The sequence below is a fragment of the Electrophorus electricus genome, chromosome 7, assembly GCF_013358815.1.
Source record: "Electrophorus electricus isolate fEleEle1 chromosome 7, fEleEle1.pri, whole genome shotgun sequence".
NCBI lineage: Eukaryota > Metazoa > Chordata > Actinopteri > Gymnotiformes > Gymnotidae > Electrophorus > Electrophorus electricus.
The window spans coordinates 3998224-4111350 of record NC_049541.1 but is presented as its reverse complement, the minus strand read 5'-3'; the positions used below and the strand labels follow the sequence as shown (position 1 = coordinate 4111350).

General features: G+C 43.3%; 8 protein-coding genes and 1 long non-coding RNA gene across 17 annotated transcripts; 2 read left to right on the top strand and 7 right to left on the bottom strand.

Annotated features, from left to right (window-relative positions):
* Window positions 1–13657: 13657 nt before the first annotated feature.
* LOC113582874 lies at window positions 13658–16896 on the bottom strand. Its single transcript, XR_003411192.2, has 3 exons — window positions 16516–16896; window positions 15726–15795; window positions 13658–14858 (listed from the first exon to the last, which is right to left on the bottom strand). It is a non-coding gene; the product is annotated as an uncharacterized LOC113582874 (long non-coding RNA).
* cirbpa (cold inducible RNA binding protein a) lies at window positions 16171–21712 on the top strand. Of its 3 annotated transcripts, none has more exons than XM_027018893.2 (7): window positions 16171–16279; window positions 16903–17006; window positions 17113–17219; window positions 17321–17462; window positions 17613–17805; window positions 17954–18009; window positions 19209–19293. In XM_027018893.2, the coding sequence occupies exons 2-7, from the start codon at window positions 16907–16909 to the stop codon at window positions 19214–19216; spliced, it is 606 nt and encodes a 201-aa protein (XP_026874694.2). In that variant the 5' UTR covers window positions 16171–16279; window positions 16903–16906; the 3' UTR covers window positions 19217–19293. The 3 variants fall into 3 exon arrangements, 2 of the variants coding, with proteins under 2 accessions (XP_026874694.2, XP_026874692.2); XM_027018891.2 differs by having other exon boundaries at window positions 18631–19293; XR_004776314.1 differs by lacking the exons at window positions 16171–16279; window positions 16903–17006 and adding an exon at window positions 21116–21712 and having other exon boundaries at window positions 17126–17219; window positions 19209–20968.
* A 4901-nt stretch (window positions 21713–26613) lies between these two features.
* ndufa13 (NADH:ubiquinone oxidoreductase subunit A13) lies at window positions 26614–29092 on the bottom strand. Its single transcript, XM_027018896.2, has 5 exons — window positions 28968–29092; window positions 28294–28372; window positions 28013–28084; window positions 27622–27691; window positions 26614–26859 (listed from the first exon to the last, which is right to left on the bottom strand). The coding sequence occupies exons 1-5, from the start codon at window positions 29059–29061 to the stop codon at window positions 26740–26742; spliced, it is 435 nt and encodes a 144-aa protein (XP_026874697.2). The 5' UTR covers window positions 29062–29092; the 3' UTR covers window positions 26614–26739.
* A 1108-nt stretch (window positions 29093–30200) lies between these two features.
* Window positions 30201–53011, bottom strand: LOC113582886 (transcriptional repressor p66-alpha-like). 3 transcript variants are annotated; one of them, XM_027018924.2, is made up of 11 exons: window positions 52867–53011; window positions 41477–41750; window positions 38320–38446; window positions 37915–38046; window positions 37501–37575; window positions 36653–36775; window positions 36288–36488; window positions 35672–35930; window positions 34299–34726; window positions 33412–33682; window positions 30201–32586 (listed from the first exon to the last, which is right to left on the bottom strand). In XM_027018924.2, exons 2-11 carry the CDS (start codon window positions 41740–41742, stop codon window positions 32450–32452), a joined length of 2019 nt encoding a protein of 672 aa, XP_026874725.2. In that variant the 5' UTR covers window positions 41743–41750; window positions 52867–53011; the 3' UTR covers window positions 30201–32449. The 3 variants fall into 3 exon arrangements, with proteins under 3 accessions (XP_026874725.2, XP_026874724.2, XP_026874723.2); XM_027018923.2 differs by having other exon boundaries at window positions 33556–33682; window positions 52867–52949; XM_027018922.2 differs by lacking the exon at window positions 52867–53011 and adding an exon at window positions 44224–44298.
* Window positions 53012–56338: 3327 nt separating this feature from the next.
* On the bottom strand, window positions 56339–66417 carry mau2 (MAU2 sister chromatid cohesion factor). Its single transcript, XM_027018894.2, has 19 exons — window positions 66157–66417; window positions 65664–65681; window positions 65360–65425; window positions 64901–64996; window positions 64682–64776; window positions 64532–64559; window positions 64118–64273; window positions 63532–63678; window positions 62894–62984; window positions 62579–62682; window positions 62409–62486; window positions 62189–62254; window positions 61167–61250; window positions 60992–61041; window positions 60488–60565; window positions 60202–60313; window positions 59908–59998; window positions 59513–59640; window positions 56339–59261 (listed from the first exon to the last, which is right to left on the bottom strand). The coding sequence occupies exons 1-19, from the start codon at window positions 66388–66390 to the stop codon at window positions 59187–59189; spliced, it is 1797 nt and encodes a 598-aa protein (XP_026874695.1). The 5' UTR covers window positions 66391–66417; the 3' UTR covers window positions 56339–59186.
* A 431-nt stretch (window positions 66418–66848) lies between these two features.
* Window positions 66849–74777, bottom strand: sugp1 (SURP and G patch domain containing 1). Of its 2 annotated transcripts, none has more exons than XM_027018903.2 (14): window positions 74674–74777; window positions 73954–74113; window positions 73741–73844; window positions 73331–73618; window positions 72551–72674; window positions 72262–72365; window positions 71859–71982; window positions 71269–71585; window positions 70761–70867; window positions 70380–70557; window positions 70075–70181; window positions 69338–69483; window positions 68793–68922; window positions 66849–67279 (listed from the first exon to the last, which is right to left on the bottom strand). In XM_027018903.2, the coding sequence occupies exons 1-14, from the start codon at window positions 74690–74692 to the stop codon at window positions 67253–67255; spliced, it is 1935 nt and encodes a 644-aa protein (XP_026874704.2). In that variant the 5' UTR covers window positions 74693–74777; the 3' UTR covers window positions 66849–67252. The 2 variants fall into 2 exon arrangements, with proteins under 2 accessions (XP_026874704.2, XP_026874705.2); XM_027018904.2 differs by having other exon boundaries at window positions 71269–71564.
* Window positions 74778–76757: 1980 nt separating this feature from the next.
* cib3 (calcium and integrin binding family member 3) lies at window positions 76758–80150 on the top strand. The gene is made up of 6 exons (XM_027018921.2): window positions 76758–76808; window positions 77265–77299; window positions 77795–77906; window positions 78544–78691; window positions 79333–79528; window positions 79795–80150. Exons 1-6 carry the CDS (start codon window positions 76758–76760, stop codon window positions 79814–79816), a joined length of 564 nt encoding a protein of 187 aa, XP_026874722.1. The 3' UTR covers window positions 79817–80150.
* A 2791-nt stretch (window positions 80151–82941) lies between these two features.
* Window positions 82942–86667, bottom strand: rab8a (RAB8A, member RAS oncogene family). The gene is made up of 8 exons (XM_027018905.2): window positions 86504–86667; window positions 85377–85437; window positions 85012–85072; window positions 84719–84796; window positions 84516–84605; window positions 84315–84380; window positions 84121–84171; window positions 82942–83744 (listed from the first exon to the last, which is right to left on the bottom strand). The coding sequence occupies exons 1-8, from the start codon at window positions 86625–86627 to the stop codon at window positions 83652–83654; spliced, it is 624 nt and encodes a 207-aa protein (XP_026874706.1). The 5' UTR covers window positions 86628–86667; the 3' UTR covers window positions 82942–83651.
* A 329-nt stretch (window positions 86668–86996) lies between these two features.
* Window positions 86997–99253, bottom strand: tpm4b (tropomyosin 4b). 4 transcript variants are annotated; one of them, XM_027018897.2, is made up of 8 exons: window positions 98969–99245; window positions 97060–97185; window positions 90637–90770; window positions 90059–90247; window positions 89863–89938; window positions 89688–89750; window positions 89202–89271; window positions 86997–87766 (listed from the first exon to the last, which is right to left on the bottom strand). In XM_027018897.2, exons 1-8 carry the CDS (start codon window positions 99080–99082, stop codon window positions 87684–87686), a joined length of 855 nt encoding a protein of 284 aa, XP_026874698.1. In that variant the 5' UTR covers window positions 99083–99245; the 3' UTR covers window positions 86997–87683. The 4 variants fall into 4 exon arrangements, with proteins under 4 accessions (XP_026874698.1, XP_026874700.1, XP_026874699.2 ...); XM_027018898.2 differs by lacking the exon at window positions 86997–87766 and adding an exon at window positions 88497–88710 and having other exon boundaries at window positions 98969–99253; XM_027018899.2 differs by lacking the exons at window positions 97060–97185; window positions 98969–99245 and adding an exon at window positions 94313–94796.
* Window positions 99254–113127: the final 13874 nt, after the last annotated feature.

Below are 113127 nucleotides of genomic sequence, written 5' to 3'. Positions count from 1 at the left end.
ACATGGGCACTAAGGTATTTTGAGAAGTCGGCCTCTCTCTCTCTTTCTCCCTCTATTACTGTACCCTTTCATTCTATTTCTCTCCCTTTCTCACTCCCTCCCCCTGCTTTTCTCTCTGCGTGTTTCTCTCCATGCAAATACAAACACACATACACAAATACAGTGTATACAAACATAAAACAACTCTCACTGACAAACACCTCTTGCTCACTCACACACCTCTCCCCGCTCCTTCTCACATACAGTCATAACTAAAAACATGTGTGTGTGTGTGCGTGTAGACATGTGTGTCCAAGCATCCATGTTTCATTATGACACACCAAGCGTGATGGGACACAGGAGATGCTTCCTCCTTCTCTCTGACTCCACTGGACATCCCACACACACACACAGACACACACAATCAGGCATGCACACTGTTACACATAGCACCCATACATGCACGCTCCGCCTTTATTCCTCACATGTTCCTGCTCCGTTCATCCACCCTGAACATTGTGGATGCTACAAGCAGGTGTGTCTCACTCTCTCTGAGCTCAGGCTGCACATCTAGTCCCGAGCATGCTCAGAAACGCCCAGTGGTTACCCACCCCTCTGCTGAGAGAATCCCTCTGCCTCGTGTTTTCACGTGCTCCCAAGAACACGCCGTGACAACCAGCTCTCGAGGTTCCCATGAAAGCTTCGGGAGACTGCTTTGAAACAAAAAACATTTCGCCTGCCTCAGTCCATGTTGTGATTCCACTCCTTTTCCCGGTGCACTCTCACCAGGTACTCAGAATTCCACAGTGCTTGAGTACATGGTTGAAGAGTTTGGTGTGCTGGGTTAGGACCAGAGTGTGGATGGGTTTTTTTTGTCCCAGAGGACTGGAAGGGAAACCTGGGGCTACTGAAGGAAAACAATGCAGGGCCCTAAGGAACTGAGCACCACCCAGTCTGTGCAGTAACAGGCTGAGTGGAAAACCCAAGCTCTGCTGCTTGATGCTGGTTTGGAATTGGTCCCAGCATGACCCAGTGTGACTCACCATGTTCCACACGTGCGTGATCCTCTCTTTACCTAAAAGCTTGTTAAAGACGACTGGGTGAAGTTATGAACATGTGTGGGGTGGTGTGTGTTGTAAAGTGTGTGTGTTCATTAAGATTTATATGTTTAAAAGGGTCAAGTTAAAAATTGTGTGTGGATCTGGAAACATGAATTTAGTATGTGTGTGTACACATTAACACATACCGCGTTGTAAACTGAGAGTGTTTGCATGCGACGTTGCTGGAAACCCATCTGTGGTGCATCCGCCCCACCTCCATTCTAAACTCCGACCCTGCTCCCCAATCCCACCCCACCCCAAACCCAACCCCTGCCCACATCACCTGCAGCGATCGGTATCTCACCCTCGCTACAAGCCGAATGGGTTCTGCTCCACCGACGCGTGCAGAGCGGGGAGCACGTCAGATGCTCTGCACAATAGGCCTGCCGATCACCTGAAGGGTCACCTTATCCTAACAGAGAAACCACAACCAGCCATTGTGTCGTCCGTCCGTGTCAGTCGTCATGCTGCAGAAAGGTCACCGCGCTATGGGTTATCACACACGGCACACAGGCAGGCTAGAGGTAATCACACATAACGCGCAGGTATACTCAGAGCAGTAATGTGCACAGCAAATAACTGTGTTGATATTCATCTCTTAGCGGCACTTATTCTGGGGCTTGGGTCACAATCTACTGATGGGAGACGTGCGTCTCATAAAATAGTCAAATAAATAGCACGCTGTTGTAGAGTATAGATATATCCCACACTGCTATTTCCTCATTTCCTATTTGCACTTGAATCAGAAAACACCATATTTTAACACTTGACAAAGGTTCGCACTAAACTGCAAATTAGAACGTTTTTAAAAAGCATAACAAAGCTCTGTGTATATACATAGATCAAGCACAATGCAATGTAAATGGAAAACATATATTTTAATATGTGAATGAAGATGATTTCTTGACCTGTATTAGATAAAAGCACCAATGTGAATCTTCAAGTATCTTCAAGGAAATTTTGTGAAATTTAACGTGCTTTTTTTTTGCTTACAGTACAGTCCATTATGCAAATACGTTTCCTAACATTGTAATGCTCTTCTACATGATGACACAGGACTGTTTAAGAAAGCCTCTCACATTTATGAAACCTCTCTCTGGGGCTTTTTCACATGCAGACATACCCTCCGGAACCTGTTCGACCGCCTTATTCTCTCACGTCCCGTTCTGATAACACACACGGCTTTCTGGAAACAGCTATCACAGAAGACATGAGACGCGATCACGGTGGCACTGAAAAGATGTTTAGATCAAAGACCAAGTCCACTGTCATGAGCGAAAACGTGCGGAAATGTTTCCACAGTCTTACTAATACTTCTCCTCCACCTACCACTACTACCAATAATAATAACAACAACCGTACACCGCCATGCTCTCGTACTGATTACCTCTAAAGGAGCACTCCAGCGCCTTGCAGCTCATACACAGTGTCTGCAGTGTGTAGTCAATTATTTTGGACAATTATTTCCCAGTTAATGGAAGAGAAAAGCCGGCTGATTCCAAACACACTTTCGGTCAGGTGTTGAAATGGTAATGAACGCCTGACCCTAATATGTGTGGTTCGAGTCATCGTGTCGTGCCCTTATTTTCTAAGTAAAAGAACACACGTCGAAATGACTGCCCGGGACGAAAAGCTACAGTCGAGGCCGACGGAGATTCGGTGGAAAATGCCGGAGTATTCCTTCAATTCGCGCTACCGTCCTTGAAATCAAGGCAGCCGTCAGTGGCAGCGGCTACCAGGCTGCACTGGAATCGCGAACGCATGGGGATAAAAGGGCGGCGATGCCCCGAGAGAGGCCTGCACCCTGCCGGCCTCTCACCAGAGCCAGGCGGTGCTCCGCGTCCAAGCCAAAACGCGCTCATCAGAGACACGTTGGGGGATCCTGACGGAGCCAGATGTTTAGCCGCTTAAAAAGCGGCGTATGCAGTATTACGGTTAGTTAGGAGTACTCGTGGTAAGGTATGATGGCTTGTTATAATGGTGGAAGCTACAGAGTGAAGGAGCCACAACGGCTTGAGTCTGTGGCTGTTTTTTTGGGCCACGTACCTCCCAAATGCCTGCTATTTCTGCTGCTTTGTGCTATATATAGGCAATAGCTATTCAAAGTGCTACAATGGGACTGTGAAGTCACTGAGTCAGATGTGTTGCCAGAGTTGATTTGTGTGTGCGAGAGAGAGAGAGAGCGAGAGAGCCGCAGAGCTGAGGGGGAGGTGATGCCCTTTGACTGATGGGTGGGAGACCCCTGCTGGAGAAATACTGTCACTGCGCACACTCTGGGGGCAGATATTTTCATATAAGTGAACAAATGTGGGAAACCTGAGGCTCAGTCACGACCTGCAACACTGGAAACTTCTTGATTATGAAAGGATGTGCATTTGGTGCAGTAGAGCATCAGTAACTGGGATTCTGGCCCATTGTGCTGGAGGAGTCCTTCTATGAAGGCACATTTCTCTCTCTCTCTCTCTCTCTCTCTCTCTCTCTCTCTCTCTCTCTCTCTCTCTCTCTCTCTCTCTCTCTCTCTGACCTATTTACTGCATTCTTTCCCCACTGGGCAGAAGTCCTTGTTTCAGCGCTGTCACCTGCCTTGAATCTGGCTGCCTGGTTTTGCGCTTCCCCCTTGTCCTCATACCACTGCACCGAATATTTTTGTTCAAATAACAAGGAACGGGTGACAGTGGGACTGGGTAGCTGTCCATCCTGACTAATGAAGTGTGTAGTTTAGCATTGTACCTACTCTCACTCTTTCTTTCTCTCTCACCTGATTTGACTCACAAAAGCTTTGACATGTAGTAGCGTCAGGTGTGAGGGAGCAGAAAAGACCCTGGTCTGCACAGACACACGCCTCAGGGCTGAGAGTGAGGAACACGAGCCTAGCAGCGCTCCTTGGCGGCTTGCACACCGCCAGTGGAAGGCACGGTGATCCAGCCAGCACCAGCTAACAGCGCTGTGGAAGGAAAAGCAGAGCAGCGTGGGTAGTGAGGGGTGGCTGGGCCAGATGAAAATGTTTCCTGTCCCTGGCAGCTCTCTTCCTCCTAAAATACAAAATACAAAACAATGCTGAGTAAAAATTCAACCAAAGTAAGCTCAGACGGCACACACACACACACACACAGGCAAGCATACACTCTTATGTACTGTCCACACAAACATAGCCAAGCATACTCTCCTACTTACTTTCCACACACATAGCCAAGTATAACCTCTTACATATCGCATGTGTAACAAAACAGGCTCATTAAACACTTTTTCAAATCTGATGAACATAAACACACTTACCCTGTTGGGCGCACATCCATTTGTTTTTATACCTTGTCCGGATGTGAGGCTGTGTATTCAAAATATATGTCTACCTAATAAATATATATATATATAATGTATGTATGTATCTATGTATGTATCTACCTAAATGTAATTAGCTTGTTTCAGGTCTAATCATAACCACCTCAGTGAACAAACTATATATTTTTGCCCATGCATTAAAACATATCTTTGGTAAGCATGTGGAGCTTTACCTTGTTAGGACTTGGTGCTTACTCAAAATGTTCCCTGGTTTTCATACACAAGTCAGGACATTTTTGCCTGGAAAATGTATTAAAACAAATAAATACAGACACACGCACACACACACACTGGCTGGGCCCACTCATCACCACTTGCGGTTTCATCCCTGACACTGGGAAAAGCCCACTCGTCCCTCCGCTTCTCTCACGACCTTTCTCCAAGCACTTGCTTGCCCCTCCACGCGCTGGTGGGCCAGTGCGGCGTGAGGCATGGACAAGCATTCATTATTGTGATTCACGAGTGTCCCCACTCTCGCGTGTTCTGCGAGGTGTCGCATGGAACCACACTCAACTCACGGGGCTATTTATACCCCCACCATAATCTGTGTCCCAGTCATCCCCGATTAATCTCTGCCAGGTCGAGGTTCATCTCGGTTCACTTGTGGGCTAGAGTTCATCCTGAAAGGTCATTGGTGCTTAAAAATATAGGGGAAGAAAGTTGTATGAGGGGATGAAAGATATATGAGCACTAACAGGAAAGATAATATAGACAATATTAAAACATAAGTAACGACCAAAGTCGGGTCTATCTAAAGTAGACTGGGACCTTTATCGTAATAAAATGTTCCCATGGAGAACTCTTACAGAGAGATTAGAAGGATTTTAAGAGATAGAATTCTGTTTCAGATGTGAAATGGTTGAGGTTACAGCTGAGGTTGTTTGAAATGTAAAAATATTTTGACCCTTTTATAAAAGTATTCTTTTATTTTGTATTTTCACCAAAAAATAGACTTATCTTACAAGTCTTTAGCTATAGACAGGTCATTAAATGGGTACTGGACACAATGTCAAAAAAAGGACATTATGTTGTTAGTGTATGGTAGGGCTTTCATTTCATAACCCATAAAAGGAGGACATCACGACCCCAATATGTGGTCGGGATATGACACTAGTCACAGGAACGCCCCCCCCCCCCCCCCCCGAGTCACGTGGTACAGCCCACCATGTGCAGGGGGATTCACATGTGTTTTGTAACCACACCTTCTGGGATTGCACACACCTGTGCAGCGTTTACTGTTTGTCTGTCTATTTAAACCCCTGTCAGTGTGTGCGCCGGTGTTGGTCATTGTCACTACGTCTGTGTTAATTCTGACCATTATAGCCGTAACATTGTTTTGTGTAGTCTATTAATGTATAGGCATTCTATGTTTACCATTAACTGTACAGTCATGTTTTCCGTCAGTATTATGTGTGAGTGCCACCTTTGTTGTGTATGTTTAATGTCATTAAATGTTTCACAACGTCAAGCGAGTCTGTGCATCCTGCTCTGCACCCTGCAGAACTCGGGCCAGCAGCAACATTACACACTAAACCACACAAAACAAAAACCCTAACTGCCAGAACTGTCCCAGAATTGTGTAATATAAATTAGTGATTTGCTCATGACAAGAGCCTTTACTTGTAGTGTTTAGATACAGCAGAATGTCCACAAGGTATGAAATTCACCTTTCCTAACTAACTATGGACACATCGAGGTTCGGACCTCATTAGGTACAGACGTGTTTTTCCACCTTGTATATGTAATTATGAAACTGAATCTGGAAACAACCACATTCTGGTAATGTGATAGGGTTAATGTCTGTAGGCATAAATATGTGCTTTGTATTGACAACTGTTAATGAAAAGGCTTTATAAACACCATAACTTTCAAAATGAATGTTTATGGTTTTTTGAGACCTGAAAAAAATACACAGAAAGACTGAGAGGTTTGCTAAATAATGCAGTTATAAACTAGTCAGTAGAAAATAAAATAAAAATATTAACAACAAAATATGAGTGTGAAGCTATAGAGTAGGTTTTTGTGTGTATTTTCATTTGAAATCTATTTTGGTAAATTAATTAATACCTAAATTTATTTTTAATGAATATATTTTTTAAATATTCAACAAATTAAAGTGAAGTAATTGGCTAAATAAAATCGAGCAATCTAACATGATCCATTTATGTAAAAATAACAGTTTATGGGTGAACAGGGTGTTGGGAAATGTAAAATGTGTGGTAGCCCTACATAATCTCGTGTTCCATATTTGAAGAACTGATTGTACATTACAGACATTTGGTGAAAAAAAAAGGCAACAATGAAATAATGTAAAACACACAGAAAAAGAGATGGTTGGAACATGCAGTAACAGACCTATCCAGCAGTGGAGTTTATTAGTTTATGTGGAGTAAGTCATATTTCTACAGTACTGACTTCACTAAGATTTTCAATTTGGTCATTCCCCTGTTAACCACTGACAAATGTCAGTTATTTTTCTTTTTGGTGTTTTCACACCATCTCAGGAGCAGTTATAAGAACTTGCTAACAGATTAGCATTTAAACACTTTCCGCTGTTAGCCAGTTGATGAGCTGCAAGGTTACATGGTGATCTGTTAAAAAAATTAAAAACGAAGTATGTGCTTCAGCACGTATGTGAGCCAGTCACACGCTGAACAAATATTCATCAATGGAAAGCAACCACCATTTTACTCCAGGAGGACAAATAGGTGTCCGTTTAGACAGTCTGCTGGATGGAAGGCAGAGAGCTGAGAAAACAGACTGTCCATCTTAAAACCTGACTGTCCATCTTAAAACTGGATGTCTGGTCACCCTGGTTTATCATGAACCAGTGTAGATGCATTTTAAATTGATTTCTGCTGTCCAGTAGCCAACATGCTTGCTGGCTGGAAATCTCATTTACATACTGATAAAAGCTAGCTCTAAAATGGGCAGTGAGTTGGCAGAGATATAAAAATAGTGTCACTGGGTGGGTGAGTGTGAGCGAGACGCACATATATGAGGAACTGTGTGGTTGGTGATGGTGTTCTAGAACAGAATGCAGCGGAGTACAGCATCTGAGAGTCGTGCACCAGGACATCTGCGCTGTAGACAGAACCTTCCAGAAAACGTTCTGCATGAGCAAAGTGCTGTGTCAGGGGAACGTGCAGACTGGCGAGGGAAGTGTTTCTGGCATGGGTGCGAAAAATAACGGAACAAAAAGGACCGAAATGATGAGTCCAGTCATCTCTTGAGTCATCTGTTCACACATCCATCCAGCCATTTCTCTTTTCTTTTTCCTGTTTCTTTCTCTCCATTTTTTCCCCCTCCACATCTTTCCTTACCCTCTCAGTGGCCCAGACTCTTTCGGTGTTGTTTGGATTGGGTAAAAGAAACAGCATTTTACAGATGGTACTTGCCTCGTATCGCTTGCCTAAGGAGCCAATTTAACGGGCACCAGGCTCAGGACCCCCCTCGTGCTCTCTGAGACTGACTGCAAATGAGGAGCTTAACAAATGACAGACAACGCCAGAGCTAATGCAGGCCAACTGGAGCTTTGCGCCTCCTCTTCTAGCACCACCCTCAGTTCCAGCAGTCCAAGAAATAAATTCTGTTCACGAGGTGAATTACATGAGCTTTCAAATCCAACGGTTATGATTAGTGGCAAACAGCTCATCTGCCTCACTGGATACGCAGAAGATTGAGCAGAAAAACATGAAATACACATCAGTACAAAAGAACCTGAATTGTGTCTCTGCCGCACTTTAGCAGTATTTCATAAGTCAGGATTTTTCAGATGGCTGCAGAGGGTAACTCAGTGAGTATATTCCCGGGTGAACTTTACCTTAGGTGTACGCTGTCCAGCTTACTGAGAAATTCCTCTTCATGGCATACCTATCCTATGATACACTTGAGCCTTAATAAAGTAACACACGGCCTTCCCTTAAAAAAGAAAGTGTCCGTGCCTGACTCCTCCCCCTGTCTCTAACCTCTTCTCTCTGTCTCATCTCTCTCTTTGTGCCCTCTCTGACTCCCCCATCTCTTGCTCCGAGGGTGCTCCGGCATCGGGCACGTGTGCGTGCGTGCGCGCATCGCCATGGTAACGCCGGGGTTATTTTTGCCCAGCAGTGCTCGGCGCTGTGTGCAGGAGTGGGCGCTGTCGGTGTTATTAGGCTCGGAGACAGGCTGGTGGGGCGACGTGGACAGGCGGGGGTGGATCTGAGCCCACTCGCTTTGTCTGGAACAAAATGTCCTCCGCTCTCTCGCCACGTGGTCCTCTCCATGTCTGTCTCACTCACTTTTCCGCTGTCTCTCTCTCTCTCTCTCTCTCTCTCTCTCTCTCTCACACTCTCTCTGTTGCATGCACCCTCTCTCTCTTACTCCCTCTTTCACTCACTCTATCACCCCCTCTCTCTCCTTTGGCTCCTGTGTTTCTGTACGTCTGGTTTGTAACTCTGAGGTATTTGGGCTGAGGGAGAGGGGGGTGGAGAGATGTTACTCTTTTGATACAAAGTGTGGAGAGGATACTCATAGTGAAGAGTCTAGAGAAAAACACACATGCTCTCTATGTCTGTCTCTCTAAGATATTATGAACACACACACACACACACACACACACACCCCACCACTCCAGAGCAGTTCCCATCTCCGTGTTCTTTCCCTCAAAATATGCATGCATCACTGGGGTTGTGTGAGTAGAAGAGACAACCCATCATTTACTAACTGATTGCCAAATAATACATTTTACATCTGCAAATTACTCAGCAATAAAAACCAGTAACTAACAATTCATGCACTTTACATGTACATATTTAGCAGATGCTCACATCAACAGCAACTTACAAAACTAGTTGTCTAATTATCCTTAGCAAGTACAAATAGATTTGAGTCCAAACCAAGGTACTCCAAGAAACAAGAATCAAGGCCTACACTGAGAGAAAATATAATATCTTGCTATAAGTGCATGTATAGTGCGTATCAAAGAGCACTTATCAAAGAGATGAGTCTTCAGTTGGCATTTGGGAGTACTGAAGACCAGCCGGGCTGCAGCCCTCTGGATAAGGGCCTGATGGCACATATAGGAAGACGTGCCAGGAAAGAGCTGCAGTAGCCAAGCCTAGAGATGACGGGAGACAAACAAGCACCTGGGTGGCCACCCTAGAAAGAAAAGGGTGAATTCCCAGAACATTGAGGAGATGAAACACGTAGCTTTAGCGCTTGTAATGGGGAAAGGAATGACAAAACTAATTTTGGAAAAGAATAATATCAATAGCAGAAGGTTTTTTGTGGTGTTGTTGTTGTTGCTGCTGCTGCTACTATTGTTGTAATCTGTTACTTCTTTATCTTAAAAGGCTGAAGAGGGTTTAATGTAAAGTCGCCCCTCAGAGCCAAACACTGAGCTAAGACACATACACTTCTTCGACATTTTTTTCTATCAGTCATTGCTTTTAAACAACAAAATAGAGATCCCTCGTATATAGGCTCGTGGGGTGGAAGATGGTTTTATTTTATTTTTTTTAATTGAGAGTACAAATCATACAAAAGAAACCACATTTAGAAATACACGTCAATAAAAACTAATGCAAGAAAACACAGCCTTAAAAGCCACCTAAAAGTGTGGCTCCAAGATTGTATTTACGCCATCCCATTTACGAAAGGGAAACGCTGTGCTCCAGTGGATGTGTGATGAAATTGCAGCCAAGCTTGATTTTTATTTATTTTATTTTTTATGGAATCTAAGGCTACGTTCACGCACCCTTATATTCCGTAATCCATTCGGGAAGGTAGAAGTGGCCGCTTTTCTGACCAATCTGATTTTCTTTAGCGTGTTCACAATACCTTCTCTATCCGACATTACCCTGAACAGATCTGGCTCCCAAAGTGACCCGCATGCGCAAAAGAACACTGCTTCGCGTGGCACCCGCATCTAGAGGGGAAAAGATTTAAATATCCCGCCAAGATCAACAGCAAATGAACAACATATTCATTTATTTGCTGATCTCTCTGCGCCCATTAATTGCATTACTATGCCATAAAATTGTTCCTACAGTAAATTAGATGATTGCTGCAATAGACAACAACGATAAAAGTGGAGCGAGGGTTAAAATGAAGTCTGGCTATCCCGTCACTGAAATCGGTGTGAAAGTATGAGGAACGCTGAGTTGGGTTGATGTATAAGTCAATTTATGGATTCGGATCTGGCCGTGCGGTGCATTTACACGCCGTGCAACAAAGCCCATTCCTTTTCCACGCGAAGCGTCCGGCGCGTTGAGGTGGAGCCGTGAGAGGCGACGGCGAGCTGAGCAGAGCTGGTTTTTGTGCAAACGAACACTGCCGTTTGTATACGTCTATCCAGTTAGTAGATAGCCCAGCTGAGTGATTACTGTCAGCAGTGTTTGAAACATTCTTTCCGTTTTCAAACGCTACTATGCAGCATTGATGCTAAACGTATTATTGCAGTACAGTAACATTGTATCCATCCTTGCCAAATTATAAGCAATTAGCTCGTCGCAACAATGCCTGGAGATAAGTTTCAGATTGTTAGTGTCTCCCAGTGTTTTTTTCTAAGTGATATATCGTTTTCCTAGAAATGTTAGCATTTGTTAGTATATATTCTGCTCATATTCAGCATATCGGATACGTAGAGCATGCTGGATTTCAGTACTACGTATTAAAGTGGTCCCGATCGAAACTGAAAATGTCAGGTTCAGTGCGGCTTCTGCTGTTCACACTAACCTTAAGCTGCTTGTTGTTTTCTGGGGAAACGAAGGACGGCACACGTGAGGCTGTAACAGCGGTACCTTTGTGATCTTGGCACGTGCGTGCTTTGCGCGAGGAGTCGGCAAAAGATAGATAGTAAGATAGTAAATGAACGTTGCTATTTTACGAGAGTTACTTAAAACTAGGAACTTTTTAATGTACTTTTTAAAGTTACTTAATACGCAGGAACACGTAAGGCTGTATTGGATTTCAGTCCCCTACGTGGGAAATTCCACCAGGTTGTATCAGTGAGTGACCTTAGCCAAGACTACCAACACTACACCCACCTACCTCTGTGACAGGATTGAAACTATATGTTAAACACACGTCTAATTTTCCTACTCACACTACTCATATAATTTGTTATGTTGGGTGGTGTGAGCGGTGTGTCCCCCAAAAGTTGAAATGAAACCCACGCTACTGATGTCAAATATACAGTTTGCTGTAGTTTATTAGGAAATTAATTAATTAATAGTAAAGCACATTATTATTGCCAGTGCAACTAATGGTCATGTCACGCCTAGCACTGAAGCCCAACCTGGGCTGCCCCAGGGAGTCATTTTGTGTTTCATCATATTGTACAAGGCAGCTTAGAGGTTTCTCCCAGTTACTGTCATGGTTGGCTGATCTTCCCCAGCAGGAGGGATGCATCCCGCTCCCAGTCACCTACCGACTAATCCCTCTCACCTGATCCTTGTTCCTCTCCCCACAGGTCCCCGTTCCCTTTTTGTTTTCTTCTGTCGTTACTTATCTGTATCTTTAGTTATGGATAATAAAGAGCGTCTTCTTTTGGCCATGCCTCTTGCTGCCTCCCACCATCACAGTTACAGGTCAGAGAAGAAAATAGTCTTTGAAATTCCAAAAACAAATACAAAAAGTGAGAAGAGCATTCCTCTGACTAAATGAGGTGATAAAATGTTTGATGGTAAATGAGAGTTAAAGTATTGAATTAGAGTACTGAGTATAGTTAAAGTATTGAGTTGTTCTGCATTTTTATAAAGTGATCTGTGTATGAAACATGGTATAGTGGTCCTTAAAGGCCAAAGTAGGTTTACCGGACACAGAGTGATACAGAAGAATAACTTTTGTCAGTCAGTGGTATGAGATGATGCCATTGGGCTTTTGTTGTTGTTGTTGTTGTTGTTTTAAAGGAGAAACTCTGCGTTTGAAGATAATGGTAGCAAACTTGATATTGGATTTTAATTTGTTGGTGAATACTTTGGATATAATGATGGAGGCTTTAAAGGTTGTAATATAAAAGGAGGGGTTATTATATAATTGCCCTTGAAGTGTAGAAAAATGTCATTCTTTTGTGCCCTCATATTGTACAACACAACTTTTTAGTGGTTTATCCCAGTTACAGGTCAGAGAAGAAAATAGTCTTTGAAATTCCTAAAACAAATACAGATAACAAAAGGAGAAGAGCATCCCTGGGATGAGTCTGTTGCCTATTTGCTTAGATTTCAATTTACACATGTACTTTTGAGTTTTAGTGAATGAATGTGTAGTCAGCTTGACCTACGATGATTTACCTGCATGTTTCTTTTGAATTGATAGGCTATATTTTTAACGGTGTACATCTTAGACTGTAGGCTATAGCCAGGCACTATGTTTTCTATATCCTCCATCTTTTGCTTTCATTATTATCATCAGCGTAATTCATGAAAATAGAGAAAAATGAAACGTGTAGATCACTGTAACATCATTATAAGAAGAAGAGTTAGTTTGCCCATTATGGACATACAGGTATCAGAACGATTGTAAATCTATAGGCCCACATGTTAACAGCTGCAAAAAACTGCGCAAAAACCATGCGAAACACTACTTTGATGAACGCGTTCATGGTGCTTTTCTTTTTAGAGGTGGGGCTACTTTGAATAGCCATTCACTTTCTAAATCAGTGGTCTCAGCATTCAAACGCTTGCAAATCAGAGAGCAATCACCATCACACCACTTCACACCATAGGCCATCGGACCACAGGGCATCCAGGTGGATTTTCATTCCTTTGTTTATTTGAATTTAATTAAATTCAGTTTTTATTGACATTATACAACATATCATGAAGCTTTCTTACTGCCTCATTTGTGTACGTACACTGAGACAATACTAAAGTGCACAAGAAAAAGGTTTTTTTTAAAAACTCAGCATATTACACAGTAACTATGTTACATGTAATGGTACTGTTCATAAAGCACCAAAAGATATGCTGAGTTACTATCTGTGTTAACAGATATAATTGCACATTCTTGTAACATGCATAATTCAAGTATTGCACAATCCATATTGGTGATTACATGTGGATTATACCAATTTCACACTGCAGTATAAGTGTGCGTTATACATATATTCATGGTCCTGATTGGTGAAACCTGTATTACAGTAGTTGTAGTTCTACACTCTGTGTCTGTGTGTGTGAGTGTGTGTGTGTGTGTGTGTGTGTGTGTGTGTGTGTGTGTGAGAGAGAGAGAGAGAGAGAGAGAGAGAGAGAGTAGGAAAAAGCACAGCTCTGAGGAAGTGATGTAATAAAATATTTTAGGTAAAAGAAGGTTAAAGCAGTCAGCTAAATATTATCCTGTATTCTATAAGGTGATCTGTGATTTCAGTATATTGGCCTTCGAGGGTCTCTGTACCAGGTGTAGGGTAGTACAAAAGTGTGTTTGAAAGCATCAAGATTTATAATGTTTCGGTGGGTATCTCAGGATATAGTGCAGAGAACTTCAAGGCCACTGAGCAGGAGTAAGGCAGATTATTCTGGTTTGTTTTAGCAACAGGTACCAAGTGGTACAAAAAACAGTTATAAATAGTAGGTGGTCAAAATGAGATTTTTTGTTTTAAATGAGAAGTCTTTTATCTGAATATAATGGTACCAAATTCCAACTGTTATAAAGTATTGAATATCAATCTGCATAATGGTAAATAATGCATTATTTGGATATAATGGTGGAAACTTCAAAGATCAATATGTAAAAAAAAGGTGGGACAATTATATAATTGCCCTTGGAAAAATTTAACTCCTGTGTAAATGTCAGACATTCTCTGGATCCTTAACTTATCCTTAACTTGCAATAAAGAATGGGACCGGCTATTCTGTTCAATTAATTTTTGAGTCTGCATCTTTATTTGCTATTTGGATTTACAACTTTAAAGCCAGCTAATTGGGAATTTAGGACAGTAGAAACTGTCCCTGTTTTTGTGACTGGATAATCTAGTACCTCCTGCATAAAGGTAGGAGAGTGAATAGGTGGTATTTAGAGTGTATGTCATCCCTGGGGATACTGAGAGCTCTCCTCAGACATCTCTGTTCATAAATGTCGGCTATGGCTGATGTCGGCACTGTTCTCTCAGTGATGCTCTAGCTGCTCTGACCAGCTTCTCCAGAGCCTGCAGTCAGACACAGTAGATCTACTGTATTAAACTATCCTACAGATAGTATGCTTTCTAACATGCATCTGTAGAAAGCTGTGGAGATTACTAAGGATCTGAAAGTGCAGGATGATCTTTCTCAGCTGCCTGAGGAAATGTAGGCACAGGTGGCTATCGTGCTGAGGGTGCAAGTGTGTAAGGCACATGTGAGGTCTTGGCTTATCTGGACTCCAAGGAACTTGAAGCAGTCACTTCTCTCAGCAGTACTTTCATTTATGATGATGAATCTGTGGGTCACACTCTGCTTCCTGAAGTCAGGGATCGGCTCCCTAGTCTTTCTGATGTGAGACACAAATTGTAGGTAAATGAGAAAAAAAGTATTGAGTTGGATGTTGTTCTATATTTTTATAAAGTGATCTGTGAATGAAACATAGTGCCGTGGTCCTTGAAGGCCACCGTATGTGTACCAGACACAGAGTGATACAGAAAAATAACTTATCAGTCAGTGGTATGAGATGATGTCATTGTTTTGTTTTGTTTTTTTAAAAGGAGAAACACTGCATTTAAAGATAATGGTAGCAAACTTGATATTGGACTTTAATTTGTTGGTGAATAATTTGGATATAATGGTGGAGGCTTTAAAGGTTGGAATGTAAAAAGAAGGGGTGATTATATATGATCAGCTCTTTAATCGTTCTGATGTGAGATGCAGATTGTTCTCAGTGCACCAGTTCACCAGCAGTTCTACCTCTTCCTTGTAAGATGTCTCACCATTATTATGCATCAAGCCTATTACAGTAGAGCGCTCTGCATTTTTAATGACGTGATCCCTGACAATCCAGTCATACAGGGTAAATAAGGAGTACACAAGTGGGTTCACAACACAACCCTTTGGGGCACCAGTGTTCATTATGAGTGTAGAGGACATGGATCCACTCGTTATGAAAGACTGGTGCCTGCAATTGAGAAAGTCCAAAACCCTGCTGCAAGTGGGGTTGGGTATACCAAGGTCTCTGAGTTTGTAGATCACTGTAATGGGGTTGAAGGTGTTGAACACTGAGGGGAATGTCAATGAATAAACTTCACACACAAGCATTTCTATTGTCTAGATTGCTAAGTGCAAAGTGGTGGCTTTGGAAATTGCATTTTAATATGAATGCCAAGGGTCCCCAGGTAATTGTGAAAGAAGACAGAAAAATACATACCAAATGAGTGAAGACATGGTGACTTCTATTCTTCTGTAGGCCTGTTCCTTACAGAATAATTTGGCAGGCTCTGCAATTAAACAATAATTTTTTTAAGCAAGCCTATATCGTAGTTAATTTTTAGTCTTTGTTTACAGTACACTGAATTGAAACAGATCACCGGTATGTCTATGGCATGGTTTTTAAAAAGTATATTTAAACATGCAAGGTATGCAAATTATTGGCTACAGTCTGGGCTTGTAAAATAAGTGCCCAGCATCTTCCATTATATAGAATTTATCAATATAAATTAAGTGGTTTATCGAAATAAGGATAATGTTAATAATTCAATGAGTGTAAGGTACAATTTTTTCTAACACTGAAAGCGCGATAATTACTAGCTCTGCCGAATATTAAAATCGTTTGGCAATTTGGTCCCTCCTATCCGCTTCGTGGTTAAAAGCTAAGATCAACCTTCTCCACCCCCTACATTGAGCTCGACTCGCCGGAGTAGGCGGACATTACAAGAGCTACAACTCAATCTCCTATTTCGCTATCTATAGTAGCTAGGGAAGGTACGTCCGTTAATTCGTAATAACTGTCTTTTTTAAACGGATAATTTGTTTTTATTCTGATTTCTCTGTAATGTAAACGTAAACAGGAGCAGGCTACCGTTAGCTAAACGGCTTTCTTTGCGGGTTGTACGTAGCTAAGCTAAGCTAACCAAATCAGGCGAGTTAAAATGGCGTTTCTGGCTAACCAACTAGCTCTGTTCTTATCGGCGAGCTAGCCAACTTGCTAGGCAGCTTACCGTTACAGCCAGGTCGTCCAAATTAAAACACGTTATGGCAGCGTGGTTAAAAAAAAAAAAATATCGCAACAGTATGTGTGTCGGATTTGCACGTTATATAGTAAAGTCGTGCTTTCGGATTGTCAAATGCGGCGTCGTCGTTAGGTTGGCTAGGCTGGCTAGCTCGGGTAGTTAGCGCGAGCGCGTTGATGGGGGAGGGGTGTATTGTTTGACCTACTTTAAGATGCGCGTGAGCTAGCTTGCCGTTAGCTTAGCTCGCTAAACACGAGGAACGTGTAGTGCGGATGTTTGTTTTATTGTGCAATTAGCGAAGCTTTGTGTTTTAACGAACGTGTTAATCAGTCGACGTGGCTATTAGATTTACGCTTTTATTTTTATTTTTTGCAGAAACATGTCTGACGAAGGTAAGCTTTTTATTGGCGGACTTAGCTTCGACACAACAGAGCAGTCGCTTGAAGAAGCCTTCTCCAAATACGGCGTTATCACAAACGGTGAGTTTTGTGTTTGTTCCCGTTAAAAATATTGGGGGGGAAAAAAAAACATTGTTTTGGAGCGGTTTTAAACTTCCTGTACCCGACGTGCTTCTCTGTCTCGCAGTCCACGTTGCCAGAAACAGGGAAACGAACAGGTCGAGGGGTTTTGGTTTTGTTACCTTCGAGAATCCGGACGATGCAAAAGATGCTCTAGAAGGAATGAATGGAAAGGTACGACAAAAAAAAAAAATCTCCATCAAAGCCCGTTTCAGTGTGTCGATGCGAATCGGCGCTTTGACTGACTGTTTTTTTGGGGGGATTTCTCCTCGTAGTCTGTGGACGGCAGGCCGATCCGCGTGGACGAGGCAGGCAAAGGAGGCAGCGGCCGTTCAGGCGGCGGTGGATACAGGGCCGGTGGCGGAGGAAGAGGCGGTGGATTTTTTAGGGGAGGGAGAGGAAGAGGTGGACCAAGAGGTGAGGATGGGCAAATGTGGCCTGCTTCAAGTAATTTAACTTGAATACAGTCTTAAAGTAGCCTGTGTAATGATTGAGAACTGCATTTATTATTATTGTTGTTAATAAGATGGCAAAACAACAGAAATGTGTTGCTTTTTTTCCCCCTAGGTGGTGGGGGATATGGAGGTGGTGACAGGGGTTATGGAGGGGGTGACCGCAGCTATGGTGGAGGGGACAGGGGCTACGGTGGCGGTGACCGTGGTTATGGAGGAGACAGGAGCTATAGTGGAGGAGGTGGTTACAAGAGTGGAGGTGGCAGTGGCTACTCCTCTGGAGAGGGTGGTGGATACAGTAGAGACAGGTGAGAATTAAGTCCCTTTTATCTTGGGTTCACTTAAGTCATCACCTTATTGTAGTAGAGCAGATGATCCCAAATGCGATTAAGTAGAGATCTAGTCCCCTGCTCAGCCATATGACTGAATGCTTTTGGTGTCTTTCTGTCTCTTCAGGGGTTCCGGTTATGGAGACCGTGGAGGTTCATACAGAGATGGATATGATGGCTATGGTATGTATTAGCAGTCCCTTCTCTCCTAGAACTCATGTCTTAGTGCACTACATGCCCTAAGGAAGCTACAGATTGTCATGTATAATCCCATGAATTTTAGAGGCATTCCTAAAAAAAAACCTTTTAAACTCAAGTTTTTTGTTGCTTCAGTACATAATATTTACAAATGTGGGGAACAGACCTTGTGCGCCATGTTTTTTTTTTTGTTTGTTTGTTTGTTTTATGGACATTTGACAAGTCGGCTGTGTTGACCCTTTCTAATGAGTTACCCAACAGTAGAGGTGTTCTTAAGACCAGTCACATGCTTGACTTTGAGTCAGTGAAGTGGGGAATGGCATTTTCACATTGCTTTGGCCACCTCCTGACTTTGAGGGACAGTATCTGCTTCTAAATGAGGCTTTGTGTGTGCTTACTTATGCTCCGCCTAGTAAATGAGTTGCAGCCAATATCCTCACACACATCCCCCCCCCCAGGCCTGTGAATTGTGGAGCCACCCGTTTTTTGGCACTTTTGCCATGCCTTGTTCAGACTGATGGCTGTGAGGGATGTTGTCTGTCTAGTTAACCAAAACTGTGTGCCGATGCTTCCGTGTCTTCTCATGTGTACCTGCTTCCTCCTCAGCTGCACACGAGTAAAAACCCAAGACCCAACCCTTCACTTCACTGGCTGTGCGTTTTCTAAAGATGTACTCCTCAAGGATCTGTTTGTTCATGTAGTAGCTTTCTGTTGTTTTTATTTAAAAGGAAAAAAAACAAAACAAAAAACTCTGTGGAGGTGGGAAGTCTGTTCATATTGGCTGTGAAATGTTTTGTGTTTGCAAGGAGCATCCTGGTTCCTAAGTTTGTTTTGGTTTTTTTTTTTTTATGATCAATGAGACCCCACAACCAAACAGTTCTTATGGTCTGCTCAAAGCAGCAGCCACAGTGTTCTCATTACTGGCCCAACCACCAATTACACATTTGCATGGGGTATGCTACAATTCGAAACCTGAGGGATCTCTAAGTTTTGTCCCCCATTCTGGGTCACCCCGCATTTTAATGGATTTCTACCTCTTAAAGGGCATTTTTTGCTTTTATGGTGGATTCGGTTAAAATGATGCTACAGCTATAAGATATCCATTTGAAAACAGCTCTTTTAATAGACAGTAGGGGGGGGAGCCTTTGTCCATGTCAAGTATCCAAACAGTGAATTCCTTTCAGACTGGTGAACACACTGCTCGAGTGAGGTGGTCAGCACTGGCGCTCTTCTTGAAGCTTGCCACGTTCAGCCTCACTCACCCTGAGGTATCTTCTGCTCTGCTCCAACGTTTTGCATTTTTAAGAAAAGAAAAAAAGAAAAACGTGCTGTCATGATGGACCGAAACTAGTAAACTATATAGTAATCTTATGTGGAAGATAAAGGATTAACTTTGAAAACCTGTTAGTACTATAACTCAGCTCCTCCCCCAAACTACCGGGGAGGAATGTGCTCTGTTCTGTGTCGAAACTGACTCACTATTCTTTACATTTTGTTTGTTTGTTTTTTTGATTTTTTGGCTTTATGGAGCCTATTAAATGAAACAAACTGTTGAAAATGCTCTGATTTTGCTTGTGCTTTTAAACTAGTTTGCAGTGCTGAATGGTTTCCAAAAGCCAGTGGCTCAAAATCAAAATACCAAATTTTTAATTATGTAAAAATTTAAGGGAAAGTTGCACTAACCTTCTTAAACTGCACACAAATTGGAACTAGTGCCTACTTTTGATCTGATGGTATAAGGAAAGGGGAAAGTGTCCAACTATCAGTGTAAAGTGGGAGGTGTTAGATTTACTCTGAAGGGAAATTAGGCAAATGATTACATGTAAGGTCACATGCACTTTGACACTGAATCTTTTTTAAAGATTATAATTATGTGTCACCATATGATGTACAATGCCAACATTAGGGCTGTTCATTTTAAATGCTGCTGTATTAGAATTGCAAGTTGTGCCCTTTAAAAAAAAAAAAGGCTTTTTACTGTTTTAAAAACATTTTTAGCAAAACCGTAACCTTTGGTGCAGTTAACAGTTCACCAAAAACTATTGCAATAACCCAATGATTGGACAGTTGTGCTGGTTAACAGTTCTGCTTTTGGCTCTGGTACAAAAAGAAAATGCATCAGTGTATCCAAGAGCTGTGCTTCTGTAAAGCGGGGAGCAAAATTCCTCACTCGCATCCTTGGAGAATGAAGTTTTGCACCTACCGAAGTGAGCCTCCTGTCATTGGAACAGGAGGGAACTGCTGCTCTCGTGGGCTAGTTGATGTTTGGAGAAACAGTAGGCCTGTATGTGCGAGGTAACCTTCATTTGCTCTCCTGTTCACAACCTTCAAACCTTCTTTATTCCGTATTATTTTTCTCTAAGTAAATGCGTCAGTGTTTACCAAGTTACGTCCCCACCATGCCACAAATGTCAGTCCTAGCCCTCTCGACACACGTCTGCATGGTGTCCTGAGGCCCTATTGTCACCTGTCGCCCTCTCCGGGAGCCTGGCATTTTGAGCTTTAAATTCACATGTGGGGGGGCGTCAAGACGCTGTGAATGAGACCTGGTTCAACCCCTGTCCACTTCTATTCTCATGTCTCATTCACCCATCCTGAGCCATTCTTGAACCTGTGAAAATTTGTTTGTGCTCTGACCCATCTCGGAGTTAACGCAGTCACCCTCTGGAGCACAGTTTCCTTCGTGACCTGTAGAGTCAGTGTATTTGTCTGTTTTGCTCATGCTCCATGTTAGCTAGTGCTAACTCTTCATTTTTAATAAAATACTTCTTGTAGTATCTATTATCTAACAAAGTATTAGTTCATTTATGATACCTGTCTGTTCTTGCCTAGTGATTGCTTGTTTGTTTTTGACTAGGTTGAAAATGTCTCCTGGGAAAGGTCTTTCAGTGTCAAACACTCCTTGTGTGGCAGTGATGGTTAATCTCCCATGCTGTAGATTGAGGTTTGTATTCAAATATTTACTGTCTTCCATCATGTTGTTTTGTTAGTGATTCTTACTCTTAATAGTAATGCTTTCATACTGGTAAAGATGAACATAAAACTGGGTACAGCTACAGTTGGCTCAGAGAGTACTGCTTTATCTTCCTAGGTGTGGCATATAGAAGAGATTTGGGTCACGTCAGATGGCAGCAAAAGTGAGATGCTACCATGGAATTTTGTTTTGATCACATGACAACTAATAGCTGGGCAAGACGGGTTACAGCACTTTCATAATCTTTAGGTGAATATGCATGTAAGAGATGCTGAAAATGTCACTAGTGGTTTAATTGAGGTGAACTGGTTAATTTATAATACATATTCATCATTGAAATAATGGTGTGTTGGTGTCTAATTTTCATCTTTGGCATTACATTCAGACAAACTAGGGATCATTGCTGCTGTTGTACACTTTCAATGTATAAGGACACTTTTGTGTAGCTGTAGCTGATGGCAAAAAGTCACAAATGTGATGACCAAAGAGGCTGAGTAGCTAAACAGATGCCTCGTGAGTTGAATAATTTGATGCAATTACCAAAAATTCTTCAGTATGAGGCTTAAGTAACACGTCATTCTTTTTCTGATGCAGATGTTTTAATTAATTGGCCCTTTGTGGTGTGCAGTATTATAATGATGTTTTCTTTTGGAAATTGAAGAACGTGTCTCTTTTTCAGCATTCTATAAATAAAGTACCAACATTCAGAACTACTTTCTATTGTCTCTATGCCCACCTCTATTATTTCAACAAGCTAAATACTAGATGATGTCCAACAAGGAACTAAACACCTTAGACCAGTGAGTGAGATGAAGACATGCCTTCTGGGAAGGCTTTCTACAAGATTTTGGAGTGTCTGTGGGGAGAAATTTGTGTGCCCATTCATCCAGAAGAGCGTTTGTGAGGTCAGACACTGATACTGAGAAGAGGGCCTGGCTCGCATTCTCCATTATAGTTCATCCCAAACATTTTCAGTGGGGTTGAGGTCAGTACTATATCCACACCGAACTTATCCAACCATGCCTGTATGGACCTTGCTTTGTGCACTGGGGCATAGTCATGCTAGAATAGAAAAGGGCCTTCCCCAAACTTCCCACAAAGCCACAAATTGCATACAAGCATAAAATGTCTTGGTATGCTGGAACATTAAGATTTCTCTTCACTGGAGCTAAGGGGCCTAGGCCAACCCATGAAAAACAACACCATAGCATTATCCCTCCTCCACCAAACTACAGCTGGCACAATGAAAAGGTGGGTATTGTTCTCTTGGCATTCACCAAACAGACTCATGCATCAGACTGCCAGATAGGGAAGTGTGATTCATTGCTCCAAAGAGCACGTTTCCACTGCTCCAGAGTCCAGTGGTGCCGTGCTTTACACCACTCCATCTGACGCTTGGCATTGTGCTTGGTGACGTAAGGCTTGCACGCAGATGCTTGGCCATGAAGCTCCTGGTGCACAGTTTTTGTGCTGATGTTGATGCCAGAGGAGGTTTGGAACTCCGCAGTTACTGAGTCAGCAGAGCGTCGGCGACATTTACGCACTATGCGCCTCAGAGTTCGGCCAGTTTTTAAAACATTAGGGAATACAAAACAGTTCTATGGCAGGAGAAAAACTATCCCAGTATTGGCAAGGCCATTGCTGTGACCTGTTACTGTGGTTGATGCCCAGTTTGGCAGTGAGGACTTGGTGCCTGCGGAGAGTGAGCAGGATGCTAAATCAAGGATCTCCCTCCCCCTTCCTCCTCCACTTCCAGCACTGCCCCCAGCCACGACTCCATCACCACATTATATGCAAGGTTTATAAACTCCTCCTCATCACAAGGTAGCAGCATGAGCTCAGTGGCCACAGGACTTGGCTTAGCCTCAAGATGGCTCTGCATGACACTGGCTGAGTGAAGGCTGCTGCCCTTGCGTCCTTCAGCTTTGTTTTGAATGTAGGTTTCTCCTCAAAAACTATACTTGAGCTGTTGTGGATCAAAGCATATTATGTAAAAGATTACAACATAATGGACCAAATGGACCATGGGAAGAGGACTGGAACCTTGCCAAGTAAAACCATCAAGTTCTGCTTGGGTCTTGTTAAAAAGCCTTTACAGCTCCGCTACAGCATGGCTGTCGTAGCTGGATCAGCCAGTGTAGCTGTTTACCTTCTGTAGAGGATGAGCTGTAATATTTCCATCATGTTTGCCATAGTGACGCAATAGTTACACCAGGCCATTGTTGTATAGTGCATACACAGATAAGATCAGAAATCATCGGTAGTCTCGATGAAAAAGACCTTGATAACAATGCAATGGCTTAGACATTAGTCATTAGCCAACATCTGCTGCCCCCTAATGTTAGTGAGCCTCTCTTACAACAGGCTTCTTCTGCCCCTAGTGTTAGCGGACAACTCTTACGCCAGGGTTTTTTGTCTCGTGTTTTCCCTGTTTTAAAACGACTGATTTAACCCGGTAATCGAACACGTGTTTTGAGGTAGAAAATTCGAAACTGAAGCGCTGCAACAGGAGTGGAGTTTGTATATTTGAACCTCCTCCAGTTTCTCACGCACACCAGACCAATGGTGCCGTTACCAGCATGGCAGGGGGCTGCCTAGCCAGAGTGCCAGATTTTCAATAGCAGCAAGTTAATGTTTGCTGTGCTTCATGCAGTGAAAGTCGCTTTAATTATTTTTTAACAGAGCATATTCAGTTACTGTGGCAGATATGATCCACTGTTATTTCACGTTTGGCCGTTCACTGTGAAAGTTGTGAAACTGAGAATAAAGGGCCCTGTGCTTCAAAAGATACTAAACATGTGAAAATCCATCTCTTGTTTTCTCTGTTCTGTATCAAAATGACATATTTAGAAATTTCCAAGAAAAAACCCCACCCCTAATGCCCTACAAGTGGTTCAGATGCATCTCTACACCCTTGCCTTCTACCAGTACGTGTGAATCTCTGAATACCCGTCTATATCTCCACCCACACCTCCGCCTCTCATCATACACTGCTCGTTTTCTGTATTGCTAGCTACCATTGATAGTTACATTCTACACAATGGGAAAGGTAGTAATTCAGCCATACACGATCGATCTGCAAAGTAAAGTGCGAATTTGACGCCCTCGATGGATCAGAATGGTAATGTATTTTATGTACAGCTCTCAACAAGGTTAAAACATAAAGGTAACATGACATTATGTTATCAAATTCCTATATTATGCACTGCAGACAGGAATTATAGTGACAATGCATGATGACAGGCGATATTTTAAAAGAATAACAGAAGATATGCTTTAGGAAATACAAAGCACCTAATAGCCATGCTGTGTGATATGTAAATAGCCCTTGTGCGTGGTTGTGTTTCCAAAATGTGCCAACATTGGCTAGCTGAGAAACTGGAGTAACGTTTGCCTTAAGTGCCTTCACCAACATCCCGGAGCTGTCCTGGCAGCATTTGGCATGAGTCATCGTAGACCTTGGCAGGCTAATTTCGTCTGACATTATCTAGCAGATTTGTTGTTACCCAGTTGTACAACGTAAGAAAAGAAACTTACTCGTCGACCAGTAACTTAATGTATAATAATATTTGTAATAGTAGTTCATTTCAGTAGACAGCTCGAAGTGTTAATCGGTGATTAAAGTAGCAATTTTGTGGCAAAAGCTTTTAAAATAATTAAACATTGCTCTGGAAAATGGCTAGTGCAAACCAAAGTTTTTTTGGACGTCTGGCTGGCACAGTCTGATTTTTTTTTCCAAATAAACTGCACCCATTTCTCTCAGATTTTCAGACCCTTAGGAAATACACGACTTTGCAACCGAAAACAGAACGTGTCTTTGCCATTGTTTTGAATATAATGAAACTCAGATTGCAAAATATGATACTACACCTGCCTTCTCCTTCGATACCCCACGTTGCACCATAGAATCATGCTAATGACATGTAAAGTGCCACCCACGGGTTTACAGGATTGATTCCTTACAGTTCTATAGATAAGGATGTTTTAGTTGAAAGATGTTTTAACTGATGAGGACAGGGCTCAGGTTTTGTTTGTGCACTCTTTCTAAAATCTTTCTTTAAAATGTTGCATTAGAAAAACAGGTCTCATTGAGACGCGCATCCCCCAACTTTCGACTAGCTGTTGCCACCAACTCAGCGTCCATGGATGCTGCGTGCTTTTTACTGTACAAGAAACAGTGCAGTCAAGGAGAAAATAATTGCTGCCTCAAAAGAAGGCATCAGTGCATCATGAACACAAAACTTAGTTTCCATCTTTTGCTCTGAAAGTGTGAACACATTGACGGTTACATGGTTGCCATGCTATGGCAATAAAAAGATAAACGGAGAAATGTAACATTTCCGACATTTGTTTCAGCCTAGTTTGTCTTTTCTTGTACATCACACTGAATTGTGTACTTTTGCAACAACTGCACTGAGTGCATCCAGTTGGGCCACTGATCTGAGCAGCAGTTTCGAGCAGAGCTCATCACTGGGGGACTCTGTCTGGCGTAGACGTGTCATGCCGAGATTCTGGGTCCGGAGAAATTCCACGCAGACACGCGAGGGCCACAATCTAACAGCATGAGAAGTAGGTGCCATTGCAGACGTCCCTTACAGAACTTAAAAGAATTCAGCATATAGAATTATTTGCATCGTCTTTCACTAATTGTGTACAGTTCTGGTATTATCAGATATTGCACTTAACACATATGAATGAATGAAGTTACTTACTGTATATAGCATTTCTCAAAAACCAAGGACACTTTACTATCAACACACAGCTTTTACGAGAACACCCAGGTCAGAGCACCACCCATTCACACACGCTAACAGGATTGTTAGCATAGCCAATGTTTACCTAACCTCCATGTGTTGTTGTTTTTGTTTTTTGTTTTTTTTGGGGGGGGGGGGAGACCAGAGACTCAAACAAATTAGTTGTCCAACAAGATTCGAAGTGATAATTATGCCAGTTAAAACTTTGGGTTTATGGAAACAACCTTTGAAGTAAATGTAACTGGCTGTAGTGGTCTCCTCACTTTAAACCCACCACAAATGCTACTTCATTTCCCATCATTTGCAGAACTGTTGTTTCAGTAGGCACGGATGCTGTGGAAGTAAATCTAGCTCCATACTATGGTACGTTTTATGAGTAAATTAACATCAATTAGAAGGAAAGGAAATGAAGACTGTTCATTGCCTGAGCTCATCTAGGGGGCTGGATGGCCATTGGCTGAGATCTCATAGTGGGCTGGAGATCTCCTTGGGGTCTGGATGCATGTATGGAAAAAAAAAATGTAGCACCTGCAGAATGTGTTTGAAAAGTGAATATATCTCAATGATAATCTATATTAATCAAAATATATAGACTGGAAATACTCCCTTGAGAGATAACACAAGGTTAAAATGTTTGTTAATCTTTTTGTAGCGCAAACGAGATGCATCAGATATCACGAGTACCTCATTATACAGGGCAACATACTCAGCCATTAACTACTATGACATAAGTACCTCATTATACAGTATATAGTTACTAAGAAAGCCCTTTCATTACCATGGTAATCCAATTACCATGGCCATTTAGCAGAAAAAACACAAATCCGTAATGTGTAAAAATAAAGATTCTGAGACAGCATGTTCTGGGAAGCAACAAAAACATATTTAATACTTTAAACATTTACAATCTGAACAGGGCGCTCCCATCCTCCAGACCTGTGTAGGGGCACAGGGTTGGTCTCCAGACCTGGTGAAGGTTAGGGCTCACTACACATATGACAGGAAGCCGAACCTCGCCTGGATCAGCTCTTCACGTGGCCGCAGGTTAAAGAGCTCTTCTATGATCGGTGTTACCCAGCGGTCTGTGTGAAAAACGCTCTCACCCACCTACACACAAGTACACATATACACAAAACAAAATGTAATTTAACAGATGTTGGGGTTCTATGGGAATGCTCCTAGAACTTTCAACTTACCACACTTGAACTTGTCTGTTTTAGTTAGCATCTTGCACTTAATGTATAATAATATTGTTAATAGTATCTAATTTCAGGAGACAGTTCAAAGTGCTAATCGTTGATTAAAGTAGCAATCAGTATGTTGTTAGAACTAGCCTACATGCCTTTTGAGAAATGTTATTCCACATTATGTCCAAATCTATTTATACTTGAGGTGATAAAACAGCCACTAATTTATCCAAGGCACCATGTGAAAAGTTTGAATTTCTGTGCACTCATAGTGGCCTGAAGGGCCGAGAGAAAGAAAATACTATTCCTGAAAAATACTAACTGGACCTTTAAGCCTGGCCTTCCGCAATAAGTAAAGACTTACAAAATTCAATTTAATGAAGCGACCTAATTAAATTCCATAACTGCCCACACTCAGTGAGGTACAAGCAAGGGTGCAGGTTTGCCTATGGACGCTAGAGACCCTACCAACATTTTTGGGGGACAGAACTGTCCATACAAATATTGAGACCAGATGTATGCCCTTAGGTACAAGGCATACACCACTTAATAAAAATTGCAGACTGTAGCTTTTATTGAATAGCATTTGTTAGTGTCAGTAATATGCCTCGACTGGCCAAAAATGACAAGCATAAACATTTTCAAACATAAACAGATATGGAATAAAATGGCAGTGAACCACCTTCCAGCCTGGGACATCCTTCATGATAATGGCTTCCTCTTCCAGATTCTCTCTGAGCATGCACAATGTTCTAGAGGAGATACAGGGAGAAAACTCTACATCACACCGAAAGGTTTGGGGAAATTATATTAAATACATATTTACATTATATTAAATACATATTTATTCTAGCTAAAATACACAAAAATGTTAACTAAAGAAGTTCCACACTTTCTGAAAGACAAGAACTTTTATGAGACAAAAGAAATCCTAACTTGTTGGGAAAAAAAGAGGCTATCTAACTACTTTTGCAAAATGACTTACCTACATATCCAAATTACAGAACTAGAGCACGACTATTATAACATTTCTAGAATTGAGTATAAAAATCAAATGTAATGGAGTATCTGACCTTCGGTCATGTTCAGCCTGCAGCAAAGGTAGCATAGCGATCCGAGCCTCCAGTTCCTCTATGTACAACCGCCTGACACACACACAAGCAAAACCATGTAATCATCCTTTAATAAGATTTCGTCTGTACATGCATGTAAAACTAATTTGGACTGTGTATAGCAAAGTGATAGGAAACTACACCATTCAACGTAGGGGGGCTTGCGGTGAACATAAAGTGATCAGATCAGGTGACCGTAGAACTCATAGTTTATTACAACATTGTAATCGACGTCATCTTACCTCCTCTCTCTGTTCCATTTGATGATTTTCCAGTAGCCAAACACCATGACTCCGATACCAATTCCAAACATACTATAGCCTGTGAATGATACAGGAGCACATCGTGTTCAGGACAAGGTAGATATACATGCATTACTTCCACTACATTTGCACAAATAGCTGATACAGCGATTGTTTACACTGCCAGGGAGCACTTCCGTTTCCCAGAAGACTCATAACATTCAATTAATAGAGACAAGCTCTGCAGACAGAGTTACGATCAGTCTTTCTCTTGATATAGCAAAAGAAAGTAACTTTGGACACAGAGCCCGTCTGCCGTGATTTAAGGACAGAAGACTGGTTCAGACCAGACTAAACTATGCTTTCTAGCTAGCCAGTCTGTGAACTCGCTTATAGCCTCTACGAATAATTCGGACCCCGTTTAAACTGTTTAAAATGTTCCAAGTCAAACTTGAATACGTCTGTTTTCCAGCTAAATTTAAATTTTACGTTATATTGGACGACTTGCGTATATTACATTTTCAAGAATATCCATGTATTATTAGGGAAAACAGCGTTAGCAGTGCTAGCTTGCACAGATAGCTCGGGGATACGATGCCCTGTAGAGCAATGGAATTATGATGGTCCACGTTAATTTTACCACACAAACAAAATGGGTAATCCTTCGTACTGACCAGAGAGACCCCTTTTAGGCAGATTTCGTTTGTAATCAATAGGTCCATAACCTCCCGGAGGAGGCATGTCCTGCTTCACCTTGGACGCCGCCATCTTCCTCCTACCGCAGGAGTTGGCGATATGTGTGCTCTTCGTCGCCCCCTGGCAGGTCCTGTACGCAGAACAGAAACAAAATATAAATAACAAAAATAAACTAAATAATTAAAAAAAACAATAAATAACAAAAATAAAAATGCATTGCTCAGGGGCCCAACTGTAGCAACTTGGCAGTGGCGGGGCTCGAACCAGCAACCTGCCGATTACAAGTCAAATACCTTAACCACTGAACTTTAATAGGGGATTTTGAGTTTGAGTCTTGGACAGTTATTATTTAGACTGTGGATATAATACATGATGTGCAAATATAAATTTTTCTAACAATCTGTTACTTCCTGGTGTGAAGCCATTATCCACTGAGCCAATTTTTTCATTTTATTGGTCTGTGTAGGCCTATAGTTAAGCAGAGCTCATCACATATACGCAACATTTGTTCCAGCCATTGTTACTCCCACATTCTGTCAAATATACTTGAAATATTAGATGGAACGAGATGGAAATATTGAAAATTATGCATAGAGTTTTAAAGTGTTTTACTTGGACTTTATGCTATAAATATTTTTCTAAAATAATTTTTCCATATGCTGTGGATCTCAAATCGAAATTTGAGTACTGGATTTCAAATCACTTGTAGTTAACTAAACAGTCAATATATTCCCCACATTGAGTTCCAGAGTTAAACACATCTACAATCACTTTGCATATAGCAATATTTATTTCAACTGATTAAGCTGTATTTAAAAGTTTAAATAGAAAGCATGCAAATGACAATTTAGTGGTTACACCAAGAAAGGGAATTTCAGCCTCAAACCTACATCATTGAGTTTTTGTTGAAACATGAAGTGAAGGGGCTTTTTTTGATGGCCCATTTAATTTTGTGTATTTTCTGTGAACACCTCAGTAAAGACTTAAACAAAGCTACTGGATGAGTAGAATAAAAACTGCAAGACTTCATCCAAATTACTTTCAGAAATTACTTCCAAATCACTTGGTTCTGGAGTTAGAAATCCTCAGCGCATTAGTGGAGAGAGATACACACACACACACACACACGCACACACACACACACACACACACACACACACACACACACACACACACACACACACACACACACACGCACACGCACAACATGAAAAGGGTTAAAATTCTTTATTATTATTATTACTTTATAGAACTGGGAAACCAAAGTAAACCTAAGAAATAGCAACATGACTTTGTACAGTGCAGCAAGCCCAGAGGCAGAAAGCTGGCTATGCCGCATCTAGCGAGGGTCGCAGGTAACCCCGGGCAACGGAGCCGCGTGACATCAAACAGCAGTGGTCAGGAAAGTTGTGGTAGTCTCCGTCTCCAACTGGCTGAGCACAAGAGAAAGAGTACTTAGCGAAGGCGCTGCAGAATGAAACCAACCTCGAAACCTTGCGGTGTCAAATACGGTAAAACAAACCAAAAGGAAAACGTACTCTGTAAAGCATAAAGGGCTCGCAATGGTTTTAAAGCATAAAGACAACAGGACGAGCTGCGGCCGCAGCAGGCGTAAAAGGCGTAAGCTACCCGCAAAGACAAGCGCAAGGACACCTAATGTCGGTTTGTCCGTTTAGTGACATGTTCGTGAGGGGGAGGAGAGACTTCACTACTGAACAGGGCTCCGTTCCATATACTATAATACAGCGGTCACCGCGAAATGGCAGAAGGAATATCACTTTGTCCGGCATGGAAGATTAGCTCAACTCTGCGGTGCTTTAGAGAAACTGCGTCTGCGTTCTTACAAATTACATTTCCTAGCTTCTTCTCAGTGCCGGGAGACTTTGGATGCGCATTGTGAGAGTTCTGCACGGTCCTTACAAAATCAATATCAAGTCCAAAAATGTATTGATATGGCAAAGGCATCCAGTACAAAAATCCTCCATTCTAGGCACCACTATTCTGTTACGAAATGCAGTTTCTGAGGCTACTGTGAACGACTATGACGATCAACGGTTTACTGATATCCGAGTGAGACGTCTAGAGCTATGAATGCACGGGGAGCCAGTCAAGGTGTGCTGGAGTCGAGCGTGAATGTACATAAGTGAGTAGGCAGTCAATCTTACAAATGTCATCTAAAGCATTCCTCACTCTTTTAACGGTACGTTACTTTTTTTTTCCTTTTTTTTGATTTTGCGAACCGTAATACGTGAATGAAACTGAATGAAGTGACAGAATAACTATAAAAAAAACAAAAACAAAAAATCTTGGGCACGTAATATTTATGAGAAGGTGTGGATATTGTGTCCATGACGCGATCATTGCAGGTGTTCCATCAGGGTCAGTTATGTGTCACCTGTGTGCGTCACCTGTGTGTCACAGTGACGAAATAAGCCTTGGCATGTTCTATACGACATCTAAAAACGAAAACGAAAAGTGGTGCGGGGCCGAGTCGGCGGAGTTTCCTCTTTAAAGAGGACCAAACAGTTTCTGAAGCAAAGTATCTCAAATGAGACTTATACATCCTGTCGAGCTTCGATTCGACACTGCAATATAACTTAACTTATACTCAAACAGTGAATTAAAACAACGAAAAACTAAACTAAAGCAACATTTAAAAAAAAATATTTTAGCCACCAATGGCTCTTCATTTAGCACTGCTAGCTTTCATTTATTTGTTTTTTTCATTTTTTTTTTCAGTCTTTTAAATTTTTTTTTTAATTATTTAAGGAAACTTATTTATTTATTTTCTCCAAGAACCGAAGCTATACAGTCCCAAGCAGGCCCATGAGTCACTTCATGGTACAGCAGGAAGCATCGTTCTCTCGAGTTCATGTTGCCCGGCGTTTGGAGTCCTTCTCCCTGACGGGCAGCGCTCCGTGTCCCGGAGGGCAGCACGGGTTGCTTTTGTCCTGCCATTTACACAGCCTGATGGCCACAGCAAAAGTGGAAGCCCTTTAACTTGATTTTTTCTTTTTTTTCCACTTCAGTCTGCTTTAGTTTGCCTCAATAAAAAAAATTCACACTGTTCCCGAACAAAGATTAAACAGTTACTTTTTTTTTTTTTTTTTTTTTTTTAAAGAAATAAATTGAAAATTAGGAAGTACTGGGAAAAAAAACATTTAAAGCCATGTGGATGATGGAAAGGACTGCAAGAGAAGGTGAGGGCACATTCTCAACCTTGACTTCTTGAGAACGCATTCTTCTTGAGAACACAACGGAAAGCTAGGTTCCTGTGGTTGTGGGACTGTTCTAGAACCGGATGCTAGGCTCTGAAGCTTCGGATCCCTGCCAGAATCTATTCAGAAGGTTGTAGACGTGTTCCAGAACTGCAGGGAAGGGTTTTGAACTTCTAGAAGTGGACTGGGTTTCGTAATCGTGGCTGTGACCAAAGGTCAGATGAGGGGTATCCGTGGCAGGCTTATTTCCATGTGTTTGCGGTCTGGGAGATGGATCTGGAGGGAATCATGTCTAAAAGGTACTCTCTCTGACGCTCCACAGCCGAGGACGACGTCTTGTGCACAGACAGACTGGGGTTCACGTAGGCCATAGTCACACCTGCAAACAAAGACAGATAGAAATTGGAAAGAAAGGAGAAAAACAAAAACAATGAAAAAAAGAAAAAGAAAGAAAAAGAAAGAGAGAGAAAAAGAAAAAGGCTGAGGGATGAGTAAAACACCAAATGTTCATATATGCATGGAAACAAACTGAGCCCCCTTTCCCAATAATGCACTGCAGCACGACAGCAGTCTTCCCAGAAGCCACTGCAGGGACTCACAGACACAAACAGCAGCACCCACATCTAGCACCAGTACGACGGCACGCAGCCTAAACATGGACCCAATCGCCATGGACATTCCGAAAGTGTCAGACAGGGAGGAGGAGGAGCGCCAACATTTAAAACCAGCCCAACACCAGAAGAACGAATCCGAGAGAGAAATCTGAGAGAAAAGGATTATGCTATTGCCAGGAAGTGCTTTAATCAGACTTTAATTAAAGGGAGGGGTAGCACAGATCAACAGTTGGGGATGAATTTCTATAAATAAATAAATAAATAAATAAATAAATAAATAAATAAATAAATATTGATGAATTTTATTTTAACTAATGCTAATTTTCTACTCAAAAAAGGGTTTGTGTGTGTGTGTGTGGGGGGGGTTTGATCTACTTTTGATTCAGAGGTTTCCAAAAACAAAAAAAAAGTGGACCATAGGAGTGGATTCGTGGTCAGCATGTGCCAGTGAAGAGAAAAGGGGAGGAGCAAAGACCAGGAGGGTGCGGGAAGAAAGCTTGAAGAAGATCGAAGAGCAGGGGAGGAGGGAGGGAGCGTTTTTTTGTTTTGTTTTGTTTTCAGGCGGACCGGCGAGGTGGCTCGGAGTCTACCTGGCGCAACGCTGTTCTGCTTCCTCCAGCCGGAGGAAGGGGCGGGGTTAGAGTTCCTGCTGCCGGCACTGCCGCCCATCCTGCTGCCGCCGCTGCCGTTGTTGCTGGTGCTGACCTTTGACCCCTGACGCACAGCATGCTTACCTGGCCTGCTGACCAGCGCGGCGGCGGCCACGGCATTCTGGAGCTGAGACGATGGGGAGAAGGCGTGCGGGACGCCGCGCAGGGCGCCCACCGTCTGCTGAACGCTGCGAGACAGCTGAGACGAACTCTGCGGAGACGAGGTCACAGCATGAGGTCACAGCCGCGAGGCTCTCGGTCGAATCAGCCGATGCAGCTATTCGCAGTTTTTTTTTTTTTGGCACTGCATTTCTGGGTTGCTTTGCAGTAGCACGCCTACCCTGCGCCTCTATTTAGAGAAGCACTAGTTCTGACAGCCGTGCTGAAACACCATCTATTAAGTCAGCTTTTTAAAGTCCATTCTTCCTGGCCCCTTAGATGGTCCATGTTTTCGTTCTGTCCCAGCTCCTAGTGCACCCGGGCCAAGCAGTCAAGAACACTACACTGTCTGAGGGTCCTCTGGGTGGACTGGATTGGGAGACACTGTTTATCAGCATCACTGTTTACTTTAACGTCATCAACAACACAGACCTTGGTGGCATAAATACTGTGACAATAAATGTAAATTACATAATAGGGGATATTCTCATGAAGAGATTACCATTGCCCAGGTCGTTAATTGTTACGAACAAAAATAATAATATAAAGTATTATACATCCGCACTGTGCTTAAACTACCCAGCATTCGCGATTCTGTGGGTTTGCTGCACAGTCACAATACCAGCATGCCCATGTCACCGTTAGCAAGGCAGTGGAGGCGGGCTCACCTGTGAGATACTGGAATGGTGGCGTCCGATTGGCTGGCTGGATCTAGTGGGCTGCTGAGTCTGGAGCGAGGTGGCAGGCCGCTGCTTCATGTGCTGGGAGAGGATCACCTGTGACTCGGCTTTGGCCGCGTGGGCCGAGGAGGAGGAGGAGGAGGAGGATGTGGAAGGGGAATGGGGGAGGGGCGAGGACGCCTGCTGCAGAATGCGCTGCTCGATCTCCTGCTCTTGCTGCAGGGCCTTGACGAAGGCCGCCTTCAGCCGATTGGTGTGCTCGGCCTTCAGCGCCTTCTTCTGATTGGTAGACATGCACTGCTCGCACATGATGGCGCCGCCCTTTTCTTTCCGCCAGCGGCAGGTGAAGTCGGTCTGGCACTGGGAGCAGGTGAAAGGGTCCAGGGCAGTGGTGGGCTGAGAGCCTCCCTGCTTGCCTGAGAGAGAGAGAGAGAGAGAGAGAGAGAGAGAGAGAGAGAGAGAGAGAGAGAGAGAGAGAGAGAGAGAGAGAGAGAGAGAGAGAGAGAGAGGGAGAGAGAGAGAGAGAGAGAACGAGAGAGAGAGAGAGAGAGAGAGAGAGAGAGAGAGAGAACGAGAGAGAGAGAGAGAGAGAGAGAGAGAGAGGGAGAGAGAGAGAGAGAGAGAGAGAGAGAGAGAGAGAGAGAGAGGGAGAGAGAGAGAGAGAGAGAACGAGAGAGAGAGAGAGAGAGAGAGAGAGAGAGAGAGAGAACGAGAGAGAGAGAGAGAGAGAGAGAGAGAGAGAGAGGGAGAGAGAGAGAGAGAGAGAGAGAGAGAGAGAGAGAGAACGAGAGAGAGAGAGAGAGAGAGAACGAGAGAGAGAGAGAACGAGAGAGAGAGAGAGAGAGAACGAGAGAGAGAGAGAGAGAGAGAGGGAGGGAGGGAGGGAGGGAGGGAGAGAGAGAGAGAGAGAGAGAGAGAGAGAGAGAGAGAACGAGAGAGAGAGAGAGAGAGAGAGAGAACGAGAGAGAGAGAGAGAGAGAGAGAGAACGCAAAAATGAAAGGAAGACTGAAATAAGAAAGGAAGAAGAGGTCAGCACAGCAACAAAGCCAAATAAGAGCAAACTATAAGGACGTTGATCCAGAGTTTCAGAATGACCTGATATTAACATGATAACGTGTGTACAAGATGAACTCAGACAATCCCTGCCTAGGCCAGGACTCTCACCCCCGGTACGTTAACCAGGACAGTTTATTACGATGCACGTCCTGATTCGCCAACTCTACGCCGCCCTTCGCATCAGGGCCGAAGAAACCGGCCTGTGCGAATCAGGATCTGCCGCCTGCCAAGACTGCATTTCGCATCACTGCAAGCACCGCCGCCCAGGCCCAATGAGCCGATTCCAGAGCGGCTGCTGGCGTACCTCTGCCCAGCGCATCCAGCAGGCACTGCACCACCTCTTCCAGCCCCACCAGGTAGATGAATTCGTTGTTGGCAGCCGAGGGCAGGAAGTTGAGCTCGGGGGCAGGTGGCTTTGGGGGCGGGATCTCCAGCAGGGTCTTCTCCAGCTGCTTCCGCAGGGCCAGCTTGGCGGCCGCCTGGCGGCTGGCCGGGGAGTCTCCGGCGCTGGACGCGCCCCCCTGCGTGCTACCCAGGGACGTCTTGAGGTTGGTGGCGGTGGACTGGTGTGGAGGAGACAGAAGGCAAAGGGAGACCGACTTGTAAGGAATTGGCTGACTGGCCGACATTCCTGGGCCAAGCCATTTATCCTACTTGGCATTTGGAATTATGAGAAGCGATTGTATTCCGTCTGTGTGGAATACCAAGAGTCCAGGACAATAACAATGAGTCCATAGTCCATGACTAAGGCAATAACGCATTCCAAAGAGGAAAAAAAGGGGAAATTAAAAAAAAAAAATTTTAAATACCAGAAAACAGCACTGAGACACGGGGGGGGGAAACACTCACGCACGCACACACACACACACACACACACAGGCAAGCGTCATCACGGGCAGTAATGGACCCATGGTGCAGACCTGACTGACGTTCACGAGCAGGTTGGCGCTGGGCACGTTGGCCACGCGGATGATGCCCGGCTGGATGAGCTTCTGGGCGTGTGCGGCAGCGGGCACAGCGGCGCGGGGAGCCAGAAGCAGGGGTGGTGGCCCCGACCCCGAGTACTGCTGTTGCTGCTGCTGCCGCAGGCTGGCAATCTGCTGGGGCGTCACCGAGATGGGCTGCAAGAGGCAAATGAAACGTGACATATAATAAGCCTTGAAGATTTTCATTATTGCTTATTATTTTTACTGTTATTATTGGTGGTGGTGTTAATAATAATAATACTTGTTATTACAACAACAACAACAACAACTAGCCAGTGATGGAACACTGGGCCTCTCACCTGGGCTCCTCTCACGAGTGGCGGCATGATGATTTGAGAGTTCTGAGAGCCGTGTTTGGACACCTGGCCCCCACGCACCAGAGGAGGCGGGATCACTGTCCCCGAGCTGCGTCCCGCCAGAACCTGCCGGGATGGGAGCCAGCGGTCAGCGCCGAAGCTGTGGTCAGTTGACCGCTGGGGAAATTCCTACGAGGGAATTTCAGTACCAAGGCCCCCAGTAGAACTCAATGACCTTCAGTAACTAAGAGCATTGATTATGGCTGGGTACAACAATGGCCCAAATAATCAGATTTTCATTTGGTCGATCAGACGTTGATTCTTAAAATCCCAAGACCAATCTCACAAACCGGATTATTTGTTTATAAAAAAAAAAAAAAGTAACAATTTGGCCCCAGTCGTCAATGTTAACATGAACCTTTTAAGTATTTCGCCATGTTGGTGTTCCATTTTCAGCACTGACTGAATTAAAATACAATCAATCAATATTGAATCAAATCGGGACCTGGTGACCAGAAAGTGAATTAAACTGGGAGATCTAAAATTAATTCATTAATTAATTTCCAGTAATTTTGTCATGTACACTAAAACATGCCATAATAGCATGACACTATGTGTAATGTGAATTATGAGGCATGTCCTAAGGTGATATGCAGTATACTGAGTGCATGATCTGTGAGGTAACTGAGGGAACAACTATAGAGTATAGTAAGGTGTGGTAAAACTGGTTCAGCCGTAATGTGTGTATGTGTGTGTGAGGAAATATAAAGTGTAGTAGAATGTGTGGTATAACACGTGTGCTGTGTGGGATAGTGTGTGCTGTGTTGGGGTAGTGTGGGGATAATTCTTACAGGCTGCGCTCCTTTGCTGGACACTGTGCCCCGCACCAGAGGAGGAGGTGTGGCCACACAGCCTGAACCCAACGTCTAAGGAGAAAATGCAAAAACGGGCAATAATCACTTTGTTTATCACAAAAGGTAAACAAAACCACAACCACCACAAAAATTGTGAAAAGTCCAGGAAATGTGCAACTACTAAACAGCCAATAAAACACTAATTAGGATGGCAGGAAGGTGAAACCACTATTACAAAGGTCACAAAAGGTCAGCCAATGAGAACAACCAGCAGAGACCGTGAGGGTAGCAGCTGCTGGCACCTTGTGTTTCCAGAGAGTATATATCAGTAGAATGGAGTGAAGTGTTTCAGCAGAGGGCTGGAGTGTGTGTGTGTGTGTGTGTGTGTGCGCATGCACGTGTGTGTGTTACCTTTTGTGCGCTGGTGTCTTTGTGTATCTGGCTCTGGCGGAGTTTCTTCAGCAGCACCAGCTTGGCTTCCTCCAACCTCAGCTCCTCCTTCAGCTGTTTAATGATGCGCTCTCTCTCCTCAGGACTGCTCTTCTATACACACACACACACACACACCCCATATGAGCAAACAGGGTAGAGAGCACATCAAAATTCACACACGCACACACACAGAGATGCGTGCACTGATGCACACATACATGCACAAATTACGGGGAAACGGTAGAGAGCGCGCACACACACACACACACACACACACACACACACACACTTCTGCTGCTCCCAAGCCCACTGCTACATTAACTCCACTGCGAGAGTGAGACCGAGAACGCTCCGAGCACACGCAGGAGGTCACTGTGTACTGACCATGAGCAGGTCCGTGTCAAGCTCTTTAAAGTGGCCCGCGCCATTCATCTGCGGGCTGGACGGCTCGTTGTCAGAGAGGACAATGACGTCGTCTGGCGACAGAGGCCGCTTCTCTTTTTTAACATCACTGCAACAGAAAGGAGACATTGGCGGGGGGGGGGGGGGGGTTTCAGAAGCACACGACACCACAAAGCTTTCATTATACCTTTATTCCTCTCTAAAACTGACTGTGACCCAAGAAACGGTGGCGTCTCATCATTGAACCAGTAATAAGAGAGAGAAAATAATTTAGTGAAGGAGACAAAGATTTTAAACATGTAAAGAAATTCATACAAAAAGGCTTCTCAGATCTGACCCTGGCTCTCTGCCGAAAAGCCGAAGACGACTCCTCCACTAGAGGGAGACAGAGACACATCCGTCTCACACAGGTTTCCTGTAAATGCTCAAGCAACACATTGGGAATCCTGTAGAGCCAAGTCACATTTTGAAAAGGAAAAAAAAAAAGAAAAGTCTCTGCCCAATGTTATTTGGGTGTAGTTACTGAGTGAAATCAGCTTTAGCCTCTTTAGTTACAATCTAAACAGTAAGAGGGGAGAAAATAGATTGAGGACCATTATTACAGCAGCATGGCTCAACCATGAAAAATAACATGATTCAGTCAAGCAAATATAATAAAAACACACACACACACTATATATATATATATATATATATATATATATATATATATATATATATATATATATATATATATATATATATATATATATATATATACACACACACACACACACACACACACACACACACACACACACATACACGAGTGAGAAAGAAAGGAGGTGAAAACCAAGGACTGGCAATAGGACCCTATTAATGAGATACCATCAAGCCCCAACAAAGTTTACTTTGTTATGGATGAATGTCCTCTTAAGAAAAGTACAAAAGCATAAGATGGGAATAAAAAGTATGAGTATAAGCAGGTATCTGGTTATAGGAATGAGTTTAACAAACCCCGGGGAGGGCACACAGCCAGGACTTCACAGCCCTCTGATCATGTACAGGGCTGAGCAATTCAGATGCTTCTCCTTGTGTTGCCATAAACCAGGGATGAAGAAAGGGGGATATGAGGAGTCACACTGATTCTAAAGGAAGAGAAGCACAAGAGAGAGGAGGAGAGGAGAGGAGGGAAGAGGAGAGGAGAGAGGAGGAGAGGAGAGGAGAGAGGAGGAGGGAGGAGGAGAGGAGAGGAGAGAGCAGGAGGGAGGAGGAGAGGAGAGGAGAGAGCAGGAGGGAGGAGGAGAGGAGGAGAGGAGCCAGCAGGACCTTCCCTCAGCCCAGAGCACCAGTGGACACAGACGTGGCCCTCGGCTTGAACATCTCCTTCCCGCATAAATAAATAAAAAAACCTTAAAAGGCAACAAAAAGCCATGTGTTGCGATCATGGTCACATTTCCTGTTTAGACCGCAGAAGTTGTTACTCCTTTGTGACGCGGGCCTCCGTCGGGGTGAAAAGAGGCTATTTACTGCCTCCTTCCATTTCGCAGAGAAATAAAGTTATTTGCATTAAAAGTAAGAGTACTGGGGGGGTGCGGGGGGGGGTTTGTTGATGTTTTGGAAGGCGAGGTGATGATGCGGAATTTAAAGCATCATTCTCGCTCCTCATCTCCGAGATGCTCCTCTTCCTACAGACACCCACTTCCTGTACATTAATCACTCTACTAAACAAGTCATGTGACCCACAGCAGTTTGCCTCGCCGTCATGTGACCCCTCCCCCCCGCCCTCCTCCCTCCCAGTTCCTTTCAAAGTGGAAACCATGGCAACCAGCCGGCTGGAACCGGTTTGTGACACATGGCCTTCATTTTGTGAAGTGCAGTAGGGTTCAGGTGCTGGAGAAAATGGAGCTGCCATCGCAGAAACTTCTGAGAGAGGGAGAGCGACGAGGCGCCCACGCGCTCACACACACACACACACACACACACACACTTCCTGTGTCAAACTACCACTCTTTTCAAACTCAGGAGGCATTGATACGCTACAGCTCACAAACACGGGTTGAGAATGGAGTAACTGAAAAAACAGAAATGAACACACTGACTGCTCCGACAGTCGAACTCTCGTCACGTTTCAAAACGCTCAAGGCTCTTAAGGCCTTAGGAAAGCGGGGCAGATTTGGGCAAGTTCTTGGGCTGTGCCGGGAAGACAGCGACGCCATGGCGACAGCCCAAAGACCTCTCTCTGCAGCATGGACATCAAGCGCATGCACCCAGGAGTCTTCAGATCTCAGAGCACTTGAAACAAAAATAGGGCAATCGCAGCTGATGAAACAGCCAAAAACCTATTCCTGCGATTCCGATGACAGTAACGTTCCTGCACATGAAACAATATTTGGGTTTATTACCAAGTCAGGTTTCTTTTTAAACATTTGGGAGTTCAATCATTTCGGCTAGTTATTTCAGTGATAAACAGAAACAGTACAAGGAAGAAGATGACCACTGTTTGGCCTCGGATGTTCCATCTGAATAAGAACTGGAAACAACTTCCATCAACTGTCATTCTGCTATGCACGCTCCGAATCCAGCAAAAAACAATGGAAAAAACCCCTCAGACAAACCTTTCAGGGGTGACAGAGGAGAAGCAGAATGGAAAACTCTGTGTTGATTGGTGTTGGTATGGTCAACATCGTACAGACATTACCCACATCCAAGCACCGTGAGTGAGGGCTGTCCGGCGTGGGGACGGTGGATGTTCAGCACACACACACTTCTGTTCACCTCCTCTCCACCGTCTGCCTCAAGCTCCCATGAAGGGAAAAGCATCCTAACTAAGTGCATTTGAACCCCCTCCCAGAGTTGCCACACACACACACACACACACACACACTCACACTCACACGGTATTGCACTCCTCCCCCAGCACCTGACCCGTTTACAGTCTCGGGGCCCGTGGAGGTTATGTGGCTGTAACGGGCTACATGCCCGTTTGTCAGTTAACCCAGGACCTGACTGGCATCCCTAAATCCCACCCGCTACATCCGGATCGCATCACAAAGTCGGGCTCTATGTTGTACCGGGCACTTCCCGACTGAGTAAGGAGTCGCGCGTTGGCATGGCTGTTTCTGACCCACACTGCCACGGCAACCGAGAGCGCACCAACCTTCGGGTGGTGCTCATGTCCACGGGCTCCTCCCTGGCCTGCACCTCCACCTTGATGGTGGCCTTCACCTCGCTGGCGTTGAGGAAGGTGGAGCCCCGCGTGGGGGCGGAGGCAGCCTCAGGCCTGGGCCGCAGCACGGGCCGGTCATCCCGCTCGGCGCCGCCTGCCTCCATCTTCACCTTCTTCACGTCCAGGTCCACGGGCAGCGAGTCGCGCTCCAGAGCACGCTTCTGACTCCGCGTCTGACGCACGGCCTCGTCGGACATGGCCACGCCTGGGGGAGGGAGAGAGGGACAGAGATGGAAAATCAATATTAATTCTGTTAGAGGCAACCGAGTTAGGAAACGCCATACACGCATGAAAACATCACTGTGATCCCTGGTCTAGTACAACGTGTGTATGCATTGGAGGGTTTCGTGTAAAGTGCTGTGCATAAAGAGCAGACATCTAAACACACGTAGGTGAGGAAGGCCACCACGGTCAGCGCCTCGAACCAGAAACGCGGCGCGGTGGGATCCACAGCAGGTGTGAGACATGAACAGATGCAGACACTGAATGAAACCCGACAGACTGACGGAGCTCCAACACGACCACATCGCACACAATCATTAGTGGAAAGGAAATGCAGGTGAAAGAAGGTCCCGGCGTAGAGAAGGAGACTGATGGAGGGAGGGAGAGGGAGGGAGAGAGAGAGAGAGAGAGAGAGAGAGAGAGAGAGGGGGCTGATATGGGTTAGGTAGGTGCCGTCTAACAGCCATGGATTTGGCTGCGCTCAGCAAAGCCCAAAGTGAACTGCAGCAAGCAGTTTTAAAACAGCAGTAGAGATCTTTTTGCACCTCATCAACCCATAAATATCATGACATGCTTGCCCTACTAAGAAATAAACACCACCACGGCAGTCCAGTGCCAGTTCCCGGGCCGTGTTTCCCGCGAGAGTTCAAAGGCAAACTCCTGGCCACATTTTTGGGCCACATTTTCACTCTGATCCCTTCGCCATGCGCCCGAGCCAGACCACGGAGGCCTGGCCAGCCACCTGCTGCAGACAGGCGCGTGCGGGGGAGGGGCGGAGGCTTTGAGAGGAGGGGGACCGAGCAGACAAGAGCGTCTTCTACTGAGGTGAGGCTCTGGAGGCGGCCGGAGGGCACTCCCGACGCCCATGTCGAGGCCTCGGGGGAGAATAACTAAACAGCAGCGCCGAAACAGAGGGGATTGAACTGGACAACCTGAGACAGCCTACAGAGCAGTACTGAGAGAGAGAGAGGCAGACCAAGGGACAGGTCGACATGCAGGTGAACAGAAACACAGAGAGAGGGACGGACTGAGAACGTGAGACGGGCGGGCAGAGTGGCAGCGAGACAGCTGGTGACACAGTGTTTCCTCTCAGTGGGGGTGAAAGGAACCCTGTAGTGGAGTCGGAAATACAGAACGTTCTAGAGTCTCATCTGCTCACCCATGCATAACAGGAAGCTTCAGCTCAGAAAAAAAGGGGCTAAACATAACATTAACCCTTTCTCAAGAACACACACACGTACACGGCCGCATGCACGCACGCACACAAACCCTTACGAACCCTTTCAAGTTATGATGCAAGTGGTCTTACTGAAAAACTCCCCTTAGTAGAAAGAGCCTCACTACTACACGCTTTACCCCAGTACCTGTGGATCTCCTGCAGATATACCCACACACACACACACACACACACACACACACACAGACATACATATACATACGTATATATATATATATATATATATATATATATATATATATATATATATATATATATATATATATATATATATATATATATATATATGCACTTTTCATTTGATAAAGAAAAGCTGACAAGTTCTTTCTCTCGCTCTCCCACCCAGTGACATCACTGAGCCACACATGACCCTTCCCAGGATTCAGTGGGCCACACAAAGCACTTGAGAACCGGTTTAAACCGGTAAGTGCGTGCGTGCGTGAGTGAGAGTGAGACTGAGGCAGGTTTTAACCCTTTGTGAGCCAGAGTAAGAAAGGGAGTGTGTGTGTGTGTGTGTGTGTGTGTATGTGTGTGTGAGAGTGAGAGAGAGACAAAGACACATGGTCTTTCTGTCTCACACACAACCGCACACACACACACACACACACACACACACACACACACACACACAAATGGATGGTTACGCCTGAGAGAGAGACGCCACATGGCATTCCAAAACACAAGTCCCCCAAAGAAACGAGGGAGGGCGTGGGCAAGCATAGAAGGAGACTGAGACGACACTGTTACTGTTGGCTCCATGGCCGTGATTCTTAAAGGGACAGTTCACAGCACAGCCCGCCAATTACTTTCATTTAAGGGCTTCAAAACGATGACAATTAATTCGCTGTGCAAACGTCATGTTTCGTGAACTGTGACCTGACCTGTGGCTCCGCGTCTGGTAAAAGGAGACTCCACATGAACTGTACGAAACCGTGCCGTTTACCGTATTCCAGTGCCGTCTTATCTGGAGGTGGCAGGCGAACACAGCCGAGCCCTTTGGAGACTCAGCACGTGCACGGCAGTCTCCGCAGAGAGCCAAGGAAGAGATCACAGCAGACACACCAATGCCTGACGCAAAAGCAACCACTGTGGTCCTGTGACCTCACCACATTTCCTGTGTCATCATACTGACTACTGATGGGACATTTAAATTGTAATCTGTCTGTTTAGTCATCCGTTTGTTAAGATCTTAATTTGAGCTGTATGATGGGATGCTCACCTGAGATCTGGAGTGACACGCGAGGCTTTGTGAGGCCTTGGTGGGGCGCAGTCAACACCAGCCTTTTCGGTTTCTCTTTCTAGATTTATACCCAAAAAAAAAAACCTTCCATTTATGTGAACAGAAAATAAACAGCGTCTTAAGAGACCACAAAGCTGCTATCAGATCAGCATGAGCAGGTACTGGCTTCCAAAGGAAGTGTCGTTTGTCTGCTCACAGCAGATGTTTAGTTGAGGAAATGAGTATCCACGGGGTCCATCTCCTCACCTGCGGTATCCAGTCATCACTGAGCCCTTGCTCCGGTTAAAATGCAACCAGGGGCAACAAGTACAGTCCAGTCCAGTCCGATGTTGCGGGTGATCTGGAGGGGGGGAGACGCGTGTGGTGGAGCCACACCTCAGCCAAGGGTGAGCACCTCACCCAGCGCTGCACAGAGCAGAGACTGCCATGACCAGTAACCATTAAGGGAGTTGGGCATTTTGTAAAGAAACAGCATTTGCTAATAAGTCAAAGAACTACTTGGGGCTTTATTACGTCTTTTATCTTATTAGGGATGGAAGATCAATGCTGCTAAACCCTAACTGGTCTCTTACTGCTGAAAGATGCTGCTGAGATAAAAGGACTATATCTCTCTCTCTCTCTCACACACACACACACACACACACACACACACACACACACACACACACACACACACACACACTCTGACTCTCACTCACTTGACTGAGCATTTCTGTGTATGTCTGTGTATGCAGACCCCGCCCCTCCGGACGCCGTAGCCCCGTTCAGCTCTCACGGTCCCGTACAGAACCGACCTTGTAAAAACCGGACTCGGAACCAGAGGTGTGACTTTGGCCCGCTGGTTCTGAAAACCAGTGGGAGACGAGGCCCCGGAGAGCGGCTTCGAGCCCCACAGAGGAGCCAACGGGGACGGGCAGAATGGCGTGTGCCAGGGAAAAGGGCAGCCAAGGACAGCCTAGTCCTGCAGCGTCCTGCTCAGACGACGCAGGCTACTGTCCCCGCATGGAAAGACTCGGCCCAGCATTCCACTCTAGGGATGAGGAAGTGGTAAACATGTACGAAGGCCAAGCCAGTCCGGCTGATCCTGGATCTGATCACTGTGCTGCAGGCCACGCCTGAGACAACCACGCTCAAAGACCATGAGCTGACTTGGGGCCAGCAGTTGGAGCCGGCTGTCAGGGCTGCCATGAGTGCTGAGTCAGATGGTGGGGAGAGAGAGAGAGGGAGAGTCCACATGTTGCAGCGAACGTGGAGGGTGTCGGTTAGAGCTAAAATGGCAGCCAGGGATCAGGTTTCATGTCCCTGGGGCAGTGTACATACATCTGCCTCTCAAACAAGGCATATCCTCCCATACACTCAGATGCAGGCACGGTTTGAACCCGGACTACAAGGGTATAGTGCCTAAACAGAACAACAAACAAATCAGGGGAAAAAGCAGTATATGGAACCTAAACATGAACTGGAGCATTTGGCAATCAAGAATAAAATCTAAATGTTGTTGGCAAAACATTTATGCCAAGTTTCCCCTCCAGCTTCCATTTATTGATAGCTAAATTAGAAGTTTCCCTGAAATATCCCTTTATATCTCAGAACCATGAATGTAGCCACAGGTCTACTTTTGGTGCCGTTAATAAAGTTCACTGCCAGACAATCCAGCAAGCCCTGAATATCACAAAACATCGGATCATTGGCCGTCCGTCGTCCGCAGCCACACCAAAACAACCAATCAGAGTTAAGTAGACTCCACGGCAGGCACGGCGCAGGCCTGCCGGCTCCTCCACTGCAGACCCGGACAGGCATTATATATTCGGTCCATCAGTCCGTTTTATCCGAGGCAGTGATGCCCTCTGGTGCCAACGCCGCTCGTCTGCTGGCTCCACTGTGCATCATGCACCAGGCACAGACAAAACGCCGTCACGTTCATCTCCTGGCCTGGCGAGAAATCTTCCTTTATCGTGACTTGCGGCACTTTTAAAGAGAGACCCCGCGTGCACCTTCAAGTGTAAAAATCTATGTCCACAGATGCCAGGTAGAAACACTTGCCTTCCTTTTCACCTCAGACCTTCAGAGTTCTGACAGAAGGACGGCGTTTGCGGTAGAGTACCTAGAGTAGGTGGCGGCCATTTAGAAATACTGCGGTCTGTTGCAATAGGAGAATTCCGATGCTGCAACAGGCGACTAATGGTGCACGTCTACAGCGTGGCACGGGCTGTAGCGTTTGGCTCTCTCAACCATGACGGATACCATCTTTAGAGCAGCTTAGAGCTGTGCCTCTCCTGAACACACGCTGGTCTTCAACCTTAAAGATTACATTTTAAAGCACATCAACACCCATTAGGCATAATACATAGGAGAAAAACACGAACCCCATATATGGTTCTAGTAGACCAATGAAGTCATACAGTAATTATATATAAGGTAATAATTGTATATGAAGAATAAAGAAGGCATAAAGGCTCCCAAAATGCTAACAGTCCTTAACGGCTAAAAGCGAGAGTGATTTTAGCGTAGATGCTAATTTTGAGATGTTTTGGATAATAAACAATGACACGGGTGTCGTGTTGTATCACGATATTACCACATTCCAAATTCTGTCAATAGCTAAGCCATTATACTGCACAATAAAGATGTACAGAACATCTTTCCCTGGTCGGTAAGTCCAGGCGAGCATAGTGACACACAGTGATGACATAGGCTCTGTTTGTCACCGATGACTGGGTAAAGGAGTGAGTATTCCTGGGCAAGGGGGCCAGTTGATCACGACCGCTTGTCACAAGTTATCTATTGTTCAGGTTGATCCTGGCCTTAATAGATTGAACCTGTATATTAGAGAAGATATGTCCGAATAAAGACTGAGGAAAACACTTTTCTGGTAACCCAGCTGTACTGTGAATGTCATGCAGTAGCTGGACAAAAGTTTGACATCTTCTCTACGGTTAAATTTAGCTTAACGTTAGGGTCAAGGACAGAGCTTCCATTACAGTTTGGGTTAAGATCAGGTTTAGTGCACGGATTAGTCCCCGGCCATGTTTGGTGAACAACGGAGGAGAAAATACTTTATTTACTGAACAGCACTGCAAACTACACACCATAATCAAACACAATGCATTCCTCTCATGAAGAATGTGCCCATCTCGCGCGCGCGCACACACACACAGTCCTGACATTAACTTGCTGCCTCCAGGATTTCTTGAAACGGGGGACTGACTGGTTCTTCTCTTCTCTTCTCCTCGCTCACCTGGAGCAGATGTCTGTGCCAGGCTAGAGGAAGCATTTCCACGTATTTTATTTATAGCTGCTGATGTAATGACCTCCCCTACGGGGTTTTAACTTGGTGACGTATGCATGTGGGTATGCTGGAGTATATAAGAGGGAACTAAAAATCTCCCATCAACCTAAACCTTCCCACATATAAGCACGCACAGTCCAGGGTGCGCAATATATCGTTCAGACATTATCACCATACTGGCCATGATACTGATCTCAAACGAAGTTGCAATTCGCCCTCTACCAAATCACTACACTACTTACTAAATGCCATCAGCATACAGACCAACCTTAGTGTGTTTTGTGGGTGTTTACATGAAATAGACACATGATCTAATTGTATGGCATTTATGATCAAACAATTCATAGTTGCAATACATACTGAGTGCTCTGAGTATATAAGTGCTCCGAGTATATAAGGACCAACCTTAGACTGTTCTGTGTGTGTCCGTGATTTATAGCAAGCACATGAGCTATTTGTATGGCATATATGATTTAGCAATTCATAGTTGCAATATATAGCAATAGAAGGCAGTAACTCTGATCATGCAGACCTACCTGTACTTTACGAGGAGACAAGACCAGCAACAGAGAAGAGCGTGCCGTCACTGACGGAACCCCACACACACTCACACAGGCACATCAGAAGGCCTCGCGTCAGTCTACATTACAGCAGACCAATGAGAAGTCATCTCTAGAGTTTGACTCTAGATTCCCGGCATTTGTGTTTCTGTTCCCATCTGCTTGACGACCGAGGAACGGCTGGACGCCGGCTCATGTACGCATGACAATGTGGGATGCGCGTCATTATGATGTGAAATTTCCAATATTATAACGCGATAATATAGCCCTAACCTGAAAGATGTCTGCAGCACACCATGTGACACAAATGCAATGATTTAATGTGATGTGATTTCCTTTTATTACACACCAAGCACCTTCAAAGTTTCATGGGTAGGAGGAAAGATTTTTTTTTTTGTTCTGCCTATAAACATATACGTAGTTGCCATACAGCGGGTGCAAGAATCTCACTGCAGTGAAAAAGCTTTGCATACGCAATGCGTTTTATATCTGAAGACCAGACAGATTACTCCACCCCACAATATCTGGGGCTACAATAAGTGTTTAAGTTCCATTAGGCCTAGGATAAATCAGTCGCGCATTGTGTTGTGTAGCCTTGTAAAGTTCTCCGAACCTCTCACTATGGGAAATTCACTCAATACGTACGCATTGTGTTATCCAAAACATCGCCGTGTTACACGGCGGTGTAGTTTCTCCCGCGAGTCCCCATAGGAAACAACACAGGCTTAAACGCAATTAAGCACCCAATCACTTAACCACTTAAAAAAACAAACAAAAAATAATTTAATAAAAAAATAAATAAAACACCACCACCTCCTCAACCTTAGGATGTATCCGACGTGTCAGATATAGAACGCCTGTAGAACACTAACGCCTGTACTCTGCACTGCCAAAATGACACTAAACCTCTGTCTGTTAGCTACTAGATTATCAGACCACACTAGTACAATCCTGAACTGATTAAATTAAATAATCTATGGATTATAGCCAATCGGATTCAACATCTCTGTGATGTAAAGCAGAATTGCTAGGTGAGACATCATGGGACATGATGGCCACTGGGACTTTTTTTGCATCATTTCTGTAACTTCTAACTGATAAAAAAAAGTTGAAAAAAAGCAATCAGAAACCTAAAAAGTACACAAAACATACACAAAAGTGCACAAAAAAAACAAAAGAAGACCAAAAAGTTACTCTGCTGACGCAGCGTTACTAACCTTTTCTCCCCAAATGGCAAACTTACCCCATTAGTTTAACAAAGGGCAAATGTCCAAACAGGATACGGTTATCTTGCTGATCATCCAAACTTAGAGGAGACTGTTAAAAGCAATATTCACTTTAAAAAGTGTCAGGAACACACCTACAGCGTTGTGTGACACAGGGCTTCTGGGAAACTGACCTGGGGGATAATTCATGGAGCAGGTTTTCTCACTTAGCTACATAACTTAAGCCAAAAGTCAAGGCCGTCCAATAGGAAGAGAGGTAAGAGACAATTCTATTGGATAATTCTCACTATGGGCCAAGTTGTTCAGCTACCTGAGAAATCCTGTTTTATGAGGTACACCCAGAACCTTTCAGAAGTGAGTCCTTGGTTTGTAGCGCAACAGCGATGTGTAAGGAAGCTGACGGCTCTGGACCCGCATCCACTGAATGAAGGAGGAGAGGACTCGGGAACATGCTTCTCTGTTTGATGCGCCGCTGGTATCCAGGGCTGCTTAGCAACACCCAAGCATCCCCCGCCCCGTTCCTTGGCTACACACAACAAACAGGCCTAACCCCTCCGACCCAGTTCCCTGCAGCTACCGTCTGGTCCTTCTCCCCATTACCCAACACCTCAGGTGAAGCCTCAGTGTGCACAGCCTGTGACACAGGGGAACAGGCACTGCTTTTTCTAGAAACCTGTGCGATCGTTAATTTGCAGGGAGCACACACACACACACACACACACACACACACACACACACACACCACTTATCGAGAGGTTACTGCATTCACCGGGGTATTCCGCTCCAGGAACATGCAGCGCCCAGTGGTCAGACGCACTCGGGAGAGCTGCTCTACGGCGCAGCCCGAACGCAGGCCATTCCTGGCCTCGTGCAGGAAACCATCTTCTGCATGGCAGCGTGTTTTTGTCTCGAGCCGGAGGAGCCACGTGTCCTGACGAACGCAGCCGCTTCTGTGACGAGGCTGCCTGCGCTCGCTGATGTGGTCGCTTTGTTCTTTGTGCCAGCGTCACACATCATGACGAAAAATTCCATAAATTCCATTTGACTAATGATGGCCTACGAGTGTCAAGTGAAGGGACAAAAGAACAGCTTAGTCTGAAAAAACTGGCCGCCCAGTTGCCCCCCACCCCCACCCCGCGGCCGAACACAGGCACATTTCAGACACCTATAAGGTCCTAACAGATGGACCCCCTGCGGTTAACATCTCATCAAAGCGGCCATGTGAAAACAGCCTACAAAGACCCCCAAATGTCATTGTTCAGGTGGACAAAGAACAGTCCGGTATCCCAAATGTTAGCATCAAAAAGGAAAAATTCATTTTTCACAGGGTTCACCTTAGAACTGCTGCTTTGATCCTAACAGAGAAAGGAGTCGGAACATCAGGAATATGAAAATTGCTCAGAAAATGCACACTTCTCCATGCACACTATCCCCTATACACAAGCTGGTTCAGTGCACTACTCCATGTAAACAAAGGCCTACCATGACTGTCAGTAATATGATTGACTGATTGTCCCATAATTGACTTTGGTGCCCTGAAGCCAAGCCGTAGCTTTGTGCCATAACTTGAGTGGTCCACACGGCTCACATGTTCAGTGAAATTCCAGATAACTAATCAGATCTTATAACGTGTCGGAATTCTGACTCAACTCCACTGGGAATCAGGCGCTCATCATAAGAACTACCGAACACACCAAATAAGAAAGGAAAAGGGTAACTAGACGGAGGTTTCTTTTTAGACCTGCCCTTTAATTTGATAACATTCACTGTCAGGCACATCCAAAAATTCAAACAGCATAGATCACAATAATAAATTAAAAAGTACAAGAGATATGGATGTTCAGGACCTATTTCAGGACCAATTTCAAAATGTATATATATATATATATATATATATATATATATATATATATATATATATATATTTAGATACATATTCAACGAACACTATGAGGCACATGAAATATTAATAAATAATTAATTATTAATAAATTATTAATTGTTCCAAAACCCAATTAATTTCACTAAGACCTTTAACAAAGTTCAGAGAAAAGCGTGGGGGGGCACCGTCACTGAACGAAGCAGTGTTCCTCTGCCAGTCCTTAATGAATTGTTCTATTATATGGAATAGTTGGGGTTTTTTCTGCTACTGTAACACAGCATTGATAAGAAACAGACGAAACGTGAATGTTTATGACTGTATACACGGTTAAACAAAATCTGAATTAAACTCTATGGTCCTAAACGCATTCGTGAAGCACTCCTGGAAGAAATGACAAGTTAAGTTAGCTACAAAGACAGACGTATCTCGTTGCAAGTTGCTGTACAGAAGCGCAGATGCGGCCCAAGTCGTGCGTGTAGCTTTAAGAGGATGAAGAGGAGGGTAGTCTTGCAAGGAGGAAGATTACAGCTAGGGACTTTTATTGTGATACGACAGAAAATTGGCAGACGGTCGGGTTAAGTGCCACGACTGGGGGCTAAAACCAAGGCACAACGTCCACCATTATTACGCCACCATCACCCCCCCCCCCCCCCCCCCTTTGATACCAGAAAAACACCAAACATGTGAACGGTCCCCTCACCAAAAGCACATTCACACTCGCGCCGGTAACGAACACACGCCACACCGGCTAACGTTACGTTAAGTCAAAACAGGTAAATCCGACGATAACCTCGGTGAAACATTCGCTTAGCCCTAATGACCATTTCTCATTAGCTACAGCTACCTGACCAACTAAACGTTAGCTAGCAACTAGAGGTGGACCGAGCCTCAGAATCTGGAAGAAAAGTAGCCAAGGTCCCCAAGCCCATTTCCCCATCAGACGCCAGCACTTGGTTAACGAACATACAATCACATGGCTTTGAACAGTAAACTTTTCCTGCTTTTTTAGAATAAGAGCAGCAACCTGGCACTCGCATCACAGTCCAAGCCAATCAAGGGCTGAAACGTTAGCAGGCTAACTCGCTAGCGTTACCAGAAGAGGAGGGGGGGGGACAGCGCAAAATTTAAACTTTGAAGACTGAGCGAGCAAATACGTCCATTTCAGGTTAACCACGTCCAACTGGGATATTATACGGTCGCGAATTCATAGGGAATCAGTCAGCGTGTTGTACCGTGAACTGACAAAAGGGTGAGTGTCTCGAAAATATTCCAACTCCCACAGATACTCCGGCTACTCGTTCACGTTATCCACCCAGACACCACGGCTCAGTCACCGTACTTCAGACCATCCAGATACGAAACATCAAACTGCCGCCAACTATTATTTACGAATGCTTCCTAAGACCCTCTAGAGTGTTCTGGAACTTCGGCCAAACATCAGTGTTTCCACTAGTTCTGCTCATTCTTCTGTTCCTCGAAGAATGTGGGGGGGTTTTTTGCGCTGCGGAAAAGTGTATCGGCTACTTTGAAACAACCCATTTAGTCTGTCGTCGCAGCAGAGATAGGTGGAGGAAGAAGAGCTGGCTTTCGAGAAGTCCGAGGAAAACCGATTCTCCCAATAACCCCCTCCCACAAAACTTCGCTCACGGCTTTTTTTTCACTCACCGGGTCGTTGTGACGCTGATCGTCTTATCGGAGGGTCTTGCTTGAGGTTTGAGTGACAATTAACTCCGATAATTCGGCGTAAAAAAAAATCCCGGGGATACCCTCTTCTCAGCCCTCCCCGCTCTGCCGCCTCGGTTGCCAAATAATGCGCCTCTCACACATGGAGCCGCGGCGTCACCGCAGTGGGCATGCGCGCTTGTGCACGCCACGGGGGACCAAGTACATACAACACTATCACTGACCATCACCAATACCAGGGGGCACGAGATGCGAGCCTCACCCATCCCCCTATCTTGTCTGGGACACTGGACTTATGCGCACCTTTTCTTCCTTACTTTCAGCAATACAGGTGAGCAATGACACCTATAGGTTCCATAAATTATGCTCAAAAGGGCACTGGACAAAACATTTGGTATACCATCATACATTATCGAGCCAAAGAAACTCATGTTAGAAGTGCAGACAGGTCACTTTGTGTATTTTAGGAGACAGGTATTATGTAATATAGATATGTGTATTTGTGTGCTAGTGGGAACACTACAGGAGTATGATCTTACTGTAGAGACGAGGGTGTGGTGTGCAGGGTATGCGTGGTGTCTGGCTGGGTAGTGGGGGGGTTGGTGGTTAGAGGGGATACTGTAATTCCCCTGTGAGTTAGACTGGTACGCGCGCACACACACACACAAACACACACACACACACACATACACACACACACACACACACACATAACACACACACACATAACACAGAGACAGACATGCACACCATATGTGTGGGTAAGGTGTCTACTGAATGAAGACCAATATGCATAATACCCTAAAATTTACCTACATGGGTTTTTCAGGCTTTGTGGTTTTAATGGTTGTCTATGGTGACATGCAGCATTTCCTTACTGGCATTGACTGTATACTATAAAATACAGCTCACCAAATACCCCACATCTATATTCATGCTTTAAAACACTAATAAAAATGTAATTAAAAAAAAGAAGATTTGGAGATGTATTCTAATTCCTGCCAAGAGTCAGAGATGTACACTATACACCAGCATATTAAATCTAACATGATGTCCAGCCAGAATACCTGCTACAAATCAGATGTCACCATGTGGGGGACAGAGATAGTTGCACAACAGTAGAATCTTACTTTGTGCAATAGATTTATTGATTCATAAAGACAGAATGTCACCCTCCTATCACTTGGGATAGTGTATAGTGACCTATTAATGTTACATAAATTGTGCTTAGTACAACAACCCTTGCTCCAATAAAACAAACAAACAAATATGGTGAGCATTTTAGGACTAATGCAAAGGTCATTAACGCTTGCCGTGCTCAAGCTTTTTAAATATTATTATTCTCAGTGTTTTTCTTGAATTTTCCCATGTGTTAAAATAATATTAACAATAATTGATAAAATTCACCCACCCTTCTAATACCATTGCATGACTTACAGCTTCATGCAAAGAAATTCCGATGTGTTTTAGTGCTCTGCTGGGTTACTCCAGTGACAAACAAGCCTTTGCGGATTTGCAGACTGGTGTGGGATCAAAGGGACGTGTATGAAATGACAGCACTCACTTAAGTAATATGATTCTGATGTTCTGGGGAGACTGACCCGAAACAGTACTCTGAGACATACTACTGAATCATTTTTATAAGTCTTACAAGTCTGAACATATTATCGGTGTGTGAGTGTTTTCTCTCTCTTACGCTTAAAACACACACACACACACACACACACACACACACACACACACTCCAGTCCCTACCTCTTATATCATTAAATGTATAGTGCACAAAGTCACTTGTTCAATGAGATCCTACCGTCCATGCTTTGTTCATCTTTAAGCGAACATAAAAATGTAGGATATTTTGTGAAAAATGTTTTATCATTACAAAATGTAAATAAAATTTTTGTGGTGTGTTTTGTTTTTGCTTATAGACAGACAAAAACAGAAACTAAAACACAAAGTGCCACACCAAGGTCAAGGCATGGTAATTCATTTGTGCTCTCTCTCTCTCTCTCTCTCTCTCTCTCTCTCTCTCCCTCTCTCTATCTCTCTCTCTCTCTCTCTGCTCTACAGTAGGCAGCAATGGCTGCCACTAACAACATGACAGTCTCAACTTAATCCCCATTTAAGTACAGTAACAATGCAGGAAGTGGCCCTCCCAGTCCCCATCAGCTGGGCTCACTATTTGGCAGGAAGTCCTGACTCTCAGCTCTGCTCTGACACCTATTACCTAATAAGCGTCACTTAGCATCAGTTTTTTTTACCCTCATCATTCGTCTCAAAGCAGCAGAGCATTGAAGAGATCATATTTTAGCTGGAAAGGGTCTTTTTGAAGGTGGTGAAGCTCAGGATGTTCCACTGGACTTCAAGTCTTATCACAGGAATGTCACAGGCACTGCTCAGCAGATTAGAGCGAAAGATGGTCATGTGACCAGGCCTGTGAGCTGACCTCAGAGTTGGCATGGATCCCTACAGAAACACACACACACACATACACACACACACACACACACACACACAGAGCTCCACCATTACTGGAGATCAGGACTTTTATGCATTCCTCAAGGGCAGGGCACACACAAATACAGACACATCCTCATGCACGTATAGACATTACCTCAGCGTTTGTACACCACATTACATATATATGATACATGTATAAACATTACCTGTTTATATGTACACAGCATTACATATATTGGCATATTGGCATTACCTCAACAGATGCATACCACAAATTATATATGAGTAGATACAAGCAGGGGACATATATAAAAATAGATTCAATCCATCATTTATTCTATATAAAAAATAGATTATTAATGGTAATACAGCAGGCTAATATTAAATATTGTCTGCTATTGTTATATAGCACATACACTTTTCAGACTCAAATGACCCTCATGAAGCAGAAATGATATTTATTTTAATCCCATTACAAATACTGAGTTCATTTATAAAAGACACTGAAGATAAGTAAAAAGTGTCATTGGCCATTTTGATAGTTCATTTAGACTAGTTCTCACTGATATGAAGAGAAATGGCATCTCCCGTAGCTTTACCTGACAGAAAACAGGCCATCTAAAGTCTCATTTTCCGTGATGTCATAATGAACCAACCAATCAAAATAGTTTCTGAGAGGAAACATGATCAGTAGCCTACCCAACACACCTATCATTTAGGTGACATGACACATCATTCAAAGCCTGGTCTTGAGCTCTAGCAGCTTGACCTCTGCAATAAACTGTGTTAATTCTGGAATAAATGGGGTGGAACCTGATTGGCTCTGGTCACTATTCACAGCAGGTACACAAGCAGCAGTAGACCAGGCCAGGTAATGCCTCTTCATTACCTTTACATTCACTGTTCCCAAGAGCTACTAGCTCACAATATACCACATTTTTTAAAATAATTTTTAAATATATAAAAAATGTGATTTTGAAGCCAACACAAAATCACCAGTTGAGAGTTTAATAATTCAGTTAAAACTTCACAAGGTCCTGAATTTCTAGGACAATTAGCAGCCTATACATTTCAGAAAGGTCCAAAGCTCTTCTCAACATCTAGACTTTATCATAAACTGTCCATTATGTGTCCTTGAAAGAATATGCATTCAAAGCATGAGATAAAAAAGACACAGTGCAACTGCTTTTTGTACCATTTATGCAGTTTCTTAAATTTGATGAATCAAAATAATGACAAAGATAATATGGATATATGTGGTATATAAATATTCAAACTTTACAAAATTTAATAAATGGATTTATTTGTTTAAAACTACAGAAAAGGGGGTAAATATCTTAAAAAGAAAACTGTTTAAACAGGCTTTGTGTTAAAAAAACAAAAACAAAAACAAAACCCAGCATTGAGACAAGTACAAAAAATACAGTGTCTGAAAAGAAAAGAAAATGACACTAAAGGGAGAGGAAAAGGGGTTTTCTACTGATATCAAGGGCTTCAATCATAATTAAGAAATATTTACTAGAATTTTACAAAATGTTTCTGAGTTTCACTACACCTGCCTCCTGCGATCAAGAAGAGAACGTTCTTGTCCCTTCGCGTGCAGTCTATACACGTAAGGCATTGAAGCCTGTATTTAGCATTGCTCTCAGAAGTGGAAAGATGACTGAGAACTCTGTTATACTACTCTTGGCTTCAAGAAGCTGATCCTGAAACAGCCATCTAAGCTAGGTGCTTTGTGAATATCGGCCCTGGGTCCTGTGGATCAGGCATCTTGATGCTGACCTGTAGAAGGTAGCCACATACAACTCTGCAGCGCCCTCTGTTGGTTGCATGTTGTACACATTCCCAGTGAAGTCCAATTTGTTACACTGCATGAGCAAAATGTTTGTAGGGGAGCTGTGTGTTACAGCAGGAGTGATGACATCACTCAAGCATAAAATAGTTTAACAATAAATATCAGGTGATGAATGATTATGAAACTGTTAAACTAAAAGATGAAGGCCCGTTATGCAATACATAGTATGCTGGTGTTTTTAGGCAAGTTGTAATGAGTCTTACTCATTCAAAGCTTCAAGTCCTCATGAGCAATTATGCTTCAATCTTCAATTCTGTTGATCAATAACTAGTACTGTGCCACAGACAAAACAAATAAAGAAAAAAACAAAAAACAAAAACGTGTTCACATGAAGGACAGCATTCCCTAAACCGCAAATGTTCTTTTTACTAAAACTGTCATGGTAATGAAGACTGATACTGCTTAAGTATCTGCAGGTTCAAAATAGAAAAATTCTGTACAAACTTCAGAATATCCCACGCAAGACATACATTTTGTAAAAAGAAGTTTACTATGTATTTACTCATTTTAGATATAGATTAAAAATAAAATAATGAAATACAACAGTTCTGAAACATAGAGATGTGGTTTAGACAGCATTAAAGACATCCCGATCCCATGGTGCTTAAATGTAGCCAAGGATTGTTCTGTTCCAACTACACCTATATTCCCTACTAAAACTGCTAGCTGCCCTTCAAAGCTTGGTTTCTTTTGAGCAAACAAATTCAATGTTCTCACAAAAGAGAATATTTCATGGAACCAGACATTAGCGTCACTTTATTTTTCTTTTTTTAAAGGTTTGCTCTGACCGAGCAACACTACTGTCCTCACTGTGTCCTTGTAGATAAATGCATCTCTACATTCTGGATCACACACAAGGCCCAGAGAACAGGGGACTGCTCTACTGAGGTTGAATGCCGGTCTTAACAGGCCAGTTTTGGGATTAATTTAAGATAGCAGATCTCAACAGTACTGGTGCAGGGTCAACTCCAGACTGGTGTTCCACAGACCTGTCCTCAGGACCTAGTTCCACTGCCAGTACACCTGTACCAGGTATTCAGTGTTCTTAATGGCTTGGCTCAGGTATGTAAGAAATGGATCAGAGCAAAAACGCAGACTGTCTGGCTGGCTACATCTCGGCTAAGAAATGCTTCTCTGGATTACCTAAACTCAAGGCAACTGGCTTGTTTACCAAAGAATCCACTATTTATTAAAGTACAACTACCTCCCACCCACCGACTGGGCGATGCTGCTGTTTCAATGCCAACCCAACACACACCTCCACATGTTTCATTTAGAACTAGATAAGGTTGTGGATAATGTGCTGAAATTAAAATAATTTAACAGGTTAATAATTATGATAATTAGTTGGGGGAAAAAAAATGTTGGAAACATCTTTACAGCCAAATACATACATGAACATACATATATGGCAGAATGGGCCAATTACGTTCTCACTGTTATGAATATCAACCTAAATTTGAAATCACTATTATGAAGAGAAATGGCTTCACTAGTAGCTTCAAAGACATTTACAGGCAAGAACCTTCTGAAGCCTCACATTATGCAGCCTGATGGCCGATCAACCAATCAGAACAGTCTCTAAAATTTCTGTGATGGCCTATGACTGCACAGGCTGCAAACTCTCTGAAGGGAGTTTATGGCCTAGTAAAGCCTTCTCCGTTTGTTATACATGTCCTTTGCCATGTGTGGAGGTTCATAAGCAGTAAATTAGACTTGTCGTGTCCACAGTGACATGTCTTAACTGTCTCCCCCCTCCTGAAAACTGAATTAAATCTCATGTCCCCAACAGTTTACCTGTTCAATAAGAATAAGTTAAAATATGAACAATACAAATAAAATCCGCAGGCCAAAAGCAGTGGAGTCCTGTCTCTTTCTGAGTTTGTGTGGTAGTAAGGGTTCGGAGGAGGCTGACCTGTATGTACAATTCGTGTGCTCACTGAGAGTGAGGGTGTGAGTATAAGTGTGTAAAGGGTGCGTTGTATATTCAAAGCAGGCTGGCCAGACTGGTTGTCGGTCCATTCTGAGCTTGGATCTGCACTGGAGGAGGTCCATCTGTCCACTGCAATTCAACAAACACACACAAGTTTTGAGAAACACCAACACTACAAGACCCGTAACAGTCAATGAATGACGTCTCTAAGAACGCTACCCCTGCATACATGTCACATTCAAAGACTGCATCTCCAGACACACAGAGCCTGATCCTGTTATTGCATACACGGCCCCTGGCTAAGCTGACGAGGAGGGCCCCACTAGCAACAGGGCTTGGAGGGGCTCAGAGGGGCTCGGCAGGGCAACGGCGCTACTCACACTGATGAGGTTGTGCTCAGGCAGGCTGCAAGCAGCTATGTGGTCCTGCAGGAGCTGCTGGGAGAAGTTCTGGTGCATCTGCGCGGCCTCATGTGCGTCTATCGTGTTCCCACAGGCCTTGTTCAGATCTGAGTGGAGCAAAACAGGTGTGCATCAGCTTTCTGCTGAATAACTCACTTTTTTTTCTGATTTGCTTCTTTTGAGCTACTAAAATGTTAACTATTCACACAATATTTACATGTGATTTTATACTTCCTGACCATAAACTGATAGATTGGCAAGAGCAGGATTAAACACTATCGCTGAAACAAAGCCGGTGTGTGTTGTGATGCAGTGGTAGCTGGTACGGCAGGACACTTCTGAGATCACATGTGATGGACGGAGGAGATGTTTACCTTTGAGCAGAGCAGAGGACCACAGCTGTACAGACATGTCAGGAATCTTGCTGGCCAACTGCATGGCTGGAACCACCATGTTGTTGCTCTCCTAGTGGAGACATGGATTCTTTTACACTCCAAGAACACAACAACATGTGCTGAATGTTTCTGATTCTGTTTTATTCTGCCATTTGATTCCATTATTAGTCCTGATATGTCATTAGTCCATGAACAGTGAATTGCTCTTTAAAGACAAAAAACATGCAAATAATTAACTGCTGTTGGTACAGCAGACATAGGAGTACCACTCACCCTGTGATTTCCCAGCACGTAGAATATGTGTCCAAGGAGAACAAGGGAGCAGGCCGTCAGTCGATTTAGATCCTCTGCATTGGACATCTTTAGAGTTTCACGAAGGAAACGCCTATGTGCACGCGCACACGCATGCACACACACACACAGTGTATATCTAACATCTCTCTCCTCGTGTGACAGCAGAACATACGAGTAAATACAAGGAATGACAACGATTGGAAGCACTGCAGAACAGCTCCCCCGACTCCATATGCTTTAATAGGAAGTGGAGCAGCGAACTTACTTGGCCTCGTTGTAGCGGCCTTGGAAGAAGGATAGCAGTCCGCGAATATAAAAGGCTGCAGCACGGAGACAGTGAGAGCTGCAGACACAGAACATAGTCAAGGTCAGTGTGTTGGTAAAAAGACTTATTTTTGTTTAGTTTAATTTTAGTATAAATCTCATACATGAAAATTTAACTTTTTAGATGATTTATTGGCCAAACAATACTGTTTCTACTGCATTATCATGACAAATGATTTGGAGTTTAAATGTTGCAATGTATGGAAATGACTTTTCCCTCTCCCACTGTCTATAAATCTGAAGAAGGCAACAACACACACACACACACACACACACACACACACACACACACACACACACATACACTCCTTTTTTAAAACAAAACCTCCCACTCATTTAAAACTGTTGAGAACTCAATGCTGGATCCATGCAGAACAGTGTAAACCAACATTCCTTTTTTTTGCATAATGTTTCAGCATGAGACCTGAACAGAAACCTCTCTCACCTCACAGGAAAGTTGTGGTCAGGGTTTATCCTCTCTAGCAGACTATAGAGCTATACGAGAGAAGACATGAAGCACAGTGGGAACACAGTAGCTGTAGGATAAACTCTGTAAAATGGCGATATTGTATAAGCTCAGGTGAGAGTTACAGTGTGCGAGTTGTGGTTTGTTGACCAACCTCTTGGTGCCGGTTGCCTTCTCTGATGTAGACGCTGGCCAGGTTGGTGACGATGAAGGTCCACAACTCCTGGTGCGTGGTTAGCTGAGGAGGAAGTGGGAAAAGTGGGAACCAAGTCAGGAACTTGACTCATTACATGTGCCAAACTTCTGAAGGACTTCAAACCTTCACTAGCACTCTGCAAAAGCCTTTGGACCATAAGCAGACTTTTTGCAAATGATCATGGGACAGATTTAGGCTCGGCTTGAGCTCAGCTGTGTCATCGTAAACTCGATCTGTCCGAGACATTTGTAGTCGTGAGCTGACTGAGGTGCACGCTTCCGTGTTTACCTGTGCAGTAAAGTACACAGACTTGTCAAAATGCTGCTTTGCCCCAGTTTTGGACATCCTTGATCACCTGTCCTCCAGCAACAACAAAACTCTTGGAATTTCATGCAAGAAACAGCTATTTCTTAGTGAAAGTGAATGAAGTCAGACAAATGACTCCCAAGATGTCTGAGCTTAGGGTGGAGTAGGATCACTGTGATTACATTCCTTCATGTAGAACACGGACAGTCACACACAGTGTGTAGGTCATTGTGGAGGAAGCGCAGCTTTTTATTTTTTAAAAACAATGCTGCTTTTTTTTGTACTTTAATCTCAAACTGAAAGCGAAACCCATCACTGGTGCAGCAGTCCCCACTCTCAAAGCATGGCAAGCATGTCATTATCTGCCTGGTGGAGTCACAGTCACAAGGGGGATTTAGCTTCCTGTCAGCGAGCGTTGTGACATAAACTAAAAGTGAAACAAAGCTACGGAACGGACCACTCGCTTTAACATGACATGACGGGCGCTCAGATACACGGCTCAGTCGCGGAATTGCTCCCACTTTAGTGATGTCTCTACTGGCCCTTCCAGGCCTTTCATATGTTCAGTGAGGCATTTTAGATCAGTGAAAATTGTGTGGGTGAGATTCAGAGGGTTCCAGCCGCTGAGTGTGTGGTTGCTGGGTGCCATAGGCTGGAGAGAGGGTAGCACTCACCCGTAAGGCCGTGGTGAACTGCGCCTCTGCGTTGTCCATACAGTTCACTGAAATGCAGTAAAGCCCCTTATGACACACACACACACAGAGAAAGAGAGAGAGAGAGAGAGAGAGAGACAGAACATGTGATCTACCACAGAATGGGATGACATTAAATTCAACAGAATTTAAAAAGAGTCAGTTATATCATGCAGTGTGTGAGGGTGTGTGTGGTACTCACTAATAGTGTGTGGAGCTGAGCCGCGTGGTTGGAGAACAAGCGTGGAGACTGCTGACACAACTGGCACACCTGAGAGATCTGGTCCAATTGCAAAAAGACAATGTTAGCAAATGAGTTGGAAGCAAAACAACAACAACAAGACATCCGACACCCAGCGCGAAAAACCGTACCTCCTGCAGTGCTGTCGCCTTGTGTCCCGTAACCAGGCGACACATTATGATGTGTTCCAGCAGGATGACTTGGAATGAGGACAGGATGGGACTGCAGTCCAGCACTGAAAGACGAGGCAAAGCAGATCTGAGGCCGCCACCCACCACACCGCTCACAGAGGAAGCCCAATGCAATAACGAAGCAGCCGAGCGCCTACGCTGAGCAGTGGCGAACCCGTGCAAACACACGGTGCAAATATTTTACAACGGTCCTTTTGCCAGATTTGTCGTGTTAAAGAAGAACGTACTCAAGCGCACAAGTTTCTGATGACTCACTTTTTAGTTTTTCTAGTTGCATGAGTGCCTTGTCTGTGTACTTCTGTGCTTTCTCCAGGTAGCCAGCTTGCATTGAGTGCATGACTGTCACCTAAACAACACAGAGACAGACCTTTACCTGGGCTTAATGGCCTACAAGAGAGTGCAAGAATGTCCTTAAAAGTGTATTCTGAATTTACAGACTGGATATCGTAAAAATGGTAGTAGTAGTCCAAACTGGCCTAAAATGTGAGGGTGTGTGTTAATCTTTAAAAACAAAACAAACAAACAAAGAAACAAACAAAAAAGACAAACAAACAGGAGATTCTGGCCTTTAACTACTCATCTCATTCAAGGAAAAAGAAAAGCAGCACATCTGGACATGAACTACAACCCTGGACAGGGAATACAGAGGAGTGGCTCCCACAACATTTCTAATATGGCCTTTTGTAACAGACTGTGAATAGTCAGAGTATTCAACTTCGCTCATACAGAACGCGTGTCTCGTACTATCTGATTAAAACATTCTTTGTGGCGTGCAGGTACGCGCAGACATATACTGAAGGAATGCACATGGATTTAATTGGACAAATGGGCATATGGATTTATAGGAGCATGTGTTAAAGAGAGAGGAGAGCGCGTGCGCGACAGACACATACCAGGTAAACGAGCACACACATGTGCTCCTTGGGTAGCCAGTGGAAGAGGTCTGCAGGGTTACTGGGTAGGATCTCATCATCGTGAAGCGTGGAGATGGTCTGGATACACTGCTGCAGCTGCTTCAGACACGGCTTCACGCTCTTGACCTGCATGTGCACGCACACACACACATAGCTTAGCAGACTGCAACTGTTCCACATGTCCTAAATAGCAAAAAAGTCAGGGATTTGTAAAGTCAAATCAAAACTTTGTCTCCGAATGTTAATTTAATATTTAAACATTTTCAGTTTAACTGTGCAACACTATTTCTATTTATTTATTTGAATGCAGACATATATATTTAGTTACAAGAACTACTTTGTGTTAAATCATTGTTTTACATGCATCTTCAACCATAATCTAACACAGCACATCAAACTGAACATTTTCATCTAAATGGATTAGCCAGAGATGTTTCAAACTGACTGCATGGGTTTACTCTCAAGCTCTTAAATCAGTAAGAAGCAATATACTCCATCTATGGGACTAAACTTCAACCCGAGTCTGTGCCAAGTGTGGTGTGTTACAGTGTTCGTAGACACGGACCTGTCCAGCGTCCAGGTAATGTGTGACCTGCAAAACTAAGAAAAAGACCCGGAGGGACTCCTTTTGTATTGGGTTTCCCTGCCAGTTTTCCACAATCTGCCCACACAACGTGAGCAAAGGGTGCACCTCCTGGAGCTTACGTTCCATCAGCAGCAACTATGCATGTACAAACAAAAACACAAATCAACGCACAGCTAAACTAAAGGGATGAATCACATTTGCAACTAATAATTATAAATTATACATCCACAAGTGCACTGAACTGAATACCTAACTAAAATGCATATATAGAAATCAACTCTCAGCAGTTCAAAGAAAAATAATAATTAAAAAAACCCCAAAAAAACAAAACACAAAGTAGTCTCTACTTAAAGGCAATAACCTTAAACTCTGCTTTGAATTAAATATACTCACCATCCCTTTGCTCAGAAGAAACAGGGCTCTGTGAAAGGAACAGAATCTTGGTGAACAAAATAGGTGCCAAGATAATGCATCCAAGCAAACTTACTCCTAATACACAGATATCACTGCTTTATAAAACAGCCATATGACAGTTGTCCGTGCCTGGTATACTCAGAACCCACGACTCTGGCATATTCGGCTCCTACTCCCAAAAGGTCGCACGCAGACACCAAGTCCTTCTCTAGTGTGTGTAGTTGCTGCACACAAAAAAGGGTAAAAGTCCTTAGGAGAGAAAAACAGCCGTCCTTGTGGGTAGGACACGTGGACTGGTTGTTAATATTCTATGCAGTATTATGCAATGGAATTTCTGCTGCCACTTACAGCTAGCTGGAATAGCAATCTGCAGTGCCAGTAAGGAGTCTGCTGGGATATCTGGATGGCTTTGCGTAGTAACGGCTTAGCAGAATCAACCAAGTTCTGTGAAGAAGGGGTATGAAAAAGTCAAATAAATAAAAAAAAAATTTAAATTATACATACATATATACACACACACACACATATATACATTATATATATATATATATATATATATATATATATATATATATATATATATATAGAGAGAGAGAGAGAGAGAGAGAGAGCGAGAGAGAGAGGGAGAGAGAGAGAGAAATATCTGTCTCACAATGGGTTAGCATACTAACCCAATCTTCTCCACTCTTTTAACAATATTTAATAGCTTACATGGGGGATCTAACTGATCAAGATGAATCATAATGAAATGTCTGAACATTAGGAAACTACCTTTCACAGTGCAGAAATGCCCATAATAGCACTTACCTGTTGGCAGTAGAGCTCAGAGAGGAGACTGGCAGCCTCGAATTTAACATCTTCGAACTGTGAAACCTATTTAATGTAGTCAAGGTTTATTGCTGCAAACTCGGTTATCTTCAATTTCTGCCTCGACTCGACGTAAAGATGATTTTACACAAACGCACGAGAGAAAATATTACTGTTTCAAAAGTTGTAGTCACAACCCTTATGCAGCGGAACTGTAAGCTTACTGACAGTTTACATAAACACTTGTGCAAATTCAGTCGTTTTAATCTAATTACTGCTTCACAGCAGATGTGAGAAAGGATACTTGTTGCGAGATGAACCACTGAAAGAAGAGAGGGCGTATTAGCATACCGTGGTACCAAATATGCATTACAAACACAAACACACAAAAAAAAGAGACACAGGAAAAGACATTTTCCAAACAAGCCGTAGACAGCATAGCAACCAGAAAGGTAAAAGCCAACGAGGGCACACTAGTAAATGGGAACTAAAACTCATTTTAATGACTACCTTAACGTAAGCTACTGAATTCAGCAGTTTTCGCTAGCGAGCCAAGTTATACTGTAAGGCTGACTTTTTGAATAGTGTAGCTAAATAGCTAGCAAGAAATAACGTTAGTTTGTTAAGGAACGTCATTCCAACCTTTAAACGGGTCGGTCAGACTGTATTACTGAAGGCAATTTGATCTAGATAGATAACCAACTCAGCTAGCTGAGTATTCCTACAACGGCGCTCCCACTCGTGCGGCCTTCATGTCCGCCCCCGATACATCCTCGGCCTTTCCTGGCTGGCCTTACCGCTTTCTCAAGATGATTCCGGGCGAGATCGCTGTTCTTGGTGTGGTGATACAACACCGAGCCAAGCTGAAGGTGCGTCCGTGCTTCTACTCTCTGCGGAGGCTTAAACTGAAACACAGCTTGGAGACAGTGTACGCACAGGCGAATTTTAGGAGGACTGGAAGTGCGAAAATGTTCGGCAAAGCCGAGCAGCGCAAGGTACCAGGGCTCCGGGGCCTCTCCGCCAGTCGCCATTTTGACGACAATAACAACAAAAACAACCACGGCCTAAACGAGACTGGTCCCTTGACGCGAGATTTCAACGTGAACTTGCATGACCGGGCCACATTAACGTTAACTACATTTTCTACAATCGGACCACTGGTGGCAGGAGGCGGTACGATGTAACGTGAAATATTTGCATTTTTATTAAGTGAATGGGGCGCGGGGGTACTTTTCATTGCAAATGGATCTGGTTTACGTTACGTTGTTGATGCTGCTCGGTCAAAACACATGGGTTGATGTGTGGGCCGTTACTTCCTCACTCCCTGAAAACGTAGTCGTAACACCTTGAGCAGGTGGCACAGGTGGGTTTGGGGCACAACTGAGTCGCACAAAAATAATACTTAGGTCTTCCATCCACCTGTACTGTACATATGTAGCAAACAAATCCATAAATGTGCCAAACAGGATCTTGAAAGAAAGCAAAAACACATGCACACAGCTATTTGAGGACCAATGAAATTTTTATTCAATGTCTACAGAACGTTAGGTGTTTTACAACAGAGAGAAAACGGTTTTTTTTCCTCCATTGTAGTGAGTTCACATACTGTCAAGATAATTAGTGCAACTTGAAAGTTTTGTGAGGTTTCTGTTGAAATGTAGGGAAAATGCACAACCAGCTAAGAGCTTTAACCTTAATCTTGAGTGTATCCACGATGATGAATCTTAAAATGCCTCGAGGGGAAATGGTAAAATCTGCACTATATGTCACTAAAAACCAGTTGAGCAAGACTGACTTTGCAATATCAAGGAGTGCATTTTAAGCTGTACACCCACAAAAAGATGTCAGACAAGATCAAAAGAAATGAACAGTATAGTACACCCAATGACCTCTTCAGTAGTATGGTCTCCTTGGATTATTCTGGTGAGAAAGAGGCGGAGAGAAAGAAGTATTAAAAATCAGGGCAGTACGAATACATTTTCCTCAGCATTCTGTTTACAAATCCTAGCCCTAGTGAGTCACATGGCCCTTATGAGTTTACTCAGAAGAACAACATTCCTAAATTTCCCTGCAGGAATAACCCAGGAATTTGATTTGGGAGAGACTAGAGCAAGTACATTTCTACAGCCACTACAAGACCACCCGACATACTAGATAGTCACTGTTTTTGTTTTTGTTTTTTTTGTCCTGTTATAATACATGCATTACCCTGAATTTAACATGCTGGATAAATTTAGAATGCTTCAGTTATCTTGGCACCTGGCAGGTCACACTGTGGATATCACTGGTCCCCCCCACGATTCAGCATGTGGCACCAGGGCTGCCCTGTAACTAGCTCACCCACATGAGATTCTGTGGTGAGCAACACCACTCTCCAGAACTATAAGTAAGGCTGCTGACATAAGACTACATGCTTTCATTTCCTCAGTATCTTTAATTTAATTTTCTGGCGATCTTTAACTCGGACACCTCACTGCTTTTGTTTGCCAGATAGCACAGCACCAAAAAGCTGCACGTGTCGGCTGCTCAATTAGCTAGCCACAATCTTCTCCATTATATTAAGCAATTTTACCAAGTAAAATTCTTACAAATACTGGCAGATTTTTTTTTTCTTGTTTTCTTCTTATTTTAACCTACCCATAGTTGTACTCAAAGGTATAAGAAATCAGTTCAATAATCTTATAGTAGCCTCATAGTCTCCAAAGGAGAAATATTATTTATTTACAGTAGATTAAAGATGTTTTCAGTTGCCAAGATGTCCCACTCTGCAGCGTAGATGAGCTCTCTGCTCTTCCTCCCCTGTCCGTTAACTCTTAGTCTACTACGCTGCCCATATGCAGCCTGGCTGTGGGGGCCCACATTCAAGGGGGTGGTAGTGCTAGACCTCACTCTGAATTAATCATCAGTGACTTTGCCACAAATATTCACAAAAAAAAACAAAAAACGAACACGGCTCACAGAGCAGCAGGGTCTCCTGCACCGCATCCGCTCACGCTGTGTGTACGTCACTGTATAAGGCAGAAGTAGTCCACCTTTGGCCCTGGAATCTAAATTCAATCCTGGATTTTTACCACTGGTAAAGTTACTGGTTGGCCAGTTTGTATTTAAATAGATGTATATTGTATTTGTATATACAATGTATATATTATGTGCATTTTGTATATTCTGTATATTTTGTGTACATTTAGTACATTGTCGTCATCTTGTTATTAGTTACATGTACCAGTGTTATTGTGGCTGTAGAGGAATAATCCCCCTCACAAACATTTCAATGCATGAATGTCCTGTATGTTTATGTAAATGACAGACATGAATTGAATTAAATACCAGAGTTACATTAACTGTTCAGATTCAGGGGCCAGAATTGAAGACTGAAGATCTGTTTCAGATTCAGCCCATTTAGGAGTGTTACCACTAAATCTGCATCACACACCAGAGGGTTTGGTCTGAAACGGTAGGCCAGCATCATCCTCTTGCGGAAAGCATCGTACTCGTCATCATTTTTAGAGAGTTCAGCAGGTCGGTCCACCCCAAATCCTGCACCATCTACTGCAGTGGTGCCTCTGCGCGCACACACACACACACACACACACACACACACACATACACATACACACTGTTTGGGAGTATACTGAAAAGTAGATCAAGTGGGTTGCTTTTTGCTAAGTGGGTTGTAAGGATTAAAAGGGCAACGCATATTTTTATCATATGTAAAACTGGCAGAATTTTTCTTTAACTGAAACAAAGCAGAAGCCCAGCCTTTAGAGTCCTTTATAGTCATATGACAGAGTTGAACTAATGGTCACATTGAACTGAAGTTGAAAACTGAAAGAAAATGCCATGAAAAAAGAGGCACTTGCTAGCACTAGTCTGTCAATTTCAGGAACTCCTGACTGCAGGTATAAAGAAGCCACTTATTACCAACACCCTCTGACAGTTTAAGAGTAAACGTTAGTTCCTGCTGACGCTCATCACCACCTGTTGACGGGGGTTTTGATGCCCTGGCCCTCCGTGCCCAGACCTTCTCCCTCCTTCCAGCCCATCTTCATCAGCATTTTAAAGCCGATGTTCTCCACTGTCAGCTTGAACTCCTTGTACTCCGAGTAGTCGGGGTCCCTGCCCTCCTGCAGATCAGAGCCACAGTGCAGAGTGAGCCCCAACGGACTTTATTTGTAATAACACCGCATGAGATGTTCAAAGACATTCACAAATACAGCAGTAGTGGAAAATCAACCAGGGTTGGACCCAACATTTGGACCAGCAGGAGTGAGGATTCACAAAGTAGAGCGGTGGGGTAGTGCTGCTGTGTGATGCTGTAATGCCAACAACGGCAGAAGCAGACAGGAACTGGAGCCCAAATACAAACTCCTATTCTTGGATGCGTTGTGAATCCTGACACAGTAATTGTATTAGTCTGAACCTTGGTTATAAACCAAAATGTTAATTTCCACTTTCTCCCAATGTCCAGATAATCTTTAAGGAAAAAACAAACAAAAACAAAAAAAAACTTGCACCCATGTACAACACTGTTATCTCTCTGAATTCCTAATTTTTAAACATATCCACGACAAGCTATAAACATGACTCAGGAATTTGAATCACATAGAAGAAAAATATTAGTGGCATTGTTAGAATACAAAAATCTAAATGCAGCCAGCCCCTGCTACTTGTGTGAGGCAGTGCTGAGCTTAATGAGTGCCTTCACACACTATCACCTTTAGAGCCTTAAACGTTTCCATGAACTTCTCCAGCTCGTCAGGTGGCAGGAAGTCACCAATGAAATGTTTCCCTTTTCCCATCTCAGTCAGCTGTTCCGCCCACTCTGCTCCGGAGGAAATGAACCACAAAACAGAAAACGGATATGAAACGACAATCGCAGGTTCAGGTTTGTCTGTCGCCGCTGCTCTCAGTCGGAGGACTATTAAAGTGTTTTTAATGGATGTATTGCTAAAGTAACTCTTTCCCTTCTGCACTGAATACAATGATCAAACAATACTGTATTCCTTAATGGAACAATGACCTCTAGTTTTCTCCATCTCCATCTTTCGGAGTCTGTGTTCCCAGGTGCCAGCCTGGCTGTCGATCTCCTCATCGCTGTCGTACTCGTGCTGGTGGTCACGCACTGCCTTCTCCCACATCAGCTGCATCTCCTGCATGGCTCGCTTGTGTTTCATGATCATATCGAACATCTCCTGCATCTGATGTGCATCCACACACACACACACACTTGCAATAACTAACACAGACACCATACTCACTGGTGAAATGGTCAATAGTCCATACAATTTCAAGTCTAAGTATGTACAGGTTAATGTACTAGAAGTAGTAGAATACTAGAATACTGTGCGTTTCTAATAGTCTAGTACAGTAGTGTGTACTTATAGTGTAGTGCAATTCATACTTCCTGCTGTTCTTTGAGCTGTTTTTTCTGGTCCTCCGACAGCTCAGTGACACCAACCAGACCGACTGGCTTCCCCTTCTTATAACCCAGTCCCCTCAGCTCCTGAGCTGCAATACGTTCAGCCAGAGCGCCACACACGCGCACACACAAATGCCAGTTTATGAGAATCACATAAGCACGTCTGTTGCTCTACACCACTCTGCTCCAAACAGATGGCAGAGTCTGTATTTACACGTCAGCACAAACTGGCCTTCTGATGCTGGCCTTTGTGCGTGCTCTCAGTAATGTCAATCATTTCTGTGCTCTTTTATCTAATTATGATACTGATAGAGGTGCACAGACCCTGACCGTGTACTACACATGGAAACATGAGGTGCATCAACACATACGAAGAATACTACATAACCGATTTGTGTGAGCTCCCAGCACAGGTGTGTACAGTGTATATAGTAGATCTGTTCGACATTCGTTAGAGGACGTGCAGATTTTTTTTTTTTTTTTAACGCACCAGAAAGTGACGCCGTTTCCTGGTCTGTGGGCATCTCGGGGGCAACAATCGGGGGGATGGGCAGCTCCACTTTGTCGTCTTCAGCCCCCCAGCGGCTCTTCCTCTTCCGTTTGCTGCTCGCAGGCCCCGCCTCCTGGTCCCGAGGCTCCACCCGGGCTGAGCTGGAGGCGGAGCTGTGCAGCATGGTCACGAGCCGCTCGGAGGACGGCAGAGGTTCAAGATGAGGGGACGCTGTAGAGCTGTTTTTGGATTGACGGTACTCCTCCACTTTGGCCTTGTAGAAGCGGTGAGCTGGGCTTTGGTGATCGTAGAGAAAGCTGGTAAACGGAAAGATACCGCGATGTCCTGAGATCTAACCATTCACCGCGAAAGTCCAGATTTTCAACATACACTTGTTTAGATTTGTTTTAGAAACAGCCAAATCAGATCTACCTTCTGTACTGCCCAAAGGCACACAAAACCAGGAAGTAAATTCTCTTCTGGTGTTCCATATTAATTGTACAGCTGCACTGAATGTGGTGGAGGTGCTAGTGGTTATGACACAATTAACACATTTACAAACACGGCCACCGCTTGTGCTTACGCCTCACCGGAAGGCAGGGTTGTCGTGGTTGTGCTTGGTAGCGATGGCCTCCACCTCTGGCCCTCCGTCGGCCACGAAGCGGGCCAGCTTCTCCGCCACCTTCCTCGTGCTCTCGTCCACTGAGGGGGAGACTTTAAGCAGCCTGTCAGTACTGGGATTCAACTCAAACTACTACTCAACTGCCTCTTATCAGTCTACTGCAGGGTGGGGAATAAGAGGGGGAGGGGGGCAGGAGTAAGGTGATTTTTTGCACCTAGCAACAGTTACCCATAGCAACTGGCAGGAATGTTCTAAAAAGGATACTACTACTTTTTTTAAAATAGAGACAGCTGTATTTGTCTGTTGTTGTTATTGCCCTTTGGCACTGGTACAGAGGGTACAAGAACGTCAGCACAGATTGGAACGCTTACCATCAGCTCGTGTGGATGAATCTTTTGCATGGATCTCTTGTCTCAGCTGAGCTACTCTCTTGCGAAAGTACAGATATTCCTTGCTGTCTTTTTCAACCAAGAATCTGAGCGAGGAGAGAGAGCTGCTGTCAGGGAAGACCCAAGGAACTGGACAAATTTTAAACATCGCATGTCTACGACAGCAGCCGAAGCACAAGGAGAAGTACACAGCCATATCACTTTAAAGCCAGTTTGAACTAGCAGAAAACCCATAGCGCATAACGAACGCATTTTGCCTCCAGAGACTTACGAGAAGACGGGATTGTCCTTGTAGTCTTCCACGGCTTTCCTCTCGAGCTCTGGGCCTCCTTCGGCTATGAAAGCAGCCATCCGGTCGATGATGAGGCCCAAGTCTTCATCCTCTGGGGGGGAAACTAAGCAGGATATGAGTACTCCGGCACAACTCACATACTCACAACTGCACACTAGCGAGACAGCACTTGGGAAGCACAGTGCTAGGAGATGCACAGGATCCACTAGGCAGCAGTAACATTCCTGTAGCAACGCTTGCACTTCCAAGCCCACTGCAGTAACACCATCTTAACGCCTGGGACATTGACCCAGTTCCAGCTCTTAGTTACTTTCTCCTGCAACACTAGATTAAGTCCCTCTATCAGAACTTATACTCCATTCCCTGTTACTGCCACTATGATACTGAGCTGCTGGGTTGGCATTAGTCTTATTAAAAGACTTCATTTTCGCCGTACCGCATGTTCGCATTATGCGTCATCATCCCCATATGTTAATAAAAGAGATTCTTCAGTCAATGTACTGTTCTTGTTGTTAAAGAATGATTAGGTTGATGCTACATGTCATTACTCAGAGCATTAAAGAAAGGGGGATGGAGATCATTTTATTACCTACCAACATTACACTGAGTTCTGATATCATTAAGGCAAAAGCTTTAAGCTGGAGAAAATTGACCGAGAACCCGACCCAGACAAGTGACCACATTAACTACATGTATTATGTAAATAATAAATGACAAAATCACAAAGTACTTAAGGCATAAGTCAAGCCGTTGGGCTACCTTTGATTTCCAGAAACGGGGCATCATCCTCCTCGTCCTCGTCCTCATCTGGGGAGCTAAAGACACTTGGCCGTGGGATCTGAAGCAGGGACTTTCTGGGCTGTGAGTAGCTCTTAAACTGACTGAGCATGCTGCTGACACCCAAACCAGGACGTTTTCCAACCAGAATGCTCTTCTTCTGGGTCTGAGAGGCAGCTGTCGCTGGGCTCTGCGATGATGATGATGATGATGACGGTGATGACGACGACGACGACGACGACGTGTGGATTCTGGAGTCACTGTTGCATACTGCAAAGAATCATTCAAATCAAGTCAAGTATAAAAGCAGAATGGAGGTTCATGTGTAGCGTTAAGACTAGAGTGCTCCGAGCCAATTGTCAAATTAATGAATGTGAAAATAGTTTTCAAACCTGAGTCTGTGTTGGATTTCTCCTTCTGCATCTGCAGAAACTGCTGAAGGAAACTCCCATCATTCACAAACTTGTTTGAGCTTGGACCCTGTGAACTCGGGGGGCTGAGAAAAAAACAAAACATATTGCATCTTTGAAAAGCATTCAGGTCTGACACACAAGAAAACTCGTAAAGTTTTTCAGTTACGGGAAGACGATACCTTTGTGACTTACCTTTGTGGCAATGGTTTGCTAGGAGCTGACATGTTCTGTTTAGCTTGCTCGGCCATCTTTGCTTCTATCTCTCGCTTTTTCTGGGCTATCAGCTCTTCCTGCCGCATGATAACGTTAATCTTGCTCTTTTGAGCAAACTTATTCTTCCAGCCTCCACGACCTTAAAAGGGGATGTACCGTCCACGTTAGACAGCGCTGTTTATTACGAGCACATCTGCTTAGCAAACATCCCCCAACGTAACAACCACATGCAGTAAATAAACACAGATGTCATTTATAACGTGAACAGCACAGTACTAAGCAGGTTAACTGACTATCTATTCTACGACCATATAGTTATCCAGGTTAGCTACGCTAGCTAACCCTTGCCAAGTCAGCTAACGCTTGAGATGCGAACACAATTTAGATGAGGGCAGGTATCTTTAGCAAAATCTAGCAAATCTTTCAAGTAAACAACCATGAATGAAAGTCACTTTTATGCCGTATATGTGATCGAAAACGGCAGACGGAGCTTGAAACAACTGCTGCAACTGGCTAGCCAGGAAAAATCCTACCCTACATTAGGCTGGCTAGCTATGGTTAGCTTTCCGGCTAACTTGGCCTTGTTCTTGCTAACAAAACATTAGCGGGGTTGCTGTCCTCGACGAACAGACAACACAAACTGAACACCAGGCAACTACATACTCGGATAATGGCTAGTGGCCTATCTGGGTCATTTACCTGCGTCGTTTGACTCCATTTGCTGAAGGGTATCTAATCGGTTGGCACTTTAACGCTGTGAGGACTTGGCTGAAACGCTATTTCACCTTCTCCCGAGAAACGAATGTTTTACCGTGAATGGGGCGTTTATATCGCCACCTACCGTATAGGGGCAACAAGTTCTTTTTTTGGCGAGGAAGTAACTGAAAGGAGCAGTAATTATAACGCCTTAAAGTAGCAAACAGTATTTATAAAAGTGATTATTTGTTTCTGGGGTTTTTCTTTGTGTGTTAGTTTTTCTATAAAGTGCAGCTCGCATGAGATTAACGAATCAGAGTGCTTTGTAGTCAGCCAAATGAAACTTTGCAGAGTTTATGTTCCGTGGAGCAAGTACCCTACATGGAGGTGTCCATGTTTAAAATGTGTATCCACGTCCTGAATACACAAAAGAACTCATGCAATATTAGAAATATCTAAACAGTTTACACAACATTTACCCCGTTGACACCATCATCACACATAGCATAACACATCACAAACTGTACCCCCCCCCCCCCCCAAAAAAATCTATAGCCTAGTGTTCAGACCTGTTAGTATACTCCTACTACAACTTAAATGTTGGTGCCCTAACCGCTCCTTGTCCTATGCTCTCCCGTGACTGCTGTAAGGATTTCTGGCACAATCAGAAGGCATGCAGAACTCCCCATGTCCTTTCATCCCTTCACCAGTTTCTCGATCACTCATCCTTTTGGCTGAAGGTGTGGTTTGCACTTTCAAAGACCATATAATTTACTTAGGATTTTCCAAATGCACAAATTCACCTGTGCTTGACTGATATAGATTGATATATGCATCACTAATTTGAGTTTTCCATCCCTTAGGTTAAAAATACTAAGGTTCTTTGAATTGTGTTGCCGATCGCTGTCTTCTGTGTAAGTGTAACTTTCTTTTGGTAGAAAAAAAATGGAAAAGAGAGAAAGAGAATGGGAGGGGAGGCATGTAGCCTTGTGTGTTGTGGATAACAACTCATTCCTTCGCAGTTGGAAATATTACACCAGCCAGTTAGGAAAGCATTAGAAACAGTAGATAGTTCATTGTGCAGTAATGTGAGGTTTTAAGAGCTGTTAAAAGAATCTAAAAGCTGCTCATACAAATGACTTACTAGAATAATCCTTGGTATTATTATTTTTTTTAATGTACTGTAGTCTCCCTGGCTCCCTCTGCTATTTTGTGTTATCAGTACACAATGAAAGGGTTGAGAGGCTAATCATTGTTCACGATAGCCTGCTTCTCTGCAACAGCCTCCAGAATATGAAGGCAAAGTGTCACGATGGAATAAACCTCTTGGTAAGTGTGCGGCTTCCGAGTCGGAGCCAGACGATACTCGGGGCTCAGCATATAGGATGCCATTCGTCTTACACACAAGGAAACAAGTTTATATGCCATAACACGAGGGCAGGGAGACAGCAGGGAGGAACAACACAGTGACAACCACACATGTGCTCAGTGACAACCACACATGTGCTCAGGGGGAGAGAGAGAAGGCGAGATATAGAGGCAGGAATGTTAAAGAGAGCCCACACTTGAACAATTACTAGACACCTGCTGGTAGCAACCGGTATTACATTATTGTACTCCAAAATCTACAGATGCGTATTTCTCCACAACATGAAAGTTCTCAGCCTTTTATAATAATTCAGTAAAGTCTTGCGTTAAGTTTTTATTTAAGTGTTTCTCACGTTTACTGGTTTATCTTGCTGAGCCCACGTTGTGTTGCAACCCCAGGTAAGTGGGTGTAACCTGAGTCTCAGGTGAGGCGTGACTCCCTGCTCTCAGCGGGGGCTCGCTGCCACCGGCGCACCTCCTGACCGACAGCCTGCATTCACGTCCAGAATAGCCTGCCATTCAGAGCGATGAAAACGATGAAATGCCGCCATTATAATGGAGACACGTGAAGAGCACGCCGGCAGACACCCGATCCCCTGCGTTTTGCCGAGTGCCAATTGTTCCGTGCATTTCGTATCTGAAATATCTACTCGCTCACGCTCTTCTGTATTAGAGCCCAACCTTCCCATGGCGCTGAGGCTGGATCTTGGATAGGGGCGATGGGGAACAAACAGACCATTTTCACACCACAGCAGCTGGACGCATACCAGGTTGGTCAGGACTATGATCGTTAGGAGAAATCAGCTATTTGCTGATCCTACGAAGAATTCACATGTAACACTTTTTTGTTCTTATTAAACTTGTTTCTAGAATCTGAATGTAACCCTAAAATGACAGTTTGTTAAAGTGTTTGAGAGTTGTACCTGAATGTAGGCCTAACATTCATTTTACTAGTAGATTTTCTCAACAGGGTACTAAAGACAGTTAGGTTTTACTGACAAAGAAGTGTGTTTAGCAGATTTAGAAACAGTTTCATGCCATTCTCTTGTTTCTCTTAAAACTTTCAGTGATTTTATTTCATATTAAAATGTGGATCTTTTTGGAAATAATATTAACATATCTTTACAAGCGATACCTAGATTCTTCTGCAACTTGTCCGAGCTGCACTTCGGAAGTCGTCTTTTCTGTTTTTGTAGCATAATTCCTATTTTCTCTCTCATTTACAGTACTGTACATATTTCACCAGAAAAGAAATATTAAGGTAATTATTATTGGTTTATTTTATAGTCCCGGTTAATCCAAGTCTGAGTTAGTGCTAACAAAACCTTTGCGCTTTTTGCTGCATGATAGAGCTGACCGTCACCTACGTATTCTTGTAATGCTTCACATTAGACTCTTACCTGAAGGTTCACCGTAGACATTAAAATGAGATCTTCTTGCACAACACAGCGTGAAAACGAAAAACTCCAGGCACGGGTGATACAATACTCGACAGAGACCTTTTAAAAGCCCTTTTACATGAAATGTAGTGGACTCATGAGACCCATGCGGTGTTGCTAAAGATGCACGTCTACTTTAACATTACTTGCACTGTGACTGATCTTTCAGCAGGCCTATGTGTACATGCATGCATATTTCGTTATTCAAATTTAGGGTCAGGATACGTTGCCCGAGATCTTGTTATCTTAACGTGTCTATTTGCCAGCACGCATCCTGATGTCGCTCATGTCTAAACGACCGCTGCCTTTTGCACTAGGCTGTTCCACAGATACCGTGATTTGGCCCCGCATCTCGTTCCGCTCGACTACACCGATCAGCCAGATGTGCGCGTGCCTTACGAGTTTATTGGCAGCATGCCGGAGCTGAAGGTAACCGACGCCCGCGGCGCTCGCAACTCAGTCCGTGTTCCTTATCAATTATGAACTCCCTACTAATTGATAGCAGTCTTGGGGAGGTTGTGTGTCATCAGATGCCCCTGAACTTGAGAAAGCAGGAAAAGCCGAGGGTCTTAGACTCTGTTGAAATGCTAGTCCATTACACTCCACTTCACGCAGCGCTCGCATGGCTCAGTCGCTGTCAGAGAAGACACCGCTTGCGCACAGTCACTTAGCCACTCGTTTTTCACAATTCCAGATTCTTTTTCACTACAGGCTGGAGCAGTTTCTTCATAAATAATTATGTAGTTATACGGCATGATTATAGTGTAATTATATAGTAATAGCATATGCTGTAATAGAAGAGTAGGGTTGGCATACATGTTCTGGAAGTGCTGATCCTCAAAAGACTGGTTAAAGGGTTTGGTTCTAATTGCAAAATGCAAAAGATCTGGTCACAAACTATGACATTAACAACTGCAGCATGGTTAATAATGGACATAAGCGCAGTGCAAGTGTGGATTCCAAAATTACTTTTTAACATAAAACACAGAGACTTGCAAGTAAAATGCACAATAACTGATGTGCCACTACATATCTAACTGTTACAGTTCTTGGATATTCTGTTTAGGATAACCCTTTTAAACAAAGGATCGCTGAGGTCTTTTCTGAAGATGGAGAAGGAAATATGACCTTGGATGACTTCTTGGACATGTTCTCGGTACTGAGTGAAATGGCACCAAGGGACCTAAAAGCTTATTATGCCTTTAAAATCTATGGTTGGTATTGGCACAGTTCAAAACCAAACTCACAGTGCATGAACACTACACCAAGCCTCTTAAATGGCACTAAACACTATACATTGACAGCCTATCTGATGCAATACATTCGGTAAGGTAGCATTTGTAAATTTAAGCTTGGTGTAGGTCACACGCACAGTCATGTACAGTAGCAAAGATCATCGGCTTTCTATTGCGATAATCTTGTACAGGCCAGATGACGGAGCTTTAAGGACAGATGTAAATAATGCAGGAGTCGTTAGAGCAGGGTCTACGTCTGTGAGTGGTACTATTTGTGCATTTGCACAAGTGTAGCAGGCTATCTAATCAAACATGCCATCAGAGTAGGGCATTTCATAGCAGCACATGCTCCATTGCTGCCAAGGGTCAAGAGAAAGTTTCCATTTATTATTTACAGACAGTAAACAAAAGGAGAACTCCTGCAGGACGACATAAATGAGCAGTTTCGAAGCCAGTTATGCATTTAATCAAACTGCATTACAGAGAACCGGACCCCAGAGTGGATCACAGGCAAACCATGACAGCTTGCTTGCATCACCACAAGGGTGATACAAATCGGCTTATGGGCTACTGTTGTGCCACCTCACCTGTTGCATTATTCCCACTTCTCCTCGTCCAAGACTTTAACGACGACGACTTCATTTGCAAGTCAGACCTGGAGAAAACCCTGAACAAGCTGACGCGGAACGAGCTGTCAAAGGCCGAGGTAGATTTGGTGTGCAAAAAGGTGCTCAACGAAGCCGACATGGACAACAACGGCCGTCTGTCGCTGGAGGACTTCCAGAATATGATCGCCAAGGCTCCTGAATTCCTCAGGTTAGAGCTGCTGGGCTTGTGTGGCTCAGAAACACAATAGCAACAAGAACACAAACCACCACAAACAAGTCAGCAGCTAATGCTTATCTATCCAGTGCCTTTCAATTATTCCAGTAATTTCCTTCTAAGAATGAATCAGTTTCAACAATGTGATAAATTAAATTGGTTTAAAAAAAAAAAAAAAAGGTTCTGCTTCAGTAAAAGTAGTCATTACAGGACCAACGATGAGACATGAAGAGTAATGGAACACGCCGCTTTCTTTCCAGCACATTCCACATCAGAATATGAGATGCCGTAAGTCTGGAGGACCAGATGGAACATAGGACAAAAACCATCTTTGACGGGATAAATATAAAGACCACAAGGGATTCAAGAAAATGATGTCAGCATGATGAGACTGGAGGAAGTCGTGCGCGCCCAGTCTTCATAAAAACTAACTGTAAAACTTTATTCCCAGAAACTTTTTTTTTTTTTACAGCAACATTAATTTCAGTGTCAGCTAATCAGCACTGAAGTACATTGAACCAGATTTTGTACCTTTTTAATCTACACTTCATATGGTGTACATGTCCTTTTTCTTTTTGGATGAGTCATTGTTACTGAGAATGTCAATGTCAGTACTGACCTGCGTAATAAACGTCTGTGGGAGAGGTGCCATTTCCTTCACACATTTCTTTTTTTCTCTCTCTCTCTTTTGAACTGGTACACAAGACACCACAGTAATCATAAGGGAGTTATTACACACTGTGGCTTAATGCCTCCAGCGCAGAAAAAAAAGTGTAAAACACTCAATCAACTCCAGTTGTTAAAAGAATCTTACTTTAATAAATCAAAAAGTACTGTTATCTACAAAATTGTAGAATTTTTTTCAATGATTTTTTAGAAAGTACAGTACAATTTAAGTAGATCTCTTTAGAGTGTTATTTACAATTATTTTTTTTTGCCTTTTCATTTTTTCAAAATGTAACAACTCATTCATCTCACAACTGACAGTTAAACGAAGATGTTCATATAAAAGAAATAGAAACAATAAGACAGTAATAAAATCCTTAAAAGATCTGATGTCACTGCATAACCCAATGCAGCTTGGACAGCTGTGGAAGCTTCAGGAAGAACTACCAGCAAACTAGCAAATCTCTGTACATGTGCACACTGACTACAGACAACTCTGAGCAGCCTGAGGTGCACTCCCACCAAGTTCAGAGATTGAAACTTAACACTGGCCTGAATCTGTCACTATTATTTATGTCCCGTTAAGGTCAGAACAACTGCTGCATTATAGATCCACCACTATGAATGCCTGGAGCAGTGACATTGCTTTTCTGACCCAGTACAGTATATACAGGTATCTTATCAGACAGCCAATGATCTGATCTGAATTGCACAAAAGGAGGAGCGCAACCTACACAGAGGCTATAAAGGTGTGTCAAAAGAGTGTAAGACAACACACTTAATACCCTTAAAGCATGATAAAATGAAAAACAAACATTTTTTTTTGCAGTTTTAGGCGTGGAATGAGTGAGAGACAATGAGGATGCACAAAAATAAAAGGAAGTCAAAGATGTCACCTTTATGCTGCATAGATCCAAAATGAAAGCTCAAGTATTAGTCACTGAGACCAAGGCCTGGATGTGTGGCGATGGAGAGAACTGTAGACATGGCATGAAACGAGACCTTCACCATGGACATGCCAAACTAAGTTTGGGAACACTCAACTCTTTGGGAAGAAAAGGAAAGAAGTGCAGTCAAATTCCAAACGAGAGGTTTCTCTGATCCCAGCTAAGTTTTACCCCCATTCCAACTTTCATTGCAACACAAAAAGCATCTTATAAAGTTAGCCCAAGCATGGAGGACAGAATTGCTTGTCATTTGTCTCCAACTTCCCAGAACAGAAGTATTAAAACAATGTGCTTCTCTTTTTGAAGCCCTAATGAATAAGCAACTGGTTCTTTTTTTTCACTTTTAGTGATACCCTTTCAGGACTTGCCGCGCAAAGATTCTCCCTAATGCTAGGTACATTTGCTAGCAGCTAGAAAGATATGGCTACATTTAGAACACATTACTGAAGATTCAGAGAAAGCAACTGCCAAAACAGACCGTGTGTGCGCACTGCACTCATCACTCAAACATAACTGGTCTCTCATGACTATTTTGAGGGGTTTGCAGTGGATGGATCAGCTAATAAACCCAGTCACATGGACCTAGTTTATCCATGCATAGCAGGTGCCGGTGGGCAATGCTGAGAAGTTTTGTGGAGTGTGTGGTGCCACCCATGGTTTAAAGCAGAAAGTGTCTGACGTTGATGCACCAAGTGGCTGCCGTTCAGAAGCATACAAATCTGAGACACAGCCATTAAACTTTTCAAGCCTGGCAAGATGCACTACAGAAATCAATACTTTCTATGCACAGACTTTGTCTCAGCATTCTGAAGTCTTGCATAGCGCATAAAAAAGCAAGTTCTTTTGTCAAGAATCTTAAAATGAAACCTATTTAAACATGAACTTGGGTGGATCAGAAAGAATCTATAATTAAGCTGGTCTCCATTTTACCACAGGAAATAAACACCACCACAGGATAAAAGTCTAGCCCTGTAACACACTTTGCTCCGGTTACTGGTTAAATGCATAGGATAGCATATTTGTGAATATTCACCCCCACACAGCTTTGCTGTTAACATTACAAGTAGATTGCCGTATTCAGAGTGGCCTGGGGGAAAAAAAGTAAAAAAAAAAAAGTAAAAAAAAAAATAAGTAAATAAAAAAAAATTTATATATATATATATATATATATATATATATAAAATTAATTGTGTGTGTGTGTGTGTGTGTGTGTGTGTGTGTGTGTATATATATATATATATATATATATATATATATATATATATATATATATATATATATATATATATATATATATATATATATATATATATATATATATATATATATATATATATATATATATATAGACACACACATACATTATATATAATAAGAAATCTGAAAAATGCCACTTCTGTGCAGGGATTAATTCAAGTATTTCTCTCCACCCTGCTCTGCATTACAAACCCCACAAACAAGATTCAAATCATATTCTTCTCAATAGATCAAAATAAAAGCAAACTGTTCTTTTCAAACACAAAAATGGAACCAGATCCACTTGTATGGCAGCACTGGTGCACACAAAGCCTGCTCAGAGGACGGACTATGTGAGCGTGTATTTTCTGTGTACAGTCCAGGACAGAGACTCCAGTCTTTCTATAGGTTCGTTACACAGGGGCAGTGGCTACAACTGAATGAAGGCAAAATCGGGGAGTTAATAAAAATCCACCCAAAATTATTTTAATTAATATATAGACTTTTTTTTTCTTCCCAAAACAGCTATACATCATGTCTGTACAACCCGTTCTATTGCATCCATAAGTAAACATGAGAATTTGGAATGTTGATTGTGAAAGGAACCAATCTGGTCAATGGAAAGAAAAGGTGAAAAAAAATTAAACAAGCAGTATAGAATGTATAATAGAAAAACTATTTGTATATGTTTTTAAGAGGTAAGTTACAAGATTCCTATATGCAGGGTGAGGTCAAGTGATTGTCGAAGAAAACATGAGATGTCGAATACAATGCAATGGCCAAGATGCGTTCTGGATGACTGTCAGAGTTGGCTCAACATGTCAGATGGAGCTCTCTTTAGAGCCCAGAAGGAAAACCAAGTGCGGCGAGCAAATGGATTTTGGCAGCTGGATACTCGAGATGGAGTGACAAAAATAAAGGACCAAGACCAAACAGGCCATGCATCACTCCTCTAGCACTGTGATTTAAAGTGAAATAAAAGAAAAATAAGTTTTCCCACTTAGCTCTTCAACCTTGAATGCACCCCCCCAAAAAAAACCAACAACGCAGGTGCACCATAGCTTCAAGAAAATGGTCATAAACTGGAAAAAACTGCATTGCTGAAATATCAGTGGAAGCAGACATGAGAAGCTGAGCACTCCTACTGTTTTAGGGCCATAAGGAGAGTGAGACAGAGAGAGAGAGAGACAGAGAGAGAGAAGTGCTAAAAACGAGAGCACAGTCCAGTTTCATCCAGTCCCAGGCGTGGGACGGTAAGGCCTCGAGCTTCACAATAGGACACAACGGAAGAAGCTGCTCTTTCTCTGCGGCTCTGTGGTGATCTTCACTCCATGGTTGCTGCCCTGGGGGTTGTTGCCCTCCTGGGGGATGGGGGCACACAAAGGAGTTTAAAACAAATCACTCTTGCCAGACTATGACCTGGGTCCGTCTCATTTCAAGTCTTGGTGAATACAGACGCTAAAGCTCAATTGCATTGTCTTGCTAGGTGAATCAAGAAAACCCCTGTCATTCTAGGTTAGCACATTTCTCTCTTGTTACAGAACTTTATATTCCATTGCTTTCTAATGACCTAGAACTAAACATGGTACAAAAGTAATAGCTTATTTTAAAAATGGGCAACTATTGGTGATTAAACCCAGCTGAATTGCTTTGCTTGTCAATTTACTAAAAGCAACATTTAACTAATAAGTGTGCCACATTCATAATTCATCAATGATTTAGTGTGAACAACCATACCAATTTTGTGTCCATCTTTGCTTTGATGTCTCTGGCAAGTGTTAAGAATGCCTGAAAACAGAGCACAACATATTTCACACCAATGCAGGTCACCAATCAACATTTGTTACTTTTCAGCTGCATTTTTTGACGTGCTGCGTGCACTGCTTATGTTCATGTGTGTAGAAGAGAGAACTGCAGTACAGTTTACTCACGTTCTCAACGTTGATGTTGGCCTTCGCGCTCGTCTCCATAAACTTGATGCCATACTCTAATGCCAACTGGACACAGATGGGATCAATCCCATAGATCATTACAACAGTCATATAAATTAGTCTCACACACACACACACACACACACACACACACACACACACACACACACACACACACACACACACACATATATACCTCACCTTCTCTCCTCTCTCTTTGGACACCTGTCGCTTGTCGTTGATATCACATTTATTCCCTAGAATCATCTTCTCTACATCTGCCGATGCATGCTGGGTAAGATTGAGAAGAGTACACAGGGTAACCATATCACCACTGGTGGCGCACAACATCCATAAGCATATGACCTCACAAATTAAGGGACGGATCAATCAAGAGACCTCACCTCCTCAATATTCCTAATCCAGTTCTTGATGTTGTCAAACGACTTCTCATTGGTGATGTCATATACCAGCATAATGCCCTGAGATTGGATCACAAGCGCGATTAATTCAACCATCTGAAAAGAGCGGCACTGGCGCAGACAAACAGTGAACAGCAAAGAGCTAGAATGCAACAAAGTGCAAGCATGACTGATTTTAAAAGAGGTGCAAGCATGCATGTCTAGACATTGTGTAAGTAATGTGATGTTGCATTATGCTCACTGTTAAATATTTATTTTCCACATAGCTGGCTCACCATTGCACCCCTATAATACGCCGTTGTGATCGTCCGGAATCGTTCCTGCCCTGCTGTGTCCCTACAAACAATACAAATGAAAACTGTACTAGAAAAAAAACTGCCCTTCTAGCACAGGAAAAAAAAAAATGCTAGAAAAAAGTTTAGATCTACAGACAAATGGTCTGTAGTAACTTTTATATTGATAATGGTCAGGACTCTGACAAGCACTGTCAGGAAGATCATATGCAAACTAAAGATCATCCAAAGACTCAGCTATACACAACACTGTCTCTTCAGCTGTGGATTTACAGATTTAACCCCTGCATGCTGCCCCAGAGGCACCTAACACAGTAACATCTTTAAAGAGAAGGACAGCAACATACCATATCTGCAACTTGATCTTCTTGCCATCTAACTCTATTGTCCTAATCTTGAAATCAATACCTGTAAGAAAACATGTATATCGGGAGTTCTCAAGTGTAAATATAAATCTTGTAATTTCGACCGCTAGACGCAAGCTTCCAAATGTACAATTAAGATGTATAACGGATTACTGGGATTCTCACTTCCTCTAACCATTACTGTGGCTGATGATGTACATTGTAATTAGGCTTCGTCCAAGACAGTATTAATACTGGCTCAAAATATTCCAACAGCTAGCCAGCCAACTTACTATAAAACTAGGTACAACTTATTAACCATAATGAATCAAGGTTTGCCTAAAACATTAGACGTTGCAGCTACAGTAACAGTCATGACTGACTGGCTATTTTAAGATAGCATAGCTGACCAGTATACAGCGATGTACAGCTGAAAAGATAGCTGGCAACTTAGGATACAAATATGAACATTGTCTTTTTGCTCGAACATCAAGGTTTTCCGACAAACTCTCTTCACATCACATTCAACTGGTTGGCCACATAATGCTTACTCACGATAGGCTTAGCTAGATGGTTACCTTGCCGGACGAGTTAGCTAAGCTAACCTAGCTATCCCAACCTTGAGGGATAAAGACAGCTAGCTGGCTAACAAACCACACCAAGTAGGTAAACAGGCGAGTACATCGATAACTTGCGTACATTTACGTTTCAGTAATACAGCTGCTGTGACGGTAATCCAGCTAGATAAACAAATGTGATTGTATTAAATAAAGAATAATTACGAAAACAATGGGTCCTTAACCACAAACTGGTGTGACCGAGTTAGCCTAGCGTGCTAATACACAACGACTCCTATTGTGTCCATCCCGGCGATAGCCAGCAGACTAACGCTGACCTACAAACACTCAGTCTGTCAAAGAAACCTACCCGAAACTAAACACCAACTAAACACAAACTAAAGGGGAGTCAAAAAATTACGACTTAACAGACGCGTTAATCGTGGCACATACAAACTGGCTAACGGCGAGCCGAAAGCTAACGACCACACTTTTATACAAACCAGTCCATTAGCACCGCGGCTAACACGGTCCGTCATTGAACTTCACGGACAAACCAATAAATATATGTACCTATCGTGGAGATAAAGGTTGAGTTAAAGGCATCCTCGGAGAACCTGAACAATACACAGGTCTTTCCAACTCCGGAGTCCCCGATTAACAGCAGTTTAAACAAATAATCGTAAGTCTTCGCCATACTTGATATTCGCGGAAATCCCGCCCGGCAACTGTTCGAGCGCCGCGTAGACAGCGGCGTAATGACCTCGAAAATCCACTCCCCCTGTCACAGCAGGGGAAACGCCAAGCAGCCAACTGACTGCACACGCAGCATAAAGTTATCTTAACGTGTGATTACTTGAATCCTTTGTAAGCAGAGAGTAAAACCATTCGTTCCCAGGCTTTGGGGGAAAACAAACAAACAAACAAAAACAAACAAACAAATAAACATGTATTCAGTTATCTGTATGCAGAAAATGGATCCTTTCATTTGGCCACCTGACGACTCGCGGTCGCATCACAGACCAAAGTCACCTTATATGTAAATACAAAAAACCCCAAGTTTTTTGAATTGTGTAAATTTATTATGGGTTTAAAGCATGACAGATTTACCAATTTTAATAGAACTTTCTTGCATGCGCCAGGAAATAAAAAGGGGAGGTGGGGTCGCGGAGAAAGAACTGCCCAATCAAAAATGAGATATGCAAATCGCCTGTAACATTGCAATTTCATTGGAAATGGGCATATCTATTTAGTGTGCGTAATCCTTTATTAGTACAGCCATTTATTCAATTGCTTCTGCAGGTTTTAATACCGACCTGCCTTTTTTAGTGTCTGCTGAAAGAAGTCTAAGGAATGTCAGCGTGTGTTGAGATCATCACATCACTGATTGCTTCGTGCAATTTGACATACTTCCTTTCAAAAGAAATAAATAAAATAAAATACAAGTCTAATGGACATGACTGCAGGACTCACTCTTGGAAGTGGGTGATATTATTTTTACATATTTTGACGATTATAAGTCATTCAAATGATTGAATCTGTAATAGATTTGGAATGTAATGATCTCTCTCACACTCAAACATGCGCACACACACCACATTATTTGGTGACTGTGTGGGAGGGTGTGGAACAAAAATAGAAGATATAACACCAAGAGAACAATAGAACACACACTCTCACTCTCACTCACTCACTCACACAGAATTGATTAGATTGTGAATGCTGATGGTGAAGAGGTCATCGTTGTGATTTTTCACAAGCTGTTGAGCTCTTGAAGTGTTTGATCCAACACTTGGTGCAAATTCAAATTTTCCTCCTTTGCACCTGCCAGGCCCTCTGCAATAAACATTTTAGATTGTTTAAGAAACTTGACTTGCTTGGTGTAAGTTATTATTTTACATCACTAATACTTTGTCATATATAATCAACCCTTTGTTTACCTTCAAATACAAGTTTACTGCCAATAAAAAATAAACAACATACATAGGACCTTAATGGGCATCTAAGCCTAAAGCCAAAGGACGGGCAGCAACTGAAACATCAGAGTAGGAAACATTAAAGCAGGAAAGGAGACAGGCAGACAGACGCAAGTGAAAAGAAACCATGCGCACTGAGAAGTGAATCATCTTTATTACATTTAATAATCATCAGTTTTTAAGATGCACTTTACTAAAACCTTAGCCTTTAAGATAGATTCTAAAAGACTGCATGAAATACAGGGACAGACACAGAAAAGAAAACCAGAAAGACAGAGTGTGCTGACCAAGCTCGAAAGCCAAAATGTTTCTTCAGCACAGCAACAAGTGAACCGTCAGAGCTGATCCAGAGAGCACCCTTGGCTCTTAAGGATGCAGCAAGACCTGTATCATGCAGTGTGCATATTTCAGAACAAATTCATATTAAGGATTCAAGCACTTCAGTCCCCTCCCCACATTCTGCAATAGCACTTATCATTGTTTAACACAAACCTTATGTATTTTGCACTTGTAGTTATCAGCATTCATCCCTGTATTCTACAGTGTTCTAGTTCATTGGTATGTTTGATTGTAACCTACTGTACTGTACTTGGATATATTCTATGAGTAAACGACAAAGCACTTTTGTAAGTCGCTCCGGATAAGAGCGTCTGCTCAATGCCGTAAGTGTAATAGAAAGAAATACGTAAGCGTAATAGAAGAAATACCGAATGAGACTCATCTATAGGGAGGTCATGTCATTAAGTGCATGATCCAGTTCTTCACTAGTTGCCTTGAATTTCAGCTTCTGAGCATACAGTTCATCTGGACGTCGATGGCCAAGAGGGCCAGAAGAGAGGGAGTGGAGTGCAGACAACAGGAGCAGGAAATGCGAAGAGAGCGAAAACGAAGCAGACAGTGAGATCACGGCAGAAGAGGGTTGAGAGACAGTGAAGGCATTATGCAGCTCACGCAGGAAAAGGCAAATCGAAGTGAAACAGCAGAAGATGCATAACAATACCCCGCCTGCTATGCGTACGTCTATAAAAGCTAATGGTGTGTTGTCATAACCGTCACTGCAGTACCTTTCTGCTAAGATTTGCTCTATACGTGCGGGGTTGTTCTACACGTCACTAATTGCTAAATCTCTACTTCTAATGGCATCCAACAGCTTATAAGAAGACAAAGGTTAAATTCCAGCTGATACCCTGCCCTGTGTCAAACAGTGCTTCTGACATCATTGTGCGGAATTCCTTAGTAATGGAAGAGGAACATTCTGTGAGTGTCATTGTGGGGTGGGGTTGGGTGGGTCTTACCCTCGAGGTCATCGATGGTCTTTTCCAGTTTGGCCACAGTCCTCTCTGCAAACTCAGCACGAGTCTCTGCCTGTATTGAGAAGATGAGAGAGGGAGAGGGAGAGAGAGAGAGAGGGAGAGAGAGAGAGAGAGAGGGAGGGAGAGAGCTATAGAGAGAGAGAGAGAGAGAGTGAGACAGACAGAGGGAGAGAGAGAGAGAGAGGGAGAGAGAGAGGGAGAGAGAGAGAGAGAGAGAGAGAGAGAGAGAGGGAGAGAGAGATAGAGAGAGAGAGATAGAGAAAGAGAGAGAGGGAGAGAGAGAGAGAGAGAGAGGGAGGGAGAGAGAGAGAGACACAGAGAGAGAGAGATAAATAGAGAGAGAGAAGGAGGAAGGGATGGTGGGCGTGAGGGATACAGTTAGACAGGAGAAAGATGGAGAGAACAAAAGGTCTGTTTCACAAGTGCACTAAAGCAGACTTCAGCGCTCCTCGGATCCTAGCCTCTCACCTCCTTCAGTTTGTCAGAAAGCAGCTTAATCTCATCCTCATATTTGTCTTCCTTCTCCGAGTACTGCGAAAAGAAAACCACGCAGAAGATCACGTGACAGGATGTGCCGTGCATACCACATGCGCGCGCACGCAGCAGGAAGCACCCAGACAAGCTTGCATAATGATTAGCTGACCTTCTCAGACTGGGCCTCAAGGGACTTTAGGTTATTGGTTACATTCTTCAGCTCCTCCTCCATGTCTCCGCCTTTCCTGTGAAGTAGACAGAGAGAAAAAATGCTCATTCATTTCATCCTCCCACCCTTTTCTGCCGGGTGGACTGCTCGTTAGCCAATGTGCTGACGAAGGTTGGGGAAGGAAGGTGTTCCTCACAGCTCGGAAATCTCTGCCCTCTCCTCGGCCCTCTCCAGGTCCCCCTCCAGGATCACCAGCTTCCGAGCCACCTCCTCGTACTTGCGATCGGCCTCCTCTGCGATGTGTTTGGCTTCCTTGAGCTGTAGCTCCTGAATTTCCATCTTCTCCTCATCCTTCATAGCACGGTTCTCAATCACCTTCATTCCCCTGCATGAGCAGGAACACACCGGTGAAACCCTCACACATGATGGAACTCTACCATGCGTACTTCACCACATGTAAGAGATGTTCAGGTGTTTATCCAGTTTGGGTTGTAGAGGTGTTACAGAGCCAGGGCTGTGAGGCCATGACACTCCACCAGTGTCAAGTATGTGAATAAGTGTGTGTGTGTGTGTGTGTGTGTGTGTGTGTGTGTGTGTGTGTGTGTGTGAAAGTGTGGGGTATGTATGCATGTGTGTGTTCCTGGTGTGTGTGTGTTTGTGTGTGGAATGGGCATGCATATAAGTATGGGATGTGTATGAGTGGTGTTTGTGTGTGTGGATGTGTGTATAAAGTATGGAGAGTGTGTGTGTGTTTGTGTGTGTGTGTGTGTTAACCTCTCGCTTTCATCAGCTGCTTTCTCTGCCTCCTCTAGTTTTTGGAGTGCAGTGGCCAGTCGCTCTTGGGCTCTGTCCAGCTCCTCTTCGATTAGCTGAATCCTGCGGTTCAGAGCAGCTACCTCGCCCTCTGCCTGCACACACACACGCAGCAAATGTTAAACGTTAATCATACTGGCAAGCCTTGCTCATGGCAAAATGCAGATTGCTCAGTTCAGCTATACAGAGCTTAGCAGATGCACAACATGGAAAACAACCAGGTATTTTCTTAAATGGGACGTTGCATTCTTAGTGCTGTATGATAGAATCTTATCTCCGAATAGGACTAATTTCAGTGGGTACAACTTTCCTGTGGATGAGACCCCCTCTTTAATATTGCTACTGCTCATATATATATATATATATATAGCACAGAACAGATCACAAGGGAAATGAATCATACAGATCGTTGTAGATTATGGCTCGCTTTCTGAGAAGCCACTAGCTTTGTCTCATACTACGCAAAGAGGTGTAAAGCTGATAGAAGTCAGGAACTCAAGGGGTGGAGTTATGGCTGGGCTTGCACTGCATTCGAATGTATACGTTTGATCATATATACACACATTTATATATATACACACATTTTTATTTATTTATTTTTATTATAATTGATTATTACTGCCTTGAGTGTATTTAGATGTTAGAGGCTTGCTAACCAACACACTCAGCAATACACCTTTCATGTCCTCTCCGTAGATCTCTGCTATCTGATGCAATCCTACATGTTCTAAATAGCAGACATTGCACCGGCTAGTTAATCTCTCAATTAATAAATCTCAAATCCACCCACCGAATTTCAGGTGTCACTTCCATAAATTGAAAACTAATTATTTTATATTATCCAATTCTAACCAAACAATGCAATTACACAATTTTGGAAACAGCAGAATAACTTCTGAATTTGCAAATAAATTACACCAGACACCCAACTTCCAACAACCTGAGAGTCAGCAAATCCACACAATGGACACCTCACATAAAGCATTATGTATGGAGTAGGCTTGAGCCTCAGTTGAGTCATGTGCCATCTGCGGTCAGGAATCTCAGAGGGCTCAACCGGCTGCGTTATGGTTTATAGAAGAGGTCTGCATCTCCACCTTTCTTATCGCCGTGAGTCAGGGGTCTGCTTGGTTGCATGGCTGAACGGCGCATGCCGCATTTGCCCGCACAAGGCCGTCGGCCTCCGCGTAACTGAGCGCTTTTAAACCGGGATATGACCAAGCTACCAAAGAATTCACTGCCTTTAGCCAAACTCAAATTTTCCAGAAGAGGGTACACTTAGAAAAAAGTTTTCAATCCTTTAAATATCGCTTTCCCAGGCACATATTGCACACACCAGTCAACCAAATTAACTTATGAAGGCCTTTTATCTGTTGATTAGGCTTTTTCAGTGGATGGGGGGAAAAAAAAACTTTTGCAGCATCACAGCTGACAACATCCTCTCATTCAATTCCTTTTAAAAGACTTTGTCAAATGTAAATAGTGGACTCAGTAAAATATATACAGGCCTGTGTCTGCATCGACCCATAACAATGACCGCCTGTGTTTGCTCTTCCTGGAGGCTGTGTGGGGTGATTGCACTTTGTTCTGTCTGTGCCCTCACATCAGCTCTGTTTGACATTAGAATGCTGATAACAGCTTAAAGAGGCCACGAGCACTTACAGAGCATTCCTACACATACCTGACCCACTTACTGCTCACCAGCAACATGTTGCTTGCTGATTGGCTCGGTCTGAGGAGTGAATGGTCACGGGTCGGGGCACAAGGGCGGCTAGTAGATATGGGGGAGATCAGGATGTAGGAGTTCCACTGCAATGCAGGGAAGTGCTTAACGGTGTTACAAAATGAAATGGTTTTTGTTTGTGAAGCTACAAGAAGAAACCTGGTATCAGTTTGAAATATAGTGGCACATTCCAGCCCTAGACTCTGCATCCCTGTCAGACCTCAGAGCCGATTACAGCCCTAAATCACATCTGTGCGCATTTTTGGCCTCAAGTACTTGCTGAAACTCCCCTGCCGAAACCATTAGACAACCATTAGAGTCATTGCATGATTGAAAATAAAGAAAAACCCAAAAAGGGGGATGCAATATCAAGACATTTTCAGACTCATGGGTCACAGGGCTGTGCATGATGATGAAGGAAAGCCAAACATCGTGGAACTGTCCTCGCGAGGCACAAACTCCAAACAAAAACATACTTTCAGTTGGCTCTCCTTCAGAGGCTGCAAATATGCAACGCTGCGATTATGAGGAAATTAAAATCAAAACCATTAAGGGTGGTTGACTCCCTGTGATCTGTAAATAGTAGACTCCTTAAAATCTTTACAGCGTGTTTTTCTTTGCCTGTGCTGGTGTGATTAGCACATATTGGGCAGGAATTGCGTACGTTAGGCTCCTGTGCTGTCGTGTTACCCCACCATTGGGGCTGATCCATGGAAACCTGCTTGCAGCTGAAATTGAGGCAGAGTGAAAGCACACCGCTGACAGGAAGTGAGAAGGGTAAAGGGCGCGGCAGTCGTCATATCCCATACTTCCTGTGGACACCGTTTCCAGGAAGAGGGGGTTGCCGTGGAGGCTACATTAATGGTCTGTTTAAGCATCGTTTCCTCTGCTGAAAACTAGGCCTGCCTTCCCATCATCATCAGGTCATGCTAGTGCTTCATCGAAATGACCGTCACTTCCTTTAACCCTTCAGACTTGAACCCCAAAAGACATTAAGCTTCAAATATTCAAAGCTTCAGTAAAGGCTCACGCCACATCTGCAGTAGCTGTGAGTTCAAAACCCCTATCTCACATATCAACTCCATATGGATTTTCTGGTGGTTTCCAGCCCCGGTGAAGAAGACCTAATGAGGCAGAAATGTTAAACAGGTAACAGGTGGAAGATTTCATAAGAGTAGAGAATTCACTGAGATTTTCCACAGTCTCACGCTGACAGGAAATTCAATTTATTCTTCATTATCTTCTTCCTTTCTTTTCCATTCAGTCTCCTGAGCTGCAGCGCCTTATCCAGCAAGCAGTGTCTCTTCCGAGCAGGCATTCTGTGGACTCTCAGTCATAAATCACGGCAAACCCGAACATACATTTCAAATTAGCTCCGTTTCAGGTCTCGTTTCCATGTTAATTTTTTTTTTGATTGGACTCTGAGCTGCAATAAATATTCCCAAATGGCTGTTTGGTTAGTGCAATGTTTACTTGTACAAAACACCAGGAATTTGATTACTATGTTCATTGTATTCAATACTGTATGGAGTATAATTCCAGAGTATATTCTGAAGTATAATACTGGAGTATGAACTGGAGTTATGAATTACAAAATGTATATATTAAAGATAACTACAGAATTGTGGATTGTAGACACTCCCAATCACCACAGGTTCAAAAATTGTTGCAAGGGTCAAGGCTCCAGTCATTTGCGCTTCACTGTGCTAAAGCAAGAGACGTCAGATAAAATGACAGTGCAAAACACATTACCTACGCATTTCCTTGACTTATGGGCTATTTCTGACCATTAAACTAAACGTTCAAAGAGTGAAGTGAAAAGCATCCACAGACAGTTGGCTACGCTTCAGGAGAAGGGCCGAAACGGAAAGAGAAGAAGACTGTAGAGCGAAGAGCTAAAAGTGAATGCCTCACTTTCTCTCGCAGATCCCGCTCAACGTCCAGCTCCCTTTGCAAAAGCTGAGCTCGGTCTTCTGCGTCGTCCGCCTGCTGTTGCAAGGCCTGGATCTTTCGTTTAACTGCGTCTAGCGAGTTTACAGACATAGCTACGATATAAGCACCACGACTTCAAAGAAACGAATAACCTTAAAAAACAAAAGTTAAGTTACTCCGAGTGTTGCAAAATTCCCAAAGAACTCGACGAACGTGAGGGAGGGAAAATGTTGAACGAAAGTATACGAAATTCCACCCCAAAGAACAGTGGCCGCTTTTTGGGAATCTTTGTACTACTTTTTTCCAAGGTCCGTTTCCATTTGCCTTTCAAGATAAGGCGTAAACGCAACGTAGAAGCGAAAGAGGTACGGAATGAGGGCGCGTAGAGAAAAGGAAGGAGTGCACAAAAAAGGAGAAAAAAAACCCTTATTGCTAAATCTTCCAGTCTTGGGAAGAAGCTGGTTTGGAATGACATCACGCTTGCAGGAGGGGTGGCTTTTCTGCGTGAGCGCTTTTGATTGTTACCCAGTGACTTTTGGACACTCGATGCATTTATTGGCTGTGAACTCTGCAACAGGCTGAAGTGCACGGAGTGAAGGCACTCTCTGAAACAAAGGGGGCATTTAACCTGCTGCTACGCCCCACTGAAACAGCAATCACTTCTGCGTTTTAAAGATAGATATCCTCCTGGCGCTTGTGCACTCTGTGAATGTTAACTGGTCTCAGCGGCTGACATAAGTGTACCATAACAAAGTGACGCACACGTTTATCTCCTGACAGCCTCTTTATTCCCCATGAAATGTCCCTGTTTAGATTAATGTGAAGTGTGTTCAGGGGATTAGTAAAGCGCTCCAGGTCCCACGTGGTTATTGCAAGGCAAACCTTTGCCTTTCCCGAATGGCTTTAGCAGGGAATAAATACATTTTTAGATATAGATATATAATTTGATGCACAAATACATTCAACACACCTTATGCAAGGCTTAAGCATTGCATCTCTACACTCACAGTCTTTTGCAGCAGAGTTCTATGAGGATATAGTCTGTGTGGAGTCCAGCAACATGCTGGCAAATCCAATTTAATGCTGATTATGTTCACACTCTAAAAATAATATTTCTAGACAGAACTCACAACATCTACAAACCAAGTGACTGTGTAGATCAGATAGTTATATGCCTGATATGTAGGAAACCACTTGTGTGTAGACAACACGAATGACATGCACATTCAGAAGAAATGATGAAAACACAGTTACCTTCTTAAATTGGGATTTACCTATCTTGCTTTTCTCTCTCTCTCTCTCTCTCTCTCTCTCTCTCTCTCTCTCTCTCTCTCTCTCTCTCTCTCTCTTTCTAAAGGGGTTATGCGTGTGTGTCTTTGTGTCTGTGTGTGCGACTTTGGTTATAGCGGTTGCGGACCACAGGAATGTGTTTGAGTGTGTTCTCTCTCCCTTTAGCGAAAAGGCTTCGGTGCACTGGAGTCTTTAGACTCTGGAGGGGAGACTTCACTGTTTTCTTTAGACACATTCCACCCATTCCTGGTCTGCAGAATAACTGACTGGGGTCTGCCTCTGTGTGTGTGTGTGTAGTGTCGGGGGGGTTGGGGGGAGTCTGTCAGGGAAGGGGAATGTGTGTGAATGTGTGTGTGTTTGGGGGATGGGACAACATTAAATATGTTTTAATGAACCAAGAAAAGTGTGTATTTTATGTCAGTAACTCAATGCTAAATGCTCTTTTCCAGAAGGATAGTCCTTCTGATTTCAGTGCAAGATAGCCAAAACAGAGATGTGTCTGGGAAATGCATCATTAAGATAAAAAGAAGGATTTGGGATTTGGATTTGGAGCATGTTCACTCCTCTCACATCTCACATATGGAACAATTTAGGAACCCTTGATGGCTAAACAGAGAATAGAACATTCCCTCAGTACTAGCCTAGCTGGTGTATAGTCAACTCGAAATTTCAGCATTAAAAAAAACGCCCAGAATATTAATAATACGTTTAATCCAAACTCAGCAAACAAGGTGACAATTGACAAATGAATGACACTAACTGTCCACGCTACTTTTTGATACTTTACAAAAAAATCTCCTTGAGTCGAGTGTTGCTCTGTCTGCTCTGTGCCTCTTCATTTTTTTCTCAGTAGGCTTTGAAGCTGGTTCGTGCTATAAACAAGCTTTGGCTATGCTGCAAAATATTTGACTCCGTAGGTTAGGGAACGTTTGCACTGATCCCAATTAGGAAGTAATGCAACTGGAAGAATAATTGGGACTTTTACACACCAACAGTGCAGGACTGCCCCAGCTGTAAGATGCAGGGAGCCCATGTTGGCAACGCTGTGGAGCCCTTTAGAAAATTTTTGCTTGGGTCTTTACAAGTTGTTCTTTGTCAGATGTTCCATATGCATGACTTTGGCTCCAGAGGAGTAGAGTGGCCTTTTCTGGCTTTTCCTGGTCAACCAAGCAGAATGTGGTAGGACATATTTTGCAGAGAGCCTTCAGTGCATTGCTCAGTTCTCTCAGACACAATGAGAATGGTGTGTCTGATCCAACCAGGAGCCAAAGTCTGACTGAAATATTTCACACAAACAATGAAACATAAGTACTTTTTCTACTGACCTCTGACCCCTATCATCACACATATGGCCTTCTTTTTTTTCTGTCATCATTCTCACTGTCACTGTGCTTCAGTGACTGGTGGTTTGTGCGCACTGATCGTCCAGTAACACTCACGTCAGACGCCTTCTTCTCGGACAGCTCCAGCTTCTCCTGGGCATCTTTCAGGGCCTCAGAGTACTTGTCCAGCTCATCCTCTGTCCCCTTCAGCTTCTTCTGCAGGCCTAGGAGCTCTTCTTCTAGCTGAGCCGGACACGGTGGCACGTGAGACAAACACAGGAGAGATACAGCAGCATGTGAGCCAAACACAGGAGAGACACAGCAGAGACATGGTGGCACGTGAGACAAACACAGGAGAGATACAGCAGCACGTGAGCCAAACACAGGAGAGACACAGCAGAGACATGGTGGCACGTGAATTGTCCACAGGAGAGACACAGCAGCACGTGAGCTGAACCCAGGAGATACTTGGCAGACACATGGACAAAAATATCATTACCCAACATCACCCTTTCCAGAGTGGTTAAAGACAAGATGTTCAAGTGAGGACAGACAGATATTTTCCAGTAGAACCAGTGCCCAAAAAAACCATCAGGCCAGAAATATCAGCATGCAGCTCATCAACATGTAATATGCTTAGTTCTCTACAGAGACCTACACAGGTCCCACTAGGACTCTCTCTCAGCTTAGCCAGCTACACCTCAGCTGCTGGCAATTCTGATATAAGTGTTATGGACAACTGGCTGTAATTAATCTCTAGACTATCTAGAGGGATACCCTTCATATTTCTGAACTAATGGGATATAGTGTATTTGCGTGTCTGATCAGATGGAACTATGGATTTTTAGTTCGGTTTCTCTTCACTTTGTTTTTGCCCCGGAATTCTCCGTTACTGGGTTTCTCTCGCCAGCTCTCATCTGAGCATGGGCTCGCCGGATCTGGTGACTTTGTTTCAGCACTTGAAACATTCTTGGGGATACTGTTTTCAGGAATTGGATTCTCCCAGACAAAAATGTGGTTTGAGTTGACTGCTGACTCTTTGGACCACTTCCAAATGAACACGACCTACTCCCCTTCTTCATCAGATCAGAATCCAAAGAAAAAAAAAAGATTGATACGTAATTGTGCAGTGCTGATTAATTGACCACCATCCCAGCTCTGTCTCTGTCTCATACCCATTCTGTTCCAGTTTCACTTACTATCCAAAAACATCCACAAAACCTCTCTACGTACAGTAAGAGGCTATATAAGCACAATTTGGACCTGTCAAAACATGTTTATTCTGTCAGAAACACATTTCTTCCTGAACATTCCTTGGTGATTCCTAAGGACTTTGCACTCCACAGCCAAGCCCAACAGGTCAGGTGGTATGGCTCAGAGCTATTCCTGGTGACCCCACAGACCTGGCCTGCTCCCTGGTGGGATGTGGTGATGCCAAGCGGCCCCTGGCTACTGGTAGATTTGTGGGTTAGCAGAAGACCATGACCAATAGGCAGGATTTGTGATGGTCTGTAGAACATCTCCCACTGTACTGAGCTCTCCTGCCTATTATGGAATAGTGTATGGAGCTATTTTTCAAGCTATTTGCCCAATTAACTGTGTATTCTCGTACTGCATGGCTCAGAAGTAATGCTATTTAAGAGCTTTCAATGAAAGAATGCAATAACAAGCATTAGAGATCCCTCTCTGAAAACAATAGTGAGTGTTTAGGAACTGTCACAAGTTCAGCGAAAAGACTTATTTACATATCATTTACCAAGATTTACAGACTGCAAATAAACGTACAGCTCAGTGAATAGGCATTTCAGCAACACATACACATACATATATTACTCCAAAACATGACCTTTCTCTCTCTCTCTCTCTCTCTCTCTCTCTCTCTCTCTCTCTCTCTCTGTCTCTCTCTCTTTCTATATGCAACCAGCTTATTTATCATTCTAAAACATTATGTAATGCTTGTCTGTCCCTCCATCCTTTCCTCCATCCATCCCTCCATCCTTTCCTCCATCCTTCCTCCGTAACCCACCTGCTTGCACTTGTCCTCTGCTGCCTTCTTGTCGGACTCGGCCTGCTCGGCGCGGTCGACGGCGTTCTCTTTATCCAGCTTCAGCATCTGCATTTTCTTTTTGATGGCCTCCATTTCTCTAGCTGTGACTCGACTCGCTTAAGTGGCAAAAAAAAACAAACAAACAGAAAACACAGACACACACAGAAACAAAAAAAAGACAACCCACAAACAAAACGCAAGGTAGCAGATAGAAGAAAGAGACAGAGGACGAGAACACTGCTCCACTCAGAGAGAGGACGATGGAGAGAATGCCCCCTGTCCTGAGCAAGCGAAGAGGCCAAGCCCACCCGTGAAGGGAGAGAGAGAGACAGAGAGAGGGGTGTGTGTGGGGGGTGCAGTGGAAAAGAACAGGGGCCCCTCTGACTGCAACGCAAGGCTTCCGTGTAAGCGTTAAACCTGAGGTACTGAAAGTTAGCCCTGCTCCCTAGTGACACCCCTTCTCCCTTACACACACACACCATCTCTCAAACATGCATACCCCCGCCCTACAGTTCAATCCTTTATCCACTCTTTCTCAACCAATATCTGTATTTTTTTTCCATTTTAAACACATCTGCAGAGGGATCAGTAAACCATTCAATATTATACCTTTAAAACAGGCTGATGTATAGATTATATTCCTGCAAAATCTATTATGTGATGGTTGTACGAACAACATTGAGCTGGATCACAGGCAATGCAGTTCAAGGGCTTTCTTGTCTCTGTGATTCTACATATGTGTTCAGTTGTGTTCTGTTACTGTATTTGCACAGTTTCTTTCTTTAATTGCAGTTCAGTTCCTACGTTGCAGGGGTTGAATATGTATACAGTATTGTATATAAAAATGAACCTTATCAGATATCTCTTAGTATAGTAAATATGGGAGGCTTGTTCCCGTTGCACAGTTCTCGGACGTTTTCTGTTTAAGTTTAAATAACTATCCCTCTTACTCACTATTAACCTATTAGTAAACAAATATTTTAAAGACATGAATGGTCCACGTTCCGGTTGATGTCTGAAGGAAGATGTGCATGACTGGGAGTAGCATGGTTGGGATGCCTGCCACCTCCTGCACGAGCGGGATCCAAGAGTGGACGGAAAACGACAGGAAGCGTGCTGAAGGAAAAGTCGGCGCTCCAGGCTCCCTTCGAAACCACCACCTCATTCTTTCCAGCTGCGCTTTGGAGATGCCACTTCTGCGATTTTCTCATTCAGACTGTTTTCTCGAAGGCGCCGCTAGGCCTAACCGCTTAAAGTACACAGACTCCGTTTACCTCGCCTGAAGGCGCCCAGGGTTTATCTGAATTTGAAGGGTGGTTCACATGTCACCCTGGATGACTAGAAGCTGTTCTAGTGGTGGCGGTTCCTCGTCTCATTCTGCTGGTTCCCCGTGAGCAGGCTGCAAACTGGATGAGTTCCTCTTCAGGCTCCGTCACCCTGTCCACCGCAAAACAGCTGCAGTCTCCAAAAATACTGCCCATATTAAGAATGAAAGATTTGTCGAGAGCCCTGAGAAAACAAACAACAGCACGCTGACAATAATCCTTCGCAAAGTCTCCTTAGGGTAGAGTACGGATTTGACGAGGCTTGCTGGGGTTCTTTCAGCTCTTCCCACCGCCCATTGCCCAGCTTGGCCCCCATTCAGCAGTGCAGGCTGGGATCACTGATCTGAGGAGCTAGAGGTGTACCAGGTAGATTTGTGTTGGGGACAGAGATATGCAGGGACCTTTTACTTTTAAACAGTGCCATGCCCGATAAAATTGCTTCCCAACCATACTAAAACAAACAGCCCCCCCCCCCAAAAAAAACCCCAACAACATCCTTTATTGCTTATTAGTTGCAACTCTGTGTGGTCCTGTTTCATTTGTGCAGTATTCTGGTTAAGGGTGTATTTAAAGGGATAGTTGCTTAAGTGAATTAAACATGCTGAAAGAGAATTAAAACTAGCAGGGAACACTTAGTGTGGCTGTATATGTATAATGCAACTGAGTCTTTAGCACACTATAGCAACATTGATGCATTTTTGGGACACACGAATAATAGATTAAATAATTTCAATAATACATTGTATGATAGGTAGACAAACTCAGGTAAACATGGGCAACAAAACCATAACAATGAACAACACATTTTGAGACAAATGAAAGAGGAAGAGAAAGAGAAAGATGGAGAGAGTCAAATACCAGTCACACAGGAAGACAGTCAGTGTGGATTCATTAGCTTTAATAGAGGAAAATACATCTTTAAAGATAAAAGAGACTTGAGGCGATGCCAGTGACCTCTTTACTGAACACAGACTGCTCTTACACTAGCATACGCCATCAGTAGAGATTCTCCATATAAAAATTTATCTGTTTAAACTAGGCTCAATTTATGTTCCCGAGATGGGCCCTAAATGTAGTATTTACTTCATGTGTAATATTTGTTTCTTCAATGAGAAGGAAAGAGAGATAGAGAGAGAGAGAGAGAGAGAGAGAGAGAGGGGGGGGGGGGGGGACTGGTATCGTAATGGAAACCAGAAAAACGATGACTTATGGCTTATATTCAGAAGTACGAAGCAGGCAGTTGGTGAGGGGGGGAGGCAGTGTGATAGCAGACAGAGAACGAGTGAGTGTGAGACACACAGAGAGGGTGTAAAGGAACAGAGTAATGAAGAAAGAGGAAAGGAGACCCCCCCCCCCCCCCTACAGGAAGTGCAAGTCCTCTCCTCCTTTCCTTTTAAGGTAAAAACTCTCTAAATGCGCCCGGTTGCCGTGGGAATTGAGCACAGAGATAACCGTAGTGCAGAGTGGTGCACAGGCCCTGAGAACAGAGCCACAGTGTGGTACAGACGGTACAGAGATGACACCGTGGTAAAGTAGCAGCAAACTACCTCACTGTTCAATATAATACCAAAGCTGTATGTCATGTATGTCATATTTTCTTGAAGGCATATCTGACCAGATTGTCTCTGTTTAAATCTAAAAATGAAAAGAAATATACAAATATACACGTGCACTCAAACGCACAACACTGTGTAACATGAATGACGCTTGTGAACTAAAAGAAAATTAAACAAATAGGAGAAGCAGACCAGACGAAGGGCAGAGGGAGCCAGACGAAGGGCAGAGGGAGCCAGACGAAGGGCAGAGGGAGCCAGACGAAGGGCAGAGGGAGCAGGAGGAAGGCTTGTGTCACCTGCCAGCCTGTCTGCTCAGGACAGCACCCCCCACCCAACCTCCAGACATGGGTTTGCTCAGGTTAGGAAAGCCCCCCTCTCTTTCAGCCATGTTAAAACTGCACATGACTCACTGACCAATCATCGGCCCAGCCTCGACTGCAGTGAAACCCAAGAGAGTCAGGAGGAAGGTTGCAGGCAAAGATCTGCTGCAAAGAGATTATGTAGAATTATATGAGTTCAACCTTTTTTCTCCATTCTCAACCTTTCCTCCCAGCTCCTTACTCCCATGCAGACAGAAGAGTACTGGAAAAGGAACTGAGAAATATATCAGTGGAACAGAGAGGTGGTGGAGGAAATCTCGCATAGATTCAGACCTCAGCTCATACAAGTCTCTCCTTTCCAAGTTCTCACTGGAAGTAACATCTGCAAAGTCATCCTACTACAGAGAGAAATTTGAATCATCATCATCTGATCCATGCAAGCTCTTCACTATTTTTCTTCTCTCCTTAATCCTCCTTCTCCCCCTCCTTCCTCATCTCTTACTCCGGAGGATTTTATCATCTTCTTTGAGGAGAAGGTTGCAGCAATCCAGCAGCCCTTTTCCTCTATTCCTACTCCTCCAACCAATGTGCATTCCCCAACATCCAACTCTCTGACTTCTTTTTCTCCTCTCTCCACAGATGAAATTCTTCAACTCCTGACTTCCAGCAATCCGACTACATGTCCGCTGGATCCAATTTCTTCTGCTCTTTTCCAGACAATCGCAAGAGATCTGCTTCCTTTCATCTCTGTCATCATCAACAACTCCATATCTTCTGGATACGTGCCTACTGCATTCAAAACCTCCAGGGTGGTACCAATCCTCAAGAAGGCCACACTTGACAGCTCCAGCGTTACCAACTACAGACCAGTATCACTTCTCTCTTTCCTCTCAAAAGCACTTTAACAAGCAGTTTATAATCAATTGTCTATTTTTCTCACCCAGAACCAGCTGCATGATTCTAATCAGTCTGGCTACAAACCGGCACATTCTACAGAAATGGCCCTCATAGCGGTGACTGAGAAACATCATGCCGCTAAAGCTGCCAAACAGTCATCTGTTTTGATTCTTCTAGACCTTTCAGCAGCCTTTGACACAGTGAACCACAACATTCTTCTCTCTGTTCTTTCCAGGATTGGTGTGACTGGCTCTGCTTGAAGATGGTTTCAGTCCTATCTGGATGGATGGTCCTATTAGGTGACATGGAGAAGATCCACATCCAAACCATGTAGACTCTCCACTAGTGTTCTACAGGGCTCAGTATTAGGCCCCTTTCTCTTCTCTTTGTATACTCGTTCTCTTGGTGATATAATATCTTCTCATGGTTTCTCCTACCACTGCTATGCTGATGACACTCAATTATTTCTTTCTATTTCACCCTCTGGCATGCAGGTCTCCAGACGTATCTCGGCATGCTTGAGTGACATTGCGTCATGGATGACAGCCCACCACTTGAAGCTCAACCCCAGTAAAACTGAGCTTCGGTTCATCCCAGGTACTCCCAACCCTTACCATGACCTCACTGTTTCCTTTGAGAACTCCCTGGTATCACCATCTGAAGCTGCCCGTAGCCTGGCGTAACTTTGGACAACCAGTTGTCGTTCTCCACTCATGTTTCTAATCTAACCCGGTCTTGCAGATTCCGCCTTTGTAACATACGAAGGATTTGACCCTTTCTTTCGCAGGAAACTACCCAGGAGCTTGTGCAGTCTCTTGTGATCTCAAAGCTAGACTACTGCAACTCGCTACTTGCTGGTCTTCCTCTAAGAGCCATCAAACCTCTACAACTTGTCCAGAATGCAGCAGCATGACTTCATGTCTTCAATCTTCCGAAGTTCACACGTTACTCCACTGCTGCACTCCCTTCATTGGCTCCCTGTAGCTGCACGCATCAGATTTAAAACCTTGATGCTTGCCTACAAATCCAAAAATGGACCAGCCCCTTCATACATGAGGTCAATGGTCAAAGCTTGATCTGTACCTCAAATACTTCGAACCTCAAGTATGGCTCGGCTTGAAATACCTTGCTTCAGGTCTCATGGACGACAAGCATCGAGACTATTTTCTGTCCTGGCTCCAAGATGGTGGAATGAAGTCCCGTTTGCTGTCCGGACAGCAAAGTCCCTTACAGTCTTCAAACGCAGACTGATTACCCATCTATTTGCAGAATATTTAAAGGACAACTGACACTGCTCCCTTATTGACTGACTAATTTAATACTTTTTGTAGGGCACTATTTATGCTTTTTAACAAACTCTAGCACTTATTGTTTATTGCACTTATGTATTTTGCACTTCTAGGTATCAGCATTCATCCCTGTATTCTACAGTATTCTAGTTCATTGGTATGTTTAATTCTAACCTACTATACTGTACTTGGATATATTTTATGAGAAAATTACAAAGCACTTTTGTAAGTTGCTCTGGATAAGAGTGTCTGATAAATGCCATAAATGGAAATGGAAATGGAAATGGAACATGAAAGTCTACTGTTGCCACAGTAAGCTTCAGTTGGGTATGGTGCTCATGTTTAGTAGGTCTCTGATAGCACCATAAGAATTACATGGGCTATGCCAAATAAGTACAAATAAATTATGTGAGATAGAATTGACATGTACCCTAACCTCAACCCTAACCTTAACGCTAACCCTAACCTTAACCCTAACCCTAACCCTAACCTTAACCCTAACCCTAACCCTAACCTTAACCCTAACCCTAACCCTAACCCTAACCCTAAATTTAACCCTAACCTTAACCTTAACTCTAACCTTAACCCTAAATTTAACCCTAACCCTAACCGTAACCTTAACCCTAACCCTAACCTTAACCCTAACCCTAACCCTAACCCTAAACCTAACCCTAACTTTAACCCTAACCCTAACCTTAACCTTAACCCTAACCCTAACCTTAACCTTAACCTTAACCTTAACCTTAACCTTAACCTTAACCTTAACCCTAACCCTAACCCTAACCCTAACCCTAACCCTAACCCTAACCCTAACCTTAACCCTAACCCTAAATTTAACCCTAACCTTAACCTTAACCCTAACCCTAACACTAAATTTAACCCTAACCCTAACCATAACCTTAACCCTAACCCTAACCATAACCTTAACCCTAACCCTAACCATAACCATAACCTTAATCCTAACCCTAACCCTAACCCTAAACCTAACCCTAACTTTAACCCTAACCCTAACCTTAACCTTAACCCTAACCCTAACCCTAACCCTAACCCTAACCCTAACCTTAGCCCTAACCCTAACCCTAAACCTAACCCTAACTTTACCCTAACCCTAACCTTAGCCCTAACCCTAACCCTAACCGTAACCGTAACCTTAACTCTTCCCAACCCATTCCATGTTACACTACAAACACAAGTCAAATTGAACATCCATCTGCCTGCTGAGCATATAGATACCGCGTTGAACGTTCAGTCAGATCACACCTCACACTCTTGGTCTGTTCTTAGAAAGCTGGGAGAGTGTATCTACAGTGTGAAGGTTCCCCGAGTGCTTAGGTCACACTAGCTCTACAGGCATTCCAGAAGAGTGCCGCGATCTTCTCGTGTAGACACTGACTCAGACACATGTGGACAGCGAGACGGGAGTTAGGGTTACATTAGAGAGTCTAAATGTCACAGGACACCCCCACAGGGACAGGGCCTGAGGGCCAGTGGAGCTCAGAACATCTTCAGATTACTTGTATGAGGCAGAGGTATTTCCAAGGTCGCTGTAGACATCTACTACTTTTTGTGCATGTTGGGTTTATTTTAAGCAAGAATAGTTTAAAAAAAAAATCCTTTCTGATTGCAACTCTTGGTAAAACTGTATGGTGGAATATAGAAGCATGATTTGTTATATTAACAATGTGAGGCAACAGCTTAAAAGGTGCAGCAGACCAAATTAAACTGACATCAGTTTCTGGATTTGTAAATCTCCATATAGCAGCTGCTCTCTCATCAGTCCCATTTCAGGATGGATGGGCTGTGGTGATATCACCATTCCATCACTCTCCCAGAAGAGAAACTGGGATTCCACGGTCCCTGCGCTCACGGCCACTAAAGCTTCCACACGTGTGCAGAGCCAACAGCTGTTGTCTTGGAGTGAGGCTGAGTTTCTGAGGTCTGGCTCGAGAAGCTTCCAAGGCCATTAACCTCCAGTTACTCATACATGTGTAAGTCATTAACTATAGTGTAAGGCCTGTCTAACTGCTGCTTCATATAAGCATAATATCAGGAGCAAAGTCTTAATTCCTAACTTGGCTGGGCTGAAGACTAAAGACTAGGAATAAAATATTTAAAGATTCAGTTGCATTTTATTTTTTTTTAAATTTGAATATTATTTCTAAAACAGTCCTATAAAATTTCTATAAGATTCTGCACAGTACATTATAGCAGGTTAAAGAAGATTAGATGGATCCACTTTTACAAGAGGGTTTAGTTAAAGCATTTTTAGTTTTCTACGCAGGATAAAACGGCAAATTACTGCTGTTGATGCCTGCAGGTAGAGCCAGAATATTCAAGTAAGCATTCTAGCATGTGATTCTTGTCTTTTTGATATTGTCATACGTTACGTCCTCTTGAATTATACAGGTACAGTTTGTCACTCTTAATTTCTTTAGATCAAAGGTTTATGACTTTTAAATAGCGAGAGTTTATATTAACTTGAATTATATTCATGTCAGCTCCAACTCTTAGAAATTTCTCATGTGATCGCCTTAGATTGGAATTAGTGTGAAGATATGGCGCCCCCTAGTGGAGATATTTCTCTAATTCTATTTCTATTTCTAATTCTAATTCTAATGCACTCTCTTTTAAACGGAACAAAAGGGGGAAATATGAATGTTAAAGTTGTCTGAGATGAGAATGATATTATATAGGATTTTAGGATTTATTTGGGATTTCCCAAATAACCCCTTAAAATTTCACATCACACCATAACCTTTTTTCAAACCTCAGCATGACCAACTATCAGTAATTGTGTACTAAGGTGCCCCATGACTCTCACACTTTTCCTGAGCATTATGTGTATTCTCTAATGTGTATTATGTGTATTATGTGTGTGTTATGTGTGTATTATGTATGTGTATTATGTGTATGCGCTAATGCTTATTATGTGTAGCTCTAATCAGTCTCTAGAGGGCGACATGGTACTGGTAGTACCTTATTAGCACTAGGCGCTCTGAGATCGTATAATCCTACGACAAGGTTTGAAATTCTCTTCTATGAACTACTGTGCTGTTTTGACCAGACCTTTTCATAATCTATAGCATACTGTTCCATTTAAACTAATTAATAACAGCTCAAAAAATGGTTAAATTAATGCCTAATTTTTAGCCTTCCCTGTATAGAACATATATGTATGTGACAATATGTTACTGACATTATGCTAGCTTACATTTTTAACATTAAGACACGTTATGAAACAGTAAAAAAAAAAAAAATGTAACACAGACAGGGTGTATGGCACTGTGAAAGGCAACTACTTCTTATGTAACACATCACAATGTCTGAATTTTAACACTATCAAAGATGTTTCAAAAGACCTGCAAAACAGTTTCAGTAGTGGTTAATTATGTAAATAGGAATTTTTTTTAAAGGGACCTGACTTGTTTGTTTGGTGTGCCAGTGTTTTTTTTTTGTTTGTTTGTTTGTTTTTTACAGCGTACCAGATACTCGTGTTGTCATATCGCACATATTTTGGACAGTTTCTTCACTTTGATGCAAAAGCAGAAATAAACATTCTGTTGAAACATGAATTGCAGATTTAATTAGGTAAAGTAATATTAGTAGGAGTTTTCCCTTTCTGATTTTATGCATGGTGTCATGTTGATGCTACATTAATTTAATCTCATATGTTTATGTTTTGTGTGTACATTTTAGTGGATGAAATTGGCATTAGTCCACATTCTAATGCCAATGTTATTAGTCCATAACAAAGCCACATTCTGCTGTATTTAAAGATCCTTCCTTTAAAACAGGTTCCTTTTTCAATACTTCATGACCTCTGAATAACCATGACCTATTCATATTCCAGCATGAGGTTTTTTTTTTTGTTTGTTTTTTTAAAATTAGAATTCTATTTTGCTGACATGCCGTCATTATTTTATCATTACTCATGATTTAGTGGGCGGGCTGTGGCAAGTGACAAAATATGAACATATTCTAGATTTTTATTTCCTACACTTCCAGCACTCCTGGAAGCATCGAGCCAGTGGTTCTGCACAAAAACAAGGCCATGCTTTTGTCGTAATACCTCCATCTCTACAGTACACACATTTATACTGATAAGAGACCCCAGACATGGGCAACAGTGGTCCCACTACACCAAGGACAGGAGTGTTGCTAGTTCTAAGGCTGGTATGAACCCAAGGGTTGCTGCTGTAATCCCGAAGTGACACAGTGTCCTGATTGGGCCATTGTTGTAATCTCCAAGGGCAGCCATGCTGTAGAGCTGTCATGTCCCAGAGGGCAGCTGTGCTGTTATGCTGTAGTGATGTAGTGCTATAGTGTTGTAGTGCTGTACTGCTGTAGTATTGTAGTGCTGTACTGCTGTAGTATTGTAGTGCTGTAGTATTGTAGTGCTGTACTGCTGTACTATTGTAATGCAGTAGTGTTGGAGTGCTGTAGTGTTGTAGTGCTGTAGTGTTGGAGTGTTTTAGTGCTGTAGTGCTGTAGTGTTGTATGCAGTAGTGTTGGAGTGTTTAGCGCTGTAGTGTTGTAGTGTTTTAGTGCTGCAGTGTTGTACTGCTGTAGTATTGTAGTGCTGTAGTTTTGGAGTGTTGTACTGCTGTAATATTGTAGTGTTATAGTGCTGTAGTATTGTAGTGCTGTACTACTGTAGTGTTGCAGTATTGTAGTGCTGTAGTGTTGTAGTGTTTAGTGCTGTATTGCTGTAGTGTTTTAGTGCTGCAGTGTTCTACTGCTGTAGTACTGTAGTACTGTACTGCTGTAGTATTGTAGTGTTATAGTGCTGTAGTGTTGTAGTGTACTGCTATAGTGTGGTAGAGTTGTGTTGCTGTAGTATTGTAATGCTGTAGTACTGTAGTGCTGTAGTGTTGTACTGCTGTAATATTGTAGTGTTATAGTGCTGTAGTATTGTAGTGCTGTACTGTTTTACTTCTGTAGTGTGGTAGAGTTGTGTTTCTGTAGTATTGTATTGCTGTAGTGCTGTAGTGTTGCAGTATTGTAGTGTTGTAGTCCTGTAGTGTTGGAGTGTTTAGCACTGTAGTGCTGTAGTGTTTTAGTGCTTCAGTGTTGTACTGCTGTAGTGCTGTAGTGTTGTACTGCTATAGTGTGGTAGAGCTGTGTTGCTGTAGTATTGTAGTGCTGTAGTACTGTAGTGTTGTAGTATTGTAGTGCTGTACTGTTTTACTTCTGTAGTGTGGTAGAGTTGTGTTGCTGTGGTATTGTAGTGCTGTAGTACTGTAGTGTTGTAGTATTGTAGTGCTGTAGTGTTGTGGTTTTCAGTGCCGCTGCATGTCCTTTGTCTGCTGCTCCTGTCTGATTAAGGTGTCTTGCAGCAGAGAGCCCATGTCCCCACTATAATGAAAGAACACAATGCCTCAGTACACAACACTTCAGCGCACATCTTAGTACACAACACCTCAGTACACAACACCTCAGTACACAACACCTCAGCGCACATCTTAGTACACAACGCCTCAGTACACAACACCTCAGTACACAACACCTCAGTACACAACGCCTCAGCGCACATCTTAGTACACAACACCTCAGGGCACATCTTAATACACAACACCTCAGTACACAACGCCTCAGTACACAACACCTCAGTACGCAACACGGCAGTACACAATGACTCAATGCACAACAACCCAGTACAAAACACTTCAGTAGACAACACCTCAGTATAAAACACCTCAGTACACAACAGCTCAGTACAAAACACCTTAGTACACAATGCTTCAGCACAGTAGTGTAATCTGAGGGATCTGTGGAATTGGTTGCTTGTGTAGCAGTAACAGCTGGATATAGCTTTCTTGTATAATAGTCAGTAGCCCTCATAGATCTTACCCTGTATGCCCTACAGACTCAACACCTTCAATTTCACTGTACACTAATGACACAGTGTCTCAGATTTGCACATCACCCACTGCAAGTCTCGCCAAACCCACTGACCAAACCTTACCTGAGAAAAACTTACCTGAGAAAACCTTACCTTCCTACAGAGTTCAACCATACATACATGCAAATGTAGACTGAACACCCATCTATTTGTGGAATATTTAAATGACCTCTGAACCTGCTCCTTTGTTGCTCCCACATACACCCCAAGCCCACTTTTAAACCAGTCACATTCAAAGCCTCTTTAGATGTAAACCCGCATTGGTCTCCCTGATGCCTACAGCCATACTCAGTCCCACTGACTGTTAATATGAGCTCAGAACCACCAGTTCCACATGGCCACTACATCAACACACACTGAATTACCCTCTCTCTATACATCAACACACACTGAATTACCCTCCCTCCATACATCAACACACACTGAATTACCCTCCCTCCATACATCAACACACACTGAATTACCCTCTCTCCATACATCAACACACACTGAATTACCCTCCCTCCATACATCAACACACACTGTATTATCCTCTCTCTATACATCAACACACACTGAATTACCCTCCCTCCATACATCAACACACACTGAATTACCCTCCCTCCATACATCAACACACACTGAATTACCCTCCCTCCATACATCAACACACTGAATTACCCTCCCTCCATACATCAACACACACTGAATTACCCTCTCTCTATACATCAACACACACTGAATTACCCTCCCTCCATACATCAACACACACTGAATTACCCTCCCTCCATACATCAACACACACTGAATTACCCTCCCTCCATACATCAACACACACTGAATTACCCTCCCTCCATACATCAACACACACTGAATTACCCTCCCTCCATACATCAACACACACTGAATTACCCTCCCTCCATACATCAACACACACTGAATTACCCTCTCTCTATACATCAACACACACTGAATTACCCTCCCTCCATACATCAACACACACTGAATTACCCTCCCTCCATACATCAAAACACACTGAATTACCCTCCCTCCATACATCAACACACACTGTATTATCCTCTCTCTATACATCAACACACACTGAATTACCCTCCCTCCATACATCAACACACACTGAATTACCCTCCCTCCATACATCAACACACACTGAATTACCCTCCCTCCATACATCAACACACACTGAATTACCCTCTCTCTATACATCAACACACACTGAATTACCCTCCCTCCATACATCAACACACACTGAATTACCCTCCCTCCATACATCAAAACACACTGAATTACCCTCCCTCCATACATCAACACACACTGAATTACCCTCCCTCCATACATCAACACACACTGTATTATCCTCCCTCTATACATCAACACACACTGAATTACCCTCTCTCTATACATCAACACACACTGAATTACCCTCCCTCCATACATCAACACACACTGAATTACCCTCCCTCCATACATCAACACACACTGAATTACCCTCCCTCCATACATCAACACACACTGAATTACCCTCTCTCTATACATCAACACACACTGAATTACCCTCCCTCCATACATCAACACACACTGAATTACCCTCCCTCCATACATCAACACACACTGAATTACCCTCTCTCTATACATCAACACACACTGAATTACCCTCCCTCCATACATCAACATACACTGTATTATCCTCCCTCTATACATCAACACACACTGAATTACTCTCCCTCTATACATCAACACACACTGAATTACCCTCCCTCTGTACATCCACACACACTGAATTACCCTCCCTCTGTACATCAACACACACTGTATTACCCTCCCTCTATACATCAACACACTGAATTACCCTCCCTCTATACATCAACACACTGAATTACCCTCCCTCTATACATCAACACACACTGAATTACCCTCCCACTGTACATCAACACACACTGAATTACCCTCCCTCTATACATCAATACACACTGAATTACCCTCCCTCTATACATCAACACACACTGAATTACCCTCCCTCTGTACATCAACACACACTGAATTACCCTCCCTCTATTTACCCCCTACACTGCCTTCATGCAGCCAATCACTTCGTAACTGCTAACATCCACAAGCCTCTCCAGTGACTAAGGCCGTACCCACGCCCACTGGCCTTATTTCCATAGGCATTTTACCCCACTACTCCACCAAGCATCCCCAACACAGCAGGTCCATACTGGTCTCCCTGGTGACTGAGGCCATACCCAGACTGGTGGGCACCGTGAGTTGAAAGGTTTTCTTTCAAAATGTCAAGTATATATTTAACTTGTAAAAAAACATTTATTTTAAATAGTTTTAAATAGTCATTATGGTTAATGCAAATCTGATTTAATCTTTAAATTCTGTGTTGCTGACATTCTGTCATATCTTGAATGTCTACAAAACACACACAGACACAGTGTTTGGTTAATTAGAATATCATTAACCATTTATTATAAAGTCGATTACTGAAACGCACTCTGACGCATTCTGCACGTCAGAATAACGATGAAGATGACGAGCAAAACTGTTTGATCAGACGCAGTTTAGCCAAAGAACAGCACCTAGGAATGTGAAACACAGAAATACAAACTGTCAATGTAACGTCAAATAATTTTAAAAACAGTCCCTAATAGGACAGTCCAAATAGACTATGTTAACCGAAACAAATTTTAAACTTATTTCAGAGGAAACCGTAAACGCAATTAGCTATTCATAGTTTTTGAGGAAATCTGGCAAATAATGATTAGTTCAGAGGGTTTTTTTCTTGATCGGTCGAGTTTCATAACTATTACAGGTTATAAACTAAAAAAAAAAAAAAGAATTTCAGAGGA

What these genes read in the sequence shown, in the direction of transcription:
- cib3 (XM_027018921.2), top strand. Translation starts at nt 76,758, where the DNA reads ATGGGGAACAAACAGACCATTTTCACACCACAGCAGCTGGACGCATAC. An exon ending in ACCAGAAAAGAAATATTAAG is followed by an intron (nt 77,300 to 77,794) that starts GTAATTATTATT and finishes CTTTTGCACTAG; the next exon opens with GCTGTTCCACAGATACCGTG. An exon ending in AAGGCTCCTGAATTCCTCAG is followed by an intron (nt 79,529 to 79,794) that starts GTTAGAGCTGCT and finishes CTTTCTTTCCAG; the next exon opens with CACATTCCACATCAGAATAT.
- tpm4b (XM_027018898.2), bottom strand. Translation starts at nt 99,082, where the DNA reads ATGGAGGCCATCAAAAAGAAAATGCAGATGCTGAAGCTGGATAAAGAG. An exon ending in AGGGCAGAGATTTCCGAGCT is followed by an intron (nt 89,939 to 90,058) that starts GTGAGGAACACC and finishes TCTACTTCACAG; the next exon opens with GAAAGGCGGAGACATGGAGG. An exon ending in TTGAGGCCCAGTCTGAGAAG is followed by an intron (nt 89,751 to 89,862) that starts GTCAGCTAATCA and finishes TTCTTTTCGCAG; the next exon opens with TACTCGGAGAAGGAAGACAA.
- sugp1 (XM_027018903.2), bottom strand. An exon ending in AGCTCAAAGAACAGCAGGAA is followed by an intron (nt 70,558 to 70,760) that starts GTATGAATTGCA and finishes GATGCACATCAG; the next exon opens with ATGCAGGAGATGTTCGATAT. An exon ending in GTTTCAGACCAAACCCTCTG is followed by an intron (nt 67,280 to 68,792) that starts GTGTGTGATGCA and finishes CTTTCTCACCAG; the next exon opens with AATAATCCAAGGAGACCATA.
- rab8a (XM_027018905.2), bottom strand. Translation starts at nt 86,627, where the DNA reads ATGGCGAAGACTTACGATTATTTGTTTAAACTGCTGTTAATCGGGGAC. An exon ending in CCAAAGAGAGAGGAGAGAAG is followed by an intron (nt 84,381 to 84,515) that starts GTGAGGTATATA and finishes ATCTGTGTCCAG; the next exon opens with TTGGCATTAGAGTATGGCAT. An exon ending in CCAACATCAACGTTGAGAAC is followed by an intron (nt 84,172 to 84,314) that starts GTGAGTAAACTG and finishes CTCTGTTTTCAG; the next exon opens with GCATTCTTAACACTTGCCAG.
- LOC113582886 (XM_027018924.2), bottom strand. Translation starts at nt 41,742, where the DNA reads ATGTCCGACGAGGCCGTGCGTCAGACGCGGAGTCAGAAGCGTGCTCTG. An exon ending in GACATGAGCACCACCCGAAG is followed by an intron (nt 38,447 to 41,476) that starts GTTGGTGCGCTC and finishes TTTCTGTTGCAG; the next exon opens with TGATGTTAAAAAAGAGAAGC. An exon ending in GCTGGATGCGCTGGGCAGAG is followed by an intron (nt 34,727 to 35,671) that starts GTACGCCAGCAG and finishes TCTCTCTCTCAG; the next exon opens with GCAAGCAGGGAGGCTCTCAG.
- cirbpa (XM_027018891.2), top strand. Translation starts at nt 16,907, where the DNA reads ATGTCTGACGAAGGTAAGCTTTTTATTGGCGGACTTAGCTTCGACACA. An exon ending in TAGAAGGAATGAATGGAAAG is followed by an intron (nt 17,220 to 17,320) that starts GTACGACAAAAA and finishes TTCTCCTCGTAG; the next exon opens with TCTGTGGACGGCAGGCCGAT. An exon ending in AGGAAGAGGTGGACCAAGAG is followed by an intron (nt 17,463 to 17,612) that starts GTGAGGATGGGC and finishes TTTTCCCCCTAG; the next exon opens with GTGGTGGGGGATATGGAGGT.
- ndufa13 (XM_027018896.2), bottom strand. Translation starts at nt 29,061, where the DNA reads ATGGCGGCGTCCAAGGTGAAGCAGGACATGCCTCCTCCGGGAGGTTAT. An exon ending in GCCTAAAAGGGGTCTCTCTG is followed by an intron (nt 28,373 to 28,967) that starts GTCAGTACGAAG and finishes TATCATTCACAG; the next exon opens with GCTATAGTATGTTTGGAATT. An exon ending in AGGATGTCCCAGGCTGGAAG is followed by an intron (nt 26,860 to 27,621) that starts GTGGTTCACTGC and finishes ACTTGTGTGTAG; the next exon opens with GTGGGTGAGAGCGTTTTTCA.
- mau2 (XM_027018894.2), bottom strand. Translation starts at nt 66,390, where the DNA reads ATGGCGACTGGCGGAGAGGCCCCGGAGCCCTGGTACCTTGCGCTGCTC. An exon ending in ATTACCTGGACGCTGGACAG is followed by an intron (nt 63,679 to 64,117) that starts GTCCGTGTCTAC and finishes GTGCACATGCAG; the next exon opens with GTCAAGAGCGTGAAGCCGTG. An exon ending in AGGCGACAGCACTGCAGGAG is followed by an intron (nt 62,487 to 62,578) that starts GTACGGTTTTTC and finishes CAATTGGACCAG; the next exon opens with ATCTCTCAGGTGTGCCAGTT.